This window comes from Pangasianodon hypophthalmus, chromosome 29 (genome assembly GCF_027358585.1).
Source record: "Pangasianodon hypophthalmus isolate fPanHyp1 chromosome 29, fPanHyp1.pri, whole genome shotgun sequence".
In the NCBI taxonomy this organism is placed as follows: Eukaryota; Metazoa; Chordata; class Actinopteri; order Siluriformes; family Pangasiidae; genus Pangasianodon; species Pangasianodon hypophthalmus.
This window is the reverse complement of record NC_069738.1, coordinates 12,820,832-12,965,010: the sequence shown is the minus strand read 5'-3', so window position 1 is coordinate 12,965,010 and position 144,179 is coordinate 12,820,832. Positions and strand designations below refer to the sequence as shown.

The window sequence follows — 144,179 nt, the reverse complement described above, 5'->3', positions numbered from 1 at the left end:
CCGGTTTACACTTGTATATAGTGCTGATCTCTTGTGAGCTGATCTCCAAGTGGGGCCTTTGTGATTCGTTCAAAAAAAAGAACTGATAGTTCACAAACAAACCATATCTGGGTTGTTCTTAAAGTGGTCAACTCTCCAAATAATGTCTGACATTCTGCACTGCAACAGTCAGTATTTGTGTACTTACAGTAGATTACCTGATAAAATGCTTAACGTCTGTAGGTAGGTGCACCATATAAACTGCTGTATTTTAATTTTATATTGAGACTATTGACTATTGAGTTGACATGGGTTCAGGGTGTTTTTTGTGAAAAATTAAACCAAGATAAATCTTATCAGACCTTTTTCCACCTGTGATATAGTTACCAATAACATTCAAACGAAAAACAGAAAACGTTTTAGGGAAAAAAGAAAAAGAAAGAAAAAAAAAAACCTTACAATAACCTGCACAAGTATGCACACCCTCTAACTAATATTTTGTTAAAGTACCTTTTGCTTGTAATACAGCACTCAGTCTTTTTGGGTTCGAGTCCACCAACTTAGCACATCTTGATTTGGCAATTTTGTTCCAATCTTCCTTGCAAAAATGTTCCAGATCTATCAAACTGTGAGGGAAACTCCTGTACAGAGGAGATGACTTCATCGAAGACAGGTGTATGATCATTACTTTTGAACATGAGATTGAATGTGATTGGTTCATTCTGAACACAAGGATGTTGTTGTTTTTTTTCCTCTAAATCTTTTCTACTTGTTTTTCACTTGACTTTTGTTGGTCGCTATATCACATTAAAGGTGGAAAAAGATCGGACATCCCTGCTGAAAAAAAAACAAAACAATAGAAAGTAGAAACCATCTCAGAAATTCTAATGGTTTCCACTACAAATATCATTAAAAACCATCAGCTAGCCATTAAAACCATTACAGGTCCTTCATGGTATCCACTAGAAATAACATGCCACCAAAAGAAGGCAGTAGAGACCCAGAGGGTCCATTACAGTTTCCATTAAAACCAGTACAATTCCCATTACAATAATTAAAACCATTACATGAGGGTTTTTATTGTTTTTTTTTTCAGCAGGGATGATTAATCTTGGCTTCATTTTTTTTACAGGACAAAAAAACAGCCATTTCAGGGGTGTGTAGACTTTTTATATCCAGTGTATTTCAAAAACAAGATGAAGTGTACACTACAGTACACAATCCTACACACTGGAGCTCAACTCCAGCACACCTACTGTAGTGTAACACAGTAAAGCCTCAGTCTGCACCAAATCCGAGTTTTCTGTTGTTTTTTTTCCTCCTGTAGCTTTAAAATGGAGCCAAAACACTGAGGAGTCTGTGTTAATGTCGACTGCCTGCTGTTTAGACTAACAGGAGTGAGTAATATTTGAGGAAATAAAAGTGTTAGTGTGGTGTTGAGGGCTTGAACGCTGCTCGGTGAACACACAGGTAAAGCCAACTACAAGCTAGTTTCTGTTTTTTTTTTTTTCTTTTTTTTTTCTTTCTTTTTTTTTTGTAAATAAAAACTTACCCTTCGAAACTTTACGGAAATGTTTTGAATAATTTCTTCATCGACGTTTTTCCTCACAGGTTCATCGAGAAAGATTCTTCTGTTCGCGTCCACCTGCGTCACTTCCGGTTTCACCTTTGTTTTGATCCCACCTGTACTAGTTTGGGTGGGTCTATAGTCCTAAAAGCACTCAAAACATATGTACAAGAAGACTCTATCAGTGAATTTCCCTGTTTCTGGATTTTCCCCAGTTCAGTGCAGCAAAAGGAAATGAGTAAATGGAACACACACACACACACACACACACCTGGGGGGGAAAAAAGTGGGCCAAGCCCAAAATGGCAAATATGAAGCTTTTAATGGTCTTAACAACAAATCATTGGTCAGAAAATGAGCAAGAATGAAACAGATGCACTCCTGAGAGCTCCTGTGCCTCCATTTACTCATTTCCTTTTGCTGCAGTGAACTGTTTAAGGAAAATCCAGAAACAGGGAAATTCACTTATAGGGTCTTCCTGTACACACAGGTAAAATCCTGATAAAGATTAACATGTCTGATTCAAACTAAAATTCAAACAAACTAACACACGTCTAACACATGTCTGGGTGTACAAAATTTTCCAAAATATCTTCTGGGATGTTTTTTTAAAAAAGTTTTTTTTAAGAATAGTGATTATTTGGGTATCCTTCGAGGGCCACAAGGCTTAATCATTTAAAGAAATCAAAAGCTTCCCATACTAACTTCCTTTGTCTATTTGCTTAATTCTTGCTCATTTTCTGACCAATTATTTGTTGTTAAGACAATTAAAAGCTTCATATTTTGCCATTTTGGGCTTGGCCTATTATTTATTTATTTATTTATTTATTCATGCATGGCGTGTGTGTGTGTGTGTGTGTATATATATATATATATATATATATATATATATATATATATATATCATACACACATTATATATATATTATACACACACACACAAATATGCATACACATACATAAACAAACAAACTGTTTTTGCAGTTTAATACAGGTTATTCTTCCAAGTACCAGGTTGTGTATTATATATATACTTGTGTGTAAAAGTATAAAACTGCATTTGACAGCACATAAAAAAATACTAAAAAAAAAACCTCGCTTTAAAAAGTAAAGTTTATCATTTCTTAATGAGATACTCTTAGTCTATAGAGTATACACATCTCTATATAGCAGGTTTTCTGGGCAAAAGAGACATTAGGTGCTTTATGGAAATAATTAATAACTTATTCAAACTCCTGGTTAATCTGGACATTTTGGATGTAGGATATGAAACTGTTGCTTAGTTACACAGCCAAGTCACTAGTGCGCATGACCGGAAGACGAGTCGGGTGCGGGCGGTCTTTTTTTTTTTTTTTTTTTTTTTTTTTTCTCTTTGATTGTTGACTTGTGAGAGAAGTTAAATATTGCACTAATTCACGAAAAAAAAAACACCACCCAAAGATGAAAACAGAATAAATATCTCAGACTGTTTGTAAGCCACACAAAAACAACAACAACAACATCCCGGATTTGTGCACCGCCGCTAGCGTTTATACCTGCAAACAATTCGAAGAGTTAATATCGTGAGTAAACGGTGCAAACTGGATTTATTCATATACATATATATATATATATATATATATACATTTATTTATTGCTAAATGATGCAAACCGAGTGAAACATGTTTGAAGTGTAGCCTGTGGCTAAGCTGATATGATAATGAAGAGAGCACGTGCGGTCTTCCAAGCAGCCAGCTTATTTACCTAGCAGAACTAGCTAAGGTTAGCCAACTAGCTAACAAGGTTAGTTGAGTTAGGATCACAGTAGGTGACTAGCTCCAAGAGGGTTTTGTCTGGTTAGTGAATTTATCCGGGAACAGCATTACTTGGTTAGTTTGTACATTTAGTTGTTGATAAAAATGAGCTAAATGTGTTGGTTAAATGTGTTGATAAGAGAATAAAGTTTCTGTGATGATGATATCTGACCTGACTCCAGCCCAAGTGCTGTTCTGAAAGAGTGTTTGTTTGTTTGTTTGTTTGTTTGTAGTTGTTTGTGAGCTTGGATCAGAATTGTAAGAGGATCCATGTCGGACTGCAATAATGACTGAACCACAGAGAAGTACAAGGAACTCAACAGGTAACTGTTACTGTTTTATGGTTATGGTATGACCATACAAAGGTCATTTCCGGGTTTAAATTGTACACGATGTGACCAAAAGTATGTGCACCCCTGACTGTCACACCCATATGTGGTTCTTCTCCAAACTGTTGGCACAAAGTTGGAAGCACACAATTGTATTAAATGTCTCTGTATGCTGTAACATTACAATTTCCCTTCACTGGAACTAAGAGGCCCAAACCTGTTCCAGCACGACAATGCCCCTGTGCACAAAGCGAGCTCCATGAAGACATGGTGTGTGAAGGTTGGAGTGGAAGAACTCGAGTGTCCTGCACAGAGCCCTGACCTCAACCCCACTGAACACCTTTGGGATGAACTGGAACAGCGACTGAACCCCAGACCTCCTCACCAACATCAGTGCCTGATCTCACTAATGCTCTTGTAGCTGAATGAACACAAATCCCCACAGCCACGCTCCAACATCTAGTGGAAAGCTTCCCAGAAGAGTGGAGCTTATCATAATGGCGAAGGGGAAATAAATCTGGAATTGTATTTTCAACAAGCACATATGGGTGTGATGATTTTATGGTGTCCACAAACTTTTGGCCATATAGTTATTCTTGATTACTATGTAAGAAACAGGTTTTATTGTTACTAGGAACATAATGTCAACACCAAAGCTTACTGCTTATTTAATGATTTAAATGTTCTCTCTCTCTTGGGTTTATTTTCTTGACAGATTTGAAAAATGAGGATGGCTATGAAATCTCTATTCCCTTTGAAGACAGTAGTGCAGACCAGTCTGGTTTCTACAACCAGAATGACCACATGTTTGATGGTAAAGTATTTGATTTACTAGTGGGAGAGAGGAAATAGTCATGCATGAAATGTGGTTATCTATCTATCTGTCTAGATATCTATGATGCTGCCACCACCATGCTTCACCACAGAGACCACAGAGCTCTGTTTGTGAACCTAAAGTGGCAGGAGCCTTGGTTTCCAGTGCTGCTAATGCATTAGTGTGTAGAACGCCATGGCAGCTTCCACACCGACAACAGAATAGATCTGTTTTCCCAAATGTTCTGAATGACTTGGCATCCTCGTCCAGATAACAAACGACTCCGAGTGAACAGCAGGTTAAGGACTGAACGCAACTGACTAACTAACTGACTGAAAGTTGACTCCACATTGCCCAATAAACATATCCATCTGAAGAGAAGACAGATAAATTTTCAATTAGTCGCTAAACAAGAAGAAAAAGGCCTTCCAAATTTTGAATGCACATGGGAAGAATTATTAAGACTGCTCTCTGCCTCATCGTTTAAAGCAAAGTTACCCAATTCTGGTCCTGAAGGGCAGGAGTCAAGCTCCAGTTTGGTGCTTTCTCTGCTCTAAAACATAATCATTAACTCCTTGGGCCTCTGATATTTGCGAATGCTGAGTTAAGGAATATTGCGTACATCAGACTCTTGTATGCAAAATCCCAGACTACTACAGGGGGTCCCAAAAGTCTCCATACGCAGGGGACTGTGTTCACCAGCACCATGTCGGTTGTGTCTTCATCAGTGGATGTTTGTGAACGTCCACTTCTCGGTTGGTCCAGTCTTTCTGAATTTATTAATAAGTTTGGCAGCAATGTCGTGTGTGATGTGCTCACCATGTTTCCTGTTAAAGTCCATCGCAACTTTGCGCCAGCTTCCCGATCCAGCCATGAGAATGATTTCAATACGTTCTTCTTTCATCAAAGGCCTTCTTAAAGGCTATCTGGAAAAAATGTACATAATATAAACTAATTCTGAAAAAATCTGGAAAACATTTTGCTAAAATGTGTGGAGACTTTTGGGACACTGTGTAGAATGCGTTGTTCAGGGGACTACTCTGGAAAAAAAAAAAAAAATCACAACAGATAAACTAAAACTTGTACAAAATGTAGCAGTTAAGAGTTTAGCTTTCAGTTTGAGCATCACTCCACTGCTGCCTGCTTCCTTTAGAACTGATTACATATAAAATCTTATATAGAATAAATTTTTTATGAAGTATTTTAAAGACAAAAGCTCTTACATGAATTATGCATAATGAATGACGATGTTATGCGCCCTCAGTGCAGAAATAACGGAGTCTCCGTTCTTACTTTCAGCAGAAAGTGCATCAGGACAGACTCCTCCCTGCAACCCATACCTGCTGATTTCCAACCTTCGTGCCCAGCTGCAGATCTCCTTGGAAAAGAACTCCTGGCTACAGAAACGCATAGAGGACCTGGAAGAGGAAAGAGACTTCCTGCGCTGCCAGCTCGACCGGTTCATCTTCACCACCAAGAGTCAGGAGAGGAATGGTGAGGATTGCAGAAAGGTGGGGAGAGATGACAGTGACCGTGTTGGATAGGTTTACGTCTAGGAGGCTGCCGAGCTTGCTCATATTACATACATTTCAATCAGAAATATTCACCGAATGTGACGCAGCAGGTGAATTTAGTGTGAGTCAGGAAAAATGGTCAAATGTAAACTTAACATTCGTGACAGAATTTCAGTGCAATTTTAATTTATTTAATTCCAGAGCTTCAGCCTGAAGTTCCCCAACAACCCACATCCCAGAAGACTGTCCTTCGCAGGGCTTCGACCCCGTCTCCACTGCCCATGATGACTCGTTCTGGACAAGCGCGCAGCCAGACCCTAAAGCGAAAAAAGAAAAAGAACAGCGTCCAAGGTTAGTTGCTGAATTGGTATTTTGCAAAAATTTGGTTTTTGTGTGTCTGTGTCAATGTCTATTTCATTTGTCCATCCCCTAATTTTTTTTTATTATAAAGATGAGGAAGATGAGGAAGTGATAGAGGAAGAAGAGTTTATAGAGGAGGATGGCTACCTTGAAGAGGAGGAGATTGTGTCAAATGATGACGACTCTGACACCAAAAGCTGCAGAAGAAGCAGGGCTAAAAGCAGGTCCAACGGTGGACCGACGAGAGTGAAAAGAACTCGGGTATTCCGCATAGCACGGGGAATGGAGAGACAAAGAGGTGAGCAGGAACATTTTACTGTTTATCCAAACCAACCGCAAGTGAGGGAGGATATGATACAAGAAGGGCGCTAGAAAAGGAGCCCACAGTGATATGAGTGCAGCAAGGCGAAGTTGGAAAGAGCCATTTTGCTGAAGGAAGAACAGAGAGAGAGAGAGAGAGAGAGAGAGAGAAGGGAATATGAGCTTGGGTTGGGGCTTGTACTCAGGAGTGATACCAACACTAGTCCCAAAACAGTCAGACAAATGATACAAATAAACTTAGAGTGTTAAACTGATTGGTGATTAATGCATGAGGCTTAAGATAATACAGTGGATATAAAATGTCTACACACTCCTGTTAATATTGCAGGGTTTTGTGATGTAAAAAAAAAAAAAAAGAAAAGAAAAGAAACCAAGATAAACTCATGTCAGATTGTTTTCCACCTTTAATGTGATAGAGCAATGAGAAAAATTCAAGTGAAAAACAACAAGAAATATTTTAAGGGGAAAAAAAAGAATTTGATTGCATAAACGCACACTCTAACTTATACTTTGTTAAAGCACCTTTTGTTTAAATACAGCACTTAGTCTTTTCGGGTTCGAGTCTATCAACTTAGCAAGAACGCAGTCTGATAGAAGTGGAGCGAGGAGATCTCCTGTACACAGCCCTCTTCAGGTTATTCCACATGTTTTTGAAAGGATTTTGGTTCTTATCGCGCTGGAAGGTGACAACATTCTTCATCTTCAGCTGTCTAACAGACGTCTGCAGGTTTTGGGCCAAAGTAGATTGGAGCTATCTGTTTTTCCCTCTGTCTTGACTAGAGCCCCAGTCCCAGCTGACGAGAAGCAGCCCTATAGCATGATGCTGCCACCACCATGCTTCACCGTGGGTACGGTCGTCTTTCGGTGAATGTTTTGTCTTTTTTTTAAAATGAGAAAGGGCTTCCGTCTAGCCACGCTACCCCACAGACCAGACCTGTAACCTGCAGCCTCTCTGGTAACTTGTCCTTTTGTCAATTTTGGAGGGACGTCCTGTTCTTGGTGATGTCATTGTGGTACTCCATTTTCTCCACTTGTTCACGACGGCCTTCACGGAGTGCAATGGTACATCCGATTAAATTCTTCAGTACCCCTCTCCTGATCGATATCTTTTGACAGTGAGATCCCGTACATGCTTTGTAAGCTCTTTGGCTTCATCAGTTGGATTAAACCAAGATGTCGTCAAGAAAATCCTACAGAAACAGCTGATCTTTATTTAGGGTTAATCAGAATCACCTCAGTGATGACGGGTGTGTGATCATTACTTTTGAACATGAGTTTGAATGTGATTGGTTCATTCTGAGCACATTCACATGCCTCATTCTGAAAGGGTGTGCAACTAGGCTATTTTAATTTAAAAAAAAAATTTTTCCTCATGTTTTTATTTGTTTTCATTTGAATTGTGTTGGTTGATAATCACATTAAAGGTGGGAAAAGATCTGACATGATTTATCACAGCTTCATTTTTTTCATACTTTGCAAAAACCTGCGATTTAACAGGGGGTTGCAGATTTTTATATCCATAAGTGTATCATGATTATATTTTGAGATGATGATGATGATGATGTCTGGTTGATGCTAGAAAGTCTTGGCTTTTTCAGTGAAAGACCCTGCTGGAGTGCTTTTTCGCTACAAGAAGATTCTGGTGACATACCAGAAGCTGAAGAGCATGTCCAGAGCCTTCCAGGTTCATGGGGTCGACCGTAACACTGTAGCCTCCACCACTCCCATTGCGGAGTTGCTCCTGGTTGCTCCAGAGAAAGTGGAAGAAGTCGGTGAGTTTGATTCCTCCAAGGAGAAGCTTCTAGACTATGCACGGCGCTGCTACAAGGCCCTCGATGAGACCGCTCATGCCAAGGTGCAGGCCTTGAAGAAAAACAACCTCCTGCTGCCCATCTCCTACAGATTCAGGAACTGATGCACCAAAAAAAAAAAAAAAAAAAAACTGTTTCCTTGAAACCTGCTGCAATGATAAATGGAAGGAGGATTCAAGGTTGCTGACTGGATGTTGCGGCATCTAAACAAAGAACTGTGCTGGGTTTGTTTTTTCTACCTCAGCTGTTGGTTATTATTTGGACAAAAACACATTTAAAAAATCCAGTAGCATTGCTGGTATTGGTAATCCTGGTTAAGGTTGATGGGAAGGTCACTCCTTTGTTGGTTTGTTTTTAGTCTGAGTTCGAATGCGTCGGTCAGACAGGATGCGCTCGAGGGATCTGAAGCGTTAGATGAGGCATTGACAGAGATTTGAGTAATGATGATGGAAAGAGTAAGTGAGAAGCAAAAAAGAAACAAAGGGAAGGAATGGCTAAGCTATACATTTCATCCATTACCTTTTGGAGAAAATCACTGTATTTAAAGACTGTATATGTATATTTTTGTACTTGTTCATTATTATTTGGGAAAAAAAAAATAACTGCTAACTTCCTCACTCCTCAGACGAATGTAACACTTATTCCCCTGTTCATTAACACCTTTAATGTAGCTTTCTAAATTATGTGAACTCTTCTGATTTACGATTATGAAAAAGAGATTAAACTGTGTTCTTGGCCTAAGTTTGAAGACATGGGAAAAAAGAAAAAAAAAAAAGATTTACAGATTTACCAGCGTTCATTACCATGATATTTATTTTAAGAAATGGCAGTTTAGTCATCTGTAGTTCATATGAATGAGTTCAATGGAGCCTGTAAGGACGGTCTGCTCTTTTCAGTTTGGTTGTAGATGTTTAGCCTTCAGATGGTGAGAAGTATTTTTGATAAACCTTTTTTTTTTTTTTTTTTTTTTTTTTTTTAAATACTGTATCATTCCTTCAGTAGTTGTGTTCAATCATATACCTATACACATTCCTGTAAACACCTGACTACGCTTATCTAGAGCTAAGACCAAAGATACAGTGTGTAGTTATGTCATTATCCTCAGGGATGTAGCCTGCTAACTCAGTCTGATCACTAAAATTGTAAAGCTTCACTTGTCTGCCTTATTATATTACTGAGGTCTTAATACACTGTGGAATCGTAGATCAGTGATGTCGTTAATGCCTGTCTTTAAGTCCAGGTAAAGGACGATTGCTTGGTTCTGTCTTGCTTTTCGGTTGAGTACCTTTTTGTGAGTCAGAGAATTTTCTTTTTGACCATCTGTTATTTCTCTAGAGGGGAATAAACCGTATGTTCATTTAAGGTACTAATTTACTTCTCAGGAAATAATACATTATATTATTTTGTTGTTGGCTTTATATTTTTAATCATATGGTCCTTATTCTTTAAAGCTATATATATATATATATATATATATATATATATATATATATATATATATATATATATATATATATATATATATATATATTAATTATATAAAGACTGAGCTGCAGTGAGTGCTGAAATGATAAGATTTGGGACACAAACATGATTTATGGAATTTTTCATGAAGCAGCATACCTAAGTTTGCTAAGTCACATAGGAGGAACACTTTATATCTGAACCACGCATGTCCGTTTTAGCCTGCTTTCCAATACTGCCTTTTACTTATCCAGTTTCCCGTTAGAAACTGCACATGAACTAGAGGATGGTAAGGAAGCAGGGGTCATTAACTGGTGACTGGCTTCAGACCCGCAAAATATTTCAAAGGACCGAACAAAAATACTACTGTAGCACAACTGATAATTATATGAAAAGAAACCCTGCTCATATTATCAGCACCTCTAGATTTCTAAACACGAATCAGCTTGGCTTCTGTAGCAGAAATCACTTTCCTGGAAATGACTTGGCTGAAGGCAGCTCACTGGACCAGAGACTATATACAGAGACATTAATTCAGAAAGGGGAGAGTTTTCTTTTTATTTACCTTCGTTGGTCTGATTAGAGAACAGAAAACATGACTTGTTTTAAAAATATATATACACATCATGTTCAGAGTCCATGGTGTTAGTCAAAAGTGGTAACGTGAAGCACTGCTACGAAACGAAACACAACCACGTCGAATTCTTATTTATAGTCAGGAACTAATCACTAACTAATCACTATTTAAGCAGTAAATGTTAACTCTTGTCACCGTTCAGTCATGCCAGTTTATATGGAATTTGTAAGAAAGGAATTTTATGTAACTAGAACTTTACAAAAAAATGTATTGAATACTCCTCTTAGAGAGAATATTTCATTTTGGTATGTCCTGAATTGTCATAACCTGCCGACTGGTTAGTGTAGAATTTGACTTGCATTGATTTAGCTTTATTTTCTGCTTTGTGCTGTGATGAAAAAGCAGCAGCGTCTGTGGTCTCAGTGTAATCCAAGTCATCGGCTCCTACCTCGGTAAGTATTCTCTGTGAGTTATCTGTAATGCTGGATTCGGTTAGTGGTCTGGCTAAATTAATACACCATAGACCTCATTTATCAATATTTCAGTAAAGTTGTGTGTAAATGTTTGTGTGAACCAAATTTACAGATTTGATAAACCGAACTAAAAGTCGGATTTACAGAAGTTTCAGAGACGCTAATATTTCTTCATACTTGCGTGCGTATGTTGATGAACCACCCGTACGTTACCAAGCACGTGCACGGCACAGCTCATTTACATATAGGAACGCCCACAAAACTCCATAAAAGGTCAAGTGCACAGACAGCTGGGAGCACGAAACGACCGATCAGGGTAAAGCCGGAAAAACAGAAGTGGAAGTTATTTTGACTCACTTCTATGCCAATAAAAATCTGCAATAATTTTAACAATAATAAGTGAGTGCTAAATAATAAATAAACTGGGACACTTGGTCCCTGACCTAATGAACTAGCATGAGGATGTTTTCGATCGAGACTCCAAACACTCCGAGTCGCTCTGGGTGAAGTCGTCTGCTAAAGCTGTAAATGTGATAAAAAAATAAGCCATTTAAATGTGACAGAATGTTCCATATACAAAAAAGTGCAATAATCCATGCAAATGATATGGATGATCGAACAAATTTAGTTTCTTGTGTAAACACACGTACTGATGATTTACACGTAAAATCCATTCATATCCAGCTTAATCCACCTTTCTTCCTTTTTAAACTTACCAGATAGTTTGTTCACATGTTCTCCCTGTGTGGAGATCCAGTATTTGTTTATCGTCTGTGTATCTTTTGTTACTTCTTTTTTGCCTTTTCTCCTGGTTTGGGGGAACCTTTTTTTAATAGGTATGTTTACTTAGAGTTAGTGTTGGGTTTTCTTTATTATCGTGGCCTTGCTTAACCCCAGACAAATGGTTCTGCTTTGGCTGTGCGTGTCAACATGCTGGCTGTCAAATATTCGAAAAATATTTATGAAATCTTTTGGTATTTATGCTCCATGGTCTCGCCATCACACTGAACTTTCCCCTAGTACATATCACAACTTTCTCTTGTGTTTCTCAGTATCAAGTACGGTTTCAAAGTCTTTTTTTTTTTTTTTTTTTAAAGTGTCCATGAGGAAGAATTACGATTAATCCTTTCATGCAGAAATTATTTTAAACACATATCCAGATTCTTTGGAATGCTTTTGTCCTACTGAAAATTGTCATATGAATTGCTGAAAGGCTGCCGCTTTAAAGCACAGAGGCTTTAAAGAAGGTTTACAATTTTTTTTAGATTTAAGAAATGACATTTGTGCATGAGTCCAGTTGCGTTTCTTTTCTCTGGTGTGTTCAGTGGCTCTTCCTGAGGTGTAATGTGGTGGAGTTGCCCAGCAGTCTCATCAAGCCTAGCAATTGATTATAATGAAATAATTTGTGTGAAATGTCACTGTGCAGATCTTACAGTTTATCTTACTCCGCTGTTCAGATTGCAGCTTCACACGAGCCTTGTGGAGAATCCAAACTCCAGCCACATCAGGCCATATTCTGGGTCTTGGAAGTCAGATTTGCCCAGAGTAGACTAGTGATCAGTTACTGATAAGCCTGCTGTCTGAAAAAAGACCTGGGAACATTTATAATAGCAAAAAAAACATAGCTTATGTTCACATATATCAGAAGTACACAAACATTAGTTAATACCTTGTGCACACAAGCGCTTGGAGATATCCATCCATCCCATCGTGCTTATCAGGGACGCAGGGAGCCTGGAGTCTATCCCAGAGAACTCAGGGAACAAGGCAGGGGACACCCTGGACAGGATGCCAACCCATCACAGGGCACAATCACACACTTACTCACGTCTTTGGACTTGGGGCGGAAACACACACGGGGTGAAGACAGGATTCAAACCCCAACCCTGGAGGTGCGAGGCAGCAGTGCTAACCACTAAGCCACATCTTGGAGATATGGATATTTAAATTAAATTCAAACTAAACATTATCAATAACATTAGACAACGTTTAGGCAATTAAGGGGCTGTGACACTTTATTACAAAGTGCCACTCATGGACTTTTAGATATTTACTACTCAGATTTACTATGTACCATTTACTGTACCTGCATTTACTGTTCTGCGTATTTAATAGCACACGGCACTTTACTCTGCCATTGTACGCCACTGTCTCATTTACCATCACATTACACATCACATCATCTCTACCTTCATGCCCAAGTGTGGGTTTGTTCATGTCTAATAAGTGTTTGTGCTGTCAGTGTCTATCATGAGCCTCGTCACAAGCGTTTCAATGCCCGGTGTACCCAGTGTACCTGCAAAACGACACATCAACGAGCTCTATGAAGACATGGTGTGTGAAGGTTGGAGTGGAAGAACTCGAGTGTCCTGCACAGAGCCCTGACCTCAACCCCACTGAACACCTTTGGGATGAACTGGAACACAACAACTCCTCACCCAACATCAGCGCCTGATCTCACTAATGCACTAGCTGTACTGATGCTGAACTCAGCGTCTAAGCGTTAACTTCCAGGCTCCTCCTCATACCTAAACACTAGCATTAGACTGTTATCTGCAATTATTTGCAAGTACTTGCACTTTACTGCATTATCTGTCATTATTACTATTATTTATATCAGACTGCTATTTGCACATCTGCATTTTTATCCACTGCATCATACTGCATGCATTATATATACCTGTATATACCGTTTATCTCAACTAACTGCACTATAATTCTTATTTATTCCATTTAACCTAATTGCCATTTGCATTACTGGTATGCATCCTGTTGTTTACCTGTACACTGTTAACTTATTGCACCGTAACCTTGTCACCTATCCGGCGTCAAACAGATGAGGATGAGTTCCCCTTTCAGTCTGGTTCCTCTCAAGGTTTCTTCCTCAGGGAGTTTTTCCTCACCACCGTCACCTCTGGCTCGCCCATTAGGGATAAATTCACATATGTACAATTTATCTTGATTTAATGTAATTTGAATGTATATTTCTGTAAAGCTGCTTTGTGACACTGTCCATTGTTAAAAGTGTTATACAAATAAAACTGAACTGAATTGAATTACCTATTTGCTATTTGCACTACTGGTTGGATGCTGACCGCATTGAGTCGTCTCTGTACTCCTACTCTGGCAGTGACAATAAAGTCGGACCTAACCTAATGCTCTTGTAGCTGAATGAACACAAATCCCCACAGCCACGCTCCAGAATCTAGGGGAAAGCTTCCCAGAAGAGTGGAGCTCATTATAACAGTAAAAAGGGGAATAAATCTGGAATGAGATGTTCAGCAAGCACATATGAATGTGATGGTCAGGTGTCTACACACATTACTTCGTACACATTACACGTTATTGCACGTTACTTCGCAACAAAACGGCACATATCTGCACTTTATATCGATACTGTCAGACTGCTGCCACCATCCATATATATATATATATATTCTTATTCTTATACATTCTTTATGTATATATTTTTCTTATATTTAATATTTTTCTTTATATTTATATATTTATATTTATATATATATATATATATAATAGATACAGGAGATCCTTCATCCTCACTACCATCAGGCTCTACAACACCTTAGCCAATGACAGATGACTAATCACTACTCTCATTACTTTACTGAATTTCCCTTCGGGGATTAATAAAGTTTATCTTATCTTATCTTATTTTCTTTAGCTATTTCTTTATATATTTTTCTTTATATATGTTTTTGATGTATATATGTTTCTAAGAGGTAAAGAAGCGAGTGCAGACAGGTTGGAATAAGTGGAGAAAGGTGTCGGGAGTTCTGTGTGATAAAAAAACATCAGCGAGACTCAAGGGGAAGGTGTACAAGACAGTGGTGAGACCGGCCATGCTGTATGGTTTAGAGACAGTGGCACTGAGGAAGAGACAGGAGTCAGAGCTGGAGGTAGCAGAGCTCAGAGCTGGAGGTAGCAGAGCTGAAGATGTTGAGGTTCTCTTTGGGAGTGACAAGGCTGGACAGGATTAGGAACGAGTACATCAGAGGGACAGCTCATGTTGGACGTTTGGGGGACAGAGTTAGGGAGGCCAGATTAAGATGGTTTGGACATGTTCAGAGGAGGGAGAGTGAGTATATTGGTAGGAGAATGTTGGACATGGAGCTGCCGGGCAGGAGGCAAAGAGGAAGGCAAAAGAGGAGGTATATGGAGGTAATAAATGAGGATATGAAGCTCATGGGTGCAAGTGTTGAGGATGCAGAAGACAGGGATAGGTGGAGAGTGATGATTCGCTGTGGCGACTCCTGAAGGGAAAAGCTGAAAGAAGAAGAAGATGTATATATGTTTCTCTATATTTAATATTTTTTCTATATTTTCTTTTCTATGTTGGAACAGTCGTACAAAGCATTTCACTGCAAGTCGTACTGTCTATGGTTATGCATGTGACAAATAAAATTTGAATTTACATTTCATGATTATCAGGTGTAATAATCCTCCAGGCCGCTAGATGGCGCACGACGCTGAGGCTTGTAAACGTGAGACGCTGGGTGTGACACAAAAGCCACACTACTTCCTGTGTAAGCGCACTAAGTAGGGTACGAAAGCAAGGCTTTCCAGCGCAAACGCAGTGCACTTCACTGTTCCACACGGAGCCATTTTGGATCCAGCCACATTTCACTTCCGCCTGCGCAGAGAGAAACGAACCTGCTGTAAACTAGCTACGCTGAGTCGCTCGCCTAGCTGGTATTGTATTTGTGCGGAGGATTATTCATTAACATTTTATACTTTATTTCAGCGTACACACAAGAAAGAAATTCAGTTATATATTCACATATTTGTCTGTTATTTAGCTATAAAGGGTGGAAGGTTGTTTTTGCGCGAGCTTCGAATCAGCTAGTCAGTCTTGTTAGCTAGTTAGCTAACTTAGCAGAACAGGAAAAAAAAAAACAACAACACCTCAATATAACAACGCGACTTAGAGGAAGTTTCTGTGCAGCTAATTGTGCATGCAGCTTTAATAAACCCAGGTTTCTCCGTTTGGCCGAATGTTTCATAACAGACAAAGACATCTCACTTTTGAAGTAAGATAACGTGGTCGGCTAAGCGTTCCCAGGTTTCACTCGCTCCATTCATCCGCTGCGAATTCAAAATGTCGGAGTTTGACGAATTTGAGAGACAACTGACCGAAAACAAACAAGGTGTGTATCTCCTAGCATGCTTCATTAGCACTGAATTTCATTGATTGGTGTTTTTTTGTTCTCCTGACGCATATAACGCGTAAGAAGAGATTGAAAAAATATCACATTAATGCAAAATGCACTGCATTCGAGTCTTTTCAGTGAGTCGAATCATTTGGCTCGGCTCACTCAGAAGAACCGACTCCCAATCGATTCAACCACAGGACAAAGGTGGTTCAAATTAGGGCTGCACAATATATCGAAATGTAAATATCGCGATAACTGAATGATTTTTAATACTTCAAAAAAAAAAAAAGTTGCAGAAAGTTTTAGGGTGACACAGAGAACGCTTTCTTTTCCTCAAAAGAACATGAAATATATATGTTGGTTATGCCATTTTCAGTTTTTAAATATATAAATGTATATTTAAATACAATTAAAATTGAGTTTAGATATTTATTGAATTATTGTCCCACATATCGCATTATTTATCGCATTTTTCTTCAATATCGTGCAGCCCTAGTTCAAATGAAATTGTACTCTTAACTTCGAATGAACTAAATAACGTTACTTTTCAAGGAATTTCCTAAAAATATCCACTTACAATATTTACTTACTCACTCCAAATGTGCGTTGATAAACATTATAAGAATCTCTTAATGATATTGTGCCTGTGTTTTTATGAAGGAGCTTCATTTGCATTTGGTCGCTTCCTGTCATACTGTCTTCATTCACACAGCTGAGAGTCAAACACACACTCAGCATTCGCGATCAGATGCTGATTAAATTACACTGCAGGAGGAACGGCGTCGTACCGAAATCCCTAAAGGCCTCGAGTTATTTATTTATTTATTTATTTTTTAATTCTTCCTGTGATCTCAGGTTGTTTTCTCAAGATCACGACGTGTTTTTCCTCGTGATGTCGAAATGCGTTAGGCGTACATGCTGTACATCAGGGATGAGTGTGTCCGTTTTTTTACTCTAATCAGGAATTGACTTGAGAAAGGAGTAACGCACAAAAGGCTGCGCAGTTACATGAAAATAATGACGGGGTGGTGTGATGCGGCGCGACGCGCAGCGGAGTGCCGCTATTCTCTGAAGTGCATTATTTTCGTTTAACCGCACAGTCTGGTGTGTTTTATTACGCTTATACAACAGCGATTTGCCAAAAGATTACAATGTTTAATTTATTAATGAACAACATAATGCGCATTTTAACAGTTTAATGTTGTGGAACGTCTGAGAGACAAATTAGTTCCTGTTCTCACCTGCGTTATAGTCACTATATAAAGTCATTTTCTCACCAGTGTTGCGCTTTCTCTCTCTCTCTCTCTCTCTCTCTCTCTCGTCTCTCTCTCTTTCTGCTCGCTCGCTCTCTCAAAAAAACAGAAAGCGTAACCTTGCCTAAGAGCGCTTACACCTTCCATAAATGTTAAATAAATGTCTCCTAACTTTTTTCTTAGAACGTCACCACATCAACGATTATAAGAAGAACTTTTTTTTTAAACCCTTTTTTTAATTCGTTTATTTTTAGCCTTAGATTATGCGGAGTGTCTGTTATACAAGTCCCTGTTACTATAGAAACAGTTAATTATTAGAACGAGCGCATTAATATTAACCTGTCGTTAATATACCTGGAACTACTTTCTGAAACGTGCTGTTATACAGAAATAATGCACACTTTCTAACCAATCAGATTTGAGAATTCAACCGCACTGTGGTATAAGAGAAAATAGGTGGCGCAGTGGTAGATTTATTGCATTACAGCTCCAAGGGTCCTGGGTTCGATCCTGAGTTCGAGTGACTGTGTGGATTTTGACTATATATATATATATATTTTTTTTTTCCCCCAAAGTTCCCCTTCGGGATCAATAAAGCACATCTGTCTGTCCATCTGTTTGTCAGTGCTACACAATGTCCAAATTAGTTTCCGTCACTTGAGAAGGTAACTCAGAAATCTGTACTATACTGTCAGGGACTCTCGCGTGATGCTGATCAGTTTCATTGCCAGCCAATCCGAGGGCCTGGGACGTCTCCATGGTTACCACACGAGGTTTGGGGGATGCCACCTCACGAGGCACAAACTTTGGTAATATATGGAAGTCGAGAAAGGCCACGAGTTATAATTTGTTTTTCTGTTTTCTTGCGATCACAACTTTGCTTCTCATCTTGTGATCTCCAGATAACAAAAGTGATTTTCCGAGATCACGTAGCAGGAGCCTTCGAGTATTACATCGTCCCGTATTGGTATTACGGCGATTCTGCAGTAATTCCATCCTCTTTCTGAAGGTCTTGAGCAACAAACCATTTAGGCGACATCTATTAAACATCATGCGGTAACCATGGAGACGTCCCGGTCACTAAAATCGACTGGCACTGAAACTGATCGCCCGTTCAGGGTCACTGTAGTGTCCATGACGGTGTAGCTGCAGAGTTCTGACTCGCTCTCTCAAGTGACAGACACTAGTTTGGAAATCGTTTAGTACTGACGAACGTATGGATGGATGGATGGATAGATAGATAGATAGAAGTGGAAAAAATATAGAGCAACTCCACACAGTCACACGAAATCAGGATCGAACCCAGGAGCTCGGAGTCATAGAGTTTTTTACACCACCACTGCACCAGATGTTTCCTCTTGTATTAGTCCCTGATTATTAACATCATGTATGTTTATTAATGCATTTGAACATGATGAGAAAAATGTCATGATCTTCAGAAAACAGCTTTTTGTTATTTTTCTTTTGTTATCACAAGAGAAATAAGGTGTGATCTGGAGATAACAGTACAGAAATCTAAAAATAACTCTTTGCCTTACTGGAATTGCATAGAAATAGGATGTAATTACTACAGAATTGCCGTAACACCGGTATGACAGCATGCCATTTGCCAGTGTGCTCCGAAAATAACTTATCTTGAGATCACAAAAAAAAAAAGTTGTGATCTCGAGATAACAGTACAGGAAAAAAAAAAAAACAAATAACTCATGGCCTTTCTGGATTTCTGTAGCATTGCCTACATCTATTAAAAAAAAGCTCGTATACGCAGGCCGGATCTCACCGTTCATCTAAAAGAGCTTTTGTATATAATTACATAACATGACAAGGTCGCTTTTTTCTTGACAATGTACATGTATTTAATTTGTGTGCAGAAATCTTCCTGTTATTTAAATCCAAAGTAATAGTGTGTTTCCAGGATTGTACTGTGTTGAGTACTGTGTTGACTCTGTTTACCAGTGTGTTTTCATGTCACTACACCAAGTCAGCGCAGCCGTGACCTGTTGGTGTGTGTGGTAAAAGAAGAAAGAAAATTATGGCACCCTCTGATTCTCACTCTCGTTCTCTTTCAATACAGGTGACGGCGTTAACGGCCATGGTGGGTATCAGTTTGGCGTGCTCACTTATCCAGTGCTCAGTAATACAAATATAATAACTTTTAAACCTTTCTGTTTCTTCTTATTTCATATGTTTAAAAAAAAAAAATACTCTATGCCAGATTTTTACATGCAAAAATTTAAAGCTTTTCTAGTGTAGGGCTCAGGCAGGTCTTCTTTGTCTCTTTTTCTTTTTTCTTTCTTTTTTTTTTTTTTTAATTTAAATTTATATATAAATGCTGCTGCTGCTTCTATCGGTTCTTCTGTCCTCCACAGCATTATATTTCCTCCGGTCTGCCTTCAGCTAGGTGTATTTTTGCGACATTATCTTCCTACTGTCTTAATCCTGCTTGCTCTCTTGCCTCTCTTTAGAGCGGGACAAAGAGAATAGGCACAGGCGTCGGAGTGGCTCGCGTAGCCGTAGTCGTGAAAGGAAGAGGAGGAGCAGGGAGAGGAGGAGCAGGGAGCGACGCAGCAGCAGCAAAGATCGCAGGCATAGACGCAGGTGAGAGGGGAAGTACAATCTGTAACCAAGCCATTCCAGTAATTTTACATTATTCATACATGTAATACGATTCCAGTGTGTGATTCGTGTGTCCATGCAGCTTCATTCAATACACGCCTTTATAAAATCATATCATGTATTATGAATCTCTGCTCCAGCTTTCATGGTTTTAATGTTTTAATGGTTCATTTATTATTGGAACAAAAACATACTTATGCTAAACACTAGGCATGATATAGTGAATTGAGTGAGTCTTGAATGTTGTGGTACAAAATACAGGCGAGTCGAATTTTGCTTCTCTGAGGTGTATCGTGTTTAATATTTCCGTTTAATAATCATTATGAGCTCTACCTCTCCTTACACACTAGAAGGCAGCACCAGAGGTAGCAGCATACAGAGCATGAAGTTTGTGAATGGGGAAATTCACCACCTTGATGCATGCGTTATGGCACGTGTGTCAAACACAAGACCTGCAGCCTCGTTTCATTTAGCCTGTGTGAAGTTGGAAAAAAAAAAATGCTGAAACGGCCCGCAGTACCCTACTACTCAACGTTTTCACACTACACAGAATTCACAGCGGCTCCGTAGCGTAAGATCCGAAGGTAGTTACTGTATACCGGCGTATATAGACGTGCACTCCAGGTCTTATCACGGCTGGCTTGAACGCGGTCCGAAGCACGTGTTAAATCAACGCCTGCGTGCTGCCGCAGGACAGAAGCACGACGTGTGTTGTGCTCGCAGTGGCGTAACCAGAATTTCATTTTGGAGGGATGAGGAAAATAAAAACACGATTGTTTTTCTCATCTGTACAATTAAATTTCTAAGTGTGATGTGTGTGACGGAAACACAGCTGAAAGTGTGATAACACAAACTTATTTAATCATTTATGGTGCAATCTACCATCAAACAATCTTTCCATATTAATAACGTTGCCATGAAATACATTTGACACTGAAAAAGATTAAAATAACATGTTAATAATAAGGGAGAATTAAACTTTATATTATAAATTCTGATCTACTCTTTTTTTTTTTACAGCTCAGTGTATTGATATTGCAGTGGTTCAACTTGTTGTCATTACAAAATAAATGTATTAACGTAATATTTTATTCGTGTCGGTATCGTCTTGTGAAGCCTGTGTCACGATATCTCTCATATAGTGGCTTTAATGTTTCGTCTCATGTCTAATACACACGTTGTAATAAATTATATCATGATACACTTTTGAGATATTGTTGATATCGTGATATCTTTTTAAAATTTTTAGAAATGTTTTTAATAATTCAAAACTAAATGGAACTGAATGGAGTTGATCTGATAAAATTGTTTTTACTTAATCTTTGAAATAAATTATTTTTTTAAATCTTTTTTATTTTTCCCATTTTCAGCACTGCAATTTAATTTTTCTCAGCATTAAATAAGCGTATCATCAAATTTATTGCACCCTAGCTGCAACTCAATTATTTTGCTAATTAATTAGTTGGATTATTTAAAAGCAATATTAAATACCAGAAATATTTATTTAACAAAATATTTCTTTGCAGCATTTCAATCAAATAATACTACACAACTCTTACCTAGGTGTAATTAAATAACTAACAGCACTAACTGCAATACACTAGTACTGATATTTATCAGATAATCTGTCATGGTAAGAGAATATTATTAGGTGCTTACGATGGCCAGTGTAACACCAGGAGCCTGGTTCTGAGACGCTTCTGAAACACGCTGATGTGTACAATAATTTATAGACTGTATACACTGCGTAGGTGTAGAAATGTTCCTAATACCTGGTGCGCAACTTTTTTGAAACTTTACTGCTGTTAAACATTAAGCACAAATGTGAGCTGGTTTCAGAGACATTGTATTAGTGAGTTCTCTTGCAGGCTTTTCCAGGTACTGCATGATATTTGTTGTCTTGATGGTTTGCCTCTGGTACTTTTGTTGATAGATATTTCTCTAACCTGGAATTTATAGCGACTGTCCGCTCAGCCACACCACACGTGCACTCCATGCGTGCTTCCGGCCCGACAGCATGCTATATTTTAATCAAGAAACCCAACAGTCGTACCTGCAGCAGTGTCAGTGAATCATAGGGGAAGGGGACAAAGTTGAGCCAACTGTAATTACAGCGCAGCTCAATAAAAATGTGACCTGAGACACTAAGACACCGAATAAACAGCATATGAATGCCTTTTGGTAATCCATACATGTTATTACTGTACATACACAGGATGCACAGTCTTTACGTTGTTGTACATTATGATTTTAAATAAAGTTCGCAGCACATGGATTGTGTGAATGATTGGGATTTGGTCACATTTTTGTAGAATTTATGCCTCATGCGTTAAAGTGGAAGCAGGTCTATTGCATGTGATGTGAATAAAAAAAAAGTGCTTCAGAAGTGTGAACTTTTGCTTTAGCAACGGACAACGAAATTGAATTTCTTCAGTAGACAAATGTTGGTTGAAGGGAAAGGCAAAACAATAATTTTAAGCTCTTCCATTTTAAAAATTATTGCTGTATTCTGTTAAAATTTGTTAGTTGTACAAATCCTTTTGAAGAACATATTTTTGACAGTTTTAAAGTGTCGTTTGGCTGAATCGGTCACTCTGCACCAGCTTATGGCAAAATAGCGAGGATTTGCCCCTCTATTATTTATGAGTTTGTGGGCCAGGCAAAAGAATGCATGAAATGTAATATTTTTAATTTAACAGCAACAAAGTCAACAAACAAGAAAGGATGATAGCATTGTAAGTTAATACAGAATAGCTTGCGTTTAGATTTTTTTCAAATAATGAAGTCTTTGCAGTAAACTGGGTACACAAGTGGTCAACAAACATGAAGAAGGTCCTAACTTTAAAATGACCTGCGTCACTTTTGTTGGGGGGAAGAAAAAAAAACCTTGGCTTAAAATATATATATATATATATATATAAAACTGTATACTATAAATATTTATTCCTAAACTTTGTCTCTGAATTCAGTCGTTCCCCACCGAGGGAGAAGAAGAAGAAAATCAAAAAGTACTGGGATGTTCCTCCTCCAGGCTTTGAGCACATCACACCGATGCAGTACAAGGCCATGCAGGGTGAGTGAAACACTGAGCGGCATGTAGTGCGCTCTTTAACCGCTCAATGCAGCTTTACCTTTCTTTATCTTTTTATATTTTTGTCATGTTCAGATGTTTTCTAATACTTGCCTTTCTCTGTTTTGCATTTCATTTTAACTTTGAGTTGCTTTCTTCAGCATTCAACATATCTCTGTTTATTTACCCCATGTTTAATTTCTTTTCTGTTCAGACATGCTAGTTTGACACCACACGTTTGAACTTCACTCGAAGTCCAACTCTGTGTTGCAGTCTCTATTCGTCATTCTCGCTTAATCACTGCTCTCTCTCTGTATCTGCATGTTTCAGCTGCTGGGCAGATTCCTGCCACAGCACTGCTGCCCACTATGACTCCAGATGGACTGGCAGTTACACCTACACCAGTGCCTGTAGTAGGCAGCCAGATGACCCGCCAGGCTCGGAGGCTGTATGTGGGCAACATCCCCTTCGGCATCACAGAGGTATGTTGGACTGCACTACACTGAGTGAACACCGCTTCATCGTGAATTGCTATTATTCTTCTTAAAAAATGCACTATATGGCCAAAAGTATGTGGACACCTGACCATCACACCCATATGTGCTTCTTCCCCAAACGGTTGCCACAAAGTTGGAAGCACACACTTGTATAGAATGTCTTTGTATTCTGAAGCATTAAGAATACCTCTTCACTGGAACTAAGAGGCTCAAACCTGTTCCAGCATGACAATGCCCCTGTGCACAAAGCGAGCTCCATGAAGACATGGTGTGTGAAGGTTGGAGTGGAAGAACTCGAGTGTCCTGCACAGAGCCCTGACCTCAACCCCACTGAACACCTTTGGGATGAACTGGAACACCGACTGAACCCCAGACCTCCTCGACATCCCAACATCAGCGCCTGACCTCACTAATGCTCTTGTAGCTGAATGAACACAAATCCCCACAGCCACGCTCCAACATCTAGTGGAAAGCTTCCCAGAAGAGTGGAGCTTATTATAACAGCAAAAGGGGGAATAAATCTGGAACGAGATGTTCAGCAAGCACATGTGAATGTGATGGTCAGGTGTCCACATACTTTTGGCCATGTATTGTAGATAGGGGGTTCTTCTTTTTATTTATTTTTTTAAATAAATAACAATAAATGCCATTTTGTGCTGTGTGATGGGCGGTACCATCTCCTCACAAGAGCAAGCAAAATCTATTGTTTATAATACAGGTACATGTCCAGTACTGTAGATAACTTCTACTTTTGAATTAATATGAGCATCTTTGCTAACCACACTGCTTATATTAATACATTAAAAATACGGTGAGTGTCTCTTAAGTAATTATTTAAGCCATTAAAAATGGCGTAGAGCACAGACTACATAGTCATTAGCTTTCCACGTCACGACTTACAAATTTTGATATCTTTCTTATTCCATAACAAGATATATCTTTCATATCTAGAGAATTAATTAGAATTAAAAACTGGTGAGTATTAGATCAACGGTCATACCCTACATTACTATCAAGCGCATCTCCTGTCTCGCTACAGACCACCTTCATTTTTTAAGCACATTCTTTATTCATAGCATCATCCTCTAGTCCGTACTGGTGTATGAATCATAAATAGAACATGAAGTTTCGTATCCTGTTAACGTTTCACCTTCGCTTCACAATCCTCAGGAATCGATGATGGACTTCTTCAACGCTCAAATGAGACTAGGGGGTCTTATTCAGGCTCCAGGAAACCCCGTCCTTGCTGTCCAGATTAACCAGGATAAGAACTTTGCCTTCCTTGAGGTAGGATGGTTTTAATTTTCTTCTGTCACACACATAACACAAAATCTATAGCCATATAATCCAGTTTTTCTAATGAATCTTTTTTCTCCAACTAAACATTGGACTTGGACCCAAATATAACGCATATCCTTAACCTTCTTCGAGGTGCTCTCACACCTGTAAGTGTTTGCCAAGTATGAATTAGAACAAATTTGATACTTTTTATTCATTTACCCATTGGTTTGGTTCAGTTTTGATCCTCACATAATTAAATGAAACATAAAGCAAAACCAAGTTGGCCAAGGAGTGTGCAGGACCGAAAATTTAGCTTTTAATGCTTGTTCTTTGGCCAGAAATACGGTGACGTAAAACGGTGAACAAACCGTGTCGAGTGTCCACAGAAATCACAAAAATCACCCGAGCAGAGAGAACGCTAACGCAGTACACTCATCTGTTTTCCGTTTTTTTGTTCGTTGGTCCAAATCCAGAAAACATCCCATTTCTGCAGTGCTACAGCTCTGTCCTTTGGCTCCAGATTGTGCCCCACAGGTCCGTTTAGCAGCTCACATCTGTAGAAAAATGATAGAATCCAAAACGCAATTCAGAGTTGAATCCCCTTCTCACTGCAATCGAACTGCACTGGAGTTGGAACCGAACCGAGACCACCTCAGGCCTCCGTTCACACCTGGCATTAACATGCGTCCTGGGTGATAGGATCACAAGTGGACAGCTGAGACTCATCCGTTCACACCTGGCTTTATAAATGCGTCTCCAGTGACCAACTGTGATCGGATTTCATACATCGTTTTCACTGGAGGAAGGCTCATGTCCTGCACATTTACTACATCAGTTTTCCTCTGCATTTATGTACAGGCAGAAACGTCCCGTGAATCCTGTCTCGTGTACCTGTACGCACTGTTTCAAACGGTTTAATCGTGTGAGAGATGAGACTGCTAATGAATGAAACTGAAAAGCAGCTGCTTTCTTTTCTGCTGTTATAGCGTCACCTTTATCCATCACCCTGGCAGCAGAGAACTCCAGCGTTCAGTGCGATTTCCAAACAGTTACATATAATCCGGCTCGGGCAATGACGCAGTCGATTAGTTGGTCCTTCGTTGCTGTTTGGGACGTATCGAGACACAGTTGCGTTCACACTACAAGTGTGATGTGGCCATATGTGTCCCAGACCACCTCTGAATGAGGTTTGAGTGATCAGATCACAGTACGTCTTAGAGATGCATTTGACCCCGTTCACACCTGTACTTGGTGCTGTCCTCCGGCGTCCTGGGTGAAAGGATCGTATGTTAATGCCAGGTGTGAACAGAATCTCACTTTCGTCTACACCTGAGTGCGATTGCTGTGTTCTTACCTGCTCAAACAAACTGCACCGTGAGGGGAAAAGACACCAGGGTTCGATTCGAACAGACTAAACACTGCACATGTGAAAGCACCTTTGGACTCCAGTCCTGGAGCCACAACCCAGATATTTCTTTTCAACCAGACAGAGTGATACGGCACAGTAGAGATACTAAGATCGTGTCTAAATACTGCAGAACATAATCTAAGCAAACAGTACCATGAAGACCAAGGAGCTATCAAAACAAGTCTGGGAAATAGTCCTAGAAATGTACCAGGAATATTGTGAATAACAGCCACGTTTTGAAGTTGGTGACTTTGGAGTACAATAAATTATTATTCTCACTACCTACTTTAGTTGCGCTCAGTGGACGAGACCACACAGGCAATGGCGTTTGATGGCATCATATTCCAAGGCCAGAGTCTGAAGATCCGCCGGCCACACGATTACCAGCCGTTGCCAGGCATGAGCGAGAACCCCAGTGTGTATGTGCCAGGTGGGTTTACTGGTGGGTTTACAATCACAGCATACATCATCATAACACATTCACATGGCTAAGGATTATTTTAAAGCTTCACACAATGCATACACTTCATTAATATATAACAGGATTTTTTTCAGAGGAACTTTTTTATTCAGATCAAGTTGGCATTGTTTTCTGCTTACTCTAAGGTCCGTATAATTCTTTTGGATTGGACACTTGTGAATATTTTTATGTTTTTCAGGAGTGGTGTCCACTGTAGTCCCTGACTCTGCTCATAAGCTTTTTATTGGAGGCCTGCCCAACTATCTCAGTGACGACCAGGTCAGTTTGTACTTCGGCAAAATTGCACGATTGCAAAAGTTATGTACAGCTGATCTGACAGAACAGAGAAACATTTATCATCCACTGAAGAATCTTTCTCCTTTTGACTTATCAGTTCAATTTGGTAATGATCGAGACTTAATCTTGTCTTGTTTTTTTTTTTTTTTTGTTTTTGTTTCTGTTTTTATTAACATGACTGGTTCCAACCGGCATTTTCTCTAATCTTCATTGGCTCTTTGAAACATGCACACAACTTGGAACAAAGAAAGGACTTCACCACCACCTCTGCCACCTGTTTTATATTTTAGGTAAAAGAGTTGTTGACGTCCTTTGGGCCTTTAAAAGCATTCAACCTAGTGAAGGACAGTGCCACAGGGCTCTCCAAAGGCTATGCCTTCTGCGAATATGTTGATGTCAATCTTAACGATCAGGTGGGTTGATGCGTCTGTTAGAGAATACTCAACACGCGTCATCCAGATAAACATGTTTAATTAAGTGTGTTTCATTTCACTTTAATCAGTAATGTGTGTGTGTGAACTTCAGGCTATTGCAGGACTAAATGGGATGCAGTTAGGGGATAAGAAGCTCCTGGTCCAGAGAGCAAGTGTAGGAGCCAAGAACGCAACTCTGGTAAGAAGTTTCTTACTTTCACCTTTTTTCCCTGTTTGGCTTTTTTATTTTTGTATTTTTTTTTTCCCCCTCCCCTCTCCTCTCCTGTCTGTCTATTCCCGTCTATTCCTGTCTTTCCCTGATGTGTTTAAATGCCAAAGAGCACAAGAACCTGGATGGCTCCAAAAGTGTACCCCATGAATCTTGTTTCTCATCTCTCAAACTGTGTCTCTTGACTTATAGACAAGCATAAACGAGACCCCGGTGACGCTTCAGGTACCAGGCCTGATGAACAGCTCTGTGAATCAGATGGGTGGAATTCCCACTGAGGTTCTGTGCCTGATGAACATGGTGGCTCCAGAGGAACTTCTGGATGATGACGAGTACGAAGAGATTATGGAGGACGTCAGGGACGAGTGCTCCAAATATGGTCAGGTCAAGAGCATCGAGATCCCTCGCCCTGTCGACGGCCTGGAGATCCCTGGAACTGGAAAGGTACAGAAATACTCAGGCTTGTCTTTCACCTGCAGCCAAAAACCTTCATGATGTATATTTTTTAAATTTTTACATCGATGTGATTTGATCATTATTTATATTTCCTGATCATTTTTATATCCAGATAATATTTTGAAAAGCAGAAGGCTTTTTTTTTTTTTTTTTAATTATAATAATTCTATGAGTAAATGGTCATTTAAAATATAAATTAAAAAAAAGAGTCTGCTTTGTCTGTCACCTAACACCTTTAACAACAGTCAAAAACGATGGGAAAAAATGAAACAAGAGTGTCTGGTATGAAGTTCACTTTAAGTTAAACATAAATCGTGCTTGTGGTATTTTTCTGGTTATGTTTTTAGCTGGAATTAGCAGTTGCTCTTCTGTCTCTGCCAATCGTTGAGAACAGTGATACACTTCATGATGTCTTGTTTAAGAAAGGATTTTTGTTTGTTTTTGTTCTTCCTGCCTCAATCCTCTCTTGTTCTGAGGCACATTTTCCATAATTTCAGTATAGCTAGCTGATTGGCGCTTTGTTGTAGACTGGTTTATACATTCGTGTTAAGGTGTATTTGCATGCGCACAACTCCTAACAGCGCACTGGGTGTGTCTGCTGTGCGTCATACACACATGTGGCAAGTGTGAATATAAATTGGCTGTCATTATAATGGCTAGTTTAATCATCATTGCAGGAACACGCACTTTTCTTCTTTTTTTTTTTTCTTTTTTCTTTTTTTTTTATAGTGTAGATGATGTAAAGCAGTTGATTTTGTGACAGAATTGTGGATGAAATAATTTGTTAAAGTGAAGTACTTCAGTAAGTATACTGTATGATGCCGCTTCATATGAAAAATGTTTGAGTTGACTTGGTTTATAATTGAGGTTTCTTCTTTTTTTCTCTTTGCATTATTATACCGTTGCCATCATGAATCCATTATTCATACAATGGATCTTTGTTTTTCACTCAGAGACGTCTATTTTTCTCATTCTGTTGTCTGTTATTTCTGGTGTGATTCACATGCTCACATCACCTGGGTAAGCCCCTGATGTGCTTCCAGGCATATTTCAGCAAGATCTCTAAACCAGGCCTTAGAAATGCATGGCTACACTCTTTCTTCCTTTCTGTGTGTGGAGTAAGAAGTGCATATCGCCTCCTAATGGACAGAGACAGAAATGTTCGAGGTTCCAGTGTTTGCTGCAGCTCTCAGAGGCATGAATTATCAATTGATTCAGATAATTATACAAACATTCATGAAGCTTCATTTCTTTTCTCTTTTTCTGTTAGAGCCCTCTGTTGAAGGTTAAGAAACTTCTTATTTTTCAGGAGACAGAAGTTTGAAAACTATAGCCGCACAAAATAAATCAACGTTCTAGCAGGGAGGATTGTAGTGCGCACATGCGAGGCAAAAACGCATATTTGAAGGCACATGCTTAAGACACACGAACACAACACCGCCTCACTGTAACAATGCCATCCTGTGTTTTCTGCTCATTACAGATCTTCGTGGAGTTCACAACAGTTTTTGACTCCCAGAAAGCCATGCAAGCCTTGACGGGGAGGAAGTTTGCCAACAGAGTGGTTGTGACCAAATACTGCGACCCTGATGCCTACCACCGCCGAGATTTTGGCTAGATCAGAATGCATGGGAGCGGAGAGAAGGGGAGTGTGCGGCGCAGGAGAAACCAGATGAAAGGCTGTATTATGACCGAGGAGTGAATGGAGGGATGGCAAAAGGGGGATCTTTTCTTGTAGTTCAAGGTGGCATTTCATGTTCGTATTTTTTTTTTTTTTTTTTTTTTTTTTTTTTAAAGCAGAAATAGCTTTGGCGCAATGAGTTTGCATTTTAATAAAGCGGGGATTATTGAGTTTATTAATTTGTCTAATTGCATATTGAACAAAATTGTTTAGAAGAGTGGGTGGGGTGGGGGGGAGGAATTACAGTACATAATGCTCTAAAAGGACAGAATGTTGTCAATGGCATGAGTGAAGGAAATAAATTGCTTCCTTTCACTTTACTTTGATCCCTCTATTGTCATACAATTTTGCTGTTGGTGACCTAACCACCTTGATGCTACTACACTCTCAATTTTTCAGTCTTTTTATCTCCGAAATTAGTTTAGTTCAACTGTGTGTTAGTTTCTATCCAGCTCTGTCTGTCCTGTTCCCAGTACACGACTGCCTCTTATATTGGTAATGTAACTTCAAGTCTAGCATGGCACCTTTGTGTCTCTCTATGTGTGAACATAACCCTCTTTTGATAATAAACTTAGTGAGAATTTGAAAAAGTTGATCAGTGGACTGCATTCTTCTTGGTTGATTACAGTAATTTACATGTTATATTAAAAGAAGAAATGTCTTTTAGCTATTCACTTGAAAGAGAAGAGCTCCAAATTCAAACTTTTTCCCCCCCTAAAACTGCAGTATATGATAGCTGTAATGGATTTGTTCTGTATCTCATATTTTTGTTCAAAAATACTTTTCATACTATTGTAATGAAGTGATGTCCAGACATTGCTTATTTGAAACCAGACAGAGAAAAATATGGATTCTGACCTGACAGTCTTAGTATAATGAAATAAATAATAGACTTGCTTGATTTCCACTTTTACTTTATGTAAGTAGTTTAATGTACGTTTTAAGCACACTGTAGTATATGCTTTAACAATACTGTGTAAATAAAGATCTCACAGATTTCACTTAATAGTGACATCCATTCATTAAAGCAGACAAATTAAACACATACTGTGTGCCCTCGCAGCTCAGTGAACATTTAGTAATGTTAATGCATGATTATAGAATCAACATCAATAAGCTTTATTTTAACTCTCTTCACTAGAGGCCAAAAAAAAGAAATTTCGTCCTGTTTTTGGAGCTGCACGTGTTCAGCACTGAATTGATTTGTGATGTCACACTCCACAGTAGTGATTAATCTCTCACATGAAAGTCCACACTCTGCGCTTTAAGAATTTGCGGTATTTCATAAGTATTTCTTTTGCCTACTAGGTGTAAATGTTATAATATTATTGTGGAAGTTGTGTACCATGTTTTACTGTCAAAAAAGCTTTAGTTGTGCTGTCTGTTTTATCTCTGTACCAATGTTATTGTGGAGAAGTGTGAATTGTTTGCCCAGCAGGGGGCTCGCATCTCTCCCCTTTCCCATCACCCTGCTCACCAGCAGCTCAATACAGAGTCACGATACTCTACACACAGAAACCCAACAGTGTCCTGACTAACCTTATAACAGACTTGCAGCAATAAAATAATTCATTTGTTTATACTGATTGAAAATGTCTGATAAGTCGGTTTCCTGGCAGAATGGAACGTACTGCAGGAAAGCGTTAAAGAGCTGGAAAAAGGAAGAAATGGCACGCTGATCTGTTTTTATGCCTCCAACACTTGAGTAAGATATTTTTGAATGTTCAGTGTTTGATCACCAGCAGATGAACCCATTAGATTTTGCAAGTGATCTGAAAATGATCAAGGTCACAGCAAGGTCAAATATCTAAAATATTTTTTTCCTTTCTGTTTATCATACAGACATGCTGCTTGCACGTTCATGTTCAGGAACTCGAGCCAAGATTTCTGGCTATCTGTGATTTCAGCTGATATCTTAAGAAGGAGTGGTTGAATGTTTGTAGGATTTACGTGGAATTATCATCATAACCAGCAGATGATATCCAAGATCTCAAGAACGAGTTGTTGAACGTTTGAAGGATTTATATGGAATTATCCATATAAATAACATAAGCAGATGATCTGATTAGATTTTGGAATTGATCCAAACAGGGTCAAGGTCACAGCAAGGTCAAATGTCTGATAGCTTTTCATCAATAGCTTCCTTTAGGTTTAAAATATATTTTAAGGGTATTTCTGGCATACACATTAGTAACAAGAAGGACTAGACTTGGTGGTGATGGAGGAATTCCTGTCGAGTTCGACTTGTTTTAGATTTACATCAGATACTCATCGCCATGAAATTTTTCTACCACATTTTGTAGTGTTAGAACCTGGAACTAAAATGTAAATTTGATTATATTTTTATTTTGACACAAAGCTTCATTTTTAAAAAAAGCAGATATTTGTTGGGCACTTTCCTGGGTCACTACTGGAAAGAACCATCACTGGCAGCTTCAAGTCTTCAGTGATATGTCTCTATCAGCTTTTAACATCTGGATCCTGATGTTTTGGCCCTGTTTTTGGCAAAACTGCTTAAGCTCTTTTAGACTGGATGGAAATGTTTGATGAACAGCAATTTTTCAAGTCTTGCCACAGATTCCCAATGGATTAAGGTCTGTGTTGTGACTGGGCCATCCTAACACATTCACATTCTTGGTTTTGAACCCCTCCAGTGCAGCTTGGTCAGTATGCTTAGGGTTGGCCTGTTGGAACGTTAAAATTAACTAGCATAATTATATTTATGTATCTTTTTGGTTAAAAAAAAAAGCCAATTTGTAATAATTATGTTCAGTAAGTAGGTAGTTAACAAGCAGCACATTTTCCCAGTTAAATATTGTGACCAATGTTTATACAAAGTTAAATTACATCTAATTAAAAGTTTGTCACATCAGAGTCTTTCTAATTTCTTGGTTGATTGCTTTGTATTTAATGCCCTTTGAGGTCACACATTGAGTCGGGGAGGTCGACTATGAGGACAGGGGAAACTTGTCAGATTTACCATCTCAGCCTGTAGTGTAGTGAGGTGGTCCCTTTTGCTCTGACGACAGCGGTGGCAAAGGGAGATGAGTTGAGACCAGAGTGTCCAAAAATATCAAACTCTAGTACAATTGTTTTGAGAAACCATTAGTCACTGTCTCAGAGAGCAGAGGTTGTCAGTTTGCCTAGCCAGACATATAGGTTGCTTGATCACAAAGAGAAAAGAATTGGGGTAAAGTGCTTGACATGGGAGTGCCCAGGATGGAGAGTTCCAGTTCTACGTGAATTTTTACAGGGTGAGTGCGGTTGTGAAATTTGATGCATATCCAATGCTGTGTATTGACAAACTTATGAATAGGCTGGGTGCAGCTCAATTTTATTCAACACTGGATTTAACCAGGGGCTATGGACAGGTTCATTCGTCTCCCTTGTCAAAAGAAAAATGGGTTGCTACACCCCGTTTCAGTTTGTAGCAATTTGTCATCTTTCTGTTCAGGGTTTTTGGAGCCCACTGTATTTCAGCAGCTCATGGAAAGTGTTCTGATACCCTACTGTGCATATGCAATGCAGGACTAAAATCTAAAATTATATTATCTTAATCCGCTGCTCTCCTATGACCAAGGACGGAAATGGGTGCAGCCGAAAGTTAAATGCGTGTTTTAACTCCAATTTACTAGGTTAATGTATCTGATTCCAATCAATAATCGATGTTACCGCTATAAGTATAATATCTCAATAACAGCTTCATACTAAGCTTTCATTATAAAGTGACATTGTTATGTCAGAGGCTTTTACATAGCCCATTTATTAAACAATTATTCTGTTAGCTCAGAGGTTTCTACTGACGTGCATGCCCAGACCTTTCCTATATACCTGTCAGAGGTTTTTATTTAAATTTGCAGGTATTAGCCTTTTATATTAGCTTGTCAGAGGTCGCTTTCAAACGTGTCTAATGTTTATAATTTATAAATCTACTACAGCAGCTATCTGGGTAAAATGTAAAATCAGACAGGTGGAGGTATGGTTGAGCTCATGGTAGGTGCATCATCAGTAATAATAATAAGAAGAAGAAGAAGAAGAAGAATTCAGTAACTGATCTCACCAGACCATCCCACTGACTGATCTCTCCTTAAAATAGCACCAGATCCAGTAGTCAGAACAATTTGTCCAGGAAGTGCTAAGCAGGATGCTGTCTGTCAGAGAGTTTAGATACAATTACGTTTTACATTTATGATATTTGGCAGATACCCTTATCCAGAGTGACTTACAAAAGGTTTTTGAGCAGTTGAGGATTAAGGGCCTTGCCCCAGCAGGAGCAGCTTGGTGATGCTGGGATTTGGTGATGCTCTCAACCTTTCGATCAGTAGTCCAATGCCTTACCCACTGAGGTACAGCATGATAGATAATAAGAGTCCCCCCAAGTGGGTGATCCTCACTATTTTACTTCCTCATGGGTCGTACTACCCTTTCACTTTCTGTTTGGACCACACCACTCTTCCATGGCTCCACCACGTGCCAGATGCCAACATATGAATCATTTTTTGGTATCTGGCATTACTACCTTTTAAATTTACTGTGGTCCATAGGCCAGGGGTTCAGATGGCGGTGGACTTCCTCTGTTGTTTGGGGGAAGTCAGTCACTGGCAGGACAGCTCCTTGGCCTGCCTTGGGGTATGTAGCAGGTGGGGGCAAGATTTAACAGGAGCCTGCTGCTGAAGGGTGACATTTGGGGGATGACCAGATAATGCTCTATTTATATCTTTTCTCTCTCCTAGGGCAGTGAGCTGAGCTTGTGTGTTACTGTGAGCTGAGCAAAACTAAAGCTTAGTAAGATAAGCGGTGAGTGAACTGAATAGCTGCACTTTTGTTTGTTTTAATTTTTCCGTTAGTGTCCGTGCCAAGAGGCACGAGCACCAAGCTCACGAGTCCTGGGTCTGCTGTGTTCTCTGAGCAGTGTACTGCTAAGATTATTACACAGTTTGTTACAAAGCATATAAAAAGTGCTGTAAATACCATCAAATTATAGCCGAAAGTCTGCACTTTGAGCTCATATTATTTAAGTTCAGTTCAATAGACTCTGGTAGACAGCTGAAATAACAATATCTTTGTCAATGTCCAAATGTTTATGTACTTGACTGTATGTTTACAGTCCACTCTTATGCTGCTACTGTAACAGTACAATTTCCCTTGTGATCTATAGCTTGTATGTCTGTATGTCTGTCTGTCTATCTATCTATCTATCTATCTACTGGGGAGCTGCATGGCAGCAATGATACCTTATGCGCCACCATGCTGCAACAATAATTAACAATCCTCTATCACTGGGCCAACAGCCAGTGTGCTTCAGTGTGTACTTAATGCCATGGTACATCTCTTTTTTGTCCCTATTTCATTCTTTTTTCCTTATTTACTGTCCTCAATCCTGATTTATAACTACTAGTTAAGGCTCTGGGTTACTGATCAAAAGGTTGGGGGTTTAAGTCCCAGCACCACCAAGCTGACTCTGCTGTGCCCTTGAGCAAGGTCGTTAACCCTCTCTGCTCCAGGGGTGCTGTATCATGGCTGACCCTGCTCTCTGACCCCAGCTTCCTAACAAGCTGGGAAATGCAAAGAAAAGAATTTCACTGTGCTGTAATGTACATGTGACAAATTAAGGGCTGCTGCTTCTTCTTCTAATAGTTCTCACCCCTCATGATTCTCATACTTCCGTGTGAAGCTCACAGGATAGGTGTGGATATATACTGCTGCCTATTCATTATCCTTGCTCTGACATTCTGTTGTTGTAGCTAGGAGTAAAGAGAGCAGCAGACACAGCTTTGGAACCCTCTAAGAAGAAAAGGTAATCTTCTTTGCTGCATGGTCACAGCAAAACCAGGAATGTGCAAAGTGAGCACCTTTACAATGATGGAAATGGGAAGAGGTTGGCAGCGGGCATGAGACAAATGAAATATATGAAGCTTCACAAAAATGAATTTATGAAGCACAGACTTCAGAGGAGCTAGTACAGCTGCCTCGCATATAGAGACAGACCCTGATGTACTGATTTGGCTGCTTCTCATTCTCTAAATTTGAGTAATGACAGCAATGGTGACACCAACATGACACCAACATGACACCAATACTGATTCGTTCAGCTTAGTGACCTGCTCAAAAAGACAGAGTCATTATGATTAAAAGGAGATCTAGCCAGCATTCTCACAAATTTGGGTTTCAAAAACTGCAACAGATGGATAGGGTTACTCAGGATACAGAGCAGATCCGGCCATGAAACTCAACAGGTTCATGCCATAATAGTGCCAAGGCATTTTGGCATCATATCTGAAAAATAAATAGTCACTTACAGTTTCATTTTCAACCACCACCAATCAAATGTGTCGGAGACCCATGCCAACTGGCTATACTGAAATGCAGGTTCTTCTAGAGCAGGCCAGAGCACCTGGCTGGGTTCTTTTCAAGGTATTTTCTGATAAAAAAAAAATGAGACAAAATCCGACCCATTCTGGATCTAAGAAGCCTAAATGTGTTCTGAAAACAGCTGCTGCTCTGTCTGCTATGCTTAAGAGATGTCACGTGAGCGTTGATCAATGACCTGAGAGATGGAATACAAGATTTCCCTGCTATTACCTCAGTGAAGTGATATATCCAGTTACCTACTTGACTCTGTGCAGATTATTCAGTAGCATGAGGCACAACTGTGTGCTATGAGCCTTTTTGATGGAAACTGCAAGTGACCACATATTGCCCAGTAGTAAAAACTGAGAACGTTGCACTGCAGATTGCTGGCTGAATGCCACTGGCTGTCCGCCATACCAGATGGTGCATGTGTGCATGTGTGCACCCTGAGACTTTGGTCCAACACATGACTTCTTTCTGCAAAGAAGGAAATAGTTGGAGCACTTGTGTCCCAGCATGACTGGGAGCATTTACCAACCTCCCTGGTTGCTAGTTGTTATATGGTAGGGGAGGTGGTGGGTCAGAATTGGCCAAGACCAAATTAAGGAGAAACTGCTAAGTAAAGTACGATATCAGCACTACTGTACTTTTACTGTCTTTTATTGTCTGGTAGCATGCACGATCAGTGGCAGCTTTGATTAACCCTCGTATCAACTTTGATATACTGCATAGCCTCAATTAGTTCTGAAGGAAACAGCAGTAGAGGCCTGGAACATAAGGAAGTAGAACAGAATAGAAACAGTAAGTGGAAGACCGTTAAGCCAGCTGGGTCACTGGGGTTGATGGGCCAGACCAGTTGGGGTCATCATCACAAGATGGTGACTTTGCTATTGGTACTCGGCAAGGAAATGAGCACATGGGAATACTCCACTAGTTCCCATGGCCCAACACTTAGTCATAGAACCACATTCCATTTTTCTCTGATTTTAACCTCGTACATTTCTTCTTTAAAAAGCAGACTGCACTGTTATAATTAAGCAATATTGCGGTTATACTGAATATCTGGCAGGGGACACCCTGACCTGTGCAGGGCACAATTACACACACACACACACACACACACTATGGACATTTTAGAGATGCCCATCAGCCTACAATGCATGTCTTTGGGGGAGGAAACCAGAGTACCCAGAGAAACTGTCAAAACACAGGGAACATGCAAACTCTGTAGATACAGGGTAGAGGTGGGAATCAAACCTCCAACTCCAGAGGTGCAAGGCAACTGTGCTAACCACTAAGCCACCACACCCCTGCTTTTCTACAACTGTTATAAATAAGAAATGAATATTGAGTAACTGACATTTCACACACAATATAGCCAGATAATTTGTTTATTTTTGCTCTGCAAACTGAATTAGATGACAATGATTTGTACATTTGTGCATTAAAGGTGCTTCTGGTGAAATTCCTGCTTCCCTTCTTCCTTCTCATCTTCATTTGACAATGATAATCGAATACGATGATAATCAAAAACTACAAATACAAGCTTTCGTATTTTATTTTAAGTTATTTTCATGAAACATGTATCATTTGCCACGTCCGCTGATGATCTCACTAACACTACTGTAGTAACCGTTTCAGTGGGACTGTTGCTAGAATCGGAACTTTACGTGACGAACACAAACAAGCGGAGTGATACAAACAGTGAAACGTCCCAATGTGGGAAACTAAATATCAGATTAGTGGACTGGAAATAACTGTTGTATAATTAAGCAATATTGCATGAGCAAGAGCGTAGCAAATATCGGCACGGCTGTGATTTCGGCTGCAGGTAATCACATCCGCGCTGATATTCAGTACTACAGCACAATCGAGAGTTTGATCTTGCTTTTTATGTTACAGTTCGGGGGGCACGGAGGCTGAGTGGTGTTGCCTCGCACCTCCAGGGTTGGGGGTTCGATTCCCATCTCCGCCCTGTGTGCACGGAGTTTGCATGTTCTCCCCATGCTTCAGGGGTTTCCTCCGGGTACTCCGGTTTCCTCCCCAGTCCAAAGACATGCGTTGTAGGCTGACTGTCATTTCCAAATTGTCTGTAGTGTGTGTGTGTGTGTGTGTGTGTGTGTGCGATTGTGCCCTGTGATGGACTGGTACCTCTTCCAGGGTGTCCCCTGCCTTGTACCTCGAGTTCCCTGGGATAGGCTCCAGGTTACCCCGTGACCCTGTGGACGATGGATGAATGGATGGAGGGATAGACATTACAGTTCTATAATCAAGTTGATTTTTTTTTGCTCCGTCAACAAAAAAATAGTTCCCAAAAAAAGCCACAGCTGGATAGCGTGTTGCCGTGGTAACACACAGACTGACTGACAGCCCATAATAAGCGTAGTAACCGGTTCAGTGTAATGAACTATTGCTACAGTTGGAACTTATGTAGCAAACACAAGACACGCGGAGTGATACAACCAGTGAAATGTGAAGGAGACCGGAACTAACTGTTGTATAAACATATTTATATATTTGTTTTTAAGATGTTTAAGATGGAAACATCCAATGACTCATACTATCATTATTAGTAACATTATTAATAATTATATTATATTATATTATTATTATTATTATTATTATAGTAGTAGTAGTAGTCAAATATACATAAAATGATGTTGCAATGAACAGTTGGTCAGCTAAGCACTTCCAGTGGCCGGTACACCTTTAACTCCGCACAGCACTCCAACCATCATGCGAATCACACGCCAGACGAACGTGAGCTCGCGTCCAATCAAAAACGACCACCGAGCTGCGACATCCAATAGGAATGAAGGAGGCGGGGACAGGGAGCAGCAACGCCTCAACGGAGGAGGTGTTCCTGGTGGCCATCTTTGATGCGCGGAGTGATTGTTTGGCGAATAGAAGTAATAGGAAATAAAAAATAAAGACCGAAAAAAGTTGGGAAATTGGTAACGGAGCACAAGCTGAAAGAAAGAGGGAAGGTGAAACTAAGGAAAATCAGGTAAAACTGCTCTTGTCCGGGATAAGCATTACTCAGTTTACATGCTTATTTTTTTTTTCTTTTCCTTTCTAATTTGTATCCTGGCCAAACAGCTTAGCCGGCCATGTAAAGCCAGGAGCTACCAAAAGCTTGCAGAGATCAGACCCACATGTGCACACTCTTCTAAATGTGTAGCTTTTGCTTATAGGAAACAATATTTCCACTCGTCTAAGTTGGGACTCGGGTGTCTTCCGCCTGTCCATCTGAGGAGAGAAATCTGGAGAAGCACATGCAACTACAACTACAGCTACAGCTGCTGACTTCTCCTGCTTCTTCTCCTGCTTCTTCTTCTTCTTATTATTATTATTATTATTACATGGTCATCCAGGTGTTGTCTAGCTGCATGGCAGATTGTGTTTAGCTGAAAGCAGTGCCAGTGTTCACACAAGTGCACTTTAAATCCAGCCGGCTGGACTGAGTCCAAACTTCCTCATGTCCTGCTGCTTTTGTGTTAAATTGTTGCAGTCGCACACAAAGTTGCAGAAAGGACAGGATGAACTGGGAGAGGATGTGTTACAATGCAGCAGCAGCATTCACAGTGATATACACACACACACACACATACACACTGCGCTGTGGAGCCATGTGTCCCAGCTGCACTCAGACACACACACACACACACACACACAAAAGTCAGGAGGCTTCCATTCAACTTGTCTTTGTGTCCCTTTATGATGGCGTATGCTCTTTGGGACACATTGAAAGAAGTCATGGTATGATAAATTCAAATTTTATTTGTCACACACACACGCACAACCCTACACAGTATGATGTGTAGAGAAACGCTTTTTTCTGACTGTCTGTGACTTAAAATAGAATTTACATTTTCGAAACAAATTCAAGTTTCCATATAACACAGATAGACCTGCATATGTTTTCTTTTTTCTTTTTTCTTTTTTTTTGAGAAGTACTAACTTTAAAGGACAACTTTTCAACGTCTTGAAACACGTGGAATGTTTGCGATGTGTGTAGTGGTTTTGGTGCTGGTTCGTTATTGAGTTCTGGCTTGTTATTCCTGTGAGAAGTTAGTACAGGGGTGCTAAAACTATGTATTTATTTATGTACGTATGAATAATACTGTGCAAAAGTCTTAGGCACCCTATTTTTTTTAGTACAAACTTTGTTATAGATGTTTATTTTCTGACTTCTACATTATTGATTCAGTTCAAAAACCTTTTCACATTCCAAACATTAGTTTTCCAGCACAAAATGAAATGTTACAGAAAAATGTTTGTATGTCAGTAAAGAAAGCAGCAGATTCCATAAGAGACACTTTTCAGATAAAAACATCATGAAGGCTGCTGGGTTTCGCTGCAGAAATAAGAAGCGAGTCGACAGTCAAAGTCTCCAGAAGAACTGTGGCTGCTTCTGCAAGATGCTCAGTAACACTTACAGCTCATTTCCTTAGAAAACTGCACACATTGTATCTGAGACTACGCCTTTTCTTTTTAAAGCGAAGGATCGTCACACCAAATACTGACTTTGTTTCATTTATTACTGTTTCCTGCTCTTTATAGTATTTTTTAAATGTAGAAACATTTAATTTCATTATTTTTGAAGGCATCTTTGCTCTACAGCATTTGTTTGCATGTGCCTAAGACTTTTGCACAGTATGTGTGTGTGTGTGTGTCTACCATAGTATATCGGAGTATATGAGCCGACTTTCAGCTTTAATTTGAGGATACATCCACATCGGGTAAATGGTGTAGGAATTACTGCACTTTCTATATGTAGTCTCTCTACAAGCTAACACAATTATAACAATTTTTAAAGTTAGTCTTTTGAAATCGCCCCTTCTCACTGTTCACTTTACGCTTTTTGTCTGTAGCCATGACTAAACATTATTAAGTAAATGAATTTGCAGGTTTACTCAGAGAAATAAAGGTGCTTGGAATTTAGCTAGCTGTGTTAACACAGTCTGCTGCCACCGTCAGGTGAAAGGAAGGATTGCAACGTGTTGGCTTGCGGGTCTCCTGTCACACATCCTAGTAGACGTGTACTGCTCGGACATCCCAGTCGGACAACACAGTCGCAGCGTTCAACGAATTCAGTGTACATGTGGTCCTGGGGTATTTTCCTGTTTTAAAGGCGCGCTCTCTGTGATTTTTGTTTGCTTCCGGCTCGGACACGTCAGTGTTTTTCTCCATCCATCATCTGAGAAAATTGACCTACTGTTTTTCACCAGATTCAGCGTGATAATATCCAATCCGGATACACATGTCCGTGATTTTCCGTGTAGAAGTCGCCTCGCGTAGGAAAAAGTTGTTTATCTGCAGCTACTTGCTGTATTTAGTTGCGTAGCACGTGTATCAGTGACCCTTCCCCAGATATTAAACACTTCCTAAATCGCGAAAAGAAACATGAATGCTCCTCGTACACTCTCGATTGTTTTTTGTGTGTTCAGATTGTTGCTGGAACTTTGGTTCGAAATAACTGGCAGCTTCAAACTGTAGTATGACCGCTTGGACGCCATGTTGAGAATGGAGCGTGAACATATACCCGCATGCCACAAACATCCGGGTTCGTATAAAATACAACTTGGTGAAAACTCACTTCTGCTGTGGTCTTTTTTTTCAGGCTGAATACGGCTAATGATGTTTAATAGGAGGAAAAAAAGTAAACATTCTCAACACATAAGCAGTAATAATCAGGTTTTGCTGTTAGCTTCGAAAACCAAAAGAGCCACAGCTTCTCTTCTTCCTCACCATTTTCCAGTGATGTTAAGCTTCACGCTAATGGGAAATTCAGTGTAGAAATAGTGATGACAAACACAGGATTCAGACCTCAGAATGTAATGCAGCTCTACAACACGGTTGTGCCGAGCTAAAGCAGAGACTCGGCTCAGATGATTAGCGACCCACACGATGACAAGCGCAGTGGTGTTGACGGAGTTATTAGCTTGAAAGTTGAAGCTTTGGAAGCTGATCTGTCTGAGCAGCGTGTATGTAATGAGGAGGTGAGAGAGCCGGACAGACTAAAGGACTAAAGCGCTGCTGCATCGCTCTCCGTAGGTCGAGATTAAGGCCTAAATCCCACTGCAGCACTGTCATGAGGTAGTCGAACGCCATTGTGGGTAATGTAGGAAACGAATGAAAATAGCCCATTACGCAGATGAAAGGAGTATAAAATTAAAAAGTTGACTCGGAATTTGATAAATCTTGGACATCACAGAAGATAACATTAATAATAATAATTAATATTTAAGTTGTTCAGGTTGGATTTTTTTGCTTTAATGACCATTTAATGGAATTTATTCAATTATTTTGCTAGAGAAATTAGAATATTTTCAAAAATATTTGTTGAAGCCAGATTTACGCTGTACAGTCTCTCCAGTTTTGCTGTCGTGGACAAAAATCGCAAATCGGGAAACAGTTACGAGTTGCAACTTTGCCTCGAACGCAGCATTAGAACACACATTGTGATGTTCTCACTGCCATTTAATGCTTTAAGCGTTCTTTAGTGTCATCGTGGCCAAAAACAGCTGAGAGCAAATTTCTGACAGAGTCAAAATCTGAGCGTGATCACTGCTACGACACTCGTCTAAAAACCACCAATACGAAGACGGAATAGGATGACGTGAAACTCACAAGACTCCTTATTACATGAAGCTGAATTTTAGGTGATCCCGTTTTCTGCACGATTCTGGATGATGACATAAACAGAACATTTTTTTCATTAAAACTTTTTCATTAACAGTTTTTCATTAATCACAGGTCTGTTGCTAGTGGATCTTCATCATACAATCTAGGATGGAGAATACGTCATCGCAGAGTCTGTTCTAAAACTGGGTCTGAATTTTATTGCGATCGTCTCAGCCAGTGTGACAAGTAATAATCTTCAACCTCTGTAATCACATAGTTTAATCCCAGTTTAAGAGGGTTGCTCTTAGCCTTCCGTAGTTCACACAAACTATAAAGCAGTCCATTAGTACTATCTATGGTGGAGTCAGTTTTCATGCTCAGAATGCAAAAAAGTTTTTCTTGGTTAATTAGTTGCAGTAGTTAAGTGTTAAGGGTTGCTGCTCTGTGAAGGTTCTCTGTTTGTGAGTGAGCCAGACTGGTTTGGAGCAATAGATACAGCTTATGGAGGAGATCATCCACCATCCACCAAAAGATGGTCATCTTAGATATTATTCAGTGCTGTGAATCCTACAGTAAACGGAGCTAGTTGCAAAGTCGAGTGTGGAACACGTACCACAGGTCTCAGGAGTCATTGGAGCCAAGCATTTGGATTCGTTGCGTTGCAGTGTCATATCTAATTTTCCTAGATTTGAGACAGTCTCAGTTGAAATGACGCTTTTTGCTGTCACTGAAATTGCGGCTTCATGTCGCCCACGCGCACACGAAACTTTCCATACCCATAGAGCCTATTTTTACTCAACTTGTCATTAGAATCCAGTTGACATTATTTACAGGCATAATCACTATGAGAATGGTGGGTTGTTGTTCTCACCACTGGAATGGCATCAGAAAATCACAGACCCCTGAATGTTCCCAGACCGCACTTCGAGAAACGTGGTTTTACAGTCTTAATGGCAGGAGCTATTTGAAAAATGTTTCCCGTACCACTCCTTTCTGCTAGTTAGCACTGGCTTATAGCTTCAGCTATTTTATATAAAATGGCATCTGCTGTATTACAGGAGGTTCTGATCCATGAGTATTGGCCACATCTCTCTAGTCTCTGCTCACACCCTTCTTCAAGGACTAAGATCTGAGTACCAATACTCGTGCACCAGAACCTCCTGTAATACAGCAGATGCCATTTTATATAAAATAGCTGAAGTATGTGGACTTCTGGGTATTGAACGTCTCATTCCCAAACCGTGGGCATTAATACGGAGTTGTTCCCACGTTGCTGTTGTAACAGGCTGCCACTAAATTTTGGACCGTTGCTGTGGTTCTTCCATTTTTGTGCATCAAACGGTGGGAATTCATTGCAGGTAAGAAGTAAAGTTGTGAGTGGGGAACACACACCATGGGATTGGTCTGAGGAATCATTTGAGCCAATCGATTTGTTGCGTTACCGTGTCATACCTAATCTGAGTAGAATTGAGAAAATCTCGACTGAAATGCCGCTTGGTGCTGAAATCGAGTGGTCGGATGTCGTGTTGTCGCTGGCTAGCGCAAATGTAAGCAGAGCTGACTGCCACCTGTTGGATGCCATCAGTCGTGGTGTGTGTTGCAGTGCTGTCGCTATAGTTGGCTCTTGCCAGCACCAGTTGTGCATGTTGTATTGCTTTTCCAAAGCCAGCTGGAGAGAGTTCTCTGATTGGCTGTTCATCCTAGCAGATCGGTGGAGTAATAAATACCGAATCCTACCAGTTTGATATTAATTACTATAACGTTTAGACGGCATCTAATGAGGACGTTTTAAAATAATTGTACAGATAATGTTATAGGAAATGACGTCTAACATGAGCTCACAGATGCACTGATTGACAGGTGAGAGAGGAATACCGTCCTTCCCACCCTGTAAGAAGGACAAATTAACTTATACTCTCTTGTAGCGCTTCTCCATTGACCAGATTCTTCACGGGGACCTAAGTACGGCAAGGCTGGCCTCATCTGGTGGTGGAAATGGCAGCCGAGTGGATCAGTGAGTAATCTGTAGAGCCGAGCCACACCGTCTGGTGGAAAAGCGCCCTGACACGGACGAGTATTTAAACTCTCCTGTTAAAATCTCCTGAGTGTTGGGTGACTGCTCAGGCTCTTGTGCTACAATGTCGTTTTATACAGTTTTAACAAATCTGTGGTATTTTGATAGTTCTCGATATGTCAATCGATATGTGATTAGCTATCAGTTATCACTATATTACACTCTGCATGTAATATACGAAGATTGACTATGCAGTGAATTCTGTTACTTCTCGATTAGTCTCAGCCTCAGAGCTTCTAACTATGGAGCGTCTGATTTGTTGGACTCTAGAACACTTCATACTGATTGGCTGTCCACACTTCTGTGTACGCTCTCGTAGGTGGACTGGTTTGCACTGTCGTCAAACTTTTGAACGCTGCGATGCTGTGAGCTTTTCAGAGCAACATGATCCCGGGATTGAATGATTTAAAATGAGTTCCCGGATCCCATTTTAAGGACCGTGGTTTTAGAGTCTTAATGGCTGGCGCAGTTTGAAAATGTTTCCTATACTGCACCATTCTGCTAGCTAAGACTGACAGAGAGCATTGGCTTTTTTACAGGAGGTTCTGGGGCGTGAATATTGGTACACAGATCTTAGAACTTGCGTGTAAATGTTTGCGTAAGACAATAAAGTGCAAAGCGTTTTCCCCACACAGCTCATTTGCATGTAGTGACGCCCACAAAAGTCCATAAAAGGTCAAGTACACAGACAGCGGGGAGCACGAAATTTTTTTAATTTTCTTGATCATACTCTTAGTCTCTAATCTAGTGAACTTGCTTGAGGATGTGCTTTTGATAGAGACTCAGCTGCTAAATGCTGTAAACATAATAAGAATTAGCAATTCTCAAGAGTGTATTCCTTATATAAAAGTGCAGTAATCTGTTCAAACATTATGATTGTAAATTCAAAATTCAAATTTTATTTGTCACATGCGTAACCATACACTGTACGACTTGCAGTGAAATGCTTTATACAACTGTTCCAACATAAAAATAAGAAAATATAGAAAAATATATATAAAGAAAAATATTGGTCCATTTGCTGAGTCCAAATCAGGACAAAATGGAGAATTTTAGTTTGTTTGCAAAAAGAAACATTGACTGAAGCACATGTAGGGCTGGGAATATACTCGAAAAGCTATTTCATTTATTGGTCAGAAATGACCTAAATAAACCCTAATTAATTTTTTTTTATTTTATTTCATCAGTCTAAATCTGTCACACTGCAGCTGTCTTTTTTTTTTTTTTTGTTCCTTGCTGATCAGTTTAGCAGCTCTCATCTACAAAATATGCTGCCTGCCACACGTAATGTACAGCATATCCTGAAGATGGCTCGATTCAGGGTCAAAGTCAAGCCGTGCTAGAATTCACTTGGATCTGGCCCATATGTCTTCTCACTCTCCTAAACGAATGATACAGAGGGAGAAAACACTCCTGGGTTTGTGTTAAATAGTCTAAAAGCTGCATATGTGAATACACTCTTCCTTATTTAGATTGAACAGAGTGATGTCCCATAGAAAAGCCTTTAGGAGTCTCACCTGCTCAGCTATACACATCAGCCAACGCACGATGTGGCTGTCAGTAGGCAGGTTTTCACTTGGCGGATTAATTGGCATACAGGGGTGACAGACAATCATTTCAGAATCAGGAACTGATATGAAAATAAAACCAAGCCAAGCAAAATAAAGTGCAGCATGAACCTGCCCTGTAACTCTCTTGTTTACTGTATTCAGTCCCCTTTAGCCTCGACGTATCCAAAATAGACGCTAGCCAGAAAATCACTTTCCTTCAAATTCTCGGAAACATTGTCTCTATGACCACTCTTTTCAAACGTCACGTATACTTGATTGTTCTAAAGCATTTTAAACTTGGCCAGTCCTTGTTTTCAGCTTGGTTCAGTGGGAAATGATAGAAAAGTGCCAGCACTTCCATGGAAAATCTACATGAGTGCATTTTAATTGGTATTTTGAAAACGTCAACAGTGAACCGTAAACTCTGGTGATATACCGTGACTAACCATGAAACCGTGCCACTCTAACAACCCTGTTACTGTCTGCTATCAGCTGTAATATCTGAGGTAGTTTTTCAGTGGGATGTGATCATTTGGCTGTTGTTGGAATCCATTTGGTGTGCTTGGTTTATACTTTTACCAGAAGTGCTCCTGAAATTGACCAGAAATGAACTTCTGAAAGGCCCAAACATTCATCCATGTTAGTTACAGCCTAATTATACCACATCACGGTTGAATTCTTGAATCTGATTGGTCAGATTGTGTGCGTTTTTTCTGTATAACAGCACGGCTCGGACAGTAGTTCTGTCCCTAACATGAGCTACAGGTTAATATTAATGCGCTTGTTCTAATGCGTTATTGTTTCCATAGTAACAGCTCATACACAATGATTTGTACAGCAGATACATCACATAGTCTAAGACTAATAATAAACATATTTGTAGAAAGTGTTGTTGTTTAACAAAGAAGCGTATAATTGTTTATGTGGTGACGTTTTCGTTAGGAGACATTTATTGAACATTTATGGGCGGAGTCTCAGATGTTAGCGCTTTGTAACATTCACTGTGATTCGCAAAGTATCCCAGTGTTCAGGACGGAGGAGTTTACGCTTTCCGGTTTCTCCGTAAAATTTTTTGAGAGAGAGAGAGAAAGAGAGAGAGAGAGAATAAGTGGAACAACTGTTTATCACAGAAGGTATAATATCATGTCTGGGCTATCAGAGTTTTTTTTTTTTTTTTTTGGTGGAAAAAGATATAACCTTACTCCTTGTTGACTTTCACAAGACAGAATCTTTCTTTGCTGAAACATAATGCACTTCACGGTGATGCGATGCACTTCGGTGCTATAACTAAAGCACATGCCTTGGAGTCCCGACGTCTGCTGCATTAAGGTGTGATTTAGCTGAAGGTTGAACAATTTGTAATGTTTGTTGAGGATGCGAACATAATGTGCTACATTAGAGACTGTTGAGGATGATAATCATATATTCATTTGTTTGCTTAGTCTGTATTAATGCATTTGACTAGCAAACTAGCTCGCCGTACATTGTACGTAATTAATACTTACGTAAAGCTACCACATTTCAGCCTAGCCAGGTTCCGGGCAACCAAAAAGAGTAGCAAGCAATCACTGGGGAGTTGGGGTCAACCACAAAAAGACTCTCTCTGATAGAATAGCTAGCTTACTTGGTAGTATAAGTTAGAGATATGTATTTGATTATTTTCGCAGCTCGGATATGTCCTGTGAACATAACGGCAATGACGTGTTTATCTATAATCTGTATAACAGCTTGTATTGTTTGTCTCGTGTCTCGTATAAACACATGCTGAGAGAAAACCTTGTTTAGAATAATCTGACAGTCCAATGCAGACAGTTTGCCCAGTATACATACATACTTACACTGATAAAGTCCCAGAATGAAGCTCCAATACATGCAGGCAGTTTTTCAGTACCTCAGTAAACAAGGTTTTAAAAAAAAAATTCCACTGTTTTCTCCAGTTTCTCGTTTATAGCCTACCAGTAAACCTCACATCGCTACCTGGTCTCTAAAATTATACAGTTTATGCTGGCACACCTTAAAAATATTGTAAAAACAAAAGTGTACTATAATGAAGAAATCAAACTTAACTCTTATTATTTAGATCAGTTTTGAGGCTGGACAAAATCTCGTATCCTCTGTATAGTTCAGTGGAATCCAGAATTATTTGGCAGATTCATTAAAAAAAAAAAAAAAAGTATGGTGAAATACACCGATCAGCCATAACATTAAAACCACCTGCCTAATATTATGTAGGTCCCTGTTGTGCCACCAGAACAGCTCTGACCCGTCGAGGCATGGACTCCACACGACCTCTGAAGCTGTGCTGTGGTGTCTGGGACCGAGACATTAGCAGCAGATCCTTTAAATCCTGTAAGTTGCGAGGTGGGGCCTCCATGGATCGGACTTGTTTGTCCAGCACATCCCAAATATGCTCGATTGGATTGAGATCTGGAGAATATGGAGGCCATGTCACCACCTTGAACTTTTTGTCATATTCCTCAAACCATTCCTGAACAATGTTTGCAGTGTGGAAGGGAGCATTATCCTGCTGAATGAGGCCACTCCCATTAGGGAATACCATTGCCATGAAAAGGTGTACTTGCTCTGCAACAATGTTTAGGTAGGTGGTACGTGTCAAAGTAACATCCACATGAATGCCAGGACCCAAAGTTTCCCAGCAGAACATTGCAAAGAGCATCACACTGCCTCCGCCAGCTTGCCTTCTTCCCATAGAGCATCCTGGTGTCATCTCTTCCCCAGGCAACTGACGCACACGCACCTGGCCATCCACGTGATTTAAAAGAAAACGTGATTCATCAGACCAGGCCACCTTCTTCCTTTGCTCCATGGTCCTATTCTGATGCTCATGTGCCCATTGTTGGAGCTTTCGGCGGGGGACAGGGGTCAGCATGGGCACTCTGACCGGTCTGTGGCTACACAGCACCATACACAGCAAGCTGCACTGTGTGTTCTGACACCTTTCTATCATAGTCAGCATTAACTTCTTCAGCAATTTGTGCTTCAGTAGCTCTTCGGTGGGATCGGAGCAGATGAGCTAGCCTTTGCTCCCCACGCTCATCAGTGAGTCTTGGGAGTCCATGACCCTGTCGCTGGTTCACCGGTCGTCCTTCGTTGGACCAATCTTGCTAGGTACTAACCACTGCATACTGGGAACACCCCACAAGACCTGCCGTTTTGGAGATGCTCTGACCTAGTCTTCTGGCCAACACAGTTTGGCCCTTGTCAAAGTCGCTCAGATCCTTACGCTTGCCCATTTTTCCTGCTTCCAACACATCAACTTGGAGAACTGACTGTTCAGTTGCTGCCTAATGTATCCCAACCCTTGACAGATGCCATTGTAATGAGATAATCAGTGTTATTCGCGTCACCTGTCAGTGGTTATAATGTTACAGCTGATCGGTGTATATATACAGTAAATTATACTTAAATGATACTTATTCAACAAATATGAATATTTTGCTCAGTTTCAGCACTAGTTATGATCACTCTTGTGTAGAGGAAGTACAAAAAAAACAGTTAATTAAACATTTAACGATCAACTATATAATGTGCTGAATGTGCTGAGTCATTATGCATTGCATTGCCTCAACCAGACAAAATATGCATGATTTCCTCGATCGAACTTCTTAACTAATATTTTTAATTAAATAAAATGGTGGTCAATGTGAGCTTTGCTTACTAAGATTCATTCTTTTAGGTAAAAAGTTTGCTTTGAAAAATTAGGACTGAGTTGTATTTAGATAAATTGTCTGTGTTAAGCATGCTCAGGTTAAAAAGGTTGTACATTTTTTTTTTTAAATGTTTACTACATTTTCTTTTAAGCAGTTTTACTAATTTGACTATTTTGTTTATTCCATCACAGCAAAAGAAGGCATGAAGAAAGCATCCTAGTCAAGTCATGGCAGATAAAAGAAAACTACAAGGTGAGGAGGAGTTATTTCCATCATTGCACATGCTGGGAATTGTTACACTAAGCTGATGAGTCCAGGACCTTGTGAAAGCAGGACAGAATAACACGTCTTCGTTTGGGAGCTGCTTTTAAGCCAGACGCTGAAGCACTATGTACTCTAAGCATGGTTAGAACAGAAAGCGCTAAACACAGAGAAGACTGCAAAAAAAAAAAAAAACACAAGGATTGCAGCAAGTGCTAATACACGGGACTGCTACAAACACTAAATACGTGTTTCCAGTGCAGTAACAATAGTAATACAAAACAGTAATGCTATTTTTAGAGTAATGGTTGGCACTTTTCTTCATAGCATTCACTTTAATTCATAATTCTATTGAATTACTCATAAAATGTCATACAAATACATTTCATGCCTTTATTGATCACATTTATTAATCATTTCCAGCCTGGAAAAAAATATGCGATCTGTTATATTATGTACCTCGTAGAAACTCAGTTAGCATTAAAAACCTCCAGCAAATGTTTCCTGTACCTTCTGATCAGACGTGCACAATGATGAGAAGGAATTCCTCTCTACAAAACTGATTCAGTTCATCAATATTTCTGGGATTTCTTGCATGAAGGCCCTCTTCTGGTCATGCCACATGCAAGGTGCAAGTAGCATAAACCAACCTGTGTTAAGTTTCAGGTTACACACTGCTGCCCTGACATTCTCCTGTTTAAAAAAAATAATAATAATAATAAAATCCTGATACAGTTTTGAACGAAGTGTTCCAAGCTCTAAAGAATTCTGCAGGTCTTTTGCTGATACCCTTCTGTTCCTTCTCACTTTTTTTTTTTTTTTTTTTTTTTAATCATTAGACATACTCCTGTGATTTCTCATTAGTCATTTCTTTAAGCAGATGGCGTTTGTTTATAATTGTGACTTTAATGATCAGACCACGTTTCATAAATAATTATAGCACAGTTAGTCATCCTAAAGGGTTTACAAACTCCTTCTGCAACTGGACGTTTCATAACCTGTCTCTGAAATGTGTAAATGTGGCTGTCGGCTTTTGATTTTGAAGATTTGTTACACACTTTGCTAATGTCTGCTTATACACTACGAGCCCCTGACTGTTTTCTTCTCGTTTTTATTTCAGGTGAAATTGATCGATGTCTAAAAAAAGTCGCAGAAGGAGTAGAACAGTTTGAAGACATTTGGCAAAAGGTTCATTCTGTTCATGCTTACTTTTAAACGTAATGAAAAATATATGAAATCGTCAAATCTGTTTTTTTAGATATTTTAATAACCCTTCAGAGAGCACTTATAAATAATTGTTCCCGCTCAGCAAGCATGTGTGTCTGTGCTTTCCTCTCTCCAGCTTCACAATGCAGCCAATGCCAACCAAAAAGAGAAGTATGAGGCTGACCTCAAGAAAGAGATAAAGAAATTACAGGTGACACATTAACACATTTGCTCATACATTCTTTTGCTTTGTTTTCTGTCAATAAAAAAGTAACAAAAATAACATTTTCATTTTTTACATTCTTCCATTTTATCTTTTTACTTGGTGTTTCCAGATGAGAGTGTTGCGTCGGTTAATAAAAGAAATGCTATGAAGTGTTTCAGTTCTCATACACAGCGATGTCCATAAATATTTGGACATTGACAGAGTTATGGTTATGATTTTAGCTGTCTCCCCCAGTATACTGGAGATATTAAATAATGAATATGAGCTCAAAGTGCAGAATTTCATCTTTAATTTAAAGCGTATGTACAGCCACATCGTGTGAAGAGTGCTGCACTTTTTTTTTTCTTCTCCTCCACACTCTTCCTATCGTTTTCCTACAAGTTGATCTTTGTCTAATCTCTTCATAGGATGTTATTCCAGAACTCTGTGGGCTTTTTTTTTTTTTTAAAGATGTTTTTGGCGAACTCTAACCAAGTCTTCCTGTTTTTGAGGCTCACCAGTACATTCTTTCTTTTTAAAAATGTACCAAGTAGTTGATTTGGCCACACCTAATGTTTTTATAATCTCTCTGATGGGTTTGTTTTGATTTTTCAGCCTAAATTGCTTCACTGGTAGTGACAGCGCTTTGAACTTAATCTTGAGAGTTAACGGCAACAGATTCCAACTGCAAATGCCAAACTTCAAATTAACTCGAGACCTTTTTCCTGCTTATTTGTAAGTGAAATAATGAGGGAATAACACACTTCTAGCCGAGGAACAGCTCCACATGTAAAAAGTGCTGTAATTCCAACACCGTTCACCCAGTCCGGATGTAAATACCCGAAGATTAAATAATATTCATTATTTAATTTCAACTCCAATTTCAACTGCGGTAGGCAGCAAAAATAACAATAACTTTGTCAAGGTCCAAATATTTATGGACTTTACTGTGTACTGAACTAAAAATATAAACGCAACACTTTCAAACAATTTCAAAACTGTATTGTAAAGAAATTAATGGATAGAAACATGACAACTGAAATGGATTCATTAAGCTCTTATCCATTGATTTTAACTAGTTTGGGGCTACAGATACACCTCTCTTGGTCACAAAAATATGCCACAAAATGGTGGGTCGTGAAACAGAACTCCCACATAAGTGTCTGGTGTGATCACCATTTGCCTGTAGCAGCACGACACAACTCCTTCCCACAGAGTTGATCAGACTGTGGCCTGTCGAGTGTTGTCCCACTCAACTTCGCACAGCTATAGCAGAAATCAGATATTTATGGGAGCATCCCAAAAGATGCTCAATAGATGACATGTCTGGTGAGCATGCATGTAGAACTGGGTTGTTTTGAGCTGCCAGGAAGTGTGTGTAGAGGTCTCGGACATGAAGCTGTGCATTGTCATGCTGAAAGGTGAGGTGATGGGGTGGATGAATGGTATGACGTTACATGGCCTCAAGATTTCATCATGTTACACTATATTGCCAAAAAGGTTTATGGTCACCTGACCATCACACCCATATGTGGGTCTTCCCCAAACTGTTGCCACAAAGTTGGAGGCAGAATTTTTTTTTTCTATGCTCTAGTATTACGATTTCCTTTCTCTGGAACTAAGAGGCCAAAACCTTCCAGCATGACAATGCCCCCGTGCACAAAGCGAGCTCCATGAAGACATGGTTTGCCGAGGATGGAGTGGAAGAACTTGAGTGTCCTGCACAGAGCCCTGACCTCAACCCCACTGAACACCTTTGGGATGAACTGGAACATGGACTGATCTCACTAATAGCTGAATGGACAAATCCCTACAGTCACACTCCATAATCTAGTGGAAAGCTGTCCCAGGGTGATTATAACAGCAAAAGGGAGACTAAATCTGGAATGGGATGTTCAACAAGCACATATCAATATAATGGTGAGGTGTCCACAAACTTTTGGCCGTATAGTGTGTTTCTGTGCATTCAAATTGCCATTGATGAAATGCACTTGGGTTTGTTGTCCATAGGAAATGCCAGGCCATAACCAGAACCCTACCACCACTATGGGTCACTGTTCTCCAGGGCTCCAGTGGCTGTTGGAGTTGAACACTTGACCCCTCACATGGGTTTCAGTGACAAACGCCATTAAGATCCGTGCACTGATAAGGATGTCAAGAAGGCATGTGACCTACTACTTCTGACTGTTTGTGCAGAAATTCTTTGATTGCCCAAACCAACTGTTTCGTCAGCTATTTTTAAGGCTGTTCTCAGACAATCTTGCCAGAGAACTAGCCTGGTATGATGGTCCTGAGTTGGCATGGTAACACATGGTCTGCGATTGTGAGGGAGGCTGGTGGACATACTGCCAAAAGCTCCAAACCAGTGTTTGGCACGGTCCAGGGAAAAAGCATCTGGGGAATTAGAGCAGTGTAGAGTGCAATTTTATTGTCCTTACAATAAAAAACACCAGTGTAATGATCTTTCTGCTTAATCATGTGGCTGTGCCACACATGTGCCTAGAAAAAACTACTGCGATTTACTGCAGAATGGGAGCAAAACCAAAAGTACAGTACATGATTGTGTATTTTCTGTTAAAAAGCTGGAAAATTGAAGCAAAACCTAATGTGTTGCCTTTATATTTTGTTCAGTATAGATTAAATAAGCGTAGAACTGATACATGTCACCATACATTCATTCATCTTTTGCGCTTTCATTAACTGTTTGACGTCGATGGCTGTTCTGATCCCCATCCTAAAATTAAACAACTCTGTGATACATTGTCAAGTGTGACTTTTCTGTCATAGTGGTGCTATATTTCACCGATAATGTGTTTATTTTTGTTGGTTACTATGGCGATTCTTGCTGCCAAAGCCAAGAACATGCGTATATGTCTGTACATGTGTGTGAGGTCAAGTGTGCTTGGCCTCACAGGGCAAGTCACTGCACGCTGGACTCAAGCGTACAAGCGTATTCTCAATTTCTCCTTAAAGTCATCACTGTGGTTCATTGTCACTTCATTTTTCCTTCTTTCTCTCTCTTCGGGCAATCCACCTGGCTTTTCCAGCGCCTCCGAGACCAGATTAAGACGTGGGTGGCCTCAAACGAGATCAAAGACAAAAGGCAGCTAGTGGACAACCGCAAACTCATAGAGACAGTGAGTGATCCTGTGTGTGTGTGTGTGTGTGTGTGTGTGTGTGTGTGTGTGTGTGTGTGTGTGTGTGTGAGAGAGAGAGAGAGAGAGAAAGAGTGGGAATTGGTAAATACTACTGATTTTGTCAACCTATTTTTGTATTACTCCATTAACAGGGTAGAAAAGGCCATTTGTAGGCCTGGCACAGTTATGAAATTTTGGCTGATAGTTGTCATATACTTCAGTGCAATTGCCTTAATTCCACTTTTATACATTAAGCCTAATAGCAGTTTAATAATATAGACACATCCATTTATCCACACTGAACACATGATTAAATGAAAATCCTCTTTTCCTTTTAGACTTTAAAGTACACAAAGGGGAGACATGACACATTAATTTATTCTGTCTGAAATACACAAGTTGATAATGAGGGACTGTAGCAAAAACTCTATAAATATATAATGCACAGCTCTAATGTAGTAAATCTTGTCATTAAGTTACAGCCCTGTTAATATATTTCTGTGTTGAGTGACAAAGGATTAACAGATAGTTCATAAGTTAAAGCCTTTGACTGAGAATAATGTTTAAAATACAGTGGTGTAGTGATCAGATCGCATCAGCAAAGTAGTTAAGAATGAACATTGTGTTTACAGACTACAGCATTTATGAAGAAACATATGACTTTAAATTGTAACTTAAATAATAAGTTAAATAATTATTATAATGTAATCATTCTGATAGGCTTTGGCTGGATAAGAATGGAAGAGTAGCAACTCAGTGTGGTTCGTTAGATCAGTGGGTATCAGAGTGAGATCCAGGGAACTCCATTCGGTCTGTGATTTTTTTTTATTTTGTCACAAAGGTGAAAATTACATCTCATTCAAGTGTACACAAATGTACATTATTATATTTATTATTGTGTTCTTATTGTTGTAGTCCTATAATAATGACTCTGTAATAAGAGTGCATATATAATTACTTGGACCTAATATGTTCTGTTTATAAAGTTCAGAAATAAAACAAAATTTAAAATAATAAAATTTTAATAATAAAATTTTAAATAAATTAGATCTGAGCTGAGGGGGTCCATGGAATTTATTTTACAGATAAAGAGGTCCCTGGCTGCGAACCACGTGAGAACCCAATGCATTTGACAGTTCATGCAGAATCAAAGCCAGTAATCTATGACCTAATAAACAATGATTCGCATATCCATATCCTCGAAGTGTTTTCCTCCGTTTGTGAAACCAGCTCTGAGTTACCCATGCTGTTAACCAGCCATAATTAAAGTTAAAGACTCTGCCTTGAGTTGCATTTGAGTAGAACGTTGACTCCAGAGTCAAGACTCATGAAATTTCAGAAGCAGAGGAGCACCTCCTATCTTAATGCAGTAAATAAATAAAAAATAAATTCTCTTCCTAACACAATTTTTTTTTCTGTCAGTTTTGTCACCATCATGGACAGTTTATTGCAACCATATTTACATCCGGTTCTGTGATAATCTAACCTGTATAAACTACAGCTTAGCTTTTCAAACTACTCTATAACAGCACGAATCTTTTGTTATAAGAACAACAGTGTATTGACGTGTGGAGCCACAGGGTTTTAACTTGAGTATTCACATCAGTCACGTCACCTTCTTCACACCGCTGGCGCCAAAATGGCTGTTTATAAATAAACGTTTATGTACAGTACTGTAAATCAGTCTGACAAGCAGAGGTGGGCAGAGTATCCAAAATCTGTACTCAAGTAAAAGCACAAGTACTTATGGAAATATTTACTCAAGTAAAAGTAAAAGTAACAATCTTAATAGTTACTTGAGTAAGAGTAAAAAAGTATCAGATGAAAAAAATACTCAAGTAGCTAGTTACTAGTTACTTCTGATCTGATTGATATGAAGCGAAAACCCTGAATTTCAAACTACTTGGAGAGCTTTCACACACCTCTCCTTGAAAATCTCTTTGTTCTACTTATATAAAACCTAGGTTAAAGTAAAGTAAAGTATCTCAGTCCTGTGATGGGCACATTAACATCACACAACCTGTCATTTGCAATAAAATCTCACACACACACCCAGATGTTTTTCTAACAGTTAACTCTGTCTTTATTTTCACATTCACAACACAAACTTGTCAGCATCTGCATTTAAACAAGCTAACAGAGAAGAAAAGAGGAGGTGTATGTGCAGAGTGTGTGTTTGTTATTATGTTTGTGTATGAACTTGTTTGTGTGTTTGCGCTTCAGTATGTGAATGTTTATTTGGTCATATGTTCTTTCTTGAACAATCTGTTTTTACAGAATTTGACTGTTGAACTTCAGTAGTGTCCATAATTACCAAATTACCATTAATAGGGTTCAAATAGGCAGAATTTTGACACTTACCGCTACGTGTGCACAACATGCATCGCATTATGAAACTATTCTTTTTGACATCTTGGAGTGAAAACATAGACTGAACTTGAGTTGTTGCGCTAAACGTAAGCGGGAGATGCGTAGCAGCCTCTCGCGAAGCAGCCTCTGCAACGTCTCGCGAGACTTGCGAACAAGTCATATAAACTAATTATTTAAAAAATCTCATATTTATTACCATTTGACAGTAACGGAGGAACGCAGCCAAATGTAGCGAAGTAAAAGTAAAATTTTTTCACTAAAAATGTACTTGAGTAAGAGTAAAAGTACACATCTTTAAATATACTCTAAAAGTACAAGTTACCCAAAAAATTTACTCAAGTAGGTGTAACGAAGTAAATGTAATTCATTACTACCCACCTCTGCTGACAAGGGACAGTTGTGTTTCTAACCCTCGCTAAAATTGGTTTATCGGCATGTACAAATTTATTTCTTAACCAGAATGTTAGGTTTGTTTGGTTGCTTATTTGTTTTTTTGTAAAACAAGTCATTTTCGGTTAAAATTAAACGTGTACTGTCCTGAGATGTGCGTTCTTGTCTGGCCCTGTGAAACTAATGACAAATAAATGATTAGATGATAAAACAGTAATTATGGGTTAACTGCACTGAAGCTATATGGTCATTGCATGTTTTCTTATTATACACGCCATGGAAGTCAGAGTTTTTCACCAGAAAAGCACCAGCATAGGAAGTAAGCCTGTATCTAACCAACACTTTGTCGTATTGGCATCTAACTTAATAGGTAGGTTTAAGACCATGTCCTAATGCTGCATTCGACTTACCTCGGAAATGGGAAGTCAGAACACAGAATTGCATTTTCGACCTCCGTGCTTTCATGCTACAAAATGTGAAAAACGCCTCCATGTTCGTCTTTTGTTACCAGCGTGCTAGCCAGCTAACTGCGACGAGTATATTTTCCTCATCAAAACCTCAAATTGTACTGTCAGTGTGAAAGATTTAAGAAGCGAAAATGTCTGTATGTTGATTGATCTGAAGCAAATACCTGTATATACAGCATAAATTATTTAAAGGTAAGAAGTGCTGCTTTATTTACTGTTCATGCTGTGAGGAGCCATGTTGACTTGACCTCACTTGCTGAGCTTAGGGTTGAGGAGATGTCCCGAGTTCCGGAGTAGGAAGTCCAGGTCAAGGGGCCATTTTGTTTCGTTTCTTCAGGAAATTATACGTTGCAACTTTTAGTTTCATGGAGCATTAAAGTCACCAATACATGCTTTCATTCCAGCCCGAGGTGGTGTTAGTTAATGAATTAATGTGTTGGTTGTCCAGAGGTCTTTTTTCTCAATCTAATTTTACTTGACTAATTTATTTGTTACACCAGAGGTGGTTAAAGTGATTGATCACGGGCAGGTTAGTAACATACATGCACATATGGAGATTTTTTATTTTTAATAGTAAATGCTTCTTTTAAGGCAAAAAGATTGACAGTTAAACAAATATATAACTATAGAATGTATCTGTATAGTTAATATCTTAATGAATTTGTTTTTGTAACTATTTTTCTCTTGTTCATCGATGTGCTTTTGATCAGTTGTTATGTTGTGAAATCATCATTGTGGAAGCTCGGACTTGTGATCAGTACAGAGCAGGCTTAAGTTCAATAATTTAATTATTTATTATTGGAAGCAAGCTCACTAAGACTGAGGTCTCAAAAACAGTTTGAAAGTCATTCAGCACAAGGGAATTGCTGGAAAATGCACGCTTATCAGAATCTGCTGATGAATGTGGTGCATTTAGCATTAGACAGTCTTTTCAAAGGCATTTGATAGTTCAGAATAACAGAAGATGTGTGATGGAGTTTGCTAAGTTCTTCAGTAAAGCATTTTGTGTAAGGCTCAATAACCATTTTGGAAATAAGCAAATATTTGCCCCAGTTTTGTTACTCAGTTTTCTGTTTCTTTGGGAACAAATAGTTTCTGAAATGCTTCTGTTTTTTGTGTCCTCAGCAAATGGAGCGCTTTAAAATTGTGGAGCGAGAGACAAAAACGAAAGCGTACTCCAAAGAGGGACTCGGCCTTGCTCAGAAAGTGGACCCTGCGCAAAAAGAGAAAGAGGAGGTTGGACAGTGGCTCACGGTAAGTGCAAACGTTCAGTATGCCCCAACACCACCTGCTAATGCTTAACGTGGTCATTAACCAGAGATTCACTATAGAATACACTGTGCATCAAACTACTATTAATCTACAATGTCCTTGTTTCCTCTGTTCTGCTGCTGTCCCACAGACAACGATAGACACGTTAAACATGCAGGTGGACCAGTTTGAAAGTGAGGTGGAATCACTCTCAGTCCAGACACGGAAAAAGAAAGGAGACAAAGAGGTCAGTTCTTTGTTCATTCATATTTTTCATTCCAGCCTGCATCTGCTGCATGTATTAAAGAGCTGCAGCAAATTTCATGAAACTTGTAAGAAAAACGTTCTCTTAAACTGCATTATGTCTTATTTTTATCATGTCTGACTGATTTCGAGACACTGATCCTGTCAGATGCATCTCTGCCTTCATCTGACACAAACATGCTTGTTACTCCTATGCTAGCGACAGAACGCAGAACATCAGGCCTCATGAATTTATAGTTTCAGAGACCAGGATGTAATGGGAGGTTTACTGGTAGACTATAAATGAGAAAGTGGAGAAAGCAGAAGTGATCGTTAGACTTGTTTTTTTCTGCTCTAGTGAAAAACTACAAAGACAACTGACGTATTTGTCTTAGTACCTAACTTAGTGCAAAACTGCTGTACATGCACTCGTGGGTTTCCGAACTGTGTTACGCAGCCGAAAACCTTAGTGCCATTAGGTTTTGTCAAAGTTGCAAAGACCGCAGACTTTATAATGTCATAGTCACCCCTTGGGAATTAATAGACTTGCTCATGTTGTCTGAGTATTTCAGCTGTAAAAAATGGACAAAATGCTCATCTCCATCTTGTGTTGGCAGTTGAATAATGTGGAACGCTTTTCTGTGGTTTGCCTCACAAGCCGCTGGAGAGCCCTGACATGTAATCACTGTTGGCTGTACCGTAGAAAGACACTCTCTTGTACCGTACTGTCCCATAAATCATGACTATTGCTCCATTTCTGAAAGAATTCATTTTTGTTGTCTGCTACTGGACTTTAGTTGCTAAAATGGACTAGAAGGAGTTTTACATGACATTCAGTGTTGAAAACTAAAAAAAATGAACAAAAGAGGCCTTTCATAAAAGCCGGCAGTGTGTGTGAGATTGATTTGCAATAGTTTTCATGCAAATGCATGTGTAGGTTTTTAACTCCTGCAGTGGAAACAGAATTTAAACATATCCAGCGGTTTCTTCTCTGTTTACATTTATACTGGTTAACTTCCAAACACTATGTGCGCTCTGAAAGAATAGATTTATAATGCATGATTTTTGGTAATCTCTACAATAGATGAAATAACCACAAAGATGTGTTTTGACAACATGTGACTCAAATAAGCCTTTGTGAAAGATGTTATGGTCCTTGTCTTGTATCTACAGTCCCCTCCAAATGTATTGGAACGGCATGGCCAATTCTTTTGTTTTTGCTATACACTGTAGACATTTGCAACTGAGATCAAAACATGGATAAGAGATTAATAAAACCAGGGCTCAGACCAAGAGTAGACATTCAAAGCTATTAACTTTTTAAACAGTCAAACTAATAGGGCATCCCTGGGAAACAAGAAACACCTGTCAGTCACATGTTCCAATATTTTTGATCACTTGAAAAATTAGGTGCTCTGCCAACAAAGGTGCCATGTTGGTCAACACATCTAGATGTATATCTTAGGAAATGAAAGCATAAACAAAAGCATAAACAAAAGAATTGGTCTTGTTAAAGTACTTTACTTGGAAAAAAGTACTGGAACAAGACCAACTGGCTAAGTCCAACCCACCATTTATTTTTTCTTGTTAAATATGCTACCAGTAATGTTACCAAACATTGCTTTTTTTAAATCAGAAATGATCAAAATCACAGATAACACAGTTTAAGACTATATATTTTTTGTAATTTTTTTTCAGAAATTTTACTGGACCTCTTTAACATGCGGCATTATACAGTTTCCTTTCTTGTTAAAAATGACTATGCCTTACCCTTTAAAGCTGTGGGTCAGTAGCAGCTCTCTCTGGTTTCTCCCATCAGAAGCAGGATCGGATAGACGAGCTGAAAAAGTTGATTGAGAGGCACCGCTACCACATTCGTATGCTGGAGACCATTTTGCGAATGCTAGATAACGACTCGGTACAGGTGGATTCCATCCGTAAGATCAAGGATGACGTGGAGTACTACATCGATTCTTCTCAGGATCCTGACTTTGAGGAGAATGAATTCCTCTATGATGACCTGGACCTGGAGGATATATGTAAGCTAGAGTTCCTCTTTGCATGCCTTGTTTCTGAAGCCTAAAAGTGGAGTGGTTATGGTTGAATGTTTTTTTTATATGGTGGTATTTCTGTATTTGTACAATAAAAAATGTAGCCCAGCCATTGGTTGCCACATCTCCTCCAGCTCACACGGAGGATGAAATCTTCCAGCACTCCAGTTCTACACCGACATCCACCACTTCGTCTTCCCCAATTCCTCCATCCCCGGCTACTTGCACTACGGTAAGTGTGCACAATTCAAGATATTTTCTGCAGCTTGACATATCATAAAAGTCATGATCGGTTATTGATGCTTTAAAAGAAGTAAGTTGTAAATGGATCAGTTATCTTTTTTTTTTTCTTTTTCTCCTGAAGAATTCTGAGGATGATAAGAAGCGAGGTCGTTCCACAGATAGTGAATTCAGTCAGGTAATTTTAAAAACATCCTCTCATTTATGTGGAATCTATTACAGTATGTAGCAGTCAAAACGTAGTAATCATGAGAAAATGGTGGCTGATAGAAGCAGCATCATAATAGCCAACAAATTCATTGAAAAGTATTTGCCATTAATAATTGATAGTTGATATTTGGTTACGTTTTTCACCCTTAGTCTCCAGTAAAGAATGGCAATCCATCATCTCTTTCCTCGTCCTCATCGTCCTCTTCGTGTTCGGGATCTTCCTCTACCTCGGTGGTGTCTGTGGCGACCGTGGCAAGCAGCAGCAGCTCGGGAGGCGGGGGTAGCAGCCTCCTGAGCAACATGGGAGGCCATGTACAAAACTCATGCAGCTACAGCTCTGCCATCCAGCAGCAAATGCAGCATGGCCAACAGCAACACCAATCCAAAAATGCCATCAACTCCCAATCCAGCGCCTCTGCCTCTGCAGCTCCCTCCAGTATTCTCTTACCCAGTCCCACATCAACCTCTTCTCCTTCCAGTATCAGTACACCCAGCAACCAAGCCCAGCCTCTGCTCACTCCAAGTCCAGCTTCCAGCCTGAGCCATGCTCTCAGCCTGGGCCTAGCCAAGAGTGGTGCACCGACCACCAGTGGTGTTGGCCAGATTCCCGGCCTTAGTCTTTCAGGGATGCCGGCGTCCAGGACCAGCATGCCAGGGCCCCTGCAAGGTTCCACCCCAGCACCTTATGCCCAGGCTGCTGCATCCGGCACTGCCAATGCCACAGTTAATGCCAGTGTCACAAACTCCAGTGGAGTTCCAACAGCTGGCACAAATGGAAACAGTGCTTCAACAGGCCTCTTGGGGTCAGCACCAGGCACTACAGGGATCAGCAGTGCAGTCTTAGGTCTGGGGACCACACCGACTGCAGTGCAGCCCTCGTCCTTGGTTTCACCCAGCCCTGTTGGAGGGGGATTGGTGCAGACGAGCAGCGTGGGCGTTATTGGGAGTAATGGTGGAAACTCTATATCAGGAAGTGCAACGGCTGTGGGGAGCTCTGGGCTTCCACGGCCACCTAGTGGGCAGAAGCAGAATGGCGGCACAAGTAAGTGATGGTTATAAGCATTATTCCATAATTATAATCATTAGAATCAGTCTGTGGCTTTAAAAGATGTACTTGAACACAAACATTCAAATATTCAAATATATTCAAATATTGCTGTTTAGCTGAGGCTTTTATTCCACCCCCCACCCCCTCAATCTCTTCAGCCTATAGTGCCATAGTAGCAGATAGCGCATCTGATTCTGCCCTCAGCAGTGCCAGCCAGTTACAAAACAACCAAGCCTCAACCTTAAATTCCACAACCAATCTGCCGTGAGTATACCTTTTTTTTTTTCTTCTAAGTAAAGGGTTTCTGAGTTTGCACACGGTTAGAGCCTGGCGCTGCCTTTTCCATGGAGTGCGGGGTGTAGGTTGTGTGCTATAGCAATTGCAAAGTCTCCATTTTCAGCCTTTAACTCCACACTTTAGAGGAAGAGGAAAATGTTTGGATCATGCAACATACTGATGTTTTTTTTTTTCTTTTTTTTTTCCCAATTTAATTATCAATTCAGTTCAATTTCAGTATGATAGTAATGTTCAACCAGAGTTGTTGTAATTGACATTATTCCTCATTAGCCCTAATTCAATCATCCCTATCCAGGTTAATTAGTTAAACCTAAAATACCATGCATGCGTCTCTACTTTCTTTCCCGACAGTAAGGACAATGGGTCCAGCCTTCTGGGGTCTATGACTCTTCCTACCAGTTCACCATCGCCCTCGTATAGTGAGAGTAAACCAAGTGGGGGCAGCCTGTTGAATGGACCTCACTCCTTCACACAAGCGGCTGATGCCATCAAGGTCAGACACACACACACACACACACACACACACCTAGTTGCAGATTATTGAAATAAATGATGTGGGTGTGTTTTTCACTGCATATTTAAAAACAAGAATGGTCTCAGACAGGGACAATTGGAACATGGGGTTCTGCAGGCAACTCCAGAATTATTGCCATCCTTCATGAAAGTGAGCAAAAATTAATATAAAAATGCAAAAATAAATGAATATGAAACTTTCATGTATGAACATAAGTGGAAGTGTGTAATACAGTCATGGGAAAAAAAAGAAAGCATAGCCCAGACCTTAGACTGAATTTGCTGGGACGCCCGCTCCTGGGAAGATTGGCAACTGTCTTGAAGCCTCTCCATTTGTAAACAACTCTTCTCACTGTAGAATGGTGAATTTGAAAGTGTTTGGAGATGGCCTTATAACCTTTCCCAGATTGAGGAGCAGCAACAGTTGCTTCTCTGAGGTCATCACTGATGTCCTTTCTTCTTGGCATGAGGTAGACACACACCTGAGTGCTCCAGAACACCAAACTGCCAAAATGTTATTTTAGGGGTTCCAATACGTTTGACATATATGTTAAAGAATATACTTTTTTTTTTTTTTTTTTTACTATTTTATTATTTTTAAATACTATGCGGTTCTTAGGATAACTATTTTTGTTAGAGCAAAGTAGATTTTCCAATTGTTTGAATGGAAAATCTTTCTATGTAATTTAATTGATGCAATTATTTCTTCTTGGAGGATGGCAATAGTATTGGATTTTACTGCCTCTAGTTCTTTTTGCACCAACATGAGAGACAACTGTAAATGGACACAGTGATGAAAAACCGTTGTAAAGACATCAGCTCATATGATCTACAGTCCTTAGCACAGTATTGCTTTTCTACAGTTGTGTGCTGCCAGTCCTGGAGTACATTTAGCTTCTGTTGGTACCAGTTTTGAGCAGGCACCAATGGGGGAAAAGCACAGTTCCAGTTTTTCTGTGTTTTTCTGTACTTTGTGCAGCTGAATTAAAGCTGGTTGCCTCCATGTAACACTGATTGACCTGATATATTCTTGAAGTTTAGTGTTGATGCTAACAGCAGCAACATACTCTTGCTTTTGAAGCACTTGAACTGTCTAAGCATTGGCAAATTGTTATTTATAACTATAAACGCCTAACCTTTATGATTTACAATATTACAAAAACATGTTCTTTCAAGATAGTGTCTTTTTCTCTAAATTGAACCTTTGAAATCAAAAGGCTGAAAACTTTTACAGTAGCGAACAAATGAAGTATATAAGAAGAAAACGGGGGATTTTATAAAGTTGTGTTTGCATAACACTTTTCAGCAGCATCATACGTCGTCACTTTAACACACTTGTGCATGCGAAACAGGCCTTACTCTCAGTTGCCGAATTGCTCAGTAACTCGGCCTCTCTCTCTCTCTCTCTCTCTCTCTCTCTCTCTCTCTCTCTCTCTCTCCCCCTTTCTCTCCCCCTTTGTGTCTTTCTCTCCCACAATGTCACCTCTTTATAACTCTTACATCAGCTGCAGCTGACAATACCACATCATTTTCTCTTTATTTGCACTGTTTACTGCACGTGAACATAAGTACTACATATAAATAATATTTACTTTAAGTACTATTTCTGCACTTACTTCTTTATCAAGCTGTTCATTTGTGTATTTCCTGTGATTATATTTGTGTAATTCTGTGATTTGTGTAATTTATCATAATTTATGGAACTATTTTAGACTGATATTTTTAGCTCCTGATAAAGAATAGAGTGAGTTAGGCACGGATTCTAATCATTTGGGTGCATAAAAGTTATAAACAGTCTGAGACAAATGACGGAGCTTTCAAAATGTCACCACTTATCATTGGCAGCAAGAAATGAATATTGATTTAATTGATGTTTATTTACCGCTCCCATCCCGTCACTTGAAAATGCGTTGCGTGACATTAAAGCAGTTTATTATGAGTAGTTGAATGGGGAGCAGGATACGCTGTGTGCTCAGTAAATGAGAAATAGTGAGGAAAAATAGCCTACTGTTGTTTAACACATCATTAATTCAGTGTTACTATTTTATAAGCAACATTAATGCTTTTGGGAGCAGTTGTTTTTGTTTGTGATGGTTAGTCATGGTCATATGCTTCGGTACAGAGTGCAGAAAATGAGAGCACGCACATATTAGGAGCTCCTCTGAGAGACTTAGCTGTACTATGGACTTGCATGAGCTGACAGCTAATGCAGAAGTTTCTTACCTTCGTTACAGTTGGAAGTTATTAATTAGCAACCAAACTAACAGGGTAAATAACTTCCAAGCATTAATAGGGAAAGAGAATATTGTGCCAGCTCCATCTGGCTCTACTTGCTCGTTAGTTTGTTAGCTACTGGGTAGCTGTTAAAGTTCCCTCTAATGTAGCCTCACACACTTTTTTTTGTTTTACTGAACTCTCGAATGAATATCTGTCTTTGTAATTAGTGGTTTCTACACTACAAACCTACTACTATGACATCCCTTTCTGTGTACTTGTTATTGTTCTTGCTGAGAGTCTGATCATGTCTTGTATAGAATGGCTGCTCTTCTGCTTTTCCTTACATATCACACTATTTACGAACATGTGCTGGAACATGTGTTTCCAGCCCTATTTACTGACGTCTTTCCCATCTAAATGTAGATGTCACTTTAGTCACTATGCCTATTGAAACACAGCCAGTTGAGTAGTTTCCATGTCCCAATAATGAACCCAGTAATGATCCAAAATCAAGGTCAGCTGGCCCTGCTCAGATTCTCAGCATGCTACAGAGCTTAGTAGGATGTTAAATTCTTAAAATTTATCAGGTATTACACCTCCCTGGAAGAATCTACCCTCTGTTTCACTTATTACGCTGTTTATATACAGTGCCTCCAGAAAGTATTCACCTCCCTAGTGGTTATTTCTCTTTTTGCTGTGTTGTAACATTGAATTAAAATATATTAGTGTGTGTGTATATGTGTGTGTGTGTATGTATATATATATATATATATATATATATATATATATATATATATATATATATATATATATATATAATGATTTTTTGCATTGTACTGCTGCCACATTTGGTTTTTTGGTTTGGTGTGCAGGTGTTCCTAATACAGTAGACTCTGTGTATGTGTGTGTGTGTATAATATATAAACATATTATATATGTATATAATATATACACACACAGTACACTAACAGGTTTGAGTCTCTTAATTGTAATGCTACATTGTAATGCTACAGCATACAAAGACTTTATGGCAACATGTGGGTCACAATTTTAGCCTGTAGTGCCTGGTCTTAGTATGATCTAAGGAGTCCAATCTTATCCAGAAAGGTTCGGTGCGGGTGCAGGTTTTCATTCCAACCTGTTAGGAGCCACACCTGATTCCACCTGTTTAATCAGTAGCTCCTGCTTGTTTGGAATGAAAACCTGCACAAACACCAGCTCTTTGTGGACAAGAATGGACACCCCTGGCATTACTAATTCCCAGGCTACCAAATTTTAGCAAGTTACACTCACTCACTTCCAACTTATTGAATACTAACTAGGCTGCATGGTTGAATTTCTTGTAATGATTCAGAGCAGCAGTCCTTTCTGCAATGCCCTTTAAACTGTCATGGACCTCTCATCCTTGGAGAACAGTACTGAAAGACGAAACTGTGTCGATGTTGTGGTAGTCTTTATTGCATAGCATTAAAACACTGCCTAAAATGCTGCCTCTCTGGACAAATAAAGTGGAGTACAGCGGTAGTGTCTATCATGCATATGCTACAAAATTATGCATTTATCACAGCTTTTGTAGATTATTGGTATCTCCATGACTGTACTGTGTGTGCACCTGTATGTACATGGATTTTGAGTCTTTACTCTTTCTTCTTTTTCAGCCTCAGGAACCGCTCAGTTCTCTGAAATCGATGGCAGAGAGAGCAGCTCAGGTCTCAAGTTTAGAAGGAGAACTCTCTGCGCTACATCTCACTGGAGGTGAATATACAATACAGCCCCTATGGATTCTGCTTTCCTGAAAAGACAGAATTTAACAGTATTTGCACATAGAAGTGGAATTTCCACATAAACATGGAACTGCAATGACAATTAAGTTTTGCATGAAGTGTTAATAGGGATGATAAAGGTTAGATAATTACTGTTGAACTAATGAATGACCAGTTTTTTGATCAAACCTAAAGGATAACAAATTAATTTCCAGTAAACAAAGTTGGAGATTGGAATACACGAGTGTGCAATGGTTCAGGTAAGCCAGTGTTTCCACCCAGTCTTCAAATGCAGCTCAATGTATGTTATTTATTGTACAAATAATTGTTATTAATGATTTAATTATCAGAATAATTATTCTTAAAAAATTGCTATTTGTTTGATCTAATTTAAGCTAAGATTAGCCTATGTTTACAACACATCTATGTTTCATACTTAGTGTTATTACAGATTATCAGGATCTGTGTGTGGACATGGTTGTTGTTTTAACTTTAGTAACTCGTAACTTTACTCATGCATTACTCCTGTTTGAAGATGTCTGCTGTCTAATTCCATTCCACTCTCTCGTCTTTTCCACTCTGCAAAAGACTACTGCAAAGACTACATAAACTGTGTGTTAGTATTTACCCTAAAGGTGGCTGTGGATGCTCTTCCTTGGATAGCCTAAAGACTGCACTTTAGTTTCAAGTCTCAAGCTTTGAAGAGACGATCACTTTGTTACAACTGACGTAAAGTTGAAACTGAAATGAAATCAGAAATGACTCATGCTCCTACTCAAGTTCCTTTCAACACTTAGCACTGCTAGCCTCTATGGTAGACGGAAATGATTTATAATCACATGGCTGGGTTGGGTGGGTTCCTTGCTGAATCTCGTCAAGGTTTCTTCCTCATGTCGTCTCAGGGAGTTTTTTCTTGCCACTGTCGCTTCTGGCTTGCTCATTAGGGACAAATTTAAAATTTATATCCAGATTTCTGTAAAGCTGCTTTGTGACAATGTCCATTGATAAAAGCCCTATCTAAATAATATTGAAACGAATATTTAAGTAATTGCGAAAAAGCCTTTGGAATAACCAGTAGCCAGGAAGGAACAGCACCTGTGGTTGGCTTGTTCCTTTCCTGGCCAGGTGGATGTGGTGATGGATCAGTTGTTTAGCTTTGTGGTATTAGTGCATACCACAAATCTTTTGCAGCAGCTTAATGGATACGTTTATCTGATTCATGCTCTGTTTAATGCAGCATGAAAGCGACTGTGGAAAATACAGTGAACACAAATAAGCATGATCAGGCGGTTATGTAATAATCATGATGGGCCTAGTTGTGATTCACAGCATGAGTGGAAAACTCTTGAAACTCTTGAATAATGCAATTCCAGTAGAATGTTTGACAAAAACTTTTAAAGTGCCCCTAAAGTCAAAGTGGTTCAGAGTTTTTGGACCTGAACCTTAAGCTTATGGACACAGACAAAATTTTTTTTTTTATAAAACATAGTTTTGGAGATATCCTCATTTTAATCTTATATTTCATGACTTCCAGGGAAACAAAAATTTTTTATGATTAATATTTAGCCAAATCTTTGATCGTACAATTTAAATGCTTTCTAGATCCATATATGTCCCACCCCTGGAGGCAGGTCTTGCTCTACAGTAGTGCATTAGCAGCAGAAGCAGCAAACGCGGCTCATCTGTGTGTTATCCTGCACACTATTCCCTTTTCCAACCATCCTTTGATGAAAATGGAGATGGTTGGAGTTTATTTGTTTTGACGAGGGTGGAATTTGTACAAGGTTACAGTTACGTGGCAGGAGCTTTTCAGAGGTGTTTCACCGCGTTGGGGCTCTTCAATACTGGAATAAGCAAGACTGTGATTTTTTTTCTTTATACACTGCCAGAGCTTCTCCATCAGTAAGAGTGTTGAGTGATTTCCATATTTAGCTAGCTTGCTAAGCTACTGTCAGGTTTGTTTAAGCGGTCAGTTAAGCACTTGAACATGACGTCATTCTGACTTCCTATTTCAGAAGGAAATATGTCAATATACAGAATCACATCACAGCTAAAAAGTGATTTCATGGGGACTTTAAGGAGGCTGATCATTTCAACAGGCAGTGCTAAGATTTGAAAATGGAAGTGAATTATTTTCCCAGTTTCATCTGCTCAAGGCATCCAAATTGGGGTTTTGATTGCTTTTGGTTGTTAAATCTATACTTCAAAAATCCCACCGTAACTATAATTTAAATTCTTACATAACTATAGTTTGTCTTTTTGTCCCTGCAAATAGCAGAACAGTGGGAAATAGCTTAAAGCAGCCAACCTCTTTAATGTAGCATTACTGTATCAGACCATGCTAGCAACAGTTTCCTAGTTCGTGTCCAAGTGGATGGGAAGGTTGCTTAAAACCACGGTAAGCTGAGTACTTTCAAGCTGTAAGTTTGCTCTCAGTTAGAAAGGAAAAACTAATGCTGTAGCTAAGCTAACAGTTTGTGATATTACAGCTATCACATGGTCTTTGCTAAAGTTCGGATTTGGAGGAGGGCCGCAGGGCTTAGGCTGCTGGATTGGCACAGGGTTAGTTCGCTTCTCAGAATATCCTTGAATAACAACCATAACTATAGTGACAACATCATCAAGCAGTGCTGCGTATGGAGGGATGCACAAAACAAGCGGTCCATACATAGGATCATGTAAAGATTGATTTATATATATATTTTTTTATGTTTTTCTTGTACCTTGTATACAGTCCCCTCAGTTTTTGCTATGCACGTTTTATAAGATATTTGGGTTTAAGATCAAAAGGTGAATATGAGACTACAGATCAGAATTTCAGCTTTCATTACCTGATGTTTACATTTAAATTTATGTTTGGTGGAAGAGCAAACAATTTTTATGTGAGCAAAAGTATTGGAACAGATAGTCCTAAAATAAATAACACCTAATATTTTGTTGCATATCCATCACTTGCAATAACTGCATCAAGCCAGTGGCCCACTGATGTCACTAAACTGTTGCATTCTTCTTTTGTGATGCTTTTCCAAGCATGTAGCACAGCTTCTTTCAGTTGTTTGTTTTGGAGAGTTTCTCCCTTCAGTCTCCTCTTCAGGAGGTGAAATATGCTGCTCAGTTGAGTTAAGATCTAACCTCCCACTTTTTCCCTCTGCTGAAGTCATTTGTTGTGCTGGCAGTGTGTTTTGTGTCATTGTCTTTCTACACGATGAAGTTCCTCCCAATTAGATTAGATGCATTTCTCTGTAAATTGGCAGACAGAACGTTTCTGCAGACTTCTGAATTCATTCTGCTGCTACCATCCTGAGTTCCATCATCAATAAAGATTAGTGAGCCTGTTCCAGAAGCAACCATGCAAGCCCAAGCCATGACACTACCTCCTCTGTGCTTGACCAATGTGCTCATATGTTTTGGATCATGAGCAGTTCCTTTCTTTCTGCTTGTGCGATGGCTCTGATGGATTTTCTCTCTTTTATCAGCTTCAAAATGGCTTGCTTTTATCCCATAGACAGCTCTCTGGTCTTTATGTTGGTTTGTCCTTTTTAGCAACAAATGCAGTCTTTACAGGTGAAACCCAGGGCTCAAACCAAGAGTAGACATTCAGAGCTATTAATTGTTTAGACAGTCGATTTAACAGGGCACACTCGGCAACAAGAAACTCCTGTCAGTCACATGTTCCAATATTTTTGATAGCCTGAAAAACGGGTGGGTTCAAACCAAAGGTGCCACGTTGTTTAACACATTTAGATGTAAAAATCAGGAAATGAAATGTCAGATTTTGATATTCATCTTTTGATCTCAAACCCAAATGTCTTCAGTGTGAAGCAAGAACAAGAGAATTGGCCTTGCTGTTCCAATATTTTCAGAGGGGGCTGTATATTCCTGTAGTTGAGATTAACCTTTCTCTCTGCCTCTAGATATCTTCCCTAGTTCCACAGCCCCGACAGGTCCCCCTACAGCCCCCCAGTCTTCTCTTTCAGAGGTTAACATTCCTCCATCGCTGGGCGTCTGTCCTCTGGGTTCTGTCCCCATCTCCAAAGAGCAGCACTACCAGCACGTTATGCTAGAGGCAGCCTGGACACACATGCCCCACCCGTCAGACTCGGAGAGGATCAGGTACGCATTCCTCTGGCCTTCACAGACACACATACCAACCGCTTCAGGCATGTGCCTCTGAGGATAATGCTGATAGTGAATGTTTTTGGTATGATATTTAACTGTGTATTGTAGTGCTTTTTATAGTTCATTCTTTATGATGAACTCCCATAACCTTTTGCTTTTGCTGATGATGTGCTTTGTGCACTCACGTTGTCTTCCCTCCACACACAGGCAGTACCTGATGAGGAATCCCTGTCCTACGTTGCCTTTCCATCACCAGGTGCCACCACCACACTCAGACTCTGTGGAGTTCTACCAGAGGCTCTCCACGGAGACTCTCTTCTTCATTTTCTACTACCTTGAGGTGGGCGTTCATTATTTTTGCTTCTTGTGCAGACACTGTACGACATATAGATACATTATATAACTAGTCTATACTCATTCTTATTGGTAGGGCACAAAGGCTCAGTATTTGGCAGCCAAAGCCTTGAAAAAGCAGTCCTGGAGGTTCCACACAAAGTACATGATGTGGTTCCAGAGGCACGAGGAACCTAAGACCATCACTGATGAGTTTGAGCAGGTGAGACCCAGTGGTGAGCCGGTGTATGTAAAATTGCATGAGACTCATCGTCTGCACATACTGTACATTGGATATAAAAAGTCTACACACCTGTGCACAGTCACCTTGGACTTTGCAAATCTTTTGCAGATGTCTTGGCGTCGAACGTGGAGCAAGGTTACACACTTATAGGCAGATCTGGTGTATGATGTTTCTGTAGGGAAAGTAACGGATAATGAGAAGCTAACCTAGCTTGCTAGTTTGTTGTTTTTGAATGATAGATCTTATCTTAATAATCTACTACGCTTGATTGTTAGCTTATAATAAGTAGCTCAACCATTTTCAGTCTTCCAGTAAGACCTTTCTCCAGCCCCATGCCCTTGTTTTCTATCGGCCAACTCTTCAAAGATTGGCGGATTTGCTGGGTTCGGGTTCATCTAAGATGGAGAAAGTGTAATTACCCTCTACAGCAATCAAATCTCTTCAGCTTCTGGGCTTTCTCACGTCTGGTGTGACCTCAGCTTAAGATGAGTAGCATCTGAAGGGATAGCAGCTGGCGAATACAACATTTTCTCTGTTTTTGAATTACTGCAAATGTATTTGTTTCCATAAGTTATTTTTATTATGAAGTAAAAAGAGAAAAATGACATGTCATGTTTAGGAGCTTTGAAGGATCTAAGGGGATAAGGGAAAATAAACAAAAATAAGAAACATCTCAACCTAAAGTACAGTAAAAAGCAGTGATCATTTATACATGTGTGAATTTAATTGTTCCTTTCTTGGATTTTAGTGAAAATCTCTGACAGTACTCTACACAGGTTGCATCCTGGTCTGGCTAAACTAGGCCTGGTTGGCAAGTCTAGTCCAGTTTGGACCCGCAAATATTTTGCTTGAATCTTATCAACTTTTTTCATTCATTCATTTGTAGTCAGGGCCTTTGTTTTGTTTTCAGGTGACTGGAAATGGACTGACCCTACATAAGAAAATCCAAATCATTTTGATGCTAACTTTTCTAGGCAGATGCAATAATTTTTTTCTCTCTTTTGTGCCTCAGGGGACATACATTTACTTTGACTACGAGAAGTGGGGCCAGAGGAAGAAAGAAGGATTCACGTTTGAGTACAGGTATCTTGAGGACCGGGACCTCCAGTGACAGACAATAAGAACTGCAGACTACTGTTGACATTCCTGGACTGAATCCACACTCTCACGCACGTGGTGTGGCGACTCAGATGCTGTTACGAGGCTGTTTTATGTCTCGTTGGTGCATATTGCCTTTGGAGTTTCTCCCAGTACCTACAAAATCCACTTGCCCAGAACTTTTTCCACTTATCACCTTGTTTTAGTAAAACTCTTAAAATCTTGACAGAGCATTCTTGAGCCAAAGAGACACAAGCCTACAAACTTTCGTCCAGCACAGTAGACAACAAACACAAGTCAGATTGTGTTGCTGGTACGATTCGTAGTGCACAAGCAAATGTTAAATATCTGATCTAGCACAAGGAATACTGAGCTGTGAGAGACCAAATTCAATTGCTTATTCTTGAAGTTGTCATCATTTTAAAGCTGGATTAAATGAACTGGCCTGCATTTGATGTGTCTGACTGCAACCATAATCAATAATTCCATTTGCTTCCTCCTTGTACCTTAAGCATTTTTTTTTTTTTTTAATTAAATGGGACGTTTTAAACATTAGGGTTGTCCACATGCTCATACAGCAATCCAATATACAAGAGTAATTACAATCTATATCTCACTCCATCAATTAATATCCAGCCCCTACTTCTAAGTAAAGATAACGACACTGCCCAGAGTGAGAGAGAATTGGAATGAAAAGCACCAGCACTAAAAAAAAAAAATCCTCTAAGGTCAGCTTACATGTGTCAGAATTGGACATGCACCCATTACTGAGGCTCAGGAAAAAAAAAAAAAAGGTATTAAAAGACTTAGTTTGCATGACCGCAGTATTGTGTATGGATCATACAAAACCTTGATTTAGACTGACGAAAAGAAAAGAAAAGAAAAAACCTTGGTCAGTTTGGGATGAATTGGTACACTGACTTGTTTTTGGACATTCACAAAAAAAAAAAAAAAAAAAAAGGACATGCTCTTCTGAAGCATCACTACAGTCGCATTAGGGACAAAATGGCCCACTACGTTCATCTTACTGGCCAGCAATCTGCTTCATTTCACAAAGCTTCTTAATTACAATATCCTTCAGTGTTTGGAGTGCCACTCCAATGACTTATCTTTTTTTTGCCCATGAGAACTTGCCATCTTAGATATAACTATCTGAAGAAAGTAGATAATCAGCAATTATTTTTTTTTTTGTTTAATTTCATTAAACATGGTGCATGATACCTATGTGACAAGTGGCCTTGTGCCCCATCCAGTTTTGTTACGTTTACTTTTCCTGAGCGTACTGTATGGAAGAGAATTAAAATGTGAATTATATATTTTTTTTTTCCTAACTGGAAAAAAGTGATGTACAGAGCATTCTTTCATCTCATGTCTTTTTCCCCCCTCCCCCTCCATTTTCAAAGAAACAGCATAAAAAAATGACAATTGCAAAATGGAGCGGCGTTCAAGAACATTACACAAGACGTTAAAATGAAGTAAAGGATTGTAAAATATTAATAAAGAAATTACTTTTCAAATAATTTGTTCATTTGTTTTTGATTTTGTATAAAGTTTTTGAGGATAAAGCACATCTTCGAAGCAAATTTAGGAAAACTAAAGATGCACACCCTTAAGCAAACAAAGCACAGAAACACAAGCGCAGTGTAAACACAGTTTCAAACAAAACACATGCTTCATATTTTACAGCATGTAATCATGCAGTGTTTTATTTTAAAATCTTTTCTTGGTTGACTTTTTGGTCAGTCAGAGAATAAACAAATGAGAAAATGACAGATTCAGCCTTTTAATCAGCTCTCGGAGTAATAAGTCCTTTATGATAGTGTAGAGAGTGGTTACGGTTCTGCTCTAGTGGTTACGGTTCTGCTCTAGTGACTGGGAGGTTGGGAGTTTAAATCCTACGACTACCACAGAGCAACTCTTGATTCCTTGAACGTAACCCTTAAGCCTCAGATACTCAGCTTTAACATGCATTGTATTTTGTGTCTTGTGTCTTTTGGACAGTTACTTTGGATTTAGTCTTTTATATGTAATAGTTTTGGTTATTTGGTTATTGTTTTAGTCTGGGTTTAGTTGAGGGAAAAACTCCAGTAATTTTAGTCCTTTTTTTAAATTTCGATTTATTAATTTATAATCCTACTATCCCACAGTGTCACCTAGAAGAGTCTGGTTCATGTGAAGGTTTCTTCCTCATGTTACCTCACTTTTTCCTTTCCACTGTTACTTCCGACCTGCTCATTAGGCGTCTAAATATAAATCCACAGCCCGATTTGTCTAAAGCTGCTTTTTATGAAGAAGTTTATTGTTATAAGTCCTATACTACTTGAATTGAATTGAGGGTGAATCCCCACACAGTGGTGCGGTTACAGCTACAGATCCTAAGCTTGAGTGGTGTGTGTTGTGTTCGGTATGTTTTCCCTGTGCTGATCCCAAGACTCCTCTTCACATTAAGATCATATCCAACATCCTAGCGCCGTCAGTCTGCTGTTGACTGGCGCCGATATGCTGAAGATTGAAATGCTGTCAGTCATGTTCTTTACCCTGTTAATAATTGCCGGTTGGTTACAAGGTTCAGCCCCTTTGAGTGGTCTCCCATTCATCATATGGAGGAAGCCGTGCTGACATTTTTTTTCTATGAAAAACCCATGAATCTGTGCACCACTGGAGTTCTACTGGCCGTGTTTCTACTGCCTTCTATCAGCAGTTTCACGCAGGCTGTTCTGTCCACCGAAAACAGTTTGTGTTAAATGAATGAACAGCCTTTTACTGCAGTGAGACATTTGCTATTTTAATTGGCTAAAATACTGACTTTTGCTGTGATGTGATGAATAATATAGACACATTGGTAAGCGTTTCATGGACGCATTTTAATGAGATTGTAAGGAAGGCTGAGCTTCCCATTTAGTCTTCAACAATCACCTGTGGATTGGTCTGCCTCACCACTGTCGGGTCCTGCTGTACAATAGCAGCTAATTAGCATCCAATACGGGTGATACGCGGCCAGTTTCCTGTACATTCATTCTCCTTCCAAACCACCATGTGTGTGTTGAAACGATGGTTGAAGTGTGTGTTTGTGTGTCCGCTCTCATTCCTGTTTCACAATCTTGATCTTGGCTCAAAGCTGGTTTGTAGCTACAGTTTGATTTCTCTACCTTGCGTTAACCCTTAAGCTCTCACTGCTGCATGATGCTTAGCGCGGAGGAGAGGAAAAAACTGCTGCGCTCACAACCCACGGCCCTGTACCAAATCGAGTCGAGGTGGGTGGAAACCTCTGCTCTGCTCTGCTCACTGCTGTATCTGGAACGCTATAGACTGTCGTGGAAATCAATCAAAGCTCTCAACATGCTCCCTCCCTAACTTCCTGTTTCAATAACTAATACTTTAACATACGTAGAATCAAATCATGGTTCTCAAGCCATTTCTTCGGCACTTTAAAATCAGTTAGTCCAAAAATGCCCTGTATTGTTTTCAAGGGAGAGAAAACACAAGAAGCAGGATTCCTGGTTAATGCACATGGTTTTGGAATGGTGTGAAAGAATCCTCTGTAACCGAGACCCATAATGAACTGGAGCGATGTAGATTTCTAGCTCTTAGGGACGTAACTGAATAGCTTGCCACTAAGGTTCACAGGAATCCTGCGGGATACAACAAAGAGGTCATGCAAGGGACACGTGCATGATGATTATGGGACAAAGATCAAGTTAATTAACATGATTTTTTTAAAAAAAAAAAATAGTTGAAGTTTAGAAAAAGACCAGGTAAATTTTTTTAATCTTCAACTGTCCAGTGTGGGTGAGTCTGTGCCCATGATAGCCTCAGATTCCTGTTCTTGGCTGACAGGAGTGAAACCCAATGTGATCTTCTGCTGTTGTAGCTCATCCACTTCAAGGTTTGATGTTTTGTGCATTCTGAGATGCTTTTCTGCTCACCACGGTTGTAAAGAGTGATTATGAGTTACTATATCCTTCCTGGCAGCTCGAACCAATCTGGCCATTTTCCTCTCTCCTCTCTTATCAGCAAGGCATTTCCACCCACAGAACTGTCACTCACTCAGTGTTTTTTGGTTTTCGTACCGTTCTGTGTAAACTCTAGCGACTGTTGTGTGTGAAAATCCCAGGAGATCAGCAGTTTCTGAAACAGTCATGCCATGGTTAGTCACAGAGATCACATTTTTCCCCATTCTGAAGTTTGATGTGAACATGAACTGAAGCTCTTGGACTGTATCTGCTTGATTTTTATGCATTGTGCTGCTGCCACATCATTTCCTGATTAGATAACTGCATGAATGTGTGGGTGTACAGGTGGTCCTAATAAAATGGATGGTGTGTGCATATTCAGTCATCTTCTGGTATTGTTCAATTAAATGTTGTTAAACCATTGAACTATATTAAGGCTGTGAAACACTCATTTTGACCTACAACACACAAAAAATAGTCGAGATGTATGAGTGTGGAACTGCTAACTGTTTAGTAACACAAAATGTATTTACAATACAAAAAGGCTGTAATTATTCCAGTATTCTGCAGTTTTTGAGGAGGAAGACTTTGTAGCTACTGGCTGGACCAGTAATATTCCTTGCACAACCCAGTGTTCGTTCTTTAAGGACACTCAGCAGCTCTTTGCAGTGGAGTATGAGAAATTTTCCCAGTCTCCTCACTGGGACCGAGCTTTCTTCCTGAGCACTGATGGTTCTGCATGCTCACCCTAATTACAGTGAGATGCACATTTTACTTTCTAATTACAGTGAGAGCGCACTTTTGGTGTTTACTTTCCTCTCTTTCAGTTAAGACCTATGTTTCATTGTGTCAGTGTTTCAAACTGGTGTATAAGCCTAACAGGCTGCATTAAAACTGCTGTATACAGGTGACTGCACATTCAACTTTTACTAAACGATCTTCATTAGGAAATGCTGACTAATGTTTAATTTTCCACTTTTTCAATACAGCGTATCATGTTTACATGGAGAGCAGTATTCATATCCTCACATTGCTGTGCATTCATAATAACAATCTGCCATATTCAGAGATACAAGAGATAAATTGGCAGCTGAAGTTATGTCAATTCAGTGCTTTTAATAAATATTCACCCCCTTTAGCTTTTCCACATTTTGCAGTGTTACAACCTGGAATTGAAATGGACTTCATTGGGGTTTTTACCATTAGATTTAGACAATATGTCTAATATTTGAAGATGCATAACTTTTGTTGGTTGTGTAATTATTCATCCCTGTGGGTCAATACTCAGTAGAACCACCTTTAGCTGTAATTACAGCTACAAGGGTAAATGTCTGAAGTAGTTTTTCTTCAATAGCTTTCTTCCAGAGAGGTTCCATACGTGCTCGTGTTCAGGAAAGCAAGGCCCATTTTTGGCTAGCTACGATTTTGCCATCGGTCTGTTCATGCGTCTGTCCGAGATTCGTGATTTTTGTTAGCGTGAAATCTCAAGAACGAGTTGTTGAATATTTGTAAGATTTATATGGAATCGTCACTGTAACCAGCAGATGAACTGATTAAATTTTGGAATTGATCCAAACAGGGTCAAGGTCACAGCAAGGTCAAATATTTTTTCCTTCCTGTTTGAAGTATTTTAGTAACAAGAAGGACAGGACGTGTGGTGGAGGCATCTCCGACTGTCGCCGCTGGCGTTCAGTTCTGCATGTCTTGCCTGTTCTTCTTTTCTTCTGGAATTCCATTTTAGTAAGCAGATTAGCGAGTCTATTCCAGGTGGGAACACTACAAAATGTGAAAAAGATCAAGGTCGGTGAATATTTATGCAAGGCACTGTATTGATGCATCTTAAGTTGCCACCTACTTCAGTATCTCTAATTATGGCTTCCAAAGGTGCTTCAGTTGATTTTCTGGGCGGCCCTTGCAGATTATTAAAATTAAAATACATAAATTCCAACTACATTAAAATATAGTTCATGCCTAATCTGAGATTGCTAGATTTTTATTTTGAGTTGGGATTTTTCATGATCGTCTACAGCACTGCCATTAAAGACAAGCATCTGCCTTTAAGCCCAGCCAAGAACTGGGAGATAGAAAATGCGGACTGAAGAAGCAGACTGCCTTATTTTTTCCTTTTTGCTTTGCTTTTTTCTTCTTTGCTCTCCATTTTTCTTTTTTTGTTCTCCAAGTTAAAAACAAACAAATCGAACTAAAGACTAATACATTGATATATAAATAAGAAGATGGCAAGAATTTAAATAAACCCTTAAGTCCAATATATTGCTTTTTAGATCAATTCAATTTTATTTGTATAGCACTTTTAACAATGAACATTGTCACAAAGCAGCTTTACACAAATATGTAAATTCAGGATATAAATTTAAAATTTATGAATTTATCCCTAATGAGCAATCCAGAGGTGATGGTGGTGAGGAAAAACTCTTGATATGAAGAAGAAACCTTGAGGGGAACCAGACTCAAAAGGAAACCCATCCTCATCTGAGTGACACCGGATAGTGCCATTATAAATAATTACCTTCTATAACTGTGTACTATATGGTCAGAAAGTGCATTTGTGTAACCATGAAAATTCATTATACTTTTCATGTGAAGTCTATTTTGCTGGTTATCAGCTGTGCTCTGATGTGCAGGGCAGCTGTAGGAAGCCAGTATGGAGGATGCAGCGATGGCTGAATGAAGCTGGGGAGGTTGGAAACAAGTCCCGCAGCTGCATCCTGGATGTGCTGCAGGAGTCGGATGGCACACGGTGGAAAACCGGGAGCAAGCTGCAGTATTCCCGTCTCCAGAGGTCAGTTTGTGGAAGGCCAGCATAAAGGCGTGATGGTCAGGTGTCCACAAACTAGTGAACCAAATTCGTCTCAGCTTCAAATCCTGAATAACTGTACATAAACAGTGATCAACCCAACATCTGGAGTAAAACTGGTTGCTCTGTTCTTGTCGTCACTGACATGTGACCAGAAATTGTGTGTATTGTGTATTCATTTTATCTGTAGCCTATATTTGTGTTGTGATTAATGAAACCATATTCTCCCTCACTTCCTCACTATCAGTCTCTTCTGTTCATGCATGGTTACATTTCCAGATGAAAATGAGTAGAACCTGAAGTTTCATTTGGCGGGTTGGCTTCCGTGCGCATGCGCCATGGGGAAATAAATAAATAAATAAATAAATAAATAAATAACAAACAATAGCATCCACCTCCAGAGAGAAATCCCTTAGGCAATATACCGTGCTAATGATTGGTAGATAATTTCCCGCGTTTAACAAATGAAAACGCGCCCAATTGCCATTTTGTCCAATCAATGCGCGCGATCCGGGGCTTTTGTCCAATCAGTGCGCGCGATCCGGGGCTTTTGTCCAATCAGTGCGCGCGATCCGGGGCTTTCAGGAGCGATCCTTCTCCTGGCGCTTCACTGGAGCGGATATGATCATGTCAGCTGGCAGGGGCAGGGAGCACACTGACCTCACAGAAGATCACTTATCACATTTGATTAACACTTAGACACAGAGCACCAGTCGCGTTTCTTATGACGTGTAGTGGATCCTAGTGGATTTCAAGTTTTATTTAGGAAATCAGTTATTCTTCCCTGGAAGAAATACTGAGGCCAAAATGCACGCGCGCGTAAAAACAAAGCACATCTCAGTCGGGTGTTGGTCTGATCTGATCTGATCTGATCTGATCTATCTATCTATCTATCTATCTATCTATCCAACCATCACTGCACGACCAAGGTCCTTTGCACACCCCCCCCCTCTCCTGTTTTTTTGCGCACAGTAGCGCGCTGTGCTCTGGATGCTGTGCGACGATGCTGCGCGCTGCGAATGAACCATTTCAGCTTGGATGTTTTTATGGCTGCATATCTCCAACAGGAGGCTGGAACAGAGATGCAGAACCGAGGATAAGCCGTGATCTGGGACCGTGAGCACACTGGGTTTTTTTTTCCTTCCCTGCTTCCTGTTCTTTCACGTCCACGGTGGCTTTGCTTCTGTTCTTCTCTGCATCTGTGCATCTGTTCTTCTCTGCATCTGTGCATCTGCTCTTCTCTGCATCTGTGCATCTGCTCTTGCTCTGAAGGTACTGCGTTATTCTGGCACGGAGCTCGCGCGTTATTTACAAGCAACACGTCCGAATCCAGAACGACGCTCCAGCTGATTCCAGCTGTTTTTGGTTTTGTTTTTTAAGAAAGGAAGCTATGATGTGGAAACTTGGGAAAAACAGATCTTAGGAAACTATAGAGGAATAAAAAAAAAAAGCTCCATACAGGTACCAGCAGCGTCTCTTCATCCTCTCCCTGCTTTAATATTATTATTTATTCTTTAAATTGTGCATCAGTTTGTGTGTGTAATGTGTGTATATATTTGTATGTCTATATGTTATGTGTGTGTGAGGAAATATCTCATGCTAATCAGTATTAGACTTCATGAATGCCATGATATTCTGTCTTTCTGTGGTACTGTGAGGAAATCAAGTCCCTCAGTGCTGCATGGGAGAAAGACATGAATTCAGTGTTACACTCGGAGTGTCACCATTGTTGATCCTCAGGAACAGAATAACAGAACTTGTTGCTGGATGTTGTACATGCTCAGTGCTGGACATGGGCTGATGGTTCAGTGTGGTCCGAGGCCTGCTCACTGCTCACTCATGCTTGACTCCATCACTCCTCTTTGTCTCCTCATTTTCCTTCTTCCTTCTACCTGTTTTATTCTGCACCTGCTTTGAGAAAAGCCTGATCCCACCCTAATGCAATGCAATATTTTCTTCTCAATCAGAGAGAAGTGTGGTAATTGAGGGATAAAAAGGAAACAAATGAGATGTTGTGTGTTGTTATTGTTGCTGCTGTGTGACAGTGACAGTGTACTTAGCATACAAGATCAGATGGAAGCAAAGCATTTAGCCAAGTGAGTATTTATACCATGGGAATGGGGCGCTGAAACAAACAAATTTAGATATTGAAGGGTGTTTTTTTCTATCTCATCCCTCTATCTTTCTTTCTCTCTCTTCCTCTCTCTCTCTCTCTCTCTCTCTCCTGCTCTCTTTGCTGTGGTGTTATCCTGAGAGAGCAGCTTCTACCCACATACTGATTTAAAAAAAAAAAAAAAAAAAAAGACAAAAGGCAGAGATGAGATGCTGGGAAAAATCTAAAGTGGATGTGTGTACAATAGAGAGAGAGAGAGAGAGAGAGAGAGAAGCAGAGGATGTGTGCATGTGCACAGATGTAGGCACCTGATAGGGGGTCTGCCTCTGCTGTTTTGCTTCATTCCGCGAGCACCACGGTGCAGAAATGGGCGGCACAGTCAGTCATTCAGATGGTTCAGAACACACTCTGGGGCTTTAAACACAGGGATTTATTTTAAATAAACACACACTCTCTCACACACACACACACACACACATACACATACACACTCTGCCTTTTTACCCTTTTTCTACCTTCTGCTGCAAGGGTCCTTATCCACAAAGACCCCTCCTCTCTTCCTGTCTCTTCCCCCACCTTGCGGCATTGAGTTCCTCTCCGACTTGCCAACCCCCTACTCACTGCACATCTGTGTGCTTTTTTTTTTTTTTTTTTTTTGCACCCCTCCCTACAATTCATCTTCTCCCTAACGCTTCCCTTTGAATGAACTGTGGCTTTGCCATATCACTAGATTACGTTAAAAAAAGTAGCCCATGTTTCCTGCTTTGTCCAATCTCGAGCCTCTGTCGAAGTGTTATTCTTAGCAAACTGGTGTGTTGCATCAGTCAGGCCTACATGCTTGTTGTGTAAGGATGTAGTGAAGCTTATGTTATGGCAGTAACTGTTACTCATCAAGATGGCTTTAGCATATGACTCAATGTGTGAGACGAGGTCACACTACCCTGCGCTTTAAAATATAGCACATGCATATTCAGGACGAGATTTGCATGTTGTTGAGCATGAATGAATGCGGGGATGATGCACATTCATGTGACAGTTTGAAATAAAGAAACATGGCCCTTAACAAACCTAACCATATTGTTTATATCTTAAGCCAATGGTTAGGAAGCTGCAGTGTAACCATGGATACGGTAAACTCGTAAATGCAGCATTAGCTGCTGTTGCTAGCTACTGCAATACATCAACGTGTCCATGATAAAGAGTCAGATTCAACTGTAGAAATAAGACATATCTGCGTATTGCAGGTGATTTGCACTGTATAATTACATTTACATGAACAGTGTATCAGTAGAAATAAGTTACTGTAACTCTAGTAAATGCATATGGAATAGAAATCATGCTTAAGGATAAATTAGCTTGTTGTGTGTTAGAGCACTAATGTGCTTCATGTATTTATTTATTTTTTTTACTGATTCATGACAACATATATAATAAAATGTAAAACCTCGGTTAGGACCTTGGTTTATTTAGGATCTATTTAGGAAAAGTTTTTTAATAGTGCTTTGTTGCAATATAATGTTGTTATAATTCTGTAGTATTAAATTGAAAATTATAGCTATTATTTTGGAGTTTAGTACAGAGATTGGGAGTGTCGGCTTTTGAGTTATGGACTTGGGCTGGTTTTGTGTTTGGTGTTAAACACCCATTGTGGGTTTTGTTACACAGATCTGGCAACCATGCTGTCCTTCAACGAGCGTTTGTATTTTAGGCTAGTTGTGTGCCAATAGTGTTGAGCAAGTACAGTTACACCACATCCTTCCATTCTACTTCCATAACTTCCAAACTACCAGGGTGGTTTCCCTCGAAACTAGAGGTGGCCATATATCAAAGTCATCCTGAAGGTTCATAACACATCCTGGTAGTGCACTCCCCAGACAGCACTTAAAATAAGTGCTGATACTGTAGTTTATTGAAGATAATGGATATAAATCAGCATGCTGTTTCTGTTCCCATTGAAGAAAAGAATTGCTCAAGGTGCTGATAATAGAGAATGAAAATCACTCTAACTCATCACATTTTATCTGTAAAATCTGGAGAAGGTGGATGGTGAGCACCATGTTGCTTATCCGCAATTGTCCACAAATGACACTCCTTAGTAGTGCAGAAGTGTAGAAGTGTAGAAGGTAGCTGTAGTGGACATGAACTGGCATTTAATGCAGGGTGACATCCATAGTTACAGTTTCAATCTTTGCAGGGAGAAAACCTCAGGCTGTGAAAAACCAAAGTGTCAGGGTGTGCGTGCAATACTACTGGCACCTTTCGCTGTGATATAACTGATAGCCACTGAGTATTCAGTGAAGCAGTCTCTGGGGCGATATTCCCAATTTTCTCCACAGAAGTTCTCCACAGAACCTAGAAAGTCTCCATGTGGGCAGTATTTGGCCGCTTGGAATTTCATGTCTAAATCCATACCCAAGACTGCCCTGAGATCCATCGGGACAGTTCGCATGGCACACGAGTTGAGCCTCATGCCACTGAACAGTCAGCAAAGGAGTAATGTGACTCCCAGCAGCTGATCATTCAAATACAGGAGTATGCACTGACCCTAGGGTCTCTAATGCACCTGGTACTCACTTTGTGAACATCCTTCATGCCAAAGCTAACCCAAAGGAAAGGGGAAGTCACTCTGCTTAAAGCAGATAAATATTCCACAGCAGTTGAAATGTGGAAATGCATCTTTCTCTTGTCTCAACCAGTTTTGTACATCTGATATGAATAGCAGATGGAACTAAAGTTTAAATAAAATCTTGTAAAGATACAGTACTGTGCAAAAGTCTTAGGCACCCTATTTTTTTTAGTACAAACTTTGTTATAGATTTTTATTTTCTGACTTTACATTATCAAGTCTGTACAAAACATGTTAGATTCCAAACGTTAGTTTTCCAGCACAAAATGAAATGCTACAGAAAAATGTTTGTATGTCAGTAAAGAAAGCAGCAGATTCCATAAGAGACACTTTTCAGATAAAAACATCATGAAGGCTGCTGGGTTTCGCTGCAGAAATAAGAAGCGAGTCGACAGTCAAAGTCTCCAGAAGAACTGTGGCTGCTTCTGCAAGTTGCTCAGTAAAACGTACAGCTCAGAAACTCTACGCAATCATGTATTTTCTGATACGATGCTGAAATGCCTCTGAGCTTCCAGGGAATCATAGCCTGGAAGCATGGTCACACCCTGATCTGACATGAACTGTTGTAGCGTTGTGAGTCTGCTCTGCGGCACGTGCTGTATTCTGCCTAACTCCATCCCATACAAGCACAGCACCAGTAAGGTGCCTCTGACGCAGTTGGTGTATGTTAAAATGGAAGCTTTGTGGAATGCACCACTCATGCACATAGAAAAATCTCTTCTGAAGCACACCCCTTCTTCTGAATTGGACTTTGGTGTGTATAATACACTTACTATCTATGTGGAGTGACAGTCGCAATTAGAAGTTGATGACTTGTTACTCAGCAAGGAAACGAGTATACGGGAATACTCCACTACATCCGAAGGAAACCTTTGTGGTGGTCCGGAACATAAGGAAGTGGAAGAGGTGATAAATGTCCAAGCGAGGCTGATTTTCCAGACAAGGGGAGACTTAGATTTCATCAAATGGTATTTTTCTTCTGAAAATCCTTCTGGTATATTTCTAGAAATAAACAAAATAAATAATAATACAAATTTAAAAAAAAAAATTCTTTTAATTAACACTTTCTGCGGTTTTACTCATCCCACTCACGCTAGGACATTTTAGGTTTTTGATTTGTTAAACTGTTTAATATAATCATGTGGTCTGTGTGAGTGCTGTGATGGATTTGTGTATCTGCTTGATGAATATTTCTGTGCAATGGTATACCACATTCAGGGTCAAGAGAAAGAGTGCGTGTGTTCTGCTTTAGAAATATCAATGAATGAATGATGTGGGCAGAAAAGCGTTCACCCTGTCGTCCGGAAATCATGAGTTCGAATCCCGACGATGCCACAGCCATTGCACAAATAGCCATGCTCTGAGGGAGGCATGCTCTCTTACTCTCCTATCAATCACAGTGACACTAGCCAATCATGAGTGTCTGTGAACACATGCATGTGGAAGTGGGTGGATAGCGCTTTCCTCTGAGTGTGTTACGCTGCCCCCTTGACAATGCATGAGCAGCAGTTCTAAACGATTGGAGGAAGCATATGATAGCCTTCACCCTTCCTGAGTGGTGGGTGAGACCGAACTGGAGGGTGAGAACTAACTGGAGGGTGGGTATTGGCCATAACTAAATTAGAGAGAAAGTTGGAGGAAAATCCAAAAGAAAAAGATACTAATGTAGTAAATGACTCTGAGCTAAAGACAATTCGCTGTTACTTCACCTGTTTTCCAGTGTCGTGGAATTACGCTTACAACAATACACCGTATATAGTGCATTCACCACAATGTTAAACAGTATCTTTAACTTGTTTTGTAATCACTGAATGAAAGGAAATTGCTAAAGAATAGTCTCTGACATCATCTACAGCTGATTGCATAAACCTTCTCTCTCACGCACCATTCATTACATAGTTGAATTAAAACAACGACAAAAAAACACCTAAACCGTGTTTTGTACTATGTTCAAACCGTTTCAGCTCATGCATAGGGTTTTATTTTTTGTGTGATAGTTGTGTAATAGGAAAATTGTTAAGCCATCTTGCTCTTTTATTTCAGTTTCCAAATGCTACTCCTCCTACAGTTTGAGATAAAACCACTACATGTTCCAAAAACCTTCATCTCATGCCCACTCACAGTTAACTTGCATCCAGTTCTTTCCCAGATAGCTGCTTTTTGTCTCTTTAGCCTCTGTTTTCGTTTCTATCTTTGCAGTAATGTGCACTGATACTCAAAAAGCAGCTTTTTACTAGTTTAGTCTTACTTCATGCCTTGTGACACTCATGCCTTTTCATCACAAACACTCATGGTCCACTTTATTAGGAACACCTGGACCCCTGCACATTCATGCAGTTATGCAATCAGCCAGTCATGCCGCAGCAGTGCAATGCAGAAAATCATGCAGATACAGATCAAGAGCTTTAGTTACTCTTCACATCACATGTGTGTGGGGCAAAAAAGTGATCTTTGACTGAGGCCTGGTTGCTGATGGGTTGTTTTGAGTATTTCAGAATCTGCTGATTTCCTGTTATTTCCGTGCACGATAGTCTCTAAAGTTTACACACAATGGTGCGAAAAACAAAAAATATCCTGTGAGCGTAAGTTCTGTGGGCGGAAACACCTTGTTGAATAGAGAAGGTCAGAGGAGAACAGCCAGACTGATTTGAGCTGACAGGAAGGTTACAGTAACTCAGATAACCACTTTTTACATCTGCGGTGAGCAGAAAAGCATCTCAGAATGCACAAAACATTGAACCTTGAGGCGGAAACTGGATAGCTGAAGATTCACCTGTTCTTTTGCTGTACGGTTTCACTGTACACTCAGATTCCTGTTCTTGGCTGACAGGAGTGGGACCTGATGTGGTCTTCTGCTGTTGTAGCTCATCCACCTCCAGGTTCAATGTGTTGTGTGTTCTGAGATGCTTTTGTGCTCACCACGGTTTCTTGTTTGACCCTGAAGCCAAATGTTATCCACGGGTAACCTTCTGATAGACTTTATTTTTACTCAGATTTGCACTTTCTTACATGCTAATAATATCTGTGGTTTCTATCATACATCAAAACCTCCACTTCAGAGAACAGTTTGCTTTGTTTACTAATTTATATGCAAAGCCATTCTTGTACACTCTGCACTCGGTGAACCTTCTATTTCATTTTTTTCCTGTTCTTTTTCCTCAGGTTGGTTTTCTGGCAAATGTAATTGCTATTGTATTTGTGCTCCATCTTGGAGTGAAAAATAATAATGAGATAGTAGTAGGTGGAAAATAGCGAGTACTGAATTCATTTTTTAAGTTTTCAGTGTTCAGTTAAAACTGTAGTTCGTCCATGTCTTATCTATAACTGCGTTTTTCACTGATACTGCTCTTCTTTCTTCAGTCCATCATGTCCAAATACAAGACACTTTTAATTTTAGATTATAGAGAGATTAATTCAGTTTAGAGACAACAAATTAGATGTATGCAACCAATGGTCCATAGTACGTGACAGAATTTCATTCTTATATCACACAATTGTTTACCGCTACTTTAATTTCTACAGTTTCTCCATATTGTCATAGAATTCAAATTCCTGGGTGTCAGAAAGCATTTGAGTTTTTGAGCTTTTGAGCAAGGCCAACACCAGCTATATGTTTGAATTGCATTTTGTGTCCAAAAAAAAAAAAAAGAAAGAGCAATACCCTTTGTGAAATAAGAATGTATTGTAAATTAGTCAATATGTTATTCTTGTTCTCATAAAAAAAAATCTTTGAAATATAAATATAAATGTTGTGGATTGATTAATCCTTTGAATCAGTGTAAAACTGCACAACTTCATAATAACACTGACTGTATTATTGTATATTTTTATACACTATATGGGCCAGATGTACATATGTCAGGATTGCTAATGTTTATTTTGCTAAGAGCCAGATGTACTCGGTTGTTTGCACCCATTTCGGGCGCAATTAGGCCACATTCTGCATGTCCATCTTAATGCTTAATTTAAGCCCCGTGCCTGCTGAACTGCATTTTTCTCCCTCGTACATACGCGTTTAAGGGAGGATCGCAGAAAAAATGGGAAGAGAAGGCAATTAACAGAGGCTGATGTTGAGTGTGATTTGGTTTCTCCCCACAAAGCCAGGTGTAAATCAGCACCTTGCTAGCTTGCTTGCTCAGAGTGTTGCCAGATGGCATGGTTTATCTGCAGAATCTGGATACTTCTGTTTTTTTAATGCCTACCGAAACAATTGCACACAGCTGAGTACATTCATTTTCATTTATTCATCTACAGTAACCTCTTTATCCTGGTCAGGGTCACAGTCAGGGTCACGGTGGCTCTGGAGCCTATTCTGGGAACACTGGGCGCAAGGCAGTAATACACTCTTGATGGGATGCCAGTTTGCACGTGCTTAAGTCAATTTTCTAGGCGGTCCATTCATATTATGCAAATTACCTACATGAAGTTTGTGTAGTAGTGCCTAGACCATCATCTTTAAACACAAGCACTATATCAGAGATAGAAGATGCAGACTAAATAAGCAAGAGGCAATTAAAAAAATAACACTGAAAAAGACTAATATGATGGCAAGCATATTAATCTCTGCAAACATGGTTTCATTTAACAATATTACTTATATATCACCCTCATTATTCGTCAGCTTATAAAAAGCACTTGATCCAGCACATCCTATTAGTTTGCGTTTTATTTGATCATGCTCACACAGTTAGAGCTTAATGAAACCACGAGACACTAAAACGAGGTCATGATTTACAGATTTTTTTTTTTACATGCTTTTAATTTGCTAATTTTGGCTTGTTGAATTATAAAATTGTGCCAACATTTCTGTTCACTTGATGTGTTCTCTGATAAAGAAAACTTGCCCATGGTTTGAAGGATAAATTGATGAGTGTGTATATGACATGCTTATGCTCACTTATGCACACCCAATCAATCCTTGAGAAAAAAAAACCTTCTTATGGACTTTAATATGATATTACTATTAATTAATAGTGTTGTTATATAAGTCAATATTAATAATTATCCATTTAATATTGGACTCAAATGAAAATTCATAGTTTAGTGTGTATTTACAATGCTCATAACAGATTTTTGGAATAAGTAGCACTGGACTTAATATTTCTCCTTTCTCGAGCTGATATTGTCCAAAAATAATGTGCTTAAGGTCAGAATCACGTGTAACCGAGAAATATGTCTGTTTTTAGCAAACTCCACCCACTGTGCGTAACTCTTGTATAAGTTCTGAATAGTGATGTGTGCAGGTTTGGTGTTAAATTCTCAGTATGTACACAAAACTCAACTCTGAATACAGACCTGTATGACACAATAACATGCAATGTCTCATTTTCTAGAAATGAATAAATGAGCAGATATATATATCACTAGTACGAAATAAATGAGTAAATACTAATGTTTGAAACTAATGTTTGACGCTGCCAAATAAATAGACATAATCAAATGATGCAATCACCCAGATTCATAGAAAAACAGGTAGAAATTTATCCCACTTGTGTTATTTTGCTTGGATATGTCTGTCAGGATACGAGAGTTTTATCGCAGAGGAGATGTATAAAAAACTTATTACTGACATCAGCCAGTGAAACTAATCCAAATGCAGCTTTAGACTGTAATCAGCTGTTCCCAAATAAATAAAAATATGAAATGCAGAAACAAAAACTCTATTTTATTGATTGTATCATTTTGCCTCGGTCATACTGGCTAAATGTTTCTAACCTGTTCTAATAGCCATGAATGTAATATAAAATATTAAAGGTTTGGCTTAATAAATCTGTAATGGTCTGTAATGACAGTGAGTTATTTTAATTGGTAGAAGTTGAAGTAAAAATATGGTTTTTACCTGTAATATCATGAGATCATACTCATTTTTCAGAAATGAAAACATCCAATTAAATTAGGATTTTCACTCATTGTGATCTTCCCATTTTCTTTCAGTGAAAATTCAAGATTAACAAAGGCATGCACAAGCCAAGACGAATTAACTGAAAGAGACGTCAGTGTGGATGAGGATGACTGGACCACCAGCCAGGAGGAAAAGTCTTTATTTTTTAAGAAGGCTGCAGCAGCATATGTTTTTTTCTCTTTTTATGAGCCAGGGTTTTTTGCAAAAAATGTTGAATTGCACACGTTGAAGTATTTGTCTTCTTGTTCTTCATCTGTTTTTGAAGTGCAGCCAAAACTAGTGCCAAACACTAACTGTGCCAAGTCGGGGGGGAAAAAAGAAACCAAACCATTTCAGCTGCATTTTTCAAATATTTCTCAATCCATTTTTTTACCCTTTTACCTTACATTCAACATGAACTTACACATGAAGTGCTTTATTCAGGAGTGACTGTTAGCTGTGCAATTAAATTCACTCTCACTGGTAGGAGCTGGCCCTTGATTGAGTGACCAAAAATAGGGCCAACAGAAGCCTCCTTAAACTCCACAAAGTGACCTGCTGCTAATTTTGTCCTTGCGAGGCCTGGCATGTTTCTGCTTCATCAATCAACCTCCGAGCCATTCTATGCTTCTGCAGTTACTCCTCTTCTTCCCTGATTTCTGTGCACTAGAAAAAAAGAGTTTTGTCTTCGAAAAAAAAAATCCTCAAGCCATAGTTTGTATAGCCATCCCTGTCATGACAGTTAATACTGGGTTATGAAACTACAATATTTATGAATTTGATTTTTAAGAACAGGTTCAAAGGTATATTCAGGGATACTCTTGAAGCCAGTGACAAGAGTGCATTCTGCCATATTCACCAGCATATAATGAGCCATTAGTATGTTTACATAAGTTTTCCGTTGGTTTTCACTAGTTGGGAACCGCACATTAGAAGTGAAAATACTATTCAGTACTGTAATTTGGATGAGAAAATCACTAGTTTTAATTTGTTGCCCTGAATGTGTTCCATATGGATGAATGACTCCCCAAAACCCATATACAAACAGACACACATATTTCCTGACTTGTTTTCAAGTCAAACAGATTAACACATGCTGCTTGGTAGCTTCTACCCTGACTGATTAGACTCTTCTGCGGTCTCTGGGATGAGCTATCATCTTGTATAACTATTAGAAAAAAAAAAAAGATGAGCACTTCCTCAATGTTTCATTTGCAATGACCTTTTCTGATTTATTTTAATAGTCTTACTGTATAGTCTCAATAACTTCCATAACACAGAAGACAGAAGAAGATATTTATGCATGCAAAAAAAAAAATCGTGTTTCAGATTCCAAGCTATTTAGAGGCTTGAAAGGTCTTCGTGTGTTTACTATTTTATTATCATTGCCACAGCCAAAATCTCCACCCTCTGATCTCTTTCTGTCATTTTACACACTGGCCGCAAGTTTACAATTCACAAAGAAGAGGTAAATTACACTAGTAAAGGTTTTTTTTTTTTAATGAAGTTGATACGTCAGTTTTTAAGAGGTGTTCATGTTAAATATCTGTCTGGCAAAGTGCCAACTACAAACAAGGACATTTATAATGCATTTAATAATAATAAACTAGTTATAGTTATAATAGGAATAACCTTACAGTAGACTTCAATTTACAAGTTTACACTGAAAGAGAAATGTTTACATGTTCCCCTTAAGGTGGACTAATTTTATGTCCAAACAGTTTGTTGGAATGTGATAGTTTATTTAAATAAAACATAAAAAATACCCACATTTAAAAAGTAAAGAAGCCTGTTAGTTTGATGTGCGTTAGTGATGAGTATAATATTTATATTGTTAACATGTTCCCTGAAATCCATGTCATGAATTTGTCTTCAACAAAGCATTCATACACCTAAATTCATTTTTCCAGATCATACCAAGTTTTACATTCAATCAACCGAAATCAGTTTTGTTGAACTAAAATGAAATTAAATCTGTACAAATCATTTCAACACTTTTTTCCATGTATAACTGGATTAACTCTGTTCCTTTTCTGATGTTGATATTTCTGTAGTGTTTTGTCGGCATAAAGACATCACTGAATATAATTCCATATATTCTTCAATATATTCTTCATTAAGCTGAAAATTGTTTCATTGGTTAGACATGCATTTTGCATAGCATTTGAGAAAACGCTAACTAATTAAAGTAACACTAACTTCTTGTATATGTTACATATTGTCAGAGTGGCACACAATTTTCTTTCTTAATACACCAGCATTTTGTATTGTTAAGAACCATTTTGTACAAAGTGGTAAATTGTTCTAGTTCTTTGAGAGGCCCTTGTCATCAAAATGCCGTTTGCTGCCATTTTGTGTTTTTTTCTTCTTTTGGACCATGTGATTTCCACAGTGGCTGTTAGTTCAGAACGTCACTCAGCCAATGGCAGGCCACTGTTGCTTTTATTGCGAGGCTGGGGCAAACAGATCCCACCCCCTTCACTGAAGGGGAAGGGAAAAGAAGCAGCGGCCATTGCAGTGGAACCAGAAGTGGCTGAGATCCCTGCAATGCCTCTTCCTCAGATCATGCTCCCTCGTAACATGACAGCCGATGCCCTGAAACCCCCACTGGGGGCTGCGCAGGTGGCGCCACCACCACGGCGTCTGGTGGATGTCGATGTGTGTAGGGGCTACTATGATGTAATGGGACAGTTTGACCACACCTTTAACTGCACAAAGGGCACTTACATCTATTGCTGTGGCACTTGCCACTACCGCTTCTGCTGTGAGCATCAGCGCAACCGGCTGAACCAGGACGTATGCACCAATTACATCTCACCCATCTGGGCCAACACACAGGTGCCTGCCACTCAGCCCCCAAGCCGTTCGGATCCAGACTTTGACCCTTTGCAGCAGCAGAGCAACAATACATTTTATGTCATCGGTGGCGTCATCTCTTTCACATTGGCCGTGGCCATTGGGGTGAAGGTGGCTTGCCGCAAGGTCTCCCGTAGACCCAGGAACCGAGATCTCAATATGCCCAGGTGAGTGACACCATATAAGACATCCAAGTGAATAATGTTTTCACATATAAACAGAATTGTATGGTAGAATTTTGTGTGCAAATACAAAAATTTAGAGTGTTTATAAGGCACAGTTGCTAAAATTGAAAATAGCACTGTTTTAAGGTGTGGCCTTATGCTTTTATTATTAGTATGTGACTAAGGTGGTTATATAAACTGGAATCTGACATTTCGAAGATGTTTTTTTTTTTCTTTTATAGGGTCTACCATGGTCTGTTTCTTTTACCCCTGCATTTTCCTATTATGTCTTTTTCCTTTTTATTAGAGCACTGGTTGATATATTGCGTCATCAGTCCAGCCCGGTACAGCAGAGTGAGAGAAACAACAGCACCACTGCCACCACCAGCAAAGGCACTCTGGGACGGCAGTCCAAAAACCATTACACACCCATCCTCCAGAGCAAAGACAACCGGAGTGAGTATTATGCATAGAAAGCAGGAGATGTGTTAGGTCAGAACAGTTTAAAGGATATATATACAGTCCCCTCCAAAAGTATTGGAACTTCAATACCAATTCTTTTCTTTTTTGCTATACACTGAAGAACAAAAATGAATATGCATTTCAGCATTCTTTCTTTTTTTTTTTAAATGTCAGCTTTCATTTTCTGATATTTATATCTAGATGTGTTAAACTTAGAATGTTGCACCTTTTGTTTGAACTCACCCATTTTTCAAGTGATCAAAAATATTGGAACATGTGACTGACAGGTGTTTCTTGTTGCCCAAGTTATATTGATTATTTAAACAGATAATAGCTCTGAATGTATACTCTTGGTTGGAGGCTTTGAAACTTGGGATTTCGCCTGTGAAGACTGCATTTGTTGTTAAAAAGGATAAACCTACACAAAGACCAGAGAGCTGTCTATGGGAGAAAAAAAAAGCTGAGAAAAGAGGGACAATCGAGTCACTGCACAAGCATTGGGCATAGCTAATACAACAAATTGGAATGCCCTGAAAAAAAAAGAAATCTAGACTAAAACTCTGGAGACTGTTGTGTGTGAAAATCCCAGGAGATCAGCAGTATCTGAAAAACTCAAACCACCCCATCTGGTACCAGCAACCATGCCACGATCAAAGTCACAGAGATCACACTTTTTCTTCATTCTGATGTTTGAACATTAACTGAAGCAGCTCTTGACCTGTATCTGCATAGTGGGGTCCAAAAGTCTGAGACCAAAAATAGAAAATCGAAGCATTTTCACTAGTGGTCTCAGACTTTTGGACTCCACTGTATAAATTAGTTGCGGTGCATTTAATGTTTTAGATCTGAGTCTAGTGACAATAAACCCTGAAGTATATAATAGTTGACTTACATAACAAATTGCTTACATAACATATGTCAGTATTCTTAGTATATGTATAATGATATACATATAGTGCACATATACATATATGTCCACATAATATGTGGACACGTGACCATCACACATACAGGAAGCAATTACTTTGATTTAGTTAGTACATACATACATACATACATGAGTTTGGAGGTATAGAAACATTAAGATCATCTGGTTTTGCTCTGCTCTTTTGCAGTTGGGAAACACAATTTAATCCAGTCTGGGCCCAGCCCCAAACACACAGCTACTATAGGTAAGAGTAGGAGCTGTGTGTGTGTGTGTGTGTGTGTGTGTGTGTGTGTGTGTGTGTGTGTGTTTAAAATTACTTGTGATACTAAAGTTCTCTACTAAGCAGTTAATAAGCATTTACCAATTACACACTGAATACATAAATATTCTTAACTACAATTTCATTTACAATAAAATGCAATTTAATTCAAAACTGTGTCATATTACATTATGATTGCCAGTGGCATCTCTACAGCAACATAAACAACTGTCATGCTAGTGCTAGAATATTGGGTAGGAATGATAACCGAGCTTTCACATTTTTTTTATTTTGGCACAAATTGCTAGTCAAACACACAGTGGGCTGTGTTGTATTTTGTATGTATGTTTAAAAATGTACCTTTTTTGTCTCTCTGTAACTGAGAGATTTTATAATACAAACATGAAACTTATGGCAGAAACTGTAGGGTCTTGGTTTTTCAATGTACCCAAATATTATGTATATTAAAAAAATGGTTAAAAAAAGAGACAGCTTCCCTTACTTTTAGAGTACCAGGTGTAAAATGTGATTATCTAAATCATATTGTACAGCAGTTAGTTTCCAGCCCACTAATCTGATTTGCACAAGCGGTGTTCCAAGAGTGCTGATATTTAGTATAACAGCACTGGTACATTTCACTGTTTGTATCACTCCGCTTGTCTGTGCTCACTTCATAAAATTTCAATTCTAGCAATAGTTCCTTACACTGAAACCAGTATTAAACTTACTACAGGCTGTCAGTCATTCTGTGTGTTGCAATGCAACATACAACTCTCTATCTAGCTGTGGTTTCTTTGGGAACTATTTTCACTGATGGTAAAAAAATAAACAAAATATTTGGCCATGTCGTGTCTGTTTGTGTCAGTTACTTGATATTAATTTCTTGCCTATAGAACTGCAATATCATACTCGCAATTGTGCGGCTGTAGTGAATATCAGCACGGCTCTGATTACTTCCTGCCGTTTCACTGATGTTCACTACAACAGCAGTTTTGCTTGTGCGATGTTGCTGTAGCCAAGTGTAGCCACCATGTTCACAAAAAAAAAAAAAAAAAAAAGAAATACTACCTATCGACCACACATATACTACAATGGAATATATATATTCGTATGTATAAATGTCATATATATATATATATATATATATATATATATAAAATGACGTCGATTTAGTTACAAAAGAGGCTTAGTGAGTGGGAAAATTGTCATTTCAGTTTGTGTGGTTGTGGTAAGGTGGGAGCTGATATACGCAGATGACTAATTCTGATTGGTAGTTAAGTTGGCTTAACATGGCTCATACCATATATAGTCCCAAAGAGAAAGAGAAAGTTACACAGTAGTTGGTAATACTTTAACTGTATTTCCCATATCGAGGTTTTCTCTTTCAACTCACCACGATCTAGCTGTTTCATAGGCAGTCAGTGTTTAAGCAGTGCTCTATAGAAAAAAAACTCACACTTAATTCTGTCATGCAGCATTGCTGATGCATAGATGATGTGTCACTTTGATACCAAAGAAGGGCCCAACTGTCATTTTCTGCAAATGAGAATTCAGCCATTGGCATCTTACAGGACCCCAGTTTTGCCTAGTTCTTCTCTTATGAATGCTATTTAGATGCAAACCCTTCTACTCTGTTTTATCAGAGCGTGTACCACGGATGAACAATGCCCAGCTCACCTCCACAGGAACGCTGATCTCCAGCAAGACCAGCAACACAGGCCATCATCTAACCATCTCTCATTCCTTTCACAACCTGGCTCAGCTCCCTCCAACATATGAAGCTGTTATGAAACCTGATATTAACCGTTATTCCTCCCTCAAGAGACTAGGTGAGTGTGTGAATGTATTAAATGTAGATGCTTGCATTATCTAAATTGCTCACAATATCTATTTATAATTGACACATTGGATTGATGTTTTAATTGACTAATTTCGAAGCTGTATCTAATTTGTCTCCCAACTAAATGCAGAAAAAGATCTGGATGATTACACAAGTTATTATACCTCAAAAAGACGACCCAATGAGGCACCACCTTCCTTCCACTCCTCCCAGCATCACCTGCACTGGGGTGGTGATTACACTCTAGGGGCAAGGGGTACACTGCCCCTACACACCTCCCGACCCCAAATACATGTACCTACCTCTACGTCCACACCAAATCCTTACCCTTTACCCCAGTCACCATACAGTCCTACCTTTGAGACAGTGAGCCAGCCTCCACGCAGGGTGATGTCTCAAGACCAACTGCTGGCCTTGGGGGAGGGAAACACCCTGTCTTACTTGTCTAAGAACCAGCAGCACCAGTATTACAAAGCCATGGCCACCAGCAAGAGTTCCAACTCAAAGATACTGAGGAAGTCCCACGAACGCCTGCTGGTGTCACCTGAGGACAGAATGATGGGGAGTGCAATGGGTGACTATGGGGGGATGATGTCTCACCTCAGCCACCATAAGAAAACGCAGTCGCAGCAGAACGTGTGTGTGACCCCATCACTTGACCGACACCACATGATCAAGATGAATTCGCACCCAACATCTGGCTGTGAACAGGAGTTCACAAGCATTGCTGCTGCCATGTCAGCTGGCCATGGAACTGGCACTCTGGGTTGGGGGGAGGGTCATGGCTCTGCTGGTGGCGCTGGAACGATAGGCCAAAGTGCCCGCAGAATGGCGTTTGCTGCAAAGCGGCAGAACACCATTGAACAGCTGCACTTCCTCCCTGGGGCAGGGGGAGGCAGTCAGGCACTGTGGACAGGGAGTAAAAACGAAGTCACGGTGTGAAGAAGGGGTGAGAGCAGAAGAAGACAGAAAAGGGATGATAGAAAGATTATACGTATTTGCTCAAATGGAGGAGAGGACTAATACTTTAAGGGAGAGTGTAAGTTAGAATGACAGGATGGATAGGGAAGATGGAAAAAGCTTTAGAGTGAGGAGCAATGTGAGTCTGATAGCAGGAGAACTTGGTATACTGCTAGGACAGAAGTGAGGCAATACATTGTTCTGGAGATCCATTTTTGCCCCTTGCCGCTTGTTGCTAAGAAACAGCATAAGATACACCCTTGTTATGTGAAGGTATTTTTAGGATGAAACTATGTGGATAACTAAGGTTCCTAGTTTTAACTCATCTGACTGTGTATACAGTATATACGTATTCTTGGAAACATTGCATCTACAACAATTGAGCCATACTTTTAGAACATTTTACGGTTAAAAAAAAGAAACTATTTTGAAGGTTTTCTCCAACACAAACCTTCTCTAGCAAGTACATGTAAGTTTATATAATAATAATAATAATGCTTAATACTACTGAGTTTTGTCGGGAAAGGATTTCGTAGGATATTATGGCAGAAAATAAGAGGTGGAAACTTGAATGGTCTCTGATAATAGACAGGTATATTTGTGAAGACTGTATATTTGTGAAATTTCCAGATGTAATGTTATAGCATCACAAATAAACATTGATTAATAAGGTATAATGAATTCCACTGCGGCTTCAAGTGCGCGATGAGGAAAAAAAAATGTTTCCAACAATTAAGTGATTTACGTCATAAATAGTGGTCCAACAGACGTGAAATAATTAAGAAGCTGTGAAGTTGGACACTGACATCCAGTATATTGAACGATATTGCGATACAATTCTTTAGATTCAAGAGTCCTGACTCTTTTATAATTCAGCTTGGGGTAGGCGTGTTTGACTATGAACCTCTGATAATGTGGTGACTATTGTTTGTCACATTTTTTTAAAGAAAAAATTATTGATATCTTGGCTTTATTGTGGTACCTTTTAAAAGGTGCCTCTGATAGCAATATGCAGTGGTAATCTTTGATTCATAGGGAAATATTTAAAGAATCTAAAGGCCTTGTAGTTAGAAAATAATATCATCTTTTGCCCAATATGTGGCAAAAAATTAGCTAACAGGCATTGTGCCTGTTCAAGCATGTCTGACCAGTTAAAGGACTGCTATATATATATATATATATATATATATGACTTCCCTAGTCCTGGTTCCTGACATTTGGTCTGTTATCATGGAAGTGTGGCAGAAGACAAATTAATTATGAGCATGCTTTGTTGTCAGCAACACTGCAGACACACAATTTGTAACAGTTGATTACTGTATAAGGTTGGTAGGGGAATGGGAAAGGGGATGGGGAGTTGTTGGACTCTTTATTCCAAGGGCTATTCTGAAACTTTTATCTGTATGTCTCTGCTTCTTTGTTTGGTCAGTTTTTTTATTTTATTTTATTTTTTTTAATGATCATGTGTCAGTGTAAGTGACACAGCTGTAGAAAAAAAATGCATAAAACAACAGAACAAGTTCTGATATAGCTAACTATATAATCTGCCAGGCTGAATACACTGTAATATATTAAGATATATGTTATTTTCTGATTAACGAGGAGGCTGGTTTTTTTGGTTAAAGACGTGTATATTTCTCCACTGTATACTCACCGGACACTCATAGGCAGTAGTGTTGTGGATGCCTGAGACAGTTCATATGCTTGAAATATACAGAAAAATAAACAGACCTGAAATATGTCCTTAAAAAATACCCTTAAAATTATTATTTCAGCTTTTCTTTCTACTAAAGTTATTCCAGTATAAAACGTATAAGAATTTTATATCGATTTATACAGTATAAAAAAGACTGAATTCAATTCCGTGTTCAAACCAATTATCAGTGTTCAGATCATAGTTCATGTTTGCTTCCTTTTGCTTCCATTTCTGTGACTTTCCTTTTTTGTTACTATACAACTTCCTAGTGGATCCTATACTTTGTAATTAATGACAGAAAAGAAGCAATTAAACTGAAAAGAGGAAAAGCATGAAGATGTCAAAAAAAGCCAGTGTTGATGTCATTACTGCTGATTAGTGATGTCAAGGTGTGTATGTTTCCTGTTTGTGTGTCTGTGTTTCTGTGCCTGTGTGTATTTCTGAATCTGTCTTTTGGAATGCTGAATCTCCCATTTTATCTGACTTTTATCTGAACTGTCAGACAATGTGCAAGGAAAATTAAACCCCCCAAATGACTTTATTTTCTGTTTAGATGAGTGTTTTCTTTTTTCTTCCTAAAAAATGCTTATAATAAAGACGTAACAATTTCCAAACCTGCATTAAGTAAAATATTTTCAGCCTTGGTCATTTATTACAGACGCACCTATATTCTGTCCAGTATTCAGAATGACATTTTTCCAATAAAATCTGCTATTTTCAGTTTATTTTGAAGGTATGTATCACCGCCCAAAGAAACTACAGTGCAAGCCAGTACCTAAGTTTCATCTTTATGCAATAGTACAATAACAAAATTCTACAGGTTTGCAAGTAGTTGACTTTTTGTGATGAAAATGTAATATTGAGCTTTGTAAAATGATTCTTACTTTCAGCCATTCTCCATGGTCTTGCAAAGATGAGCGCAGAAGGACAAGTGCCATTTTACTGGCAGTGTTAATGCTGAAAGGGCCTTTTCTTGCTGTAAGTGGTACAAGAAGTCGCTTAGGGCCCCTGGACCACCAGGTGGCCCCATGATTTTTATAACAGCACACTTTACTATTGTGGTGAACTGATCAGTGTCCCCTGCCTGATTTGTGCTGTTTGTGCACGTCATTGTTGCATTGTTATGATGCTGCCCGCTAACTGTAACGTGTTATTGCACAATATTACCCCACATTTTGTGACATATCAAAGAAACTCATACACCGTGTATATATATATGTATATATATATATATATATATATATATATATATATATATATATATATATATATAGTTATAACATTAAAACCACCTGCCTAATGTTGTGTAGGTCCCCCTTGTGCCACCAAAACAGCTCTGACCCATTAGCAGTGGGGTCCTTTGAGTCCTGTAAGCTGCGAGGTGAGGCCCCCATGGATCAGACTTGTTTGTCCAGCACATGCATGATCGGATTGAGATCTGGGGAATTTGGAGGCCAAGTCAACACCTTGAACTATTTGTCACGTTCCTCGAACCATTCCTAAACAATTTTTACAGTATGGCAGGGCGCATTATCCTGCTGAAAGAGGCCACTGACATTAGGGAATACTGTTGCCATTAAGGGGTGTACTTGGTCTGCAACAATGTTTAGGTAGGTGGTACATGTCAAAGTAACATCCACATGAATGCCAGGACCCAAAGTTCCCCAGCAGAACATTGCCCAGAGCATCACACTGCCTCCGCCAGCTTGCCTTCTTCCCATAGTGCATCCTGGTGCCATCTCTTCCCCAGGTAAGTGACGGTTTATTAGATCAGGTTTATCAGACCAGGCCACCTTCTTCCATTGCTCCATGGTCCAGTTCTGATTTTCACCTGCCCATTGTAGGCGCTTTCAGCATGGGGACCAGACAGGCTAGCCTTCGCAACCATGGGCTTTGGGCGCCCATGACCCTGTTGCCTGTTCACCTGTTGTCCTTCAATGGTCCACTTTTGGTAGGTACTAACCACTGCATACTGGGAACACCCCACAAGACCTGCTGTTTTGGAGATGCTCTGACCCTGTCATCTAGCCATCACAATTTGACCCTTGTCAAAGTCGCTTTGATCCGTACGCTCGCCCATTTTTCCTGCTTCCAACACATCGACTTCAAGAACTGACTGTTCACTTGCTGCCTAATATATCCCACCCCTTGACAGGTGCCACTGTAACAAGATCAACATACAGCGTTCAAGAATATATACACAAGGGCGCCACACATGACAAGAGCATGACAACAGAACGTGCAAGAGAATGTGCAAGAGTGTTTGGATCAAGTTGCTGTCAGTGCAAAATATTAAACAGTCTGGAAAAGTGGGTGTGTGATTTAGAGTTTGTTGATAATTGTTACAGCTCTTGGAAAGAAGCCGTTTTGGTATCTTGTTTTTATGTTCTTGTGCTCTGTTTTTGTTTTAGCTGCACCAGGTTGTTGGCCATGCCACCTTTTTTCAATAAGTGGACTCATTATTGTTGGAAATGAGGCTGATCAGTGTGGTGTCATCTGCGAACTGTGCAAGTTTAACTTAATGGGTCACTAGAGATGCAGTTGTTTGTCTATAATGAGAAGAGCAAAGGGGAAAGCACACACCCTTGTGGAGCCTCAGCACTGAGGGTCAGAGGGCCGGAGTTGTGACATCCCAGTCTCACATACTGCTTCCTGTTTGTGAGAACATTTGTAATCCAGTGACATATGCAGGACGGCAAGGTGAAGGAGGACGGCTTGTTTTCTAGGAGCTCTGGAATGATGGTCTTAAAGACAGAGCTGAAGTCCACAAACAGAATCCTTACATAAACCCTGGGAGTATCCAGATGTTGGTGCATGTAATGGAGACCCATGTTGATGGCATCATCCCCAGAACTGTTGGCTCTGTAGGTGAACTGCAAGGGGTCGAGCAGACCATCTGTGGCTTTTTTCAACTAAGTCAGGATGAGGCACTCAAACGACTTCATCAGAACAGATGTTAAGGTATGTAGTCGTTGAAGTCAGTGATCACTGTTTTAGGACCGGGATGATGGGGGAGGTCTTGAATCCAGGGATTCATTAAATAGGTCTTTGAAGATTTGTGCCAGTTGATTCGTGCAGTGCTTGATTGTAGAGGGGGAGATGTGGCTTGGACCAGCAGCTTTTCTGGTGTTCAGTTTTTTTGACAACGTTATTTCCTTCGTAGTGATAGATGGTAGAGGTGGGGAGTGAGTTGAGGGGGGCAGTGTTAGATGTATACAGTAGCAGAGGGAGAGAGGTTTGTTTCAAAACACACCTCTCAGACTTTCAGAAGTTTCATAATCACTTTATTTCGCCAAGTACATTTGCAAGGAAGGAATTTGTCTTGGTACAAGTTGCAGAATTTTTTCACAGAAGCTATTCATTATTGTAGGGGGACCCTTGTCTCTCAAAACAACAGCTGGACTGGTTTAGCTAGTTGGCTAGGTTGGGGTTGGTTTCATAGCTGGGTGTCTTCTTTTTGTAGTTTGTGAGTTGTTGAAGGCCTTTACACACTGAGAAGCAGTCTTTAGGAGAGACGTGATCCTTCACACTCTTTGAAAATGCCTTCTTTGCAGCCGTAATTCCCTTTAATAGGGCATACTTGGCTTCCGTGTATGTCTCACAGTTGCCAGACCAGTTAGATTGCTCAGAGCGAAGATTTCTCAGTTCTATAGTGAACCATGGCTTGATGTTGAACATTCGCATGTTTTGCCTGTGTTCGTGTGGGTTTTCTCCGGGTTTTGTGGTTTCCTCTCACTGTCCAGAAACATGCAGGTAGATAGACTGACCACTGTAGATTGCCCCCGGTTGAGAGTCAAATGCGTGACATTAATGGCTGCATTGTGACACTTGCGATCTCACCAGATGAAGCGCAAAGTCCAGATGTGCTCTGGCTAAGCACTGAATGCAGAATTAATGAGATTACTGAGAACTTAAGACATTGCATTGTACGTACCATTTTTACTGCTAACATTGAAACAATCACAGAAACTGCAGAAGTAAATCCCTCTGTGTGGTAGATGATTGACACCTTAATCTTGTTATTAAAGCTGTCTAGGAACTGCTCATGATCTGAAGCATACCATCTCATCTCATGCTGTGGGCGTGTATGGCTGCCAGAGGAACTGGTTTCCTTATATTTATTGAAGATGTGACTGCTGACAAAAGAGGAATTCTGAAGTGTAGACCCAACCCAAGACTTTTTAAGGCAAAGAAGTGGAATGTTCTGCAATTGAGCATGCATTTCACTTGCTAAAGGCAAATCACCACAAGAACAAGCAGGAACTGAAGACAGCTGCAGTAAAGACCTGGCAGGGCATCACCAGGAAATACTATAAAATTAAAGTTGAAAGTCTGCACTTTGAGCTCATATTCACTACTTAATTTAATCCCCAAAATACTATGCTAGACACTTTGTCAATGTCGAAATATTTCAGTTTCAGTTCTTATCTTACTCTCTCTCTCCCTCAGTCATCATGAGAGACCACTGTCCCTTGACAATGACAGGTAACACTACCCAATATCCCCCAGAGGAATGAGAAGGTGCGACAGGAGGCCATTAAAGAAGCCATGGAGGGACTTTACCCTGAGACTTGGGACCCCTTCCTCCTTATACTTCAATCCTGGGTGCATATGTTTCTTAACTAATTTTTGGCTGTAGAAAGACCTCACATATGCTGCATGCTGACCATCTCAAAATTGATGTAAAACATTTCTTTAATTTTATGATTTTTGTGCACTCAAAAAGTTCTGCTTTAGATACCTGACTTTTCTTTTTTGAAAATTGATAGCACACTGAATGGGCAACATACACTATATGGATAAAAGTATGTGGACACTTGATCATAACACTCATATCAGCTTTCTGAACATCCCATTCCAGATTTATTCCCCCTTTGCTGTTATAATAAGCTCCACTCTTCTGGGAAGGCTTTCCACTAGATTTTGGAGCGTGGCTGTGGAGATTTGTGATTATTCAGCCACAAGAGCATTAATGAGGTCAGGCACTGATGTCAGACGAGGAGTTGTTGTGTTCCAGTTTAGCCCAAAGGTGTTCAGTGGGGTTGAGGTCAGGGCTCTGTGCAGAACACTCCAAACTTGGCAAACCACGTCTTCATGGAGCTCGCATTGTGCACAGGGGCATTGTCATGCTGGATCATGTCTGGGTCCGTTAGTTCCATTGATGGAAAATCTTAACGCTACAGCAGAGAAAAACATTCTTCCAACTTTGTGGCAACAGTTTGGGGAAGAACCACATATGGGTGTGATGGTCAGGTGTCCACATACTTTGGCTATACATAGTGTATCATATAATTGTGGAGACAGATGAGATTTTCCTTATTCAAATACTTTGTTACAATGTTGAAAGTCCAAAAGGAATCCAATTACAATGTGAGTATACTGTAAGATTTGTATTTTAATAGTGTCATGGAACAAGTAAAAGCTTATTAAGGTTTGTGTTTATGCCAGTTCATATGCCATCATCAGATGACGATGGTCTGTCCTAAATAATTTATATATTGTCGTAGCTTTTAGATAGAATCCACTTTATTTCCCGCACTCTTTTCTCCTCCATACAGTTTGTTTGAGTGGTCAGTTTATCTGGATGCTCAATTCAGTCACATTAAAAAGAAAAAAAAAAAAGTAAAATTGTAATTGTAGTCACATGCCTAGCTTGGCATATTGAAATGTAATTATAAACTTCATTACTTTGAAATTGAACATTTGGTTGAAGGTACCAATATGAAATACATTTATATTTATATACATTTATATTTATATATATTTAATAAAATGTAAACTAAGTATTTTAGTAGTGAAGTAATATTTTAATAAAAACTTAGAATAATGGAATATATTTAATTGTTTATTTCACTATTAATTGCTTTTATTTCTTGGTGTGTGCTATTAAATAATTAAATCAGTCAACAAATCTATCTTGGTGGAAACGGGCAGGAGCTCTGCCTGTGTTTGATGTCCTTTCCTCCTCAAATTCCTTTATCACCCATTGTATTATTTGTAGTGAATCACATCATGCTCTCAAATAAATGTTTCCTGCTGTACAGTGTGATTCTGTATAGTCTTCCTTGGATGAGGTGACAGCAAAACCAGCAACGTCAGAGCGCCATTATTTTATTTGAACAGACAATAAAACCTTTTCTAATATTTTGCCTTGCTGTTCTGAAAAACTGTGAACGCTTACGGCTTTCGTTTTTGAGGTTTGTTTAGGATGCTTCTCAGAAACAGTATTTAATCAACTTTCGATAACACTGCGTAGGCCTACAAGCAAAAGAAATTAATTTGAATAGATCATTCAATCAAATATTTGTCCCTCCTGTTAGTTTTGATGGAGGTTATTGACAGATTTAATTATTCCATGGCATTCCCCAAGGCCAAAGCATGAACTAAATGAATGGAGTAGAAAGGAAATAAAGAAATAAGCATTGCTAAAAACAATGAATTATAGTATATTCATTGTTTCAGTATTAATTATTAAGTCTTAACATCTTAATTAAAGGATCTCCCAGAGAATTTCACCATACACATACTTCACATTGAGACATGGTTTGCACAATATAACACACACTGTTTTGCCTTTTTTTGTGAGAAATTTATGGCGTAAGCTGTCTGAACTAGTAGCTCTAGTGACAAACATGTTCCTACGGTTTCTTAAACAGACCAACAAGATTCTCAAACAGGACACATGAGCAAGAAAAAAGAAATATAAATAAAAACAGACCTGCTATATGAATTACGTGCAGTAATAATTGCAAATATGTAAGGGAAAGTAAAATCCTATAAAAAAATAATTCATTAATATTTTCACTGGTTATGTGGAATATTCACTGGCCTTTAACAAATGACTGGATGAAATGCTTCATGGTACCACCAGTGTTTGATTAGATGTTGAAATTGGGAAAAGATTGTTATAGATTGTTGTCAGTTCTTTAGCGTTGCACTTGTTCACTGCATATATTAAAACTGATAAATAAACATCTAAATGTTCGTAATAAATCAGTTGTTGACAACGGTTTAACCTGGTTGTTTTGACAACTGACAAATTAAGACATTTTTGTCATAATGAATGTCATTAATAATCAGGCAGTATGATATTGTTATTGTCTGTAATATATACAGAGTAATCTGTGCAAGTTATAATACTACTCATTGTCAGTATATTAGCAGTGATCAAAATATTAGGAACAAGTCGTATGGAATAATATGCTTTAAATGGCTATATGATTGAGTGTCAGTGTGAAGAGGAGAGGGATATCTCAGACCAAATTGAATGATTAATAAATAGAAATAATTTAATGCATTCCTTTTGTCATTTATGCTTCTCTTAAATACTTAGATGTTAAATAGCCTAAAAAGGTTAAGACAGTGCTTTAAGAAAATGGCCAGCAGATTATTCAAAATGAAGCATATTGCAAACCTTGAAGAAACAAAATAAATCAAGCATTTTTAAGACTTTCAGGCATCTGTAGGAACCATTCAAGATTCAAGATTCAAGAGGTTTGTTGTCATATGCACAGTGAAAACACAACGGTTTAGACCATACAATGAAATTCTTACTTTGCACGTCTCCCTAAAAAAAAAAAAAAGAAGAAAAAGAAAAATATACATAAAATATAATGATTATAATATATACATATATTATATCATAACTACATAATGTTAGGCAGATGATTCAAAATGAAGCTGGTTTGTAGATGATGATGTGGATGAAAATGAAGGTTTGCTCTATGTATTTCATTGTTATCCTGTCACATTAATTGACAAAACCATTTTCTTTAATGTTTCTATCCAACTATGTATGTTATTTATTAAAGTATCTTACTTTTATCCTTCTCTTGCTACAAGTCACCAGTCCTACGTGCTTCAACCAACGATAAACATGAAGTGGAGTAACATGACGCCTACCAGGTGTACCCCTGTCCCAAGCTCCAAGCTACTACAAGGGCCCTCTTACGGCTTCAACAGCTTCATGACTGGCCCCTGCAAAACACCCTCAGACTCCATTATAGCATCAGCACTGTTGTGCATCTGCCTGGATCTGGTGAACACCATCAAATTTAAATTTTAAACAAGATTGTCACCAGGATTAGCTGAAAAAAAAAAGGCATTGGCTAATTAGCTTACAACACCAAACACCTTCATATAACAACATATTACACACTTTCCCTAATTTATACCGCTATGTGTAAATATTCAATCATATTGAATCACTGATTAGAGGTATGTTTATTTATCATTTGACTGTTTGGCAGATAAATGTTTAGCTATGATGCTAATGAGCCTATTGCTATCAAATCTATGGAGCAAAACTAATGGAATTAACTAATATTATGAATTTTAGCCCCCTTCCTTAAAGTTAGTCATTGAGGCACTTGACGTTTTTTTCCTTCTGGTTTGTGGATTCAGAAGATCCAATCTCAACGAGACCTGGCGGTCAACATAAAAGACCCTTTGGAGATTTTTTTTCAACAAAAATCATAGACACACGTTTATGATATTTAACAATGGTTAATTATACCAAGCATTACAACAAAACTACACAAACATTTGTTCAGGAAATCTTGAGTTTGAGTCCTGACAAAGCCACAGCCATCCATGGCCAGCAGTCCATGAGAGCTTAACTGGCACTGCTCGCTGGGTAGTTAGGGTGGCATTCCTCTCTCCCCTGTTAATAACAAAACTAGCCAATCCTGGACATCTGAGAGGGCAGTTAGTGCTTTCCTCCAAGTGTGTCCAGCTGCTCTGTGATGAAGCATGAACACCAGTTCAATACGGTGTGTTGGCTAGAGTCATGTGTTTGGAGAAAGCTTGTGCTAGCTCTCACCCTCTTGGGTTTGCAGCTGTTGTCAGTTAATCCAACACTTTCAAACAACACATTAGGGCTTTCTAAAATGAAATATGTTGTCTAATTATATTAGAATGAAAATGTGGGCATATATAAACTTGAAAATGATTGTGGACTTTGTAGAAATGCCTAATGTTTATTAGATCTGGGACTGATCATTCATACTATCATTCATTTTAATTCAATCTAATTGAATATATTTTCCTTGTTGATATATATTTTTTAATCAAAGAAAGTGGAGTTTAAAAAGAACAGAATTTGGAAGGGTGAGAAAGTTATATCTATCAGGATGGATTAGCCATGCCAGTGATGCCAGATATGTGTTTTCATTGTAAAAAAAATCCAGCTTAGTCAGATCAGCTACAAGATGCCAAAACCCAGGCCGAGCGGGTCAAGCTGGTAGACCGTGTTTGCCAGCTGGTAAGTACTAGAAGATGGAAACAGATTCTGGATTATCACTACTAATGCTACATTGTGGGCAAGTTATTTTTAAGAAACTAACACAACACTAAGGTAATTTGAAAACCTCAGATATTTCTTATGAGTTTAGTGAAGTATTGAGGAATCTGGAAAGTAATTTAACAGCCTGCACAGATGATCTTACCAGTTTGTCTGACCAAACTGGATTTTTCAGCAAGGTTGCAAATGCTTTTGTGCTTGTTTACTTTTAAACTGTGTCCTTCAGTAGGAGTCAGGCTCTATATAAATCAAAATGATTGTTATGATAATCTAGGTATGTTCAACATGCCCTGGCTACACCAGATCTGGTTTCCTACCTGGTTTCCTTCCTCCACACTGTAAATCTCAAGATTATATGATAGCTATTGCCAACATATCTCCCTCTTTTCTTTCCTGCTCACTTACATTCTCACTTCTCTGCATTTTTCCAGCGCTCTGCATAACTGCACTCATCTCTACCTGTTTATTAGTTTTCGTTCGGCATTCCTACTCTGATCACAAACACACACACACACCTACCAAGGTAAAGCAATTTCAGTGGTTTGTTCATTGCCACATTTTAAGATATTCTGTTATTACAGCCCTTTACAATGTGTTCTTTGTGGATTGCAGTAAATACTACTACTACTACTACTACCAGTAATATATTCTGCTTTTATTATATTCTGTTTTATTATGTATCACTGTTGCACTGTGGGATGAGGCACTAAGGAAAAACATTTCACTACATTAATACATCACATGTATGTAATATGTATGTGACAAATAAAGAACCTTGAAACTTGAATAATAATAATAATAATAATAATAATAATAATAATAATAATAACAACATCATAAAATTGTGATTACATTTGCAGCCTACTCTCAATTGACATGTAATACACATGAATTTAAAAAAAAAATCTATATCATAAATGTAGTACTGTAGTACAGGACAGTAAGATGAATGCAAAAAAAAAAAAAAAAAAAAAAAAAAAACAGTATCTGTTTCTTTAATCCAGAACTTGCTGCTTTTCTACTGCAATACTAAAAGGGCATGTTTTTAAAATTACACACAATTCCTTCCTAAGAGAAATCATCCAAAAACATACATCATAATATGTCATGTAAAATGATTTACTTACACACAAACAAATGCATGAAGAGAATTAGTGGATTAAAATAGTAATAGTGTAATAAACAGGGTGAGCTTGCTGGAGTATATTGTTTGGATCCGCCCTTAAGTTAGACCTTTCAGTTTAATCTGCCACTGAGCTTTGATGCTTGTAGGATTTTGCATGCAGTCACGTTGTGTATTTGTACAAAACCTAGTGAAGTTGGACATATGTGGTGTTATAATGTGATTAATGTGAGCAGGACGAGCATTCCGAGTTTTCTTGAAGGTGCATCACGTGTTTCTGTTCTCCACAAGGAAACAAACGAGGCGTCACTGGCATGCGCCATTTTGAGGGGCAGGGTCAAGCGAGTGCTTCAGACAGGGGAACAGCAGCAGCTTGTGGGTAAAATGGCTTCGGAGCTGTGACATTGGGTGCACTATTACCATCACAAAACGTAGCTTTACCACGTTATTGCCCTCTCTTCCCCTTTATTTATGTCACGCTTTCCTTCCAAACAACTGGTTTAATGGTGTTTTCTTTTCCACATTCGGTTATCATAACATTAACACGTTCATAGTTTTATCAGTGTCGGGCTGCATTTGCAAGATGGACGTTATAAATTTATAAATATAAAATAAATTTGCCCGAGCCATATATTTACGCCTTAAAAGTTTCATAAACTCTGTACAGAGTTTTATTTATTTATTTATTTTATTTTCTGAGGGTGCACTTTGTTTTGTTTTGGTTTGTTTTTTGAATATTTATCGCCCAAGTCTGCCCCATGTCAACTTGTATGGACTTCGACTTTATGATACAATTTTTTTTACTTATATTACAAGCCAAAAAAAAAAAAAACACCACTACCAAAAAAAAGTAAAATAATTCGCGTAATAATTTTAATCAACTCGCAAGCATTCTTATTTGTACTTTTTAATCCTGCAGAGTAAGTACATTTCAGCGCTGCAAAATGAGCGCAGCCGGACGCTTTATCGTGCGACACTGGCCGGAACTGTATCACTGCCCGGAAACGACCACTGTGAAACGAACATAAGCGCCTACAGGAAGACGGGGACATTAAAAAAAATGACACAGTGGGGGAAAATATTTGGCTAATACTACTGATTAACGCAAAGGAGAAATCCTACGAAGGACGTATTCGATTAATACACGGTTAAGCGACCGAAACTAGGTCGCAGCGTAAAGCGATCAGTTTGCATTAGCCAGCTAACCGAGCGGAAATTGGGTTTGGTTAACGGGGCGACAACAGAGCTCTCGGGCCAATGGAGAGGCCTTTGAAACTGTTTTCGACGGGAGGATGAGGAAAAATGACCCGCTAACCTGAAATCGGAAACCGCCTTTGTGTACATGTACGTTTCGGCGCCTTTTTTTCTTTTTATGCATATAACTCCTTTCATGTTGTACTTTCTAAGAGGACTTGGTTGTACATAAACGTATGCAACATATCAGGTCGGATGGTTTAATGGTGCAGCGATGAAGCCTGAAACAGAATACCGTGTTTATTTAGCTAACGTTAGCTAGCTACAGAGAGAGAGAGAGAGAGAGATAGAGAGAGAGAGAGAGAGGGATAGAGAGATAGCAAGCTGGCTAATGAGCGAACGCACTGCACACATTATCCATATTCAGGGTTTAAAATCACTTAAATCACTATATAATACTTTAAAAACTATTTTTAGACTCCCATAAATAACTTGTTTTCCAAGACACGGTTCGTATCATTTATCATTTTACGCTTTTGAGTTGCTTGGAATTTTGATATCTATATAAATATATACATTTTTAAAAAATCTCACTTATCAGCATTTGAAGTATTTTTGTACTTTTGAGGGATGTGATTATAAAAAGCCTTCATTCCCTTCAGTCCCTCATTCTCTTCCGAGCTAACAAAACTGTGAGTAAGCGGAGTAAGAGCCCCGACACTGAGCACTTCAGCACAAGCACACGAGTGTGGTGAGTTCTCCTGCCTGGACATTCACGAAATAAATGTGACTTGTTTTTGACTTTGGGTTTCTGTTTCACAATGTTACACTGACGACTTACAACCTGAAGCCAAACCTCAGTCAGGCTTCCAACTGGTGTTAACTTTACATGCTTTATACCTCACTATGTCTGAAGTATGACGTTTATCATAGAAGCTCCTAACAGTGCTTGTGTTTCTAATATCTTTTATATTGAGATTTTTTTTTTTTCATGAAACATTGACCAATGATACTACTGCAGATATGAAGCATATATAAAGGGCTATTGATGGATTATTTTCTGAGCTGTTTCTGAGTACATTAACACTGAATAGGATGTATTTCCCAGTACACTTTTTAGTAAGTTTTATTTATAGTAGTGTATTTAAATTTGAGTAATTTTAGACTTATGGACCCAGTGCTCACAACAGGCAACGTACACCGCGAAGCATTACATATGGTTATATTGATGTATGTGTGATGTGCATAGTGATTCTGGTGAGTCACTCAAGCAGAAATGAAGTTTCTCACTCACCATTTTCAACATCATATTAACGATAAATCTAGAGATGGGCTGAATTAGGCCTCCAAACTTTTTTTTTTTTTTTTTTTTTTTTTTGACGATCATGGTCAAAGTACTTTAGACATATCGAGCCTCGTTACACAGATGTGGTTTTTAAGATGCATGTCTACCGGAAATGTACAACACCACCTAGTTGTGTCCTGAATTTGAGATTCTCCCTGGAAATTGTAATTTTGAATTTCAATGTAGAAGTAGCAGGGACAACAGACATGATGTATGACACACGTGCATTGACTTAGGAGGCGTGGCTGACAACCAACTCTAGGCTAGTTAGCTATCTAAGACATGACCAGCACACAATGGCTTTGATCAGCCATGGTGGTATTAGCATGAACGGTGAAGCTTTGGAACCCTCTCTCTGTTTTCCATAGTGTACAGATGAGGAGGTGAGAGAGCTGGACAGATTAAAAGGATTAAAATCGCTGCTGCTCTGGTCCCTGTGGGTAGAGAGGGCTTTGGTGCCACGGTCAGCGGGTAGTTGTATGGCATTGTGAGCATATAGGAATGAGTTAAAAATAGACCAACATGTCTGTGAAAGACATTTAAACCAATAATGTCAACTTACAGTTTGGTTATAAAAAAAAATTTAGACTAGTGAAAGGCAAAAATTCAGAAGTTCACCATGCATAGAACCTTTATAGACATTACACACTACATGGCCAAAAGTATGTGGACACCTGACCATCACACCCACGTGTGGTTCTTCCCCAAACTGTTACCACAAAATTGGAAGCACACAATTGTATAGAATGTCTCTGTGTGCTGTAGCATTACAGTTTCCCTTCACTGGAACTAAGAGGCCCAAACCTGTTCCAGCATGACAATGCCCCTGTGCACAAAGCGAGCTCCATGAACACATGGTGTGTGAAGGTTGGAGTGGAAGAACTCGAGTGTCCTGCACAGAGCCCTGAACTCAACCCCACTGAACACCTTTGGGATGAACTGGAACACCGACTGAACCCCAGACCTCCTCACCAACATCAGCGCCTGATCTCACTAATGCTCTTGTAGCTGAATGAACACAAATCCCCACAGCCACGCTCCAACATCTAGTGGAAAGCTTCTCAGAATAGTGGAGGTTATTATAACAGCAAAGGGGGAATAAATCTGGAATGGGATTTTCCACAGGCACATATAAATGTGAAGGTCAGGTGTCTATAAACTTTTGGCCATATAGTGTGTCTGTGAACACATGGGGCAGTATTTTTTTTTTTTTTTTTTTTTAATTTAACTGGAGTTTGCATAGTTGGTGCTCATGATAGTCTTATAATTATGGGGTAGATTTCTTTTAATTGTTAAAGTCATTACTTGTATTGGGCTTCCTAAGAGTCATGTTGGTCAGTCACAAGATAACATTAATCCCCCCCCCCCCCCCCCCCCCCCACCGCAAGAAATAATAAATCTTTGTTTCTTGCAGCCTGAGCAGTAATGCATCTGTGGACTACTGAATACATCTTTATAATTTATATCATCAGAATTATATATATTGATCTTGTTGTGCTTTTTTTTTTTTTTTTTTTAATTATTAGAATGAGGTTGCTGACGGCAGACAGAGGCAAAAACTACTGGATCATATCGCTGCTGTGTTCTTGGTCTTCCAACTTGGGACTTCATCCCATTCAGTGGATGTTCTGGCATTGCGTCGTTTGCTTTTTCACTGTGATTTGAACTGAACTGCAAGGACAGCATTTAATAAGGAACACACAAATGGGGACCATTTCTTTAAATGCCTGTGAGATAAATAAGTAAGAGAACATTCCCTCGCCGGTAAGATTTCAGATTACTATGAGCAGCAAATTTTAAATTAAATTTATACTGTTATACATACAAATGCACTGATGAAAGTAAATGACTGTTTTAAATGGCTTAGATTTTCCAATGTTTTACCATGAGTACATCTTTTTGCTAGGATTGAAAGTAGACCTGTTGAATAATTGAGAGTATGCACATCAATAGAAGTAGAGTTTTGTGAATTTTGTGAGTTAAATATCACTGGCACTAAATGGCACCATCATTTTTTGCATATCATTTAATTAAGTAGTTGTGTTCTTTTTACTGCAGCAACAAGGGAACGAGAAGGAACCAGAGGAGTGTCCCTCAACAGTGAGGGAAATGTTCCAGTTCGGAAAGTACCCTATGGACATTTTAGAAATGCTTAGTGGGCATCAGGCTCATCAGTTCAAAGGCCTAGGTTTTGAACGACAGCTGCAGCACCAACAGCAACTTCAACACCAGCAACAGCTTCAGCAGCAGCAACAACAGGGTGAGGCCTCTGGAGCTCTCCTCTCTGGGCTTGGCCTAGGTTCCCTTCAAGGATCTAGAAGTAATGCATTTTCAGATTCCTCGTCGATTTTTGCCAAAATGAGTGCACCACCTCCACCCATCCCCCAGCAAACGCAGTCTTCTTCCTCACAAAGTTCTCGCAAATCTAGCAAGATGAGCAGCACTGGCAGTTCAGCTTCTGGATACCCACAATTTTTGCGTCCTTTTCACCCTGCAGAGGCTGCTCTAGCACAGGAGCAACTTCACTCAGGGATGGGGCGGTTTGATTTTGCAGGAGGTAGTAGTACTGGTGGTTCTGGAGTGATTGGAGGAGTTGTAACATCTGCTCCCCCACCACCACCACCACCCCTGCACCCTGGTCTCTCTGTGCCTCAACCATCGCCTGGACCATCTTCATCATCACCTTCTCCCTCCAGTTCGACCACCACCTCCAATAACCCTGCTACCAGCAGCAGTACAGTAGCTGGACTGGTTGGGGCTCAGTCTGAGGCACGTAGTTTACACCAGCAATTTAGTTGCATGCTTGCAGCCAACCAATACTTCCTTTCTGGAATGCCTACCAATGCTAGCCTTGAGCAGTTCCTAGTTCAGCAGGGTCCCCATAATCATCTTGGTCTTACAGACTCAAACACAGGTCTAGCTCCTCCCCCAGCACTTCACCCCTCTCACACACATGGCCACCCAACCCCTCAGCCTCAGCAGCAACAGCAGCAGCTACCACCACATGCATTGTCTCACCCACACAGCCATGCCCATCCACATCACCCTCTTCATCCTGCCCCTCAACCATCGCCACTCAGTGGGTTTGATTTTCAAGGCATCCCTGTTCTTTCCTCCAATCAGCTAGCTTCCCTAATGCAACAGGAAGCTGGTCTTCCTCTCCCACTTCCACTTCATCTCTCTGCCCCAAAGGATGATGGGAAAGGGGATGGTACATCTGTGGCTGGAGGAAGCGGAGGTAGTGGCAGCAGGAGAAAGAAAGCAATGGCCGGATACCTGCCCCAGAGGAAAACTGATGGCAGTAGTGGTAGTAGTAGCAGTACTAACTGCCATAGCAGCTCTGGGGCACATGGCCATGATGGGTCTTCTGGCCTTGTTGGAGGAGGTGCAGGGGTTGGTATGAGAGGTCTTGGTAGTGACCCCTCCTCAATCCTCTCCTCTTCAACACCGTCCTCCTCCTCTTCTTCAACTGTCTCTTCCTCTGCCCCCTCCTCAAATTCTGCCTCTGTGTTGGTAACAAATGTTTCACAGATACCCAAATCTGATAATCAGTCCGCAATGACTCCCACTGTTACTCAGCCTGAGCCTTATCACTGTGGTGAGTGTGGCAAATCTTTCACACACCTCCCTAGTCTCCGTAGACACATACGTAGCCACGCAGAAGGGGGTAATGGTCCCAATAGCAGCGTTAACACAACTCCAAATACGGTGCATCAACATCAGACAGACACAAGTCTCCCTCACTCAACACAAGATGGCATATCTCAGCAAAATGCCCATCATCAACATGAACCAAATCAGTCCAATCCAGATCCTTCCTCTTCATGTCCAAGTCCAGATAAGACATACTGTTGCAGTGAATGTGGGAAAGGTTTTAAGAAACGAGGGCATCTCCTTCAGCATGGTGTTATACATTCTGGTGCGCGACCATATGCTTGCTCTACCTGTGAGAGATCTTTTAACCGGCGTGAATCTCTTACTCGACATGAGAAAATTCATGAGGATAAACCTTACCGCTGTCCAGCTTGTGATCGCTGCTTTAGAGAGAGTACCTCTTTGCTTAACCATGCTGCCTCTGGCTCATGTGGCAAACCAGGTAGGGGATCAAGTTCGAGAAGCAGTGATGGCAGTTCAGTGAGTTCCGAAGACAAGGTGGAAGGTAGTGAATACCAAGGTGGACAAATAGGAGATGAAAAAGAATTGGGTTACGAGAAAGCTGAGGGAGGTGCGACAGAGATGTCCTGTGATGGCCTGTATCCACAGGGGAGAGGAGGGAATCCAAATACTGGTGACAAACCAGAAGGGAAATATAATTCGGCATATTCAAGAGATCCCTACCAAACATCCTATAGAGTTGACGATTATCGTCGACCACAGGGTACGCTGACCTCATACTCTGGAGATGGCTCTTGTACTAACAGCATGTCAGGCCCTGCCCTCAGAAAAGCCCCCCTAGCTCCAACACTTCACCCACACCCTCCAAATCAGCAACAGCATCACCATCACCAACAGCAGCCACATCTTCCTCTTTCTTCTCTTCTAGATGACTCAGAAGATGAAGTTACCAGCAGTGCCATGTCTGCGATAGCTGCAGCTGCTGCTGCCTCTGTCTTGCCTGAAATAAACAACAGTGGGGGAAGAGAGGAACGAAGAGATATAATTGGAGGTTTGTTAGGGGGTCTTGGTTTTGCGTCTTTGGGTGGCCCATCTTCTACATCTGCAGGAAATGGGGGAAATGACGAGTGTTTGAATGGATCCATGATGCCTTTGTCTCATCCTGCTCAGCAGCAGCAGCAGCAGCAGCAGCCTAATTCACAAAATGCCACATCTAATGCCAAACCGAAGCGGCCAAGGAAGCCCAGACAAAAGAGGGAACCTAGGCCTGGTGGTATCTCTGGAGAGGGTGTAAAGCGTAGGCGGAATAACCAGAATGGGGCTCGTGGGGATGGAGCAGAAAGGCCTTATTTATGCACTGTTTGTGGGCGTGGCTTTGGCAGACGCGAGACCCTCCGCCGGCATGAGCGTGTTCATACAGGAGAAAAGCCATTCCATTGTGATGTTTGTGGCAAAGATTTTCGAGAGCCTTTCCATCTTACTAAACATCAGACTGTTCATTCAGGAGAGAAGAACTACAAATGCTCCCTTTGCGGAAAAGATTTTGGGTATGCACAAAGTCTGAAAAGACATGAAAAGCTGCACCTCAGAGGGGATTTCAAACCAAGACGGAGTAAAACCAAGTCTTCGGCAAATCAAGGAGGAACAGTTCCTCAAGATGGCAGTCAGACAGCCCCTGGATCATATTACCCTTATTCTCAAAATAAAGCTCAAGGATCCAATGCTAGCACATCCAACCAGCCCCCTCCTAAGCTTTATACGTGTGAAATTTGCTGGAAGTCATTTCGCCATCACTTCCATTTGACTGCTCATCACCAAGCCATTCATGAACATGGTGGGGAGAAACTGTTTTCATGTGAGGTGTGTGGAAAAGCCTTTGCTTACTCCAACAGTCTGACGAGACATCGCTTATCTCAGCATGGTTTAGCACGCGCTGGACCAACCACCCAGCCAACAGGAAGTGGGTCTGGTGGAAATGCATCATCCTTAACAGAAAGTGAGGCTGCCACTAATGTTCTCCTTAGTCTGGCTCCTGACAATGGAAGTCATGGTGTGCAGCAAACACATTCAAACATTGCTCATACACAGCATCTTCACCCTCAGCAACCTGCTGGCTATTCCCCACTCTTCTACACACCAGAGTCAGGTCCTCATAGTTCGAATACCAATGCCCCGTCCCACCCTCAACACCCTCACTACTCACACTCCTCTATAGGGCCCCTTTCCCATCAGCAGCCTGTAAGCGGGAAGGCACAACAGATTTATCAAGGGATTACAGGAAACCCCATTCATTCTGCTCCCTCTCATATCCACATTTCATCCTCTCCACTCCACATTTCTCAGTACCACCACCAGCAGCACTCTTTTCAAATGCAGCCCCAGCATCTACATCATCAACTTGTACAGGCGCATGGAGATGTTGCCCAGAAAAAGAAAAAAAAAAAGAAAAAAATTAGATTCGTTGGTGGGGGGCAGCTGTTTGGCGGGTTCACTGAATTTGAGACCGCAAGATGGCGTAGATTTTTGCAGAGGAAAAAAAGCAGGCTTCAGCAGCAACTTAAACGGAAAAGGTGGATAGCCCAGTTAAAGTGGGCCAAGTATACAGGAGGAATTGGGATTAATTTAGGGGTTGGTACATGGCGTGTGGGTGGGCTGAAATTGAGAGGTTTGAGGTCTTTGATGGTTCCCTTAAGGTTCTTTACATGCCCTATCTGTCCGTCCACCACCTTTACACGACGGATAACCCATTCGGTTCACCGTGTGATAAGGCACCCCCCAAGGAAACATGGCTGTCGGGCTCGCCTGCGTTGTATAGTCTGTGGTAAGCGCTCTCGAAGGCTCCTCTCAGCTCTTCGCCATCGGGCTCGGCACCTTTCCCAAGGATCTTTCTCTTGCCCCCAATGCCCCTCACGGTTCTGGAATGCTGCCCTGCTACAGAGGCATAAATTTGCCTGTAGACGAGTTGGTGGAGGACGAAAAACACCAAAGGGGACTTATTCTCAGAAAGGAGAGTATTATATGGAAAGATCAGGTGGCATTGCAGAGTACAGGCACTAAGTATTTTTCACTCTGAAGAAAATATGACCGTCAAAACTGATGAGTTTTAAAAACCCTAGAGACCCCTAATGCACAGTGGAATTTCTGCTTTGAATCCACTACATATTTACAGTCACACACTCATTATACAGATGGTCTCTGGTTTCAGCCAAGGGAGTGCCTCTTATAACAACATGAACATTAAGCCTGTATCTAAAAAAGAAAAGACAAAACACACATCCATTAAGGACATGGATCTGAAACATGGTTTCTCCAAAGGGGAAGAATATTTTAGATTATGGGACTATTTGGTAGCACCTTTGTTGTTATAGTAGCATCTCTATCCTCTAAAAACACATTCATTACGTATTTTCGTAACTTTTTTTTGTGCTGCGATAATGAATGCAAACGAGTAAGAGTGAACTAATCTCAACGGTAACATATTTTTTTTTTTTTCCTCTAAGTGACTTTCCCCTTATTACTTAAAATTTTGGACAGTATACTCTTTTATTTTCAAATATATGTAACTTTCTGTTTCTTGTGGCCTGTGCCCTACCCCCAGTAGTCTTGTGTTTATAGAAATGCTTGTCCGGGGACTAATGTTGCTGGTTGGGAAGTTGTTGAACATAATTGTTTTATTCTCTAAGGACAAATGTACTAAGACACTTAGGTTTTCAAACCTTAACATTGAAAACTAATACTCATTCTTGCCTCAAAACTTTCAAATCATGTGAAAATTGTTGCATTGGGTGGGGGCACCATAGCTCAATAGATGCCATGTTTAATGTCACCTGTTTTTTAAGAAATATGTAATTTTGTAGGTATTTCTATGACAAGTGTTATATCTTTGGTTGTGATGGACTGGTGTGAGTAAGAGTGGAGAAACCAGTCCGTACTGTAAAATGCGTATTATATTTTATGTATCAATTGTTTTTGTTGCTTTTTTATTCTTCAGAGTGCAAGTTTTTTAATCATTTGTACTATTTGTGGTTGGGCGTGTGTATGTTTTAAGATGAGGGGAATATATGTATCAATGTGATTTTTTTTTTTTTTTTTTCCTTTTTATCCCCCCCCCCTCTCCTTGTCTAATCTAAACAATTATAGCACAGGTCCCAAACACTATTGTATACATTTCAATACTTTGCTTAGCTCCTCTGTCCCAGTGTAATCTCAGTAAACTAAAATATGGCATATAAATACTAAACTATCGTTTTTCTGTTTTCTGCAACAGCAAAAAATAGTAAATCGCACCAAAAACCAATAAAAAAAACCTGAAAGTCACCCAAGATAGTTTGATATTATTTTGAAGTATAAAACCTCACCCTGTTCTTTAAGCTCGGCCTTATGACAAAGAAAGCCCAGGCCAAAAAAAAAAAAAAGGGGAGCGATGGAGTTTAGAAAAGGTTCAAAATGGACCAGGTGGTGCGCACCTGGCACTTGCAGTGCTGCTGCCTTGCCTTTCTGGAGCTGTTTCCCCACTCACATGTTCTGGCACATGCCCTCTGCAGTGCCATACGCCTTTAGAGGCGGGGAGGAGAATGCCTGCAGGGTTGCCGTGGCAGAGGCACACAGCCGTCTGTTCTTCGAGTTTCTCGCTTCGTGCAACCCAGTGAAAGTGGAATGAGTTCAGTGCTGTCTTCATTTTTTTTTTTCCCCTAACAGTCTGAACTCATTTGGAGTTGCTGATGTAAATAAGTCTAAACTGTGTTTTTTTTTTTTTTTTTTTTTAAAGTACAGAACATTACAAAGGTTTCTAGAGGTTTTTAGTTACACCAGTTAAAAATGAGTTATACATTTCTTAAGATGCAGTACACAAATAGTTCACTAGGTGGTGGTAAAAGACCCGTATGTGACCACTTCATGGTGTCTTCCTGATCCAAGAGATTGCTGAAAAATCCATACAGAAGTATCTTTTAAAATGAAATTAATTTGTGTATAATGGAAGGTTTGTGCATGTTATTAAATTATAGGAGATGCATGGTAGATAATATTTTCATGACTCATATACACACACACACACACACACACCATTCACTCTCCCCTATTTATAAAGGAAAATGTCCAGCAAAATACAGCAACATGGCTTTTCCAATGTTGAAGGAATAACACGAGCTGAAAAATACCCCACACAGCCTGATAACTCTCTTAGGTCCTAATGAGTGTGTGGATGTTTTCGTGTTTAAGCCATGCGACTTCCGTTTGATCTCCAGAGTTTGTCTGCACTAATCCACTGGATCTCACGTATGGCGGTGCTGTTTTACTCGCATCTCACGCGGCCCTAGCAATAGAGGGAGCAGAAGGGGAGGAGCGAGTGTCTTAAATTGGACCAATGGGATGCGGTGAAGGGCCAGCAGTGACCTACTTTAGTCCAATCGCATCGCAGGAAGGCTGCCGGTAAGGTAGTAACCGCGCGTGCACGGGCCATGTGCTTGAGTTGAGCCACGAGTTTTTAAACCGGTGGACAAAATGTTTGTGTTGTATGTGTGATAGGTAGGATTTGGTGATGATGATGATGATGATGATGATGAGGATGATGATTATTATTATTATTATTATTATTATTATTATTATTATGTGGTGTTTGTATGTATAATAGGCTATTTAAAACAGTCTCTATCTATTTTCTCTAAAACAACCTGGTTTAAACATTGGTTTCATTAAAAAGCATCAGACACAAACCGGCTATAACACTTCCATGATTATTTTCTCCTGGATCTGAAATTAAAAATGCGGTTAACCCAAGCAAGAGTTTTTATTTATTTATTTATTTATTTATTTTAAATATATTTATTGAATTTCAATAAAGCATAACAGACAAAGACACAGTCAAATTAACCCATGCAAGAATAATCCGTCATTAATATATAACTTCAGTCTGGCTTCTTCAAAGGACCGCCTCCAAAAAAAAAAAAAAAAAAAAAAACACTGGGTTCTATCGCCAAAGCAGGAGTCATTAATATTCATGAGCCCCGCCCACTTTTAATAATTTATTCATGAACAGCGCCCCTCAGCGCTTCCCCGTCCCCGTGAGAGGTGACGTCACGAGAGCTCGCCCGTGTTCGTTCCAGCTGACCGTAGCCGCGATTCCGGGCGCTCGTCTGTCTCACTGACTCCGGAGCAGGCGATGGGTGACAACCCCGAGTAAATAACACCAGGGAAGAGAGCGCGAGCGTGACACAAGGGGGGAGAAAAAGAAAAAAAAAAGAAAAGAAAAGAAAAAGCAAACGGTGCAGCAGATGATTCCTGGAGGCTACTGCGCCTCTTCCATGACAGCTGGAGTAGTGGAGCTCTGAGGACGGCGGCTTGGCGGCGGCTGCGCGTCTCAACAGCGTCGCACCGCTGGATCTAATGGACGCCTGTCGCTCGCAGCTCACTGGCTTTCTCGGGGAATATTTTCATCCGGGCCCGAAGCTCAAACTGGTGCCAAATGTCAGCAAATAAGCGGACTGAGCTCCTGCGAACACGTCAAGAGTGCCAGCTTCAATTCCCTGCCTGCAACTTTTGCTGAAAGCAGAGACAGAAGCGTCCTGGGCGCCAGGTTTAAACATTTCAACGCAGTGATAGTGAACAGGAAGATGGAGCACAGTGCTGCTGAGTAGAGATCCTATGCGTGTGCAGATTTATTTTAATTATTATTATTATTTTTTAGTTTAAAAATGGATTGAGTGGAAAGCACTTTGGGAAAGCCTTCTGGATGCTGGATGGTTTGAGGTTTGAGGTGTAAACCCTCTCCTATCCTCTTATCATCAATGGTCAGCTGAGGGCTTTATCCGGAAGCAGCTCCTATCTCTCACTCACTATAGGTTTTTTTTGGTTTTTGTTTCGAGTTGATTGTGATTTAAAAGTGGACCCTAAGCCAAGTATAGTCAGGCTATGTCCAGGCCTCTTTCTCAGCTTTTACCTCCTCCAGATCTTCCCTCTGGAGGTAGTGCACAGTTTGGCCCTACTGCTACTACAGCACCCAATGGCCACCTGGGCTCCGTGGCCAGCCTAAAATCTCTTCTTCAGCTTCCCATTAAAGGAGACAGCAGAGGGAAAGACTGCTGTGAGATGATCGGTGAGTCTCTCTCTCTCTCTCTCTCTCTCTCTCTAATGGGTAGGCCTACAACCTCAGTGATGGAGTCTAAATGGGTAGTAACAGTATAATTACCATTCAGCTTGCCTACAAATACAGTAATTCCATTAGTAATCATTTTGCGGGTCAAATCAAGGTGTTTTAGTTGTGTTTCTAAAAGGCGACATTTTTTGTTTGATATTAAAAGGCAGTTTGTTTTTGTTTCTGCATTTGCTAGCCTCCTCTATGAAAAAATAATCCATATCATATGTAGGTCTCATGTGCATTCTTTTCTGTAGTAGTGAAGATGTCAGTAATGTATAATGATCATAAAAAAAAGAGTCTGGACAAAGATGTTTTGCAAATAATGTCTGTGCTTCTTCAGATTTAAAATGCATCTAGAAGTTATATAAAGAGACTGTCAATAAGGATAGCTCCCATATTCACATGAAGGTTTGTATATTGGCACTGGTTGCAGAGCTTCTTCTCTTCAGCCTTTATTCAACGCCCTCAAATACACCCACACAATCTCCTTTTCTCACTTCTCATCCTACTCCTTTAGTCCCCCTCCTCCAGTAACTACAGCTCTTTTTTATCAACCTCTGACCACCTCACCTTAACACTTCACTCATTGATTGTCACTATTTTGGTATCGTAGCCAATGTACTATTCCTGTCATTCCTCTTCTTCATCCCCCAGCCCAGATACCAGGTTTCTGCCTGGTGTTGTGGCTGTTGTGTAGTGTGTGATTCCAAGCCTACAGCTTGTATGGTTTGTGACATCCACCATTTATAACAAGCATCTCTAGTTACAGATTTTGAAGCTTTTTAATATCATACTAGGAATCCTGTGCAAGTGTATGACATTTTTAAGGCTCAATACCATTATTACAATGAACTTTTCAGAGGCAGGATGCAAGACTTAGAAGATGGTAGCAAGACATTCTAATATAACAACCCAAATATATATATGTTTTTGTTATAGATCAAGACAAACCGTTGGACTCTGATGAGGATTCACTTGGTGGAATTGGCACCGGGGCCAGTGGCTCTATGCGCACCTCTTCCCAGACGGCTTTCCTGGGGCCATTGCTGTGGGAACGCACGCTACCATGTGACGGCGGCTTATTCCAGCGGCAGTTCATGGACTTGGAGGAGTTCCTGACGGAGAACGGCATGGGGTGCATGCCACTGGGCAGTACCTCTGGTGCTCAGGCCCTCATTCCATCGCAGAGCATGCAGTCAGCCCTTCCAAGCCAGAGCTCCTCACCGTCTCCCGGCTCCTCCTCAGCCTCCTCCATCTCTTCCCTCTCATCTTCGTCATCCTCGTCCTCCCTTCTGGGACTAGACGTGCCACAGGTCCAAACCCAAGGAATGCTGGCAAGTCCTGAGTGTCTGCACGGTAAGCATTAGGGAGTGTTCACATTGAGTTTTCGGAGTCTGTCAAAAACGCATTGAAGTGCATTGCTGGTAAGTAGTAACTGTGTTTGCCTGAGGAAGTTGTTATTAGGTCAAGTATATGTATTTTGTGCTGCGTACACTGACAGTGTGTAGAATTGAGGCTTGCCATGAGCCGCACTTGATCTGGATCGTCAGCGTCACTTCAAGTGTTGATTGAGCGTAATTTTTATACACTGGCAGCCGTTGATGCAAACTGTCTGTGAATGCATTGTTTTCATTGAAATGAATGGTGTTTTTTGACAGATACCTAAAAGGACTGTGTGACTTAGTACATGTTTCTATGAGTGTTTTTTTTTTTGGCAGGGAGTAGGGGTGGAATTGAATAGCCTGAAAAATAGGGGATATACACTATATGGCCAAAAGTTTGTGGACGCCTGACCAGCACACCAATGTGTGTGTTGAACATCCCATTCCAGATTTATTCCACATTTGCTGTTATAATAAGCTCCACTCTTCTGGGAAGCTTTCCACTAGATTTTGGAGCGTGGCTGTGGGGATTTGTGTTCATTCAGCTACAAGAGCATTAGTGAGATCAGGCGCTGATGTTGGTGAGGAGGTCTGGGGTTCAGTCGGTGTTCCAGTTCATCCCAAAGGTGTTCAGTGGGGTTGAGGTCAGGGCTCTGTGCAGGACACTCGAGTTCTTCCACTCCAACCTTCACACACCATGTCTTCATGGAGCTCGCTTTGTGCACAGGGGCATTGTCATGCTGGAGCAGGTTTGGGCCTCTTAGTTCCAGTGAAGGGAAATTGTAATGCTACAGCATAGAAAGACATTCTAGACAATTGTGTGCTTCCAACATTGTGGCAACATTTTGGTGAAAAAAGACTTACGGGTGTGATAGTCAGGTGTCCACATACTTTTGGTCATATAGTGTATTTGTCTAGATAGAAGTAGGTGTATGCTGTAGACCTATGGATGTTGTTATCTGACCCCAGGAGTATGTGCACTGTTGTGAATACGAGCTGCACAGGCTCACTGGTTAATGTTGCAGTGAGGCATAAACTGGCTTCCCTGAGGCAGTTGAGTTCTCATGTCCAGTGCAATAAATTTTAGAACTGGAGGTTGCTTCAAATTCCAGTCTAAATGTTACAAAATAGTCCACTAAATCTTAAAGCTGATCACATGGCTATTTTTGCATTATGGTTTTTAAATCATCTATAAAATCACTGTCCCACACTTGTCTTTGTAACAATATACAGTTTTGGTTAATTGGAGGCTATAACCTTGCTCTTTGTTTGTATTCAAAATAAAAAACTGGCCCTTTTATAGTAAGCCGGCTGTGACTCAAGTTTTTGACAAAGGCTATAAAGCTTCAGAAAGCAATGAATATAAAAGAAATGAGATCGCAATGTTGGCGTTATTCACAGCCTGACCAGTGGAGTTTAGTAGAGTCATATAAATAGTATAATATTGTGCATCACCTACACTGCACAATTTCCTTTTTCTATAATCGAACCCAAACAATAGCTAGTGAGATAAACCAGCTTTTAATACAGAGTTCCTTTAAAAAAAAAAGGTAGGAGTTTAGCATTTTAAGCCCAGTAGTCTAATGTTATTACCAGATGTAACATTACAATCACATTTAACCTTGGAGTATATAAGAAAGAGCTTCGATGCTTCAAAAGGATTAGCTACCAGAACATATAATTAATTATGGTGAATGGTGAGAGGACTGTTAGATTGACTGGTATGTTGCCAGAACTTTGTTTTAGGTGTTAATTCAAGTTTATGTTGTACAAAGTCACAGTATTGTTGTAGAATGTATGTGTGTGCAGCTCAGTATTAGGTGAAGGATGACCGTGGCTGTAGCTTAGTAGCTGAGGGTCTGTGCTAGTGGCAGGAACATTGTGAATTCAAATCCCAGGATAGCAGAAGAGCCACTGTTAGGCCCTTGAGCAAACAAGTTAACCCTCTGCTGGACCTCTGTATATTTTCTGTCTTCTATTTCACTGTATGTCGATTTGAATAAATCTGGAATTGAAGAGCCATTGGAACAGAGGTCCTATAGAAAGGAAAAACAGCTGAGGAATAAGCAAGGAAACAGAAAGGGAAAGAGGGAGAGAAATGGGAAAGGGAGGGGTGGACTCTAGCAGTGTGTGTTTTCTTTGCGTGTTTTTGAAGCTTGTTCCCTCGTCCTCCCTCTTGCTCTGTGTCTCACACGTTGAGGCCATGTGCAGGCGACTCATCACGTGCCGATGCAGAGAGCAATGAGGGGAGAGAGCAAGGGGAAGGGAGGGGCGCAAGAAAAGGGGGAGGGCCAAAAGTGCATGTGAGAGAGAGAGAGAGAGAGAGAGAAACCGCAAATCCCTTGTAGCTGTGACTTTGAGAGATATCTTTGTCATTTCTGTGTGATGACCCTGCCAGACACATGATGCATGATAGACACTGAAAACTGAAGCACACCAATGTAATATATAGACAAATATAAGACCAATAAATATACAAAACACCTTGAATTGTGTGTATGTGCATGTGTATGCACTAGAGCAGAGGTTCTCAGCCCTGGTCCTGCACATTTTTGTGTTTTCCCTGCTCCAACACACCCACTTCAACTCAGGAAGGGCTGTTAATTAACGTATTAGTTGAATCAGGTGTGTAGGGAGCAGGGAAAACACTAAAACATGCAGGGCAGGAGATACTCCAGGACCAGGGCTGGGAACCTGTGCACTACAGCTTCACGATTTGCATAGGTGCTGTGAAGGGTTGTTCACATTGTCATCAGTGTGTGTTTTCCTAGCACGTGTGCACACTTGTGGGTGTATCACAAATGCCTTTTTTTGTTTGTTTTTTGCTTCATCATCTTCTCCTTCATCTTCTTCTTCTTTTTTTTAAGTAGTGGTAGCTGATAAAAAAAAAAGAAAAAACATGTTGCTTGGGACAGTGTACTAAGGACAGGACAAAACCTCTAGAAAAGTCTTAAACATGTTTAGTAGCTATAGTAGCTAGACAGAACAAAGGAATATTATTAATCGCTTGCTAGTTAATCGACTAATTAGCGGTTAAATTTGATTCTTGCATTTGAAGATGAACGCTGTAACAGTTTAACATAATAAGTATGAATTCCCTGTGTTCTTGCGATGTTACGTGGTGAGAAAACGAACTACTATTAAGGCTGGCCCGAACAATAGTCACAGGCTTCGAATACTCGTTGTAAAAACCATCCTTACAACAATAATATTTACACTTCATACTTAAAACTACAAGATTTTTCTTTCTCTGGTGCAAAAATGTTTTTACTTGCGGATGAACACTTCTACAGCGTGGGTTATGCTGCATCCTTCTCTACGCAGATTAATCTGAATACTGGGAGAACTGAGTAACACAAATTCAACGAGAACTCAGGGCTGTACCCCAAACTGGCTCTGCTCACTAAATAGGATGACCAAATAGTATAGGTGGAACTGTTGTACCAATATACTGCTAGGTACAATAGGATGTGGTTTGGGACACATCCATTACCGAGAGATATAAGTATCTGCTGCCATTACAGACGTCTTATGACAATAAAATCTTTATTATACACATCCATGTGCAGTTACTGAGTACCATGTGAAAGAGCAAAACCTCTGGCCTGTAACAAATCTTGTCTTTTAGCTAGCTCGCTAACATCGGCTGTTTTAGTAAGCTAGCAGTTAGTAGTAAGCTAGTCTGCTAATGCTAGCATGCTAGCTAAAATGCAAGGCCTTGTTTGGAGAAATGCTTTTGTCTAGTATGATCCATCAGCTGTCTGCTGGTACAAGTCTGCGTTTCCAAGCTGCTGAGATTTGTTTAAAGTAGGAAAAGATGTAGTATTTTTGAAATGTCGTAAACAGCGATAAATATCCTACTGAAAAATTCAGCATGATCTGACCAGCTAGCATTGGGTCTCAAATCCATACTATTCTAGACCGTTATTTACTATCAACACTAACCAGTTTTCCTATTATAGTTAGTGTTTAAATTTAAAAAAAAAAACTCTTATGTCACCTTGAAACCTACCTAAAGGTCCGTTTTGCGTGCCAGCCTTCTGGATTTTCTAGATTAATCAATACTTTTGAATGTAAGAGTTTTAGATTTGAGACACTGCCCATGCCAACAATCATGATGACGGCAGAAAGTTTTAAGAGAGACACAGCTCATCAATGTGTTTAACATCGCTTTGTGCGTAAAATCGCTAAACATTTTACAGTTCGACTTGGAAAGCTGGCAGACTGGGATGTTTTGGCTCTGACCAGTGATTATTGTCTGGTGACTGTTGCTCTTACATCTTGTGGATATACATAAGATACGCAGCGAATGTGTGAACGATGCAGCTCATGTGACCATTGCTTCTGCATGCACACGCAAAATCATGTGCCGAGTATAAACCAGGCTCGTCTGCTTCGCGTCAGGTCGTATCACACCACCCCGGTGTGGATTTTCCTATAACAGCACAACACTTCCCACTAGACTGGTAAGTCTGTGCAAGGAATATTCCTTTGGTTCTATGTTATAAATCTGGAATTTAAAAAATGTATGCTGGTCAAGGCTTGGGGTGCAGAAAATTCATCATGTCCATTTGGGGTCATTTGCTCAAAAAGTTTGAGAACCCCTGAGCTACCAGCTGCCAGAACATAGACCATGCTAACAGACCATGTTCTTTGGTAGCTGGTAATTTATGTTCCATCTTATTACTTGTCTAAACTCACCAATAAATGTTTCTAAACCATTAATTTTCTTTTTGTGTTATTTTCTTATAACTTGTCTGCAATGTTGCAGCACCAGTTCAGAAACTGTTTCTGTCATTTCCGTTTATCTGGCAAAGATGGTTTACCAGTTTGACCAGTTTGGCCTGTGTTTTGGCGACTGCTAGCTAATCAGACTAATCAGAGTTTTCACCCGAGTGCTGAGGCAGTTAATCAGTAAGTGCTTTATCCTGGTCAGGGTTGCGGTGGATCCTGGGAACACTGGGCGTGAGGTGGGAATACACCCTGTCTATGAATTCCGGTGATGTTTACATTATCATAATAACCTACTTCATACTATTTTTTAGTTTTCAAATAAATTGTGCTGTTGTATTTACTGAATAAATACAACTTAAGCATACAGATACAACTGATGAAGTTAACTATTCTTTCTGCTTAGTAGTTTGTCTTCTTCACTTCCACTATTGATTTGGTTATAGTGCATATTTAGGGTTTATACATGCAGTAGATAATATGACAATTGAGCCTATATTGCTTCAGTAGGAGGGGTAATCGTGTCCATCTCCAGCTGGAAAAATGACATCTTACCCCCATTTTACTGTATCGAGTAGGCAAAAATGTTCGTTATCCCAAATAGTGGGTTAGTGTGTTACTGTAAATAAATTACTGAACAAGAAGAAGAAGAAGAGCTGGTCCAGATGACCTTTCATATTTTTTCAGTGCTGACCTTAGTTAAAGTTTAATTAATATGCACATTTAAGTAAATATATACAAGTAATGATAACAGGTTTTGTATAAATAAAAAGGTCAGAAATTTTATTTGTTTCAAGTGCTTTTTATTTATTCTGAAATGTGGAGGGAAGGAGGCCAGGGGGCCTCCAATATAAATTTTGCCTAGGGCCTCCAAATGTCTAGAACCCGCCCTGTACCCCCTGGATGGGATAGCAGTTCGTTGCAGGGCACCGTGCGCGCGCACACACACACACACACACACACACATACACACACCTAGGGGCAATAATTTAGAGTAGCTAATCCACCTACCAGCATGTTTTTGGTCAGGGGGAGAACCCAGAACCCGGAGAACCCAGAAGAAACCCAAGCCCAGGATCAAACCCTGGAGCTGTAAGGTGGCAACACAACCCACTGTGCCACTGTGCCACCACATAGTGTGATAGGAAAATTTAATATTGACTCAGAAATAACTGCCGTACCATGTCTGAATTTAATACAATATACAGCGTCTGAAATGAATAACATTTGTGAATGGAATATACATGCATCTTTATTATGTGAAGGATGCAGCATCTACCATCATAATAAAAGTATAATAAACTGCAGTTTCTTTCTTAGCTGAAAAAGGGACTGGATGCTTTTCCTTTGAGTGGAGTTGAGAGCAGAGGTGTAAAAGGCCTTGCCTTTTTGAAAGCAATGTACTGGAGTTGTAGCTTGGCTGATGACTGACCCCTGGTGGCTGCATTGTGTCACTGCAATCAGGCTGAGCATGAGTGTGACCATGTACATTTACAATCATTTATTTTTGCAGGAACATTTATATAAGCAGTATGCAAGTGTGACAGTACAATCCAAACATAGAGGAATAATTCTCTCTAAACAACTTTCATACTAATCTTTTAAAATAACATGTGATCTTCTGGCATTTAAGATTTATTTAATCAATTACTGAATTGACTTCATTTCCTACAGTTTCCTACATTACCCACAATGCCTTTTGACTACCCGTTGATAGTGGTGCCAGTAGCAAGTAATGCCTTTGCTTCATCTCTACCTATAAAGCTTATATATGTATATAAGAAAAGTATTTAAAATGTGGATTTCATATAATTAAATTATATACAATTCACATTACATTTTTTTCTGTGCTGTATTTAATGAATTTACATTTTATCTGTTTTTTCCTTTGTTTTGAACTTGCTAGAGGCGAGATTTCAGGTTTTGAAAAATCAGAACACTAAGGTTTCAGATTTGAAACATTCAGAAACCTAAATACAAATCACAAAAATTAAAATATCAAATACAGAATTTCTGTACATTAGGTTAAAGGTGAATCATCTGGGATTCCCAGAGAAAAGTAGACGCTTACAGAGAGGCCAGTGTTTGGTCAGTCACAGTCATACTTTTCTCAGCTTCCAAGCTCCATACAGATGCAGCAGCTCTTTAGGCCTTTAATCTGTCCAGCTCTCACACCTCTCATTTCTCCACCCTGCTCAAACAGATAAACAGATCAGGCTTCAACTTTTATGCTAATACTGCCAACGACATTATCGTTCTTTTCATCTCATAGATCACTAACTAGCTGAGCAGTATCTCTGCCGCTCAAACTCCGCTCAAACTGCATCATATAGTCACATTACATCCTGAAGTTTGAGTCCAGCGTTTGCTGCCTCCACGACTTCTGCTTTGTATTTCTCACTAACATGATGTTGAACATCGCAGAAAAAAAAGTGAGTGAGAAAAGTGAGTGGTCTTTTGTTTTTAGTCAAACAGCAAAACCTGACCCTTATGTTTGAGATCGTTGAACTTTTTTTCCCTCATATTAAACACCATTGTAGCTGTGCTAGTCATGTCCCCGTGTGACATCAGAACAGCACGCAACCCCTCACTTCTCATCGGAATAATGAAAAATACAGCATCAGCTGACAGATTATCACCAGAATTGCTTAGCGCGTCACAAGTATTTCAATACGAACACATTTAACGTGTTTCAGGGTGGAGTTGTCCTTTAAAGGAGCCCGCCAGAGGGAGACAGATGACAGAATTATCTTCCCAAAGTATATGCGTTCATGAATGTTGCCTACTGCAAAGAATTTCAACCTATGTTCAGAATGAACTCTCTCTTTCCCTCACTGGCTTCTGTTTCTACCTCAGGTGGACAGGCCGTGCAGCAGGACCCGTCTCCCAGCTCCTCCTGCCCTCCACCACCAGTGCCCAGCACTGGTGCCCCTGCGGCTGATGTCATGGTCAACTTTGACCCCGACCCTGCCGACCTGGCCTTGTCCAGCGTACCGGGCCAGGAAGCGTTCGATCCACGGCGACATTGCTTTTCTGAGGAGGATCTCAAGCCTCAGCCTATGATCAAGAAGGCTCGCAAAATGTTGGTGCCTGATGAGCAGAAGGTAGTACGTGTGGCTTTCCTGTGTGTATACAGTGGGGTCCGAATGTCTGAGACCACACTGAAAATCTGAGATTTTTTTAATTTAATTTTTTTTGAAAATTCTAAAACAAAAAAAGGAAATGTGTAACGTCTTGACTGTTCAATATTCAAGATTTGGCACTATTTCTAGGTCCCTATTTAAATGTAAACAAAGGTGTGATAATGAGCATGTTAACTGTTTTATCCAATAAGTCAGATTTTCCTCATGTCTAATCTCTTCTAGTGAAGCGTGTGATCAGACGACGTGCTGATGGATTTGATCTAAAATGGATCATAAGGTTTTGGAGTCCATGCTAGCTCAAGTGCACGTTAAAGCAAAAAGGAGACAAACCAAATACTAAGAAACTCTGAAATTCATGTAAATATGTCAAAGATTCTACTGTTCACCCAAGCTGTTGTCAGTAATATCATTTGTAATGAAAGCGTTTGTGTTAAATTATATAAATTATCACTAGTGGTCTCAGACTTTTGAACCCCACTGTAGTTTGTCAAACACTTTGTGTGTGTGTGTTTGTGTGTGTGTGTTTTTGAGCTATAAACCCCAATAAACTAAATAACTAAATAAAATAAAAAACTTAAATAAAGGGAGATCACAAATGTGGACTGATAAAGCAGATTGCATTTTATGGATAAACTACTGTATACCATCAGCAAGAGGCAGTGAAAAATGTTTACACTGATATCACATTCGTAATGAGAAGTAAGCAATATACAGTCTGATTGTCATGAATAGTGCCGGTTGTGATAATTGCATTAAATCTGCATTAAATTTGTGTTAGGTTAGCAAACTGAAATCTACCCACATGGTAGCCAGCCTGTAAAAAAAAGTAGCACAGTAGAATACAACATGATAATATTAATGGAGAAGCAGAGCAGTTAAAGAGAGACCAGTTTGCTGTATGGTAAAATAGAAGTGCTCAATACTGAAATGTCTGCTAAGCCAAATCAAATATGCAGACGATGATCCGCTGTGGTGACCCCTATGGGAGCAGCCGAAAGAACAAGAACAACGTGATTAATGAGAATGTCCTGAAACAGTGCTACAACCAGGACCTGACCACTCACCTTTTTTTCTCATCCCACCCTTCTTTTCACCTTTTCCTTTTCTGCACTCTTTACCTTCTTTAGGATGAAAAGTACTGGAGCCGACGTGTAAAGAACAACGAGGCGGCGAAGCGCTCACGTGACGCACGACGCCTCAAGGAGAACCAGATATCCGTCCGTGCCGCTTTCCTCGAGCGAGAGAATGCTGCACTCCGACAGGAAGTGGCTGATATGCGCAAAGAGCTTGGCCGCTGTCGCAACATCATCAACAAATATGAGAATCGCCACGGAGACTTATGAAGAGGAGAATTTGAAAAAAGCAGTTTGGTCTCTTTGGAAAAGGCAGTTTAAGGGCAGGGCTGTCAAACCACACTCAGAAATTTCAGCAGACGGTTTTCTAAACAAGCACTACAACACTTGCGAACCATGTTTCTTTAAACGTGTGGCATTGTGCATGGCTGCAACAAATAGTTGCTTACAGATCAGTAATCCTAGTCAAAGGGAATGCTCACAAAGTCTATAAGAAACACTGTTCACTTTCATATTATTCTTTTTGGCTGTAATACTACGCTAAACCCTAACTTTTGCCATTTTAAGCTAGTGTAAATTTTTAGGGGAAGTTGTCGACTCGATATTCAGTGTTGCTCAGACTTTATGAACATTTCTTACTCTTGTTATTTTTCTTAGAAGATTATGCAGATGACACTGGTAATATTTTCTATGACAAAAAAAGACCTTGTATATTTTTGACATGGCTTTGGACAGTTACAATAACACAGAATAGAAGAAAACGGAGCGGAGGATAAGACAGCACAAAGATTTAGGCAGGAAAATTGTATATTTTTATACCTACAGGTGCAGACAGGCAAAGAGATTTTGGAACTAATTTTTTCCTCTATATTTTATACATATGGGTGGGTAGGGGCACTTATGAAGAAAGAGGGCTATATGAAGATGTTTTTGAAATCAGGTTGCTTACTGTGGCTGATCGAGAAGGTCTGAAAGTGAAATTAAACTACCATGATGGACAGAACTATCAGAGCAATGATGGCCAGCTGTGCTACAATGAACAGCTGAAGTTGAAGTAAACAGCAAAATAAGTGTTTTGAAATTATGTTATGGATTTGTTACAGTACCTAATTTTATATGTTGGATTCCTTTTCTTCAATTTCTGTGTGTTTTGTCCTGAGTTGAAAGCAAACAGATACAAGGAGAAAGCAGGAGGTCTGGACATTACACCCTGTCACTACATTAGAGGAATGGATGTACAAAAGATTTTCCATGTATATATTTGATTGTTGAAGCTTCTATTCCACATAAACACACATACTTATACACAAACTGGACCTTGGATTGCATGTGCACAAACCAGATGTCTTTTAAGTCAACACACATAATCAGAGTTATTTCAGCACAGTTTTCCCTGCTCCTTCACACTGTCTCTTTCTCACACTCCCTGAGTTTCTGATTTTTCCAAAACATTGATTCTGGTTTAAATTTTTGTTGTTGTTTAGTTGCCAGTGAGTGGGTTGCATGGTAGCTCATTTTTTTTGTATATTGTATGATCAGCACGGAAAAAAATACCCACATGTTGTCCTTTTGGTACAGATTCCTTGCACTAACTGTGTCTCTGTTTAAATTGTAAGAGCAATCTTAATCTATTAGAAGTGTTATGTAAATTCCCAAACTATATTCTAACAAAATGAATGCACCCTGATACTACTGTAAAAATAATATCCTATTATATAAAAGTTATAATGACCTATATGAGATTAAACTATTCTATCACTAGGTATGTCTGTAAATATCAGTATATGTGAATATGTGATTGTAGAGGTAATTTGCATAAATGTAGTTATATACAGAAACCTATTGCTTCACAAAAAGTACCTACAGCCAGAAACCCAGAATCGAATCAATCTGCAAACCAAAATGATGGGATAATAATAAAAGAATATTTTTAAAAATACATTATTTTAAAGAAGTGTTTAAATTTTGTATTTTGTCCTGGTGCAGGTAAAATAAATTAATAAAATAATAATAAAATATACAGAATTCTATACAAGCCCAACTAATTTTGGGACAGTTGCTACAAAGCTACAGTACCCTCAAGAACTATTGGCATCCTTTAAGAAAATTAGCAAAAAAAAATCATATCTAAAAAGTATAACATGCAATATGTGACATTTTGAGCTCACATTGACATTGTAAAGTTGATTTTTTTTTTTAAAGACAAAACTTTATTTTAAGCAGTGCATTTTTTTTTTCTACAGAACACTGATTTCAAAATGATCTGTACCCACACAATTGAAATTTTGTTAGGCCTGCCAGGACAATAACAGCACCGAGTCTCTTCCTGTAACATCTAATAAGGTTGGAGACACTTGTAGAGGACTCTTTGTCCACATCTCCATGCAGAACATTTTAAGCTCCTTTATGTTTGTAGGTTTGTACATATGGACTTCCCTCTTCAGTTTCAGTAGGGTTCAAATCCAGAGACTGAGATGATCGTGGCAAAACATTGCTTTAGTGTTTCTCTAACCATTTCTGTGTTAAAACCATTGCAAACTGTGACCTTAAGGCTTTTTTTTTTTTAAAACGTCTTTACCATCTTCCTCACTGTGTGGGGCAGACTGTGTGCTCAGTGGTTCAATTCCTGGCAAAATTTTCAACTTTTCGTGAAATATGTGAAACATTTTGTTATGGCACTAGCTGTGTTTAATGATATTTTAATTGTTTTGTGTAACAACCATCTGTCTCCTGTATTGAAAGGTCTTTTTTCCCCCATGGTAATGGATGAAAAAGGGATTTTACATGTGTGCAACCTCATATTTATATCCCAGGGAAACAGGCAGGTTTAAAACAGGTTCCAGGCAACAACAGAGTTCCTGTGCAAATGCAAAATAATAGAAGTTTTCAAGAATGTCAATTTGTTTGCATTTATATAAAATATTCCTCAATAATTTTGGCACATATATCTCTAAGAGAAAATACTATTATTTAAAAATAAGTATGTCTAATGAGAATTATTTTTTTCTTAGAACAAAGATAAATAGTTTCTCTGAGTCTGAGTGGAAAATTATTGTGTGTGATGTTTATTTTATACAATCAATTTTGCTAATTTTTATGAAGGGTGCCAATAATTATGGAGGACACTGTATATACAGAAGCTCTATGTTGATTTGCACATGACAATGTAAATGTGTTTTTTTTTTTCTTTTTTTAAAAAATTGTTGTTACTCTTATTATTATTGCTAGTATTATCAATTTTGATAATATTCTCTATTCCTTTTCAGCATTTCTTGTGATGAGCTTTCTAACGAAACGCTCACCTTTGTAGTAATAACACCAATAACACCATCTTGGAAAACTCATATTGCCATTTGACTGTTCATAATTGGTGCCATCCACTAAGACTTGTCATTGTATGTGTGAGTTTATATAAGCTGATAAAAACAAACAAGATTTTTTCTCCTGGAAGAATTGAATCTGCTCCTTCTGCCAGCATTGACTTGGTGCTGCTTTTGCTCCCGCACATCAAAGGAGTATGATTTTTATTACATTGAAACTTTGTAGAAGCTTAAATTGAAACTTTTGGCAGTGCTATTTTTCTATATTACCCTGTACACATGTTAATGGAATTTCACAAGCACTGGTAGCTTATCCTCTTTTTCCAGTGACAAGTTTCTTACCAGTTGATATTGCGGGTATTGTATTCATCATATTTTGCCTCTTTCCATGTGGAATATTAACAGGTCCCTGGTTGTGACTGTTATTAACTACAAATACCAAGAGCATACCACTATCAAACCTAACAGAACCAATAATATCTACTGTTCTATGTGTGGAGATGCTGGGAAATGTGGTCTGGCTTTTTCCTGACACACCAATAAATGATTGCCATTATTCACCGATACGAAACCTAGTTTGCATTGTGCGTATTGTTATACAGTTACAAAGTGCAGATCCCTCTGTTTGACTGCAATGAATCCTCTAATAATGATGCTTTATGAAGTTTGCTTGATTCACCACTGAGTGGCATGCGCTAATACACTATATGGCCAAAAGTATGTGAACACCTGATCATCACACCCATATGAGGTTCTTCCCCAAACTGTTGCCACAAAGTTGGAAGCACACAATTGTATAGAATGTCTCTGTGTGCTGTAGCTTTACAATTTTCTCTTCACTGGAACTAAGAGGCCCAAACCTGTTCCAGCATGACAATGCCCCTGTGCACAAAGCGAGCTCCATGAAGACGTGGTGTGTGAAGGTTGGAGTGGAAGAACTCGAGTGTCCTGCACTGAGCCCTGACCTCAACCCCACTGGAACACCGACTGAACCCCAGACCTCCTCACCAACATCAGCGCCTGATCTCACTAATGCTCTTGTAGCTGAATGAACACAAATCCCCACAGCCACGCTCCAACATCTAGTGGAAAGCCTTCCCAGAAGAGTGGAGCTTATTATAACAGCAAAGGGGGAATAAATCTGGAATGCGATGTTCAAGTACATATGAATGTGATGGTCAGGTGTCCACATACTTTTGGTCAAATATTGTATGTAATCTACAGTGCTGCCTACTCACAGGAACAAAAATCCATGGTCTTGCTTTCGCTTTATTTAGAAGTAACACATACTGCATATACGTTTCACAGTCCAGTTAGACTAATGATACATATTGCATAACCACAATTTCTGCACTCTATACACAATTTTATAAACAAATAAAATTAGAATAAGCAGAATTCTACATCCTTGCATTTTGGTTCACTCTGCCAAGCAGCCCCATTTGTGGGGAGACACAATTCTGACTAGTGAATGAGAATCATGAGTCACATGTTCAATTGTTGAGTCATCGACCCACTGAAGGGCATCGAGCATGTGCAATACCAGAGTTGAGCTGTAACGAAGACCCCACTGACAGCTTTATTTTATGGATGGGATGCCAGTCCATCACAGCGGCACTATGCACACACTCATTCACACATTCGTTCACACCTAGAAGCTAATTAAAATAGCCAGTCCACCTACTGGCATGTGTTTGGGAGGTGGTAGGAAACTGGAGGAAAGCCATATGGACACGGGGAAACTACACAGACAGTAGCATGAGCGTGAGGCGTTCCACAATCACTGCACTTTTTATCTGTGGTTACCTATAATATCAGCATCTTGTGTGAATTACAAATCATATAAAAACAAATGTCTTTATCCTGATCAGAGTCTCTGTGGATCCAGAACCTATCTCAGGAACACTAAGCGCAAGGCGAGAGAATTCACCATCACTGGGCACCCACTCACTCACACACTCATTCACAGCTAGTCAGTGGCAGCAGGTGGTGCAAAGCCCCACCATAGACATATATCAGCTGTTCAACAAATATTCATCTTTATAAAGTCATTCACTCGTTCTCAACTCCATACTTATTTGACAGATATAAGCTGATACGAGCATTGATTTGCTTGTTTTTTTTTTTGTGTAATTATGGGGCAGCACATTCACTTGGCTTCCACAGAGTTATTATTGCACCAAGTGGTCAAAAGTGAGAACTGCAACAAGCGTTAATAGAGGTCTATTGGGGTAGGAATCATGCTGCCCCATGCTCAGGGGAGAAGCAGCGGACAGACAGTTAACGACAGGGTTGCCAGATTGGACTAGTTCAAAAATACTCTGTGGCTGCCAAGATCTTGTTTTATATTTATATTATGTAATATTTATATTAATATTTTTTCATTATAGATAACAAAAAAAATGTCTCCCTTTTCCAATGTCTGAATTTTTTGGGCAAGTTTCAGGTGTGGTTTTTGAGATGTAGTTACATGTTGTTATTAATCTCTTGACTTAATTTTGTTTGAGGCTATATCATTATTAATGTCGTCCCGCCCACACTAATATCTATGGTCACAAGCCACTGCTACACCTTGGGGGAAATTAACATAGCCAATCCGCCTAACGGCATATATTTTGACTGTGGGAGGAAACTGGAGAACCCGTAAGAAACCCACGCAAACATGCTGAGAACATGCTGAAGTCTGCGCAGACAGGAGCCTGAGATTGTGGTCAAACTGGGGATGCTGGAGCTGTGAGGTGGGAATGTGACTCACTGTGTCTAACACATATCTTGGTTTGTAAATAAACCCAAAGCAGTGAAACCAGATAAAGAGCCTACCAAAGGAGTTTCAATGCAGCGCTTGGAGCTTGCAAAGAAAACTGACTACACTGCAAAAAATGACATCTTAGCAAGTGAAAATATCTTGAATATAGTCAAATTTATCTACTATTTCCTATTATAAGATTACAATAAACCAAATATAACATTATTAAACCTACTTTCTTAAAATTTCAGCTAATTTCAGCTTGAACTAGCTCTGTTGGCAGATCATTTTGCTCATTTTAAGCATTTATTTCTAGAAAGAAGCAAAATGATCTGCCAATAGAATAAGAAAATGTAAAGCTTAAAATGAGCAAAAATGTCTCGAAATAGGTTTAATAATCATATATTTGGTTTATTGTAAACTTATAATAGGAAATACTAGACAAATTTGATTATATTCAAGATATTTTTACTTGGTAAGCTGTCAGTTTTTGCAGTGTATGTTTTCTGTGTGCTGCTAAATTTTTTTTGAGCAGTGGAGCTTGAGCAGGTCCCTTAACATCCAAATGCTAAACAGTTAAATTGTACTGCTCTCACCTGTAAATCTGATGAATTTCTACCTAAAAATTCTACCTGAACACCTATTAAAGTTGAAGCTTGCCTGAAGATGACATCTGTAAACATTTTTTTTCACTCAGTGCATGCTAATGTTTGATGCAGTTAAGCTAATATTGATTACCTAGAGAAATTACTTACAGAATGTTTAATACATGACCGTAGCTGATAAAAGGAAATACAATTATTATTTTTTAACCATACCATGTTTGGAACATTCAACTTTACTCCCTGTCTGACTTTGAGCTTTGACCTCTAGCTAAGCTGTTGCATTCCTTTTTCTCTCCAAGTCTTTCGTTTTTCAGCTCATGCTGTGTCCTTTCCCTGATATTTTGCTGGCGGGCCCGTTAAGAGACTGCTCACACCTCTCAATTGGTTGTTGCCATGGAAACCAGAATTGTAACAGACAGAGACTGTTTCCCCCTGCAGAGGTGGATGAGGTGAAGAGCCAATGAACAGTGAATGTTTTATGCGTGTGTGTGTGTGTGTGTCTGTATGTCTGTCAGTCAGTCTGTCAGTCTGTCTATCTGAGACAGAGAGAGAGAGAGAGAGAGAAAAGATAAAAAGAGAGATTAGAGGAAGCTAGAGAGATAAGATAGGCAGAAAAATGTTTTTCTGTGTGTGTGTGAGTGAGAGAGAGAGAGAGAGAGAGAGAGAGAGTAATGAAGCTGTGTCTGTCAGATGAGGCTGTAGCCTCCTTTCGGGAGAACTGACAATGATCACTGTTGCTCAGCAGAGTGTGTGTTTAATGGATTTCATTAACTATGTTATAAGACCAAGGTTGCGTTAAAAACCTCTTTTTGTCTCCGTAACTTTTCAAGTAGTCAGTGAGAGATCATGTGTGCCCGTGAATGATGTGTGCGTGTGTGTGTGTGTGCATGTACATATGCTTTATTCACATTACTGTGCGTGTGTGTGTGTGTGAGTGAATATGTGGGTGGCAGCTGTAGCTGAAAGAAATTTTGAGGGTGATTGCTCATTTAATGCACAGAGTAGCAGCTCCTCTCTCCCACTCTCTTTCTCATTCACACACATGGATGTAAATACACATTCAAGAGTGTGTGTGTGTGTGAGTGTGGTCAAGCAAGCCATCATAAGACATGTCCAAATGCTAGGAAGCTCACAGAACTCACAGAATTCTTAGTTAATTACTGGTAATTGTGTGGAATATTTTGACATTATATAGATACACCGATCAGCCATAACATTAAAACCACCTGCCTAATATTGTGTAGGTCCCTGTTGTGCCGCCAAAACAGCTCTGACCCGTCGAGGCATGGACTCCACACGACCTCTGAAGCTGTGCTGTGGTATCTGGGACCAAGACATTAGCAACAGATCCTTTAAGTCCTCTAAATTGTGAGGTGGGGCCTCCATGGATCAGACTTGTTTGTCCAGCACATCCCACAGATGCTCAATCGGATTGAGATCTGGGGAACTTGGAGGCCATGTCAACACCTTGAACTCTTTGTCATGTTCCTCAAACCATTCCTGAACAATTTTTGCAGTGTGGCAGGGCGCATTATCCTGCTGAAAGAAGCCACTGCTGTTAGGGAATACTGTCACCAGGAAGGGTGTACTTGGTCTGCAACAATGTTTAGGTAGGTGGAACGTGTCAAAGTAACATCCACATGATATCAATATAACTCAAGACCTTCTAATCAGTAGAACAATGACTTAAGCACTGAGCTACAAATGCCCCTAGTGAGTGGCCTTGCTTCTTTTTGGGTTCCTCTGGTGCTTTGAAATTGCCATTTATTCTAAAAAATTGTGATCACTCTGGGCATTGTGTGAGTGTTTTCTGATGAAATTAGCTTCCATTTTTTTTTGTTTGTATGAAAAGGAGTGTTCGATAAGTTTCTTAAAATGAAATGCAGTTAGCATCTTACCAGAAGTGCAAATAGCAACGTAGCACTAAGTTATACAGTGGGAGTAAGAATGAATTCTTTTCTCACTCAAATTCTATATTCTATATATTTCTGTGTATACACCTCATTTTTCAGATGTTGACATAACACTTTCAGAACAGTTCAATATGTTCAAAACGAAACAAAACTGACCTGACACACTTGTAGCTGTAGACCTACCCTGGCGTTTTACTGCGGTTATGGTTGCTTTCCTTGTATGCAGTCTCAAAGAGAGTCTATGGCTGAAATGTTCAATTTGGTCTCATCTGACCACAACATATGATTCCAATTGCAGTTCCAGTGAGGCATGGCGGTGTAGTGGTTAGTGTTCCAGGGCTGCTGGCTTGATCCTGAGCTCTGTTCTTGCTTTACTTCTGTGTGGGTCTCTGAGTTCTTCCCACCTCCCAAAAACATGCTGGTAGGTAAATTGGCTATACTAAATTGTGAATGAGTGTGCCAGTGTGTCCTGCAATGGACTGGGATCCCATCCAAGGTGTATTCCTGCCTCATGCCCAGAGTTCCAGGCCCAGTGTTCCCTGACACGTAAAGTGACTATTCCAGATGAATGAATGATGCTTGGTGAAGCTGAGAAAAACAGGATCAAACAATCAAAACCAACAATAGTTCATGGATGACAATTCAATTTTATGAAAATAGAATTTTACTAATGACAGTTTGATTGTGGTGGCATAGTGGTGTAGTGGGTAGCATTTGTGCGTCACAGCTCCAGGGTATCTGCTTCAACCCAGAACAAAGGTTATTGCCTGTGCAGCTTTTTAAATGTTCTCCACATGTACGTGTTGGCCTCTGGTTTCCTTCCACCTCCAAAAATATGCTGGGTAAGTGTGTGCATGTGTGTGTGTGTGTGTGTGTGTGTGTGTGTGTGCATGCTGCTCTGAGATGGACTGGTGTTGCATCCAGGGCAGACTTTCACCTCATTTCCAGTGTTCCAGGGATAGGATCTGAATTCACACTGATCCTGACCAGGATAAAGTGGTTACTGAAGATAAATGAATGAAAAATGATGAACAACTGTATATAATTATTTCGAATATTTCTTTAGTTAGTGTCAATAATTTTGTCATGAAAAGAAGGGGGCTGATAATTGATCTAATTCAAATAATTAAGGGAAGTTTGGATAGAAGAAGAAAAGCGTGAAGGTGATGTATATTGAACTGAATGCGAAGATAGTCCAGGTAGATGCATTAGAAAACTTCACATTATAAA

At 39.6% G+C, this 144,179-nt stretch overlaps 6 protein-coding genes across 18 annotated transcripts; all 6 read left to right on the top strand.

Annotated features, from left to right (window-relative positions):
* Window positions 1-2,905: 2,905 nt before the first annotated feature.
* ccdc106b (coiled-coil domain containing 106b) lies at window positions 2,906-9,850 on the top strand. Of its 3 annotated transcripts, none has more exons than XM_026927850.3 (7): window positions 2,906-3,108; window positions 3,573-3,662; window positions 4,384-4,482; window positions 5,785-5,976; window positions 6,198-6,347; window positions 6,448-6,654; window positions 8,276-9,850. In XM_026927850.3, the coding sequence occupies exons 2-7, from the start codon at window positions 3,626-3,628 to the stop codon at window positions 8,590-8,592; spliced, it is 1,002 nt and encodes a 333-aa protein (XP_026783651.3). In that variant the 5' UTR covers window positions 2,906-3,108; window positions 3,573-3,625; the 3' UTR covers window positions 8,593-9,850. The 3 variants fall into 3 exon arrangements, with proteins under 3 accessions (XP_026783651.3, XP_053087573.1, XP_053087574.1); XM_053231598.1 differs by having other exon boundaries at window positions 5,782-5,976; XM_053231599.1 differs by lacking the exon at window positions 2,906-3,108 and adding an exon at window positions 3,195-3,414 and having other exon boundaries at window positions 5,782-5,976.
* Window positions 9,851-15,561: 5,711 nt separating this feature from the next.
* Window positions 15,562-30,424, top strand: u2af2b (U2 small nuclear RNA auxiliary factor 2b). Of its 4 annotated transcripts, XM_034301648.2 has the most exons (13): window positions 15,562-15,712; window positions 16,029-16,167; window positions 19,501-19,521; window positions 19,892-20,024; window positions 23,012-23,115; window positions 23,443-23,594; window positions 24,780-24,896; window positions 26,590-26,740; window positions 26,958-27,037; window positions 27,346-27,468; window positions 27,581-27,667; window positions 27,890-28,141; window positions 29,637-30,424. In XM_034301648.2, the coding sequence occupies exons 2-13, from the start codon at window positions 16,119-16,121 to the stop codon at window positions 29,769-29,771; spliced, it is 1,404 nt and encodes a 467-aa protein (XP_034157539.1). In that variant the 5' UTR covers window positions 15,562-15,712; window positions 16,029-16,118; the 3' UTR covers window positions 29,772-30,424. The 4 variants fall into 4 exon arrangements, with proteins under 4 accessions (XP_034157539.1, XP_026784072.1, XP_026784073.1 ...); XM_034301649.2 differs by having other exon boundaries at window positions 15,591-16,167; window positions 26,590-26,728; XM_026928271.3 differs by lacking the exon at window positions 19,501-19,521 and having other exon boundaries at window positions 15,589-16,167.
* Window positions 30,425-39,014: 8,590 nt separating this feature from the next.
* cnot3b (CCR4-NOT transcription complex, subunit 3b) lies at window positions 39,015-75,096 on the top strand. Of its 3 annotated transcripts, XM_026928119.3 has the most exons (19): window positions 39,015-39,192; window positions 50,299-50,359; window positions 51,489-51,556; window positions 51,711-51,785; window positions 54,827-54,916; window positions 59,269-59,397; window positions 59,546-59,641; window positions 61,457-61,676; window positions 61,793-61,920; window positions 62,053-62,106; window positions 62,289-63,180; window positions 63,345-63,450; window positions 63,835-63,976; window positions 67,872-67,968; window positions 68,192-68,236; window positions 71,891-72,089; window positions 72,303-72,435; window positions 72,526-72,651; window positions 73,685-75,096. In XM_026928119.3, exons 2-19 carry the CDS (start codon window positions 50,335-50,337, stop codon window positions 73,781-73,783), a joined length of 2,724 nt encoding a protein of 907 aa, XP_026783920.1. In that variant the 5' UTR covers window positions 39,015-39,192; window positions 50,299-50,334; the 3' UTR covers window positions 73,784-75,096. The 3 variants fall into 3 exon arrangements, with proteins under 3 accessions (XP_026783920.1, XP_026783922.1, XP_026783921.1); XM_026928121.3 differs by lacking the exon at window positions 51,489-51,556; XM_026928120.3 differs by lacking the exon at window positions 68,192-68,236.
* A 6,057-nt stretch (window positions 75,097-81,153) lies between these two features.
* Window positions 81,154-100,864, top strand: shisa7b (shisa family member 7). 3 transcript variants are annotated; one of them, XM_053231555.1, is made up of 6 exons: window positions 81,156-81,810; window positions 91,212-94,181; window positions 94,486-94,634; window positions 95,756-95,812; window positions 97,471-97,656; window positions 97,798-100,864. In XM_053231555.1, the coding sequence occupies exons 2-6, from the start codon at window positions 93,493-93,495 to the stop codon at window positions 98,607-98,609; spliced, it is 1,893 nt and encodes a 630-aa protein (XP_053087530.1). In that variant the 5' UTR covers window positions 81,156-81,810; window positions 91,212-93,492; the 3' UTR covers window positions 98,610-100,864. The 3 variants fall into 3 exon arrangements, with proteins under 3 accessions (XP_034157698.1, XP_053087530.1, XP_026783630.1); XM_026927829.3 differs by having other exon boundaries at window positions 81,156-81,999; XM_034301807.2 differs by lacking the exon at window positions 95,756-95,812 and having other exon boundaries at window positions 81,154-81,999.
* Window positions 100,865-110,790: 9,926 nt separating this feature from the next.
* On the top strand, window positions 110,791-121,218 carry znf865 (zinc finger protein 865). Of its 4 annotated transcripts, none has more exons than XM_053231289.1 (4): window positions 110,791-112,091; window positions 112,604-112,692; window positions 114,813-115,028; window positions 115,345-121,218. In XM_053231289.1, the coding sequence occupies exon 4, from the start codon at window positions 115,396-115,398 to the stop codon at window positions 119,956-119,958; it is 4,563 nt and encodes a 1,520-aa protein (XP_053087264.1). In that variant the 5' UTR covers window positions 110,791-112,091; window positions 112,604-112,692; window positions 114,813-115,028; window positions 115,345-115,395; the 3' UTR covers window positions 119,959-121,218. The 4 variants fall into 4 exon arrangements, with proteins under 4 accessions (XP_053087264.1, XP_053087262.1, XP_053087263.1 ...); XM_053231287.1 differs by having other exon boundaries at window positions 110,794-112,091; window positions 114,813-115,050; XM_034301544.2 differs by lacking the exon at window positions 110,791-112,091 and adding an exon at window positions 112,098-112,450 and having other exon boundaries at window positions 114,813-115,050.
* A 1,716-nt stretch (window positions 121,219-122,934) lies between these two features.
* On the top strand, window positions 122,935-138,295 carry dbpa (D site albumin promoter binding protein a). The gene is made up of 4 exons (XM_026928333.3): window positions 122,935-123,994; window positions 124,976-125,392; window positions 133,006-133,253; window positions 134,420-138,295. Exons 1-4 carry the CDS (start codon window positions 123,811-123,813, stop codon window positions 134,633-134,635), a joined length of 1,065 nt encoding a protein of 354 aa, XP_026784134.1. The 5' UTR covers window positions 122,935-123,810; the 3' UTR covers window positions 134,636-138,295.
* The last annotated feature ends 5,884 nt before the right edge of the window (window positions 138,296-144,179 follow it).

Excerpts from the sequence above, each read along its gene's own strand:
- u2af2b (XM_034301648.2), top strand. The coding sequence starts at position 16,119 with ATGTCGGAGTTTGACGAATTTGAGAGACAACTGACCGAAAACAAACAA. Across the intron at positions 27,469-27,580 it reads ATGTCAATCTTAACGATCAG|GCTATTGCAGGACTAAATGG; the intron begins GTGGGTTGATGC and ends TGTGAACTTCAG. Across the intron at positions 28,142-29,636 it reads AGATCCCTGGAACTGGAAAG|ATCTTCGTGGAGTTCACAAC; the intron begins GTACAGAAATAC and ends TGCTCATTACAG.
- znf865 (XM_053231289.1), top strand. The coding sequence starts at position 115,396 with ATGTTCCAGTTCGGAAAGTACCCTATGGACATTTTAGAAATGCTTAGT.
- ccdc106b (XM_053231598.1), top strand. The coding sequence starts at position 3,626 with ATGACTGAACCACAGAGAAGTACAAGGAACTCAACAG. Across the intron at positions 6,348-6,447 it reads GAAAAAGAACAGCGTCCAAG|ATGAGGAAGATGAGGAAGTG; the intron begins GTTAGTTGCTGA and ends TTTATTATAAAG. Across the intron at positions 6,655-8,275 it reads GGGAATGGAGAGACAAAGAG|TGAAAGACCCTGCTGGAGTG; the intron begins GTGAGCAGGAAC and ends TGGCTTTTTCAG.
- shisa7b (XM_053231555.1), top strand. The coding sequence starts at position 93,493 with ATGCCGTTTGCTGCCATTTTGTGTTTTTTTCTTCTTTTGGACCATGTG. Across the intron at positions 94,635-95,755 it reads CCAGAGCAAAGACAACCGGA|TTGGGAAACACAATTTAATC; the intron begins GTGAGTATTATG and ends GCTCTTTTGCAG. Across the intron at positions 95,813-97,470 it reads CAAACACACAGCTACTATAG|AGCGTGTACCACGGATGAAC; the intron begins GTAAGAGTAGGA and ends CTGTTTTATCAG.
- cnot3b (XM_026928119.3), top strand. The coding sequence starts at position 50,335 with ATGGCAGATAAAAGAAAACTACAAG. Across the intron at positions 51,557-51,710 it reads TTGAAGACATTTGGCAAAAG|CTTCACAATGCAGCCAATGC; the intron begins GTTCATTCTGTT and ends TCCTCTCTCCAG. Across the intron at positions 63,451-63,834 it reads AATTCCACAACCAATCTGCC|TAAGGACAATGGGTCCAGCC; the intron begins GTGAGTATACCT and ends CTTTCCCGACAG.
- dbpa (XM_026928333.3), top strand. The coding sequence starts at position 123,811 with ATGTCCAGGCCTCTTTCTCAGCTTTTACCTCCTCCAGATCTTCCCTCT. Across the intron at positions 125,393-133,005 it reads AAGTCCTGAGTGTCTGCACG|GTGGACAGGCCGTGCAGCAG; the intron begins GTAAGCATTAGG and ends TTTCTACCTCAG. Across the intron at positions 133,254-134,419 it reads TGGTGCCTGATGAGCAGAAG|GATGAAAAGTACTGGAGCCG; the intron begins GTAGTACGTGTG and ends TACCTTCTTTAG.